Genomic DNA, 112,737 nt, shown 5'->3' on the forward strand with positions numbered 1-112,737 from the left:
GTCGGACAGCCTTTAATTAAAATTGTCAAGCTTGGACGAGCGAATTATGGTCGAGGGCTTGTATGGTTGAGATATACTGGTACATGCTTAATGAGCTGGATATCTTTCAATCTCTTCATATTATCAGCTCATTCTAAATTTTTTTCAATACATACCCCCTACTCCCTAGTCCAAGCTCTAGTTGGGCTATGGGAGTACTCACTTATTGTTTAAATGGTAGGAGATATGAGGAGATTTTTCAAACAGATATCTATGTGCAATTTTTCAGATGAAGGTGACGATGATATAATCATAAGCTTGTTTTGGAACCTATGTGGACATCGCTTCATCTTGCTGTGGTGCATTTAATGCTGAAATTGACAGTATGCCTATAACTAATAAGGAGTTGATACGTGGCATGTGCTAGAAATCTGTAACGATTTGAAATCCCCTGAAGGCTTACGCTCCTCTATTTAAAAGGGTTCTTCTTCATTCTAGGCACTTTTACCTTGCCGCCTTTCTGAGAGTCCTTTCTTTTTTGCTATTGCTATTCCTTCACCCCAATCTCCTGTAGTTGGCTTTTCTCTCTCATCATCCTCCCTTTTTATCGTTAGAGGGGCTTCTGAAAGGTGGACGTCTTTCTCTGAGCCTTTGATCGAGGATAGGCTTTTCTTGCCTTCTTTCAATTTTCTTTTCTTTCTTTTTCGTTTTCCCCTTATGGTGCACTCTGAGGGTTTGGTGAGTGAGCATCTCATGCTAGAGAGGGATCCAACATGGAAAGGAATGAAAGACCCAAAAAATCCTAAATCCAAGACTAATCCTTTGGTTGGGCCTGGTGAGATTCAATCTGTGCTAAATTTGGATGATTTGATCTTGATCCGACTCAGTATTCTATTCTGAAAGAATTCTATCTTGAACTTTCTGATGCCGACGCTCATGTCCATAGTCTTCCTCCTGGCTGACTAGCAGTATATGATAAAGCTTTTTGGGCGATCTTAGATTTCTCATTTCTTCTTTCATTCTTCAACTTTTTAGGTTTTATGGGATCCCTTTTTTCACAGTTTCTCCAAATTCTTTTAGATTATAGTAGATTTTCTTGTCCTCTGTTCTCGGATAGGAGTCTGACCTTCTATCCCTCTTTTTTGAACACTTTTCATTCTAAAGAGACATCCATACGTCAACTAGTGGTATGTCTCATCACAGAGGAGTGTTGCCCCTCTGATTACCGATGCTCTTCATCCATTCATGGGTGGAAGAAATGATTCTCTTCATCTCCTACTCTTATATAGATGATTGGGGTCTTCCTGAGTGTGGTCAACCTAAAGCTTCATCTGTAAAGGCCGTAAAACTGAGTGCCGAGGAGAAGAAGGGGCTCAGGGACCTCCAAGAATACAAAGCTCCTCGTCTGGAAGAACTCCTATCCACGAATCCCTCTTCTTGATAGGGCTCTGTCTAAATGAGTCTAGGAGTGAGTGGAGTCGTTTATACTTTTCAACTTTTTTTCTTCTTGTTTCTTTCTAATCCGATGTCTGTTGAATGGTTGCAAATATAGAACCTTCAATAAAAGATTAACTTGAAGGCCACTCTCCCCCAGAAGAGAAAAACTCAGGCTGCTGGAGCTGAGAAGAAAAAGAAGTTGAAAGCTGTCGAGTTTAGCAAACAGTCTGTCTCGACCGACCAAGCCCTTTCTATTGAGATCAGAGTGGTATTGGCAACATCCGCTCCAGCTCCAACTTTGACTGTCAATTTTTGGGAAGAGCGTATCGAACAGCCCCGGCCTTCCAATATCCCAACCCAAGCAAGGACTTCCAAGAACTTAGCTGATGAGGAGGAAGTTCCTCTCGATGACATTTTGAAGGGCTTATTTTTTCAAGATTGGAAAGCAGTTTAAGAATTAATTGAAAACTCCATAATCCTGACGGAATTGGAAAAATTAGGAAGATGGGTGCCTCTAGCCTCAAGAGGTTGTCACTGACAGTTGGACATCAGGTATTACTCTAACTATTCACTTTTCTTTCTTCATTTTATTTTCTTTACTTAACTTGTTTGGGTGCAGCTGCTTCATGTCTTTGTCAACTTAGCGGATCATTCAGTCAGGAAAGCAGGGGCATGGGAGGCCTAAAGGAAGGCACGAGAAGCAGAAACAAAGGCCGAAGAGGATGCTCTGGCCACCTGGATGAAGGTGAAAAAATTTGAAACTGACATCAAGCACCTTCAGGAGACTCTTAAGAAGGCGGAAGCCAATCTCACTCTTGCGCAGAAGAGGGAGAAAGAAATTGAAAAAAAAGTTGAAGAGCACGTTTGGGAGGCCAAGCGCTATGCTGTAGAGTACAAGGCATCATCCGCCTTTGTCGAGGAGAAGGCTCAAGTAGTTGGAGCCTTCAAGACATTGCAGGAGTATTGTGACAGTCATGTGGCATTCAGCAGAAAAATTTATCATGGGCCTCACAAGGAGGGGTGGATCGACTACTGAAAACTAATCGAGGAAGAGCATCTGGACATAGATCTTGCTTTTTTAGATTACGAGGAGGAAGAGGACAAAAAAACTTTGGCCCTCAAGGTCCTTGCTCCCGACAAGAATAATGCTATCAAGCCGGTTCTTGTTGTCGTCCCTTCCTCTTCTAGTACTGATGTCAGTCCTTTTAAGCCTCCTTCGGATATCGTTGATCCCCAAGAGAATGTCATGGACTAAACACTTATATTTTTTTCTCTTTTTTTTATACCCATGTAAGAAGCTTTTTAGTAGAATGAAATAATGATTTTTGAACATATGATTTTTTAATTGGTTGTGTAGTTGGTGGATGATGTCTGTGGTGTCGAACCCGTAGCAGCTGCCCTTTTGCCAGCCAAGCCCCTTCCGTTGGTGATGGCAGTGAAGATCGAGGCTCACATTAATAGTTTGAAAAAGAAACTCAAATTCTTCAAGAAAAAGACCGTCAATCAAGACAAAAAATTGCTGAAGGCATGGAAGAATTTGAGGAGGCTGAAAAGGAGATTGCCAGGCTTCAGTGAGAAGTTCAACGAGGGGTTGTGGTGCATAGCACTGAGAAAGTGCGACTGATCGAAGAGATAAAAAAAAGTGTCCAACTCAGTGGAGAAAGAGACTGGGGTTTAGCTGCAAAATTAATTTTATATCACCATTGGCTTGACTTTGCCCAAAAGAAAATACTTGCTTTGGAATCGCTGATTACCAGTAGAAAATCTGGATGGGCGATGTCTGCGCACACACTGCAACTTCAAGGTGAACTGCATAATGCTAAGGAAAAAATTTTCAACCTGTAGTAGGCATTGAATGATAAAAAGGTTATCGCTGTTACCGAGGTCATGCAAGAACGGAACGTCCCAGTGGCTACTCTGACGAGGGAAGAGAGGTCGGAAAACCTATCGTTTGTAGGTGAAGAGCTCCAACGAGGAATGAAGAGAGCTTTTCGAGCAAGTGGGTCATCAATACTCAGTTCATGGTTGATGATCCACGTCACATTTGTCAATGAATGCTATACCGGCTACAGTTTCTGTCAGAATGCTATTCGGATGCTGTATCCATATCTTGATCTCTCCGATTTACCTAATCTGAAAGCGAACTTGGATGATGCCTTAATGCAACTGAGTGAGAAGCGAGAAGACAATTACAAATTGTTTGAGTTCATAATCCCTCGCAGAGTACGTCATGACAAGGATTTTGATAACACAGGGCATTCTGATATCGATGAAACCAAGTCCACTGAGTTAGATCCTACTGAGGCTGCGAAACTTGATCCGAATAAAGAGGCGTTATATTAGAACTCTGAAAAATTATTTGGGAGGCTTTTTCCTTCTCTTCTTTCTCTCTTTTTTTTGTAAGATCGCCTGTAGAGCTGGTCGGATCTTTGTAAATATTTCAATGGAATGAAATAATAACTCTTTCACTTATGTGCTCTGCTTATATATATATATATATATATATATATATATATATATATATATATATATATATATATATATATATATATATATATTATCGTAGATAAACAAGTTAAGATCGCATTCTATGCATTGTCGATCAAAGGCATTCCATGCATTGTCGATCAAATACATTCCACGCATTGCCGATCAAAGGCATTTCACATATTGCTAATCAAAGGCATTCTATGCTTTATAAATCATAGAACAACAAACAATATATTTAAAAAAAAATATTTATTAGAAAAATTACATTACTAATAGTACACATGGAGATTCTCTGAATTCCAAGATCGTGGTAGCAAAGTTCCATCGAGTTTTGTCAATCGACAAATCTCTGATTTGATGATCTCAAGCACTCAGTATGGTTTCTCCCAATTTGGAGATAGTTTACCTCGTTCTTTTGGTCGGGAGACTTTTGCTCGACGTAGGACTAAATCACCGATTCTAAAATTTTGTTTCAAACTCAAGAATTGAAGTAGCGGACCATTTTGTATTGGTAGACTGCCATTCTGATTTAAGCTATTTCTCAGACCTCCTCCAGCAAATCTAAGTCTGCACGTTACCTTTCCAAGTTGGTCTGTTTATCAAAGTTCTCAATCCTTGCTCATAGAACCCCAACTTCCATCGATATTACTGCTTCAGTACCGAAGGCGAGACTAAAGGGTGTCTCACCCATGAGAGTTCTGGGCATTGTTTGATAGGTCCAGAGCATGTGGTGAAGTTTCTCGGCCCAAGAGCCCTTGATCTTATCTAGTCACCTTTTTATGCCCTACAGAAGAGTTCGATTAGTGACTTCGGCTTCTCCATTTGCTTGAGGATACACCACAAATGTCAGGTGGTGGAGATTTCATGATCTTCACAAAATTCTACAAACTTGGCACTTGAGAATTATCGTCCATTGTCTGTTATCAATACTCGAGGCAAGCCAAATAGGCAAATTATCGACCTCCAGATGAAATCCTTCACTCTCACTTCTGTGATTTTAGCAAGGGCTTCAGTTTCCATCTACTTCGTGAAATAGTCCACAGCAATCAAGAAAAATTTTTACTGCTCAGAAGCTGGAGAAAACGGGCCGAGGATATCCATCCCCCATTGTGCAAAAGGCCAGGATGCACATATAAGGGTGATTGGCACAGAGGTAGATGCTGTATGTTAGAGTTCTTTTGGCATTTATCACATCGCTTAACTAGCTCCTCGACATCTCTTTGTATTGTTGGCCAATAATAATCTTGCCAAAAAAGTTTATAAGAAAAGACTTTCTTTTCAATGTGGCTTCTGCATATTCCTTCATGGACCTTCCTCAAGGCATAGTCCGCCTCCGATGGTCGTAAACATTTCAAAAGAGAGAGAGAGAAGGATCTCTTATATAATTTTTCTTCATATAGGACATACCGAGATGCTCGATATTTAATCTTATGCATCTTCTTCCGATCAGTCAGCAGAAATTCATCTTTCAAATAGTGGAGAAGAGGATCGATTCATGAGGGTTCATCATCTGCCTGCATCACTTCTGCTAGATCCTCTATAACAAGTTTCTTCACCACCTCGAAGTAAGCTCTTCTAGGTAGGTCAGAAGGTAAGGAAGCGGCCAACTTAGACAGCAAGTTGCCCATGCATTTTCCATCCTTGGTATCTGTTGGACCCTAAAGCTTCAAAACATCGGGATCATATCTTTCACCTTTTGAAGATATTTTATCATGTTTTCCTCCCGAGCTTCATAGTCACCTCTGATATGGCCGACGATCAATTGGGAGTCATTATATACTTTCAAGTCTTGCACTCCCAGTTTCTTAGCTATTCAGAGTCCTGCAGCTAGTGCTTCATACCTGCTTCATTATTAAATGCGAGGAATTCGAATCGTAAGGCATACTCAGCTATGATCCGCTTGGGGCTTATAAGAAGAAGCCCTGCTCCGATCCGACTTGATTGGAAGACCCATCTACATGTAGCTTCCACGCACCAGCTGGATCTTCTGGAGAATTTGAGATTTGCTCTGTAAGTGCTTCCCCCTCCTCTCCAATCGGTTTATCTTCTAGAATAGTACATCAACCAGAAAATCAGCTAGCACTTGAGCCTTAATTGATTGCCTAGGTCGAAACTGGATGTCAAATTCAGAGAGCTCAATCGCTCACTTTGCCATTCATCTAGAAGTTTTCGGTCGATGCAAGATATTCTTCATGGGCTGGTCGATTAGAAGGGTGACGGGTGAGTTTGGAAGTAGGGTCGAAATTTTTGAGTGGCAATAAGGAGAACATATACTAGCTTTTCTAACTTAGTGTACCAAATTTTCACACCCCTCAGGATTCGGCTAACATAATAGATGGGCTTTTAAATTTTATTCTATTGTTGGATCAACACTGTGCTCATTGCCATTAGAGAAATTACTAAGTACAAGAGCAATACTTCGCCATGGTCTGGTCGGGCCAGGAGAAGGGGAGAACCAAGGTAGCCTTTAAGATCAGCAAATGCTTTTTGGCATTCTTCATTTTAGTGAAATTTTTATATCGTTTAAGGGCTTCAAAGAAGGGAAGATAGCACTCGGCCGACTTCAATACAAATCAATTTAAAGCTGCAACTCTTTCGGTGAGATGCTGGACATCTTTGATCGTCTTTGGTGGGCTCATCTCCTGAATAGCTTTAATTTTCTCAGAGTTGGCCTCTATCCCCTGACTTGACATCATAAAGTTGAGAAACTTGCTGGAAGTTACTCCGAAGGTGCATTTCGTTGAGTTCAGCTTCATGTTGTACCTCCGCATGATAGCAAAAGCTTGGCTAAGTCATCAATGTAATTTTTTGATTTACTCTTGATCAGCATATCGTCCACATAGACCTCCATATTTCACCCAATATGTTCTTTAAAGATTTTATTTATGAGACATTGATATGTTGCACCTACATTTTTGAGACCAAAGGGCATCATCCTGTAACAAAAAAGTCCTTGATCAGTAACCAAAGTAGTTTTCTCCTCATTTTTAGGAGCCATCCGGATTTGATTATAGTCGGAGAAAGTGTCCATGAAGGAGAGGAGTTTGTGGCTTGATGTAGTATCTACCATCTGATCAATCCTCGATAGCGGATAGCTAGGCATGCCTTATTCAAATTGGTAAAGTCTATGCAGATCTGTCATTTGCCGTTCGCCTTCTTCACCATGACCATGGATATGCCGGAGATCGAAGTCTATGCAGATCCATCCATGCCGTTCGCCTTCTTCACCAATTTGAAGTCACCGAAGATGTTCGCATTCCTCTGCAAAAATAAAGTTAGCTACTCTTTAGTTATCTGATCCTGATTTGATTCGATCCGGACTGTATGCTCTTTATTTCCGTCTTCTAAAGAAATATGGATGAGGTCCTCGATCGATTCACCTCGAGTATTTGCTAGCTCATCATGGATATTCAGTCCCTCAACAGGGTAGGTCTCCGCAGTTTTAGCTCCTTGCAATGAAATGTGATAACAGTGCCGCATCAGATTTTGATCTCCACAGATCTCCCCAATCTCGTGGGTGGTATGAAACTTTACTTTTGGGCAATAGGTTGACACGGTAGCACCGATCGCGTTCAGATCAGGACATATAAGAATTGCATTATAGGCTAAGGGTCCTCGGATGATAAGAAAATCAATTTGGATAGTAGACTGATGCGGGTATTAATCCACTTTTATGGTCAGCGTGATAACACCTTTCACTGGGATTGCATCTCCAGTGAAATTGACCAATGGGGCCTCCACTCTCCCAAGCCTACTAGGAGTAATCCAATTTTTTCAAAAGCATCAAAATACAAAATATCTATCGAGTTTTTATTATCAACCAAAATATTTGTATAAGATGCTTATCAATATTCATAGATACAACCACCGCATCATGATGCAAAAATTAGATTCCTCGAGTGTTCTCTTCAGCAAAAGTGATTAGCTCTTTTATCTTTCTCCTTGTGGACCTTCCTTCATTGCTAGAATCTCTCCTGTGATACCCTCCAGTGATTGTATTGATTATTCCGATTGGAGGCTGGTCTCCTTGGAGCTCGGTGGTGGTGGTTGCTCTCGAGACCGTGGAGATCTTTGTCAGTTCTCCTGCTCTCTCCAGTGCTGAATGAAACGATCTAGGCGGCCACACCTGATGAGCTCCTCGATCTCGTCTTGGAGCTATAAGCACTCCTCCATGTCATGACCATGATCTTTGTGATACAGATAGTATTTATTAAGATTTCTCTAAGCCAGATGGATCCACATTGGTGTAGTCTCTGAAATCTGCCCCCTGATTTGCATCAGCATATTTTTCCTTGGCTCCGTCAAGGGAGTGTAGTTATTGAATCTTCTTAGTGGAGAGGCACACCATCCTCCCCATCGATGACTCCTCGACCGATGGTTTTTGGGAGGGAAATCATTTCTTTGCCGATGAGTCAGAGACCTTGAAAATCGTCTGGACCTCTCCTTCTGTCTTGGCAATTTATTTTTCCTGATTTGCTATGACTCCCCCTTGTCGTGGAAGAGTTAGTAACTTCTAGTGCGAACACGTCCTCCGTTCGCACATACTTCTCTGTTCGGACCTCATAGTCTCAGAAATATATTTTTACTAGAGACTTCTTGAGGTTGTTCTTTTACAACCCATTCATTAGTGCTAACATTGCGACCGACTGATCCAGGTCGCACACTTTCAATTTAGCCAAGTTGAAACAGTTAATAAAAGAATGTATTGTTTCTCCCTCCCTTTGCTTGATAGTGTGGAGGAAGTCAGATCATTTTTGCTACCGACAGCTACTAACAAAATGATTAGAAAAGGATCGGCTCAGCTATCCGAAAGAGAGAACCAATCCTGACTTCACACCAGAATATCAATGTCAAGCGACTCCCTTAAGGGTCGATGGGAAGGCCGATAAAAGATAGCATCCGAGGCCCTCTGAAGGAACATTTTTGCCCTGAAGCTTCCCAGATAATCAGTAGGGTCAGTGGTCCCATCATACATCTCCAACTGAGGGATCTGAAAATACTGTGAGAGTGGTTCTTACATTATTTCAAAGCTGAAAGATAGAGCACCATCAAACTTATCAGGTGATGCAGGGGTGTGGTTGCAGATTGCTTCAATCCGCTGATCCAACTCTTGAAAACTTCACTCGACTTCAGGATCCCGAGCGGCATGAGTTGCTGATTGATGAGGAGACCGATGGCCCAAATTTGAATCATGCCCCGATAGGGGCTAAGGGAGCATCGTCTTCTTGGATCTAGGCTTCTGGGGTGGTGCTGGTGAGCAGCATGTCTTTCCAAATTCGAGACTATTCTGGTGGAGGTGATGGAACTGTTTCGGCATCAGGTAGCGGTGTCGCAGGCTGAAAGACTACTGGAGATGGATCTGGTACAAATCATGCCACAGGAGGTGGCGGAGGAACTGCTGCGCCACAGGCGACGGTGCCTGCCCCACAAGAAGTGGCCAGGAGCAAACTGGATTGTTTGGACCACCGCCGTCAGATTTTGAACCTATTGAAAAAGCAGTTGAATTGTTCCATTGTGATTGCTGTAGGTAGGGGAACCGAGACTCCTTTCAGAGGTGGTAGGGCCGATTGGTTGGCATGATTCTCCTCTTGCTGCGAGGTTGCTGTGCCTATATTGCGGGATCATACTTGGTGAGAAGTTGCTGCTCTCTTTGATAGCATAGTAATATTGTCCTAAACTTGTGCTCCTCCGATTTGGATCGGATCCTTCATCTAGTGTCAATTTATTGATGCTAAAGTTTGTTGATGCCAGATTCGCTAGAGTTGAAAGTGTAAGCAGAGCCTCCGGGTGGTATACCTGCAAAATGTTCGGACCGAAAAGTATTCCGACGGAGACCCTCTAATGCTCAAGTCAGTTAGTAGAACCAATAGATAAAGAAGCATGGGGCTTAAAAAACATTGCGTATCTGGTGTCCCTCTTTTTATCTCTTTTATAGATGGAGGTCGAAGTCATAGTTGGCGGACGGGCTGGTGCGATTATGCAAGATTTGAGACTGATTTTGCATAATACACCAATTGTTCAAGAGATTTCCACGTGATGGAGATTATGGTTGCCTTATCTACTCCCTAACAGTTTTATCTGATTGGCACTAAGGCTGCAAACGGATCGAATTAATCTGTGATCCGACCCGACCCGATCCGAATCCATTTAAAAGACCCATGGAGCCGGGTCGGGTTCAAAAATTGACCCGTTCATCTTTCGAATCGGGTCTGGATTTTTTGAATTTGATCCGTTATCTTCGATCCGGGATTTGGATTTTTGGATCTCGATACGATCCGATCGATCCGAACCGATCAAATATAAGATCCGAACTCAGTTAGAATGGCTCACCCAAATAAGAATTTGGGCTTGGGTTAAAAAAGTGACTCATCCAAATTCTTTCTTAAATCTCTTACTAAAATCTTTAATACTGTCATACTGCCACAAGATCATTAATGCACTGCACAAGAAATACCATTCTTGCAGCTAACCTCGGAACTTCTCTAAAAGTCCTTCCACAAACATAAGTAAACTGGGGACATACCAATAGTTGTTCATAATTAAAATATCCAATTATTGTTTACTGTTGTACATTACTATTGCTTTAGGGATGGTATACAATATCCACTATCAATGGGTGAAATGAGAAGACGTGGGATGGGAGGAGAGGAGAGAATATCTATATGGAAAGATAGACATGGCCATGCTATTTTGCTATCGACATGACCACTAATTTCACTTTATGTAGATTTTTAAACCCGTGATCCGATCCGACCCGAATTAGATCCGAATCGGACCCGCATTTCATGGATTGGGACCGGATTATATATGGATCCGATCCGATCCGAATGATCCAATGGGTCAATAAATTCGGCCATGGATTCGACCCGATCCGATTTTTTATTGGGATGGGTATGGGTCCAATATCAAGACCTGATCAAGAAATCGGATCGGGTCGGGATCACTCAAGACCCGATCCGACACGACCCATTTGCAGGCCTAATTGGAGCCAACTTTTCAAGCCGATCAGGGCTCGGCATTGGCAGATGATGAGTCGGAACTGTATGTTGGCTGAATAGGAGTCCATACCAAATTATGGACGACCAAAGGTTGGCACTGAGAGCCACTCGATGAGGTATCGATTAAAAATACTAGCCGACCAAAGATTGTCATTACACATTCGCCGACTAAAAATCGGATGCAAGACGATGGTCGAGATTCCATACTACCGACAAATCAAGCAAGAGTAAAAGAGAGGCACGCTCCAACCAAAGCTCGGACCAAGCGTTGGCCGACCAAGAGTTGGACAGCCTTTAATTGAAATTATCGGGCTTAGACGAGCGAATTATTATCGAGGGCTTGTATGGCTGAGATGTACTGGTACAGACTTAATGGACTGGATATCTTTCAATCTCTTCGTATTATGGCCCATTCGAAAATTTCCCCAATAAATTTCATGTTGGCAACCCTCACCCCAGAAAGTGATTAGATGCACTAGCTATCTTTGTTCCTATCTTAGCTGGATGGGTTCCGTGTAGGCAACCTAACACCCCAGTGAGAAAATTCCTAGAGTTGTATTTTTTTTGGGGGGGTAAAATTTGAGTTGTATTCTCTAATGGATAGACCCTACTCTCTAACTCTGTCCTGATTTTAGAAGCCAAGGTTAATCTCCAAGACCTGGATGTGATGATGAACGTTTTCTTGGCTAAACTCGCTCAGCAAACTCTCCGAGGCAGTCCAAGTTTATGGGGGAAAAGAACAGGCCGAAGAGACCAACTACAAGGAAACAGGACTAGTTGTGACCCTTGGGTTGTGTCAGCTTTCCAACCCTTAGTCGTTATGGGACATCTGATAGGAGATATATGCTGAACTCCAGGGGAGAGCTGCCTCATGTGTGAGACGTCCAAAACGTTGATTTGTTGAGGCTGTGTTTGAAAAATCAGGCTGATGGTGTTCATCATAAATTTGTTTTCCTTTCTGCAATTGAATGTCATTTATTAGATGTCAAAGAGGGATGATGTTGTTGAAAATATTTTGTACTAGGTAGGCAAAAACTTCAATTAATATCTTTTTTTTCCCCTCTAGTTGTACATATTTGCAATGTTTTAGCTCTCTTCGGGTCTCCTCCTCTCGAAAAGGAGAGAACGAATTTTTTCAGCCTATCCAATTTGTATCTTTAAAATAAAAGAGCTACAAAAATAAAGTTCTATGTTTTTCTCTTATATTAATTGAGTGAAGTCTATCCCTACAAAACTTTGATCGATTTCCTCTGCTGGTTAGAGAAGGTTATTATTTTTTCAAAATAGTTGGGACTAGCACAAATAATCATATAAAAGCTATCCCTCAGCTAGATCAACTTCTCATCAATTTTGTCTTCAATCACTTCCTCTATTTTTTTGGACTATAAATTATGCTTGGTCTAAATCTTTCTCAGAACAAAAAAATTAATTTGGCCAATATATATTTTTTGAGGCTGAAATCTTATAATAGGTTTCTATTTACTATTATATAACCTGGTGCATCACTCTCTACTTTTAGTGGTGCGTCACTTTCCGCTCTTGATGAAGAGTTACTACTTATGTAATACTCGATTTTGATGTCCGATCCTTCTCCGCTGCAAGAATCATGTGATCATCGTCCAGCCATTGGCCATCGAGATGCCTTCTTTAGATTGCAAGAGCTTATCATGGGTTCTTTCTCCTTGAATCAGAGCATACTCAATCTAAGGTTCTTCATGGGGATGACTGTTAAAAGGATATTTCAGAATAAGTCTATAGAAGCATAGTAAGGTGAATGATGCATGCAAAAAGCATTATCACTACCATGGATTGAGCGAGGGGGATGGTGGGGGAGGAAGAGGAGTATAAAATACTTCTCTTGCTAATTAAAAACCACTTAATTGAAAAGGCAATAATTAGGTTTTAATGACTAGTTCTAATGCATCTAGGGAGATGAATGACAATTGCAAAGAATAAGGAAAGGAGAGAATATGGAGATAAAGAGGTTATCTAAAGGATGTCCACACTAGCCCTGGGGCACCTGCATGCAGAACGATCGCCTTTTCTCTTATTGTAGCCTAACTCCTTCAGGACCTCCAATTCTTAAGATTGGAGGGGAACATGAGTGACTGGCCATCTTGACTCTTGGCTGAGGGAGGAGTAAGGGCTATTTATAGTGGAGAATCATCTACTATTCCAAAATCAAATACCGGCGCACGTAGATAATGTGACCGAAGGGAGGTGACGGTAGAACTATGACATTAGAAAGATTAGTACGTTGAATCTTACCGTTAGAAAAATAAATCAATCGTTGGAAACACCAGCTATCGTTTGGCCATTCCACTATATTGTAGATGGTCCAAAAAATTTGGATTTTGAGCCAAAAGAAGAATTGCCATTGAGAGACTTTGATGGCGAAATGTTGTCGTTAGATCTACCATACAGCAAAAGGATGCCGTCCAAGCAATACAATGTTATGTAATTTCGATTTATTTGATAGCCATTGAGGATGTTGAAAAGAGTGCCCAAGGTTAAAATTTGAATCCGACAATAGCAGCCATTGCCGAAGAGAACAAGAGAATATAAGACGGAATTTTGATTTCGAAAATCTAGTGGCAAGTCTTCACAAAGCTTTGACGGCGAGGGCCTGCCATCGAAAGTTTCTAGTGGCATAATCCAATTATCGAGAGGACTTGAGAACGGGGATGCAAATTGTCATTAGAGAGCTTGATGACAAAGTCCTAACTTCAAAATGCTTAAGATTGGGAAATACAAATGTAGCATGGATTATACATGATTTTGATGGTTTTGGCCTTAAATGTGCAAAAGTCCAAGTTTTAGGGTATTATATATGTAGATATCCTCGAAATATATAGATGCCAAAAGTGGATATTTATGAATATGTGTGACGAAGTCATGCTTTGGTGCTTAGTATATCGGAAATGAGTATTGTATGAGAAATTTATGATGTCCGAAACTTGGAGCTTACTATTGAATACTCGATGTGATAGACCCTATTCTAAGACTCTTGCCAAACCTATTCAGGATAGCTAAAGTGGTCTACAATGAGTTTTGTGATCCTCTTGGATCTCTTATTCATTTTTCCTCTCCCTTGTTGCTCACAATTATCAAACTACCGATAGTTGTTTATATAATATTATTAAGAGGTTGTGTAGATGCTATATAATTTATATGCAGTTTTTTTCCTATACATAGTTACTGATGAGGATGAATTGAATGGTGGAATGGAAGAAAACATCTTCTTGGGGACTTAAGAACATTAAGTCTCTAAAAAATTGAGACAAGATAAATCACCATCTCTATGGAAACGTTGATGATACAACCTCTCTTCCCTTAGCACGTGGTTTTAAGATGATGGTGATGTTCCAGCATGGTTATACCTTCATTAGTCAGCGGTATTCCATGATCTAGAGAGGATGGCGGTTTTTGCAAGCAATTTGAGGAATTGTCGAGACAAGCATGGCTTCTAATTTAATTTTTGAGTTGTTGCTTGAGAGTTTAAGCCAACATATTGGTTGCTGGCTAGGGTGCCTTGATGTTGTGATGCGTGTTTTCTGGGTCGATTTCATCTGAAATAAGATGTGTTGTTGATGCTTTTATCGTACAATGTACTTGGCCCAGTATAATTGATGAGATTAGATTTAGCCCATTATAATTGATTTCTCGATCATGTTGCTGTCGTTGTTTCCTTTGGCTATTCATTGCAACTACCCTCCAAATTTGATAAATTTCTATATCTCAATTATCTAGGTTAGTACCAAGATTAAGACAAATAAAGATATCAATTTATCTCGATCGATATGAAAAGTGGGGAAATTTGAAGGCATCAAATTTTTTCGAGAACTGGATCAATATTTTCTTGCCAAGATATTGAAATTTCGGGTCTTTCTTACTTTATCTTTAAGGTTCTTTTTGGAATGAAAAACATGATTTATTTTTATGGTTCGGTAGGGAGAAAAATCGCACTCCACGCCGCCTCCGATGCGTATGCGGTTCGTCCACCCCGCCTCCGATGCGACCTGTCTGTTTGTAAGATTGTTTGACAGACAATGGATGCAATCCAGCAAGGAATATGGGTCAGCAACGGAAGGAGGATATTGGGGTTGAATAGTAAGTAGGATACAACTATCCTGAAGCCTTCTTCGAAGATTAGCAAGCAGGAAAATAGAACTAGCACATATCAGAAGCCCCACGTCGTCATCAGCTCAGCCAGCCTAACGCACAGTCGTGTCAAGGAGGCAAAAACTCTCACTCGCCGCCACCAGGACGATGAAACATCAAGGAAGTTCTGCTGCGCCTGCGTTATTCGTTTTTCATCGCGCTCATACAACCATACATCCATATAAAACACACCTTCCCGTCTTTCCACCAGATCCCATCATCGCCAGAAGAAAGCCATGGCAACCAGCTTCTCGTCTCGGCTCCTCCATCTCCTCCGACCGTCGCCATTCTCTGCGTCTCTTCGCCCAACGAGAATAAGACCCGAGCGGCGAATCTTCACTTCATTCGCTGGGCCAAGCGAGAATCCCCGGAAGGAGGAAATAGTCGTCGTCGGCGCTGGCATCGCCGGCCTCGCCACCGCTCTCGCTCTCCATAGGTTCGTCCTCTCCCCCTCTCCATCTACTTTGGCCTCAGACGGGCGTCAATTTTACGGAATTGTCACTCCATGGCAGGGTCGGGGTGCGATCGGTGGTGCTGGAGCAAGGGGACTCGCTCCGGACGGGAGGGACCTCGCTGACGCTTTCCAAGAATGGGTGGCGCGCCTTGGATGTCCTTGGAGTTGGAGACGAACTCAGGAGCAAATTCCTCCAGATCCAACGGTATAGGCAAAACCCTAAAGATCCCATCTTGGATTGCCTTTCTTAATCTCTTTCTAATTCCTCTCCATCGTTTGTGGGGATTTCTGAAACCGTTGATTGGATGACCGCTGTGCAGGCTGGTGATAAGGTCGGAGGATGGAAGGGAGCTCCGATCATTTTCGTTCAAAGAAGAAGCTCCTGGGTAATAAGAGAATTAGTAATACCAGTGATGATTAGGAATTCTTGAATTTTTGGATTGAAGAGTCTCCTGTTATCTTGTCAGGCAAGAACTCCGAGGGGTGGAAAGGAGGGTGCTTCTTGAGACTCTTGCTAGTCGGTTGCCACCGAACACGATATCTTTCTCGTCAAGACTGAAATCTATTGAAAGACAAGGGAGTGAGGGGACTTTACTGGAGCTTGACGATGGCAGACGCGTACTTGCCGAGGTAGATAGCTGGACTCTGAATGTATTAGATTTTTGGGAGTTGAAAAGCTGAGACAATTGGTTTTGGAAAATTATATTGATGGCGTTCTCAAATACTGTTTAGGAAGTGCGATTCGTGGAAGTAAGAGATGCTCAGCGGTTTCCTTATATATGTACTATTAGCTCAATATCCCTTGTTAGATGGTAGCTGCATTTATTTTTTGAAGCTGTTATGAGGAATTTTGTTATTTCCTTATACTATGTCATGGACACAAATTTAATATTTAGTTTTATAGCATGTTTTCATTTAATTATATTGTTGTCGAGTGATAGAACTTTTATCTCTTAATTGATCTCTGTATGCTACGCATAGGCGGAAAAAGGCTCTGATCTCTCGTGAATTTATGTGAAGTTATTTTAGGCTTCTTTGGATAACTTACTTTTTTGTAATTTTTCAAAATCTAGTTTCGTTTAAAGTTGTTTTTGGTTCATAATTAGAAAAGGTAGCATTATGGAAAGGCAATACTTCTGTTGGATGGACATGCATTATAGCTTGTGGGAGTGGGAAAAATATACTTTTGTATTCAAAATGCGCAGCCTTGTTCATCAGTTCTCATCAGCTGCCCCTCGCAGCTCTGGAAGGGCGTATTTTGCCTTAAATCTTCTTGCATTTTTCATTTTAAAGCTCATAAGGAGGTATTCATCCAATCTTCTAGGCAGAGCAGGCAATCTTCTTCCTTTTTTCTTAATAGTTGGCAAGTTATGATGCTTCATGGGATTTTGGCAGCAGTAATTCGTTCATGCAGCTTTCAGTTAATAGGGATGGTATTCTTCATTGTTTTGTCCAGAGGAGAAAATATTGTTGGCATCTTGAGGTGTCACTTTTGCGGAACATTTGATTTTGGAATTTTGTTTTTATGAATTTTGGCAGTGGAAGTAACTTTTAGCTGCAAACTGTAACACTGCATTTAGTTCTTAAACCTTTCGATGTTTCGGATATATTATTATTATTATTTTGTTTGACTTATATATATTTCCCCTTTATATTTGTAGTATTGTGATGTTGGGTTTTTTTTTTTTTCCCTATAAAAAAGAATTATAACTACTAGATTTCAAATCTTCTGCATCATGTTAGTTTTCTATCCAATTAACTCTGGAGTTATTTTAATTAAAAACTCCATAAGCTGGATAGTGGAAAAACAAAAGGAAAATGGGTGGATAAATAGATGACTAATAGAAATTGAAATGGAGTGAAGAGAACAGAAGGGAAAGGCATTTTCTCAGTTTCTTGCTAAGGTAGTCTAATTTAACTTTTTATATGATGTAAGAATGATGGATTATCTTTTCAAGATATAGAATAGGACCTTTTTTAGCCATCAAGATTTATGTTATGTAAGTATAAGATTTTTGGGATATATAAGATATTTGAAAATAACTGTTTCTGCTTGAATTGTTTTGGACCATAAACCCTAAACAAGTCTCTATCTTCCCCCTCTCTCTCTTTGTGTGCAAGCATGCGGGTGTGCATGTATGAGTGCCAGTTTCTGCTGAGTATGTTTTATCTAAACGAGCAAAATACTTCTGAAGATATGCAAAATACTTAATTTTTAGCATATATATGATCAAATAAAAAAGAACTAATTACTATTCAGAACTCAGAATATTGGGCATGTGCTTGGTAACAGATTGTAATTGCTTGTGATGGTGTGCATTCCCCAGTAGCAAAATGGATGGGATTTTCAGAGCCGAACTATGTTGGACATTGTGTCTTCCTAGGCCTTGGGCTATATCCTGATGGTCAGCTATTCAAACCAGAAGTGAACTACTTCTACGGAAGGGGCATGCGTGCTGGTTTTGCTCCAGTTTCCTCCACGAAAGTTTATTGGTTCATCACCTTCAATAGCCCATCACCTGGTTTGTTTCCAAAGCTTAGATCATAACATTAATATGCACTTTTTCCATCCATTGCAGTTGTAAGTGATTTGCAGTCTTGATCAACCTCTGAAATAGTTCTTTCTTTTTCCTTGGTAGATAGATAAGTCAATTGGTAGTCTCTGATATTTTCTGAATCATGATTCAATCAAAGATGCAAATATTTGATATTGAGTTGGTGCTTGCATCGTGACTAGCTGTTATAGCATCATGGAGACCAGGCCTGTATTTTTTTTGCATTGAGCATATGTTATATGATTGCTGACATGACTTTCTTTTGTTCATGTGTTTCTATATGTTGTGTCTAGTTAAGTCTTTTTTGTAGTTCATCTGGGTACCACCTTGCAAATGTTGCTTGTTTTGTGTTTGCTCTTTCTTATCTTCTCTTTTGATAGGACTGGCTAAATCAGTCGTTACCTTTAGATGGTTGGATGCCTTCCTCTGTGTATTTATGGCCAGCTTTATTGAGCCTTGTTTGTATATTATTTTGAAAAAATTGAATTGATATTCATACAGAAACTTTAAACATTAAATGTAAACAAGAAGCCTTAATCCATTGTATATGCTGTTATCCTGGATCAGTGTATACGATCCATTGAAAATTGAATACATTATACCTCTGTTTCTTGATCTGAATCAGTCCCTTCGGTAATTGATGCCAATATTCTAGGCCAAGGCAACTTGATACAAGAGAGGTGCTTGCTATGAAACCTCAGAGGCTAGTGCCAAATACTTTCGGAGATTGTAGCTTGAAACGCTATAAAACCAACATACGTTCATATCTACTGTTTTGGTCTCTGGTGATTTATTCATGTTGCGATATCGTTGGAAATCTGACAATGCACGGTTGTGCATATGATATCTAGTTCACAGAAGGAGAGCAACTGTCATCATTACAGTTTATAATTCCCACAATAGTGAGGCCATTAATATTGTGAAACATTGGTGTGAGCTTTAAAGGCGCATTGCTTACCTACCTTTAGGATCATTGGGGTATTGGAAATATCTTCCAACTTTCTATCATTCTATAAAATCAATCCAAGGTTGAAAAAGATGACTCGTTTGGGGTGTCTGGTTCATCAGTTTTAACTACATCCCCTGACTCCATCAATATTGCCTTTAGACTTGCATTCCATATACCATCATGCTATGATACAAAAACTTGGAGGCAAAACTCATTGATTTTGTTTTTTGCTTGGTTGCATGCACAAAAAGATAAGTTAAAATTTGTGGTCAATCACATGCTTGATATGATTTAGCTAGGTTAGAATTTGTCCGCATGAAAAGTGTACTTGGCATTGAAACGAGGACTGCTGCAATGATATGATTTAGCTTATGGACATGGTAGGTGGATTTGTGCGGAAATCTTGGAACTTTTGTTGGCTTGTTGGGCTTATGTTCTTAACTTCTTATTCAATGTGTTTTTCTGTATTATATGGGAATAACAAATGCTTTTGATGTTCTGAAACAGGACCGAGGACCAGCGACCCATATGTTTTGAAGAAGGAAGCTCTTGATCTTGTAAGAAGCTGGCCTCAAGAGCTCCCGGATGTCGTGCAAAGGACCCCAGAAGATGGTGTCGTCAAGACTTCACTAGCCGACCGGTGGCTGTGGCCTGGTTTTAGTCCTCCATCATGGGCAAATGGTGTGGTGGTGATTGGTGATGCATGGCACCCCATGACACCCAACCTCGGGCAGGGTGCTTGCTTGGCTTTAGAAGATGCAGTGGTTTTAGTGAGCAAGCTTCGAGGTGTGATTGGTGGCAGAAGGGAACTGATAGACCAAGTGCTAAGAGAGTACAGCAAAGAGAGGTGGGCTCGTGTATTTCCATTGACCATTCGAGCAAACCTTGTCGGATCTTTGTCGCAGTGGGAAAATCCAGTGTTTTGTTCATTTAGGAACAATATCATGATCCCAAAGTTGGTGAGGCTGGGGCGACTTGTGGAGCACACGAATTTTGAGTGCGAGTCGCTGGAACCAGCAGGATCAGCCTAATCTACTTTTGATACATCCGTGTTTGTGGTCTCCTGTGCTCAACTGGGCAGAGTGCGAGCAAGAAGGTGCATTTCGTCTGCCAATAGGTGATTAGCTAAGTCCAGCCAATAAATGATCTATTGAATTTATAGTTACGGCAAATACCATTTTGGAGACTTCCAAGACACTTTGGGAATTCAGGTAGATACAGTATTCATCGTGTGAGGAGTGCAAGAAAGAAGCCGGATTTGATCTGTAATTGACCCAACGGGCCAGGTAAATCCATGTTGCCCTGGGTTGAAGCTGTACTTTGTAATTTTGACCAGTTGTTATTTATCTGAGATAAGCTATTCTAATCCTTCTAGAACCGTTTATTGTGCTGAGTAGTTTTGCTAAATTCAAGATTAGTTGCCTTTGGTAGTAGTTGAAGTGCCAAACCTGGTGCTTTAAGATTTTTGGTTTTATAGTTTTTTGAGTAATTTTTTTGTACACAATATGCGATGTGAAAAAAATATACCGCCCATCTGATTGGGCTATGTAGCCATCATTTTTTAATATACATTTAATGTATTCAGATTTGCTTTCTCGTTTGAAATTTTGAATGATAAAAATACATCTTCTCTTCTAAAAAAATTATGACATCCCATGATCGTATTATGACATCATGCAGTCAAATTATGACTTTTTGTTCATAATTTGATCATAAAATATTATAAAAAAAAGAGAGATATTTTTATCATTTAAAAATTTTATAAATTTTCAATGACGAAAATATTCTTCTCTTTTTATGACATCTGAAAAAAAATTAAGACTTTCTGTATACAGAAAGTCATAATTTGATCACAGGATGTTATAATATAACTAAGGAATATCATAATTTTTTCAGAATAAGGGGATATTTTTGTCATTCAAAATTTTAAATGAAAAAGCGAAACTGCAAACATTAATGTGCTATTAAATGCGCGTTGGAAAGTAGTGGCCACGTGTTTTAATGTAGTTCGATGGTGCGCTCCACGTCAATTTTATTGCACCGCACACGGTGCACAAAGACTTTTTCTTTTTGAGTAATTTTTTGTACACTGCATGCGGTGTAGAAAAAATACACTGTCCCATCTGATTAGGCCACGTAGCCATCATTTTTTAACATGCATTTAATGCCTGTAATTTTGCTTTTTCGTTTTAAATTTTAAATGATGAAAATATCTCACTTTTTCTAAAAAAATTATGATATCCTGTGGTCATATTATGACATCCTGTGGTCAAATTATGGTAGAAAGTCATAATTTGACAGCAAAATGTCATAAGAAAAGAAGGAATATTTTTATCATTTAAAAATTTCATAAATTTTTAATAATAAAAATATTTTTTCTCTTTATGACTATTGAAAAAAAAATTATGACTTTCTATGTGCAAGAAATCATAATTTGACCACAGGATGTCATAATTTTTTTAGAACAGAAGGAGTATTTTTGGTATTCAAAATTTTAGATGAAAAAGCAGAAGTGCAAGTATTAAATGCGCGTTAAAAAGCAGTGGCCATTTATTTTAATATGATTGAATAGTATGTTCTACATCAATTTTATTATACTGCACACGATGCACAAAAATTTTCTCTTAGTTTTTTTGTGGGTGCAAGGGTTCCATAGTTTTCGAAGTGGCTCTGTCCCATTGATATTAGTAGTTACCGACACAAACGTGACAGTGCATTGTGACTAAAGTTCCTTGCTTTATGTTCAAGGAAAGTGATGCTATACATTTAGGTGGATGCATATTGGCTTATTTGATTCTTGCATGGATTACTTTGTAAATGTATAAACATTAAGTCATACTTGAGAAGTTTTAATTTCTTCTAATATATTCAAACACTTATTGAATTATACGTGGAAAAGTTTCAATTGCCCCCGTGTCTGCATTAATTGCCCTGCAATCTTCATTCAGATACACTTGCCCATTCTCATTTAAGGCAATGTTTAGTTTGATTTTGTGTGAACTATGATGTCATGTTTGATTTTGATCTTTTACGATTATAGGTCAAGAGATCGGATTTTCACATACGTAAGATATTGTCCGCTTTAACTCACGATCATCTTTGGGCTTCAGTGGGCCTTAGGCTTCAATGGATCTTGATCATTTAGAGGCTCACGGTCTCGTCCTTTAAAAAACACTTTATGTGGAAAAAAAATTCTAATCTATATAAGCCATACTCTCTCTTGACTCTAACCGATGTGGAACTAAAGAAGTTATCTCTGCACCACAATAGGTCTCATTCCCATATTTCATATTGATAATAAAAGAATAAATCATATTTTCTTTGGAATCACGATTCAAGAAATAGTGATTCTACTGGTACATAGAAGGATTGATTAGGCCAATGAAAATGGAAATGAATAATCTATTTGATAAAAAAACTAATTAATATTATTTATAAATAAAATAGCAATAAATAATATATTTGATATGTAATGGAATTATATCAATTGTTACTTAAAAGTGTACTATATATTATAAACTAGAAAGTGAACTTTGTACAATGCATGCTAAAAGTACAGATAAATTAAAATATAAATTATGAAATATTTTAAAATAAAATTAAACATAGTCCAGATGAATATGGAAAATTAATTAGAATAAATAGATATAATAAAATATATAGAAGGGTATGTCAATTAAAAATTGACAAAAAGTAAACTAAATAAAATTATGAAATACTAAAAATAATATTCAAAACATTAAAAAACTTAAAACTAAAGATAAAAAATCAAATTTCAAGTATATAATTAAATATACAATATGAACAGGAAAGAAATTAAATTTGAGCAAAATAGAAACAAAGAAAATAGGTGTACAAATCATAAGCCCTAGTAATTAAAGAGTACCCAAATAATTAGAATGCCTCCGAAAGAATTATAGTGATCATTGTTATAAAATTATTTCTATCACTGAGTTAATTATATATTTAAAAATAATAAACTAGTTAAATTAAATATTGTAATTGAATTGCTAGTGATTAAACAAAGCGTAAGAGTAGTATTATAGGTGCCTATCTCATGTATAGGAAAAGTTCCTCTTATCGATGCCAAGATGGATCAAAGAATTATTTTCTCATCGTAGCATTTCTCATATAATTTTAGTCACGGTGTTCTCAGGTTTAACAAATGTACCTGTTCTTCCCATCAAAATGTATCTAGCAGACATAGCCTTTATATTTTGGACAATAGAATCAATTGTAGATGCTTAGATAATTACCAAAGGCTACTGTAGCCCTTGGTATATTCTTGAAATAGCATTAAATCTGGCCTTACCATGGTAGGGATGGTCTCTTCTTATTGCATCAGAAAATTACGCAAGCATGCAGAGTAATAGCTTTTGCGTTGAAAATTGGAAAACAGCGGGGAGCATACTGCATACCGTAGAACGAGGCCATGATTCCACATGGATATCATCCATGCCATCCTCTGAGATTCGTGCATAGCGGATGATGCAGGCCAGAATTTGCTGAACGAATCTTGAACGTTGATGTGGTGACATCTGGAGCCAGTGGAAGATAAGGGGCATATCCGTCAATTCGAGGCTTATAATAGCAGCTTTCGTCGTGAATCAGTTTGAGGCGTTGGCTTACTCGGCCGATTGAAGTCAAACTCGATGTGCCGTGTGCGAAAGCTCTTTACCGTAGTAGCCGCCACCGATACCGACACGATTCACAGATTAAAACAAAAGGATACCGACACCGATCACCTCGCTGGAACGAGGCTATCTACGTTATTTTAGCCTCCCATTAAACGCGGTCCCAAAGCCGTCTCGCCTCCCCTTCCCACGTCTCCCTTATTTATTTCCACCCCCTGCGATCTCTTCCTCTCTCTCGAAACCGTCTTCGTCTCTTTCTTTCCTCATCCCTCCTCTATCTCTTCGTTCTTGATTTTGTTTGGTTCTTTCGAAAAACTAGAAGAGGAGGTATTCGTCGTCTCCAATCTCTTGATCTTTTCCGACGAAAGCTCGTCGATAGTCCCGCCGGGAAGGCCGCCGCCGCCGGAGCAGCAGTTCCTTCGATCTGCCGCCATGAATCCGGAGTAGTAAGTTCTTGAATTTGAAATCGATCTTCTCGAGAATTCTGTTGCAGCATCCGATGCGGAAACTGTTAGTTTTGTTGGTCAATTTTTCGTCTGTGGAGTTGTAGATCAATCAGCTGGGGTTTATGGCGAGATCTCGCTGGACCTCCTGCTGAATTTCTTTGCAGACAAGGATTTTTGTAGTTCTTGAAGGAGATTTGGTCTTGTGTTCTCTTTTTGGATTAGATCGGTGATGTTGACCGGTCATTCAGAGCAGATCCGGTGGTCTGGTTTGAGATCTTACCAGAGTGGTAAATTTTTTTTGGGTCGAGTCTTTGTCTGAGGCTTTGTTGTTACTTATTAGCTTATATGGTGAAATTATAGGAGATATAGAAGAAAAAGATTGATAGACACGGTTGTTGCGTTTGGATCTCGTTATGTGTTTTTTATTCCTTTTTTATGTAATCTTTTCTTGTTGAAAAGCTAGGATTATTGATTCCAAGTCCTCAGGGATTCATTGGGATAACATAACATGTCGCTATTAGCGGACAGCATGGGTATTTTATACCATATATGGAAACGAGGTATTTGAGTTTGATTGCCCCGGTTGGAGGTTGAATTATAACGTGATTTTCTTTTGACACTTTAGAACATACGTCTATGAGGTGACTGTTTTTTATTTCTGATGTTAATTTCTTCTATTTTATTTTTTTGGGGTGTGTGTGTTTGTGTGAATTAGCAAATGCTAGAATTGAATGAGGCCTTCTAAGGCATGGTACTTTCAATGTATGACTTCCACTACATTAAAGAAGCATATTGTCTATTTGTGTTCTTGAGTGCAGGCTGGCATGCTGTTAGAGCATGTGATTGTATGCAGGAAATGTGGTCTGATGAAATGTTTTTCTTCCCTACAAGTGTCTTGGTCCATCATAGAGGAGACTAATAGCAATTATTGCACGTTGGTGTTCTTTTTGATACATAATTGATTTTGATTTTTTTTTTTTGGTTAATATACATTCAGCAGAAGTAGAAAATGTAACTTCTGACAGTGTTTAATCTTCATTAATGTTCTAGCATGTATCTCCTTCCCTTTTTATTTTAGTATTCAATTTGAGCTTTGTAGATGTCCTTTCTTTTGATATTTCCTTCTTTCTGGAAAAGAAAAAGGAAAAGACATGGACACGTAATCATATGCAGTGCATATGTGGCTAGCACTGGATATGGACACATAATATACCAGAGGTATACCGGTGTACCAGACCTTTAAATTTGCTAGATAAGAATGAACTTTCTGGACCATTTTATGCTCGCACGTCTTTGACACATAATATTAAATCTGTACCAGATAAAGTGTCCTTTCTTCGGTAAGCAGATAAAGTGGGGGTTTTTTTTCTGTTTTAATCTCTGAATTGATTTTTTTGCTGGGTATCATAGTGCTTAACTTATCACTTAGTATCAGGAAGCCTCAATCTAGGATAAAAAGATGTAGAAATGTACCATTTTTCAGTTGTTACCTTTTTGTGCTCTTCTTAGAATCACCTGGCTCTGCTTACCCAAAGGCAGCTTCACTCCTACTTCTTTTCCAGCACTGAGGTGTCATTTTGTTGATCATTTATTAATTTCCCTATAACAAAATCTGCTTGTATATGGAAGGACCAAGCATTGTTGCATATTTTGACAATGCTAAATTGTTTTTGTTAGACCTAACAAGCGATGGTAGGGAAAAGTATTACAAATCAGATATTCATTGTTTGACCCATTTGAATGATGGTGTAAGTTCTTTCAGTGATGATGTTTCTTATCTAAGAGTGTCGTTGACTCAGTTTATTGGTAATAATTTTTCCCTGCATGCTTAGTTTACAGGTTCTGTTTTGGTTACCTTCATCTTTTGGAGGAATAAGAAACTAGACTTATCAGATCCTAGACGGGCACTAGTAGGTTTTGCTGTATATGGTCTGGAAAGCTGGATTTCCTAAATGTAGATATTATGCGTACCTTTTGCTTTGCAGTTGTCATTTTATGGAAGCAAAAATTACATTATTTAATAGAGCTATTGTTTTCCAGGTTCTTAAAATTGGTTTATGTAAACCTAAAATAAATGGGCTGTAAAGCACCATTTGTTTGATTTTCATGGTATCAGTTTTGAAGAAACTGACAGCTCATGAATCCTGAAAAATAAATTTTGTGGAAAAATGACAATCATCTCTTGAAATCTGCTTGTACAAAATGAGCTTTTACATTTTTTTTTTTTAATAGAACTAAGACTGAAAGCAGCTTATCAACTTTCGTCTTTTATGTCTTGAGATTGATTCTCAACAAATCTAACCTCATTTTAAAAAATTTTGCAGTGACTATTTGTTCAAGCTTTTGCTTATTGGAGATTCAGGTGTTGGCAAATCATGTCTCCTACTAAGATTTGCGGTAAGGAGCAAGAAATTTTCTGTATTTTTACCATATTTATATATTTCATCTGATCATGCTTTTAACTTGCATCAGCAACTACAATGAATTTGCTAATGCATACTAAGGGCAGTTCTCAGTGCCATGTTATATAAGAATAGCATACTGGGGCATGAGATGACATGCTGGAAAATTGCTGGTTGAAGGTGATGGTTATGTTAATAAGCTCATGAGAATGAGCTTCTTTAGTTGGCACTTGGCGCAAGTGCAAGTGATCAGGCATTGTGATTCCAGAAGTCTCGAGCACTTGAACCTCCAAGATTTCCCATGCATTTCAAGTATCATCTAGTGTGCAACACTAACCTCCAAATATCTTGACATAGGAACACTAATTTAGTTACGAGTTATAAAAGTAAAGCATATATAAATCTGCTTAGAATATATTGATGGCAATTAGTCAATATCATGTTAGAAACTTTATGTTCATGCCACGATAACATTAAAGAAAAACAACTAAGTGTGACACTTGACTATAGTAATCTGGGATTTTTTAGTGTTAATGATTAGTGGTTATATGATAAGAAATTCAGGTGTTATCAATTTCAAGAAGATGATATTTGGCATGACACTTCAGGTAGAAGTACCAAATGCTGAAACATGGACACTTTATTTTTTGGAGTTTCATGGAGCTTTATGCTGTGTTATGTCATGTCCAAGTTTCCATAAGTTTCAGCATTCAAAACTGGCAAAGGATAAAGTGTTTACCTAAGCATACATCGGATACATATGGTTGTGTAGCGAGATCTGCAGCTTAATAGATTTGTCCCTCTTCTCCCATCATCTGTTTTTCTTCCATATAATTGGAGTCATGTTCTCATAAGATGGTGATAGTGTGGCTTTTGTTATAGTTGGCATCGTAAGCCCTTGAGGTCTTCCCTCAATACATATTGGAATTAATGGGTTTTTGTAGAATCGTAGATGCATGAACTACTAGCTGAGATGTTGAAGCCTCCCAAGTGCTTGTGGATGACCTGCAAAATTTTGTTATACTTGTCTGCTTGACAAGCCTTGGGTTGGCAGCTTTTTTAGAGTTTCACCTTTATATAATTCTTGCAAAGTACTGATACACGTAGAAAAGGCTGTGTAGCATAATAATGTGCATAGCTATTAGCATATGAGCTGCCAAAAAATTTTATTTATGCTTTTTGAGATCTAATGCTGCATCCTGTTGGTATATAGTAGGTGAATGAAATCGCTGATTCAAGTTTTTTTTTTTTTTTTCTTTGCTGGAGAACTTTTATCTAATTTGTTGCCAATTGTGTGCATGTGTTCTGCTGCTGCTCTGTGCTGCACTTGACTGGAATATAGTTGGCACATATAACGTGTTAGTTCCTTGTTGAATGTCATTCACCAATCTTTAGTTCCAGAAGTTGCTCTTTGTTTAGTTTATAATGAATCTTTCTGTTCATACGCACTGAAACCAACAAAGTGTCAGTTTGTTCATATGTAGAAACTCATATGTATGTTGAGGTGTCTGACAGAATGTTAACGTGCAAAATGCTGTCTGCATGGGACTCTTCTTTTAGCGGTGGTTTATAGCCTTGACCATTTCTTCGCTTCTTGTGATTAGGATGATTCATACTTGGAGAGTTACATCAGCACCATTGGAGTTGATTTTGTAAGGAGACTATTTTTCAAATGCAAAATTAACAACTTCTTTGACTAAGCGTGGAAACACTGATAGTATTGATTTTCTTTTACCTGTAGAAAATACGCACTGTTGAGCAGGATGGGAAGACTATTAAACTTCAAATCGTAAGTTCCTACACCATGAGGCATCTATTTGATTTGTGTTGTGATTATGAATTTCTTTTCATGTTGGATACAAGCATGTTATGCGACTGCTAACCAAATAGGGTTATATTTTCTGTAAGTATTCGACTTAGCTTTTGTTCTAGGGAGTTGTTTCTCTTGACAGGAAGATATTGAAGATTTCTTTTGTTTTTCCTCAAAGCAAAGACTATGCAAAGCCTAATCCTGAGGAGTGAGGACCCTAGAGATTATATAACCATGCTGGCTCATGGTTTATATTTTGGCTTGTAGGTTTGCTGGAGCTTGAAGCAGTGGTAGCAGTAGCAGTAGTAGCAGCAGTACAGTAGTGCTAGGAGTACTAGCAGCAGAAGCTGTACCCCACCAAATCAGGAAAAAAACAAGATGATAAATTGTTCCTCTTCCACATAACTTCATTAAGGTAGGAGGACCTTAAAAGAAAGGATTCTCCTAATTGTGTGCCCCATCTAGTTAGGCACAAAAAAGAAGATAGATACAGGGTTCCTCATCCACGTATCTTCAGGAAAAGGACAAGGATTCTGCTAGTATTGTTGGTCCTACATAACTGGACCATAATGCTCACTCTCCTTCCTCAACTCTCAAATTGAGGCACCAGAATTTTAAAAATCCAGGATGCAAGACCAATATAGACAGCACCATCGCTTATCCTAAATTTACCGAGCTTTTCTTGGATTTAGGACTTCTGTGGGTGGACTCCTATCATTATTCTCATTTATATGGGAATATCGAGATTTAGAGGGATTATTTAAGGAAGAAGTTGATTGATATTCAAGCAAGAAAAGTATCAAAATTGAATCCCTTGCTTGTTGAGAGCTCAGTCCTTTAATTTGAGATGCCATATTATGTAGGGTTTTTTTTTTTCATGTTTGCTTACTTTTAAATGTTGAATTTAGTCCTACTTTCATGATGGGTGGTGTGACTTCCAAGCTTTATATATTCTGATGTCTCTGAGACAATCTCTTAGGGAGATGAAATTATTTTATGTTCCTAATGATACTTGATATTTTGGACTTCTTTTACCCTTCATTATGGTCCCATCTTTAATTGTTCTTCACATGTCTCTATGATGAAAATGATGTGGAGAAAGCTATTTGTTTTTGGCCCCCTCCCTTTTTCGAAAGAAACCACCAACATTTTTCCAAGTGCATGATTTTGTTTCACTAATTCTTTTATATCTGGCTCCATGGTACGCAAATTAAGCCTCCCTTGCTATTGTTTATTTTCCTTGTTTATGTAGAATGCTGTCCTTTGGATTTCTTACATTATCCAAAACTGAGAATTTGAGACAGTTCCAACAATACAAAATGTACTTAATTTACATAGATTTGTTACCTTTATAGAAAGCTTCCTGGGTTTTCTGTCTTTATCAAAACTAGATTATAACCCCATGCAATGCATGGGATGCCGAAAAAAAAATCAACCGGAACCAACAAAATTTTTTAATCTCTCTCAAATATTCTCCTTTCTGACAGATCTCCAGATAGTTCCCTTTTTCTTTCTCTCACTTATCTCACTAACCAACATCCCTTCTTCTCTCCTCAGTCCCTTCCTATTCTTCTCCCCCACTTAAAACAAAGGCAGAACTCTCAAAGCAAAGTGAGAGAAAGAAATGCGAAGAAAAGATAAAAAAGATTTTAAAAAAAAAAGCCCCCTTGCTTGCTCCTGAGCTCATCCTTCCATCCCAATGCCCTTTTTCTGAACCGTTGGAATGCCCTTTTTCTGAACCGTTGGTGGGACTCGGACCGCTCCTCTCTCCCAAAATGCTTCAGACATTCGCACCACCTTTAAGACCAAAACTGTCGAGTTCTTTGCCGAGGAAGAGGAAGGAGTTTTTTTTTCTTTTTTGTTTTGGTACAATCCCAGAGTCTCGCATTCAAATAACCTCCTCCCCCTTTCCTAGAGTCTCCCGATGCTGGCGTGGAGGGGAGGGGGAGGAGGTGGGCTTGGTCCGGGAAGTTCAGCTGGGCATTTGCACCCTTCAGACATTTTGCCGTGGCATCGTAAGCCCATGTGGCCATCACCAGCACGGGGAAGAAGCCCAGCCAAATCCTCGACTTCTTTCTCGGCTCTCGGATCTCCGACACCTACCTCCCCCACTGCTGCTTCCGATCCTCGAGTTTTTTTTCTCTAGCCCACATGGCGGCTGGAGGCGGAGACGGTGACAACCTTCCTCCACTTTGCTTTCCTTCCTACAGATCTCTCCTCGCCGCCACCTGCTGTCGGTCTCCGTCGTGGCCTTCCTCCCCATCGTCTCCGACATCATCCTTCCCATCGTCCGTGGCGGCTATTAGAGACATTGGTCTTCCCCTCCTCTGCCATTGGCCCCGACCCATCCTCTCGTTGACTTCCGCGAGTGGGAAGCTATGGGCGGAGTGCTCGCGACTGGAAAGCTACGGATCCTTCCCGTTGTTTGCGGCGGCTGCTAGAGACATCGTCTCTTCGACTTCCACGAGTGGGAAGCTACGGGTAGAGCGCTCCTTCTGTCGACTTCCGCAGCTGCCGCGACTGGAAAGCTATGGGCGGAGCGCTCTTTCCATCGTCGGCGGACTGCCGTCGTCTGCTGATGTGATCGCGCTTCTGAATAGAGAAGCTTAAGCGCTGCTGTTCCACGCAGTTCCCTCTCCTAAAACTCCACGCAGCATGGAATTTCTTATCCACATGTCAAACGGAGACGCACCAAAGCGGTTGCTCCGTTTTAATATATATATATATAATAGATATGAGAATATGAGACAGTTCCAACAATACAAAATGTACTTAATTTACATAGATTTGTTATTTTTTCTACTTAATTTACCTTGTTTTTTAAAATAATATGAGCACCTTTACTTTCAGTTGCTCATATGTATAGAAGGCCATACATGGCATCAATTTAATATATTGTTATCAATAAAGTTATGTTGATCACAGACCATTATTGGAGAAGAAAACAATAAAAGAAAAAACATTCTATTGTGATATCATGTAATGTTCCAAATTTGTTCATTAGAGGAAAAAATATTTCCATGCGAGTGAAGACTGCATAACCTTGCTTCTTGATGTTGTTGTGTGTGATTGTCAACCATGAATGGTCCATGCGTGCCATATCAAACACTTGCTATTAATGTGAAAGGTCATCAACATGAGACAACATGCCTAAGCTTATACCTGCTTCATTCATTTGTGATTGTGCCCCGCTACATAAAAATCCTTGTTCAGGCCCTGTTAGCGATCACAAACAGATGGTTAATGGTCTTAATGAAAATATTTGCTAGCTGTCAGTCAAGTGCTGGAATTTATCAGGCACTAATTCTGAGCAGCACCTTTTTTTTCTTTTTTTTTTGTCTGAATTGCTGTGGTATTATACTATTATCCCTTGACCCCCTCAAATGGTTGATTTTGATGATTACTAGTTCAAGTTGTGTTATAAACAGTTACAAATAATGCCTGTTCCTTTATGATGAACCTTTCCTTTTTCTTTTGCGGGTCACAGTGGGATACTGCTGGGCAAGAACGTTTCAGGACAATTACAAGTAGCTATTATCGAGGTGCTCATGGTATTATTGTAAGTTTAATTTTCCCATCGAGTGTTTTTTTTTTAATTTTTTTTTGCAAGTTAATGAGTTCAAACAAATGCTCATACTCCTGAATGGCAGGTGGTTTATGATGTGACAGACCAGGAGAGCTTCAATAATGTAAAGCAATGGTTAAATGAGATTGACCGTTATGCAAGTGAAAATGTGAACAAACTTCTGGTTGGGAACAAGTGTGATCTTACTGCAAACAAAGTCGTCTCGTATGAGACCGCTAAGGTGATTCTTTATTCATTACTATTCTCTTCTTCCATGGCTGACTAGTGGACATCTACAGAAATTGCAGTGCAGCGACTGCTATCTTTGGGATGGCAGACAAGTGCGACCATGAAAAGTATTGAGAAATTCAATCATCATAATCAAGAATATTAGTCATTGATGCTCTTAAAATATGAAGCCATATAAGGGGGTGTTTGGTTCGCGACCGAAATTGAAATAGGAATTAGGCTGGCCATATCTTCCGAAGCATTTAGTTTGTGATCGGAATCGAAATCGGGATAGGGATTTAAATCCTTGGGGGAGAGGATTGGATTTTAGGGGAAGTGGACCATTCTCATTTTGCTTCAGAATTCAAATCGAAATCGGAATGAAACTTTTTCCAACCAAAAATTTGGAGTCACCTATTTCCATTTTCATTCTAGGCCCCAACTCTTTCCAACCAAACACCCTTAAATTCATTGCAGTCACACCTATATAGATTTTTTGTGATTACCACATTCTCTGCATGACATGTTGTTTTGGGTTAACTATGCTCTATTCGGTCTCCTGCTTGGACGCATTCAAGTTCTGAGTATATGCTGCTTTTTTCAGGCATTTGCTGATGAAATCGGTATCCCATTTATGGAGACTAGTGCAAAAAATGCCACTAATGTAGAACAGGCCTTCATGGCCATGGCTGCTGCGATCAAGAACAGGTAATTTGGCTTCAACAAATTTAGACGTTGGATTGTTATATTCGTTTCATGCCTTATGTTGGTAAAAATGGTGCTTTCAGGATGGCCAGCCAACCAGCAAATAACAATGCCAGGCCGCCAACAGTTCAAATCCGTGGGCAACCTGTCAATCAGAAGAGTTCCTGCTGCTCGTCTTAAGTGAATTATTTGCACGTCAGCATGTAAAACTAGCTGCTGCTTTATCCAGAACTGACTCTTTATCCTATGTTTGAAACTGATGGCATGATTCCATTCATTCTAGTAGTTGTTTGAAGCCTGTACAAATCAGGGATCTGAGTATTAGTTATGTTTCTATCGTCGGAACTTCAAAAAGTGCATATCCTTTTTCACATTCATTTATTATGATTAAATGTTTCTTGTTCTTATGGAAAAGATTCTGCAGAAACGGTTATGGCTGGGTTTGAATCATCGTATATATTACTAGAATCAGGTAATGAATGTAGCAGTCAAATGGACATGCTCTCTGCTCTAATAACAAGCGTGTGTAATGACATGATAAGCTGTGCTCAGACTTTCAAAATGTTGAATTAACAGTGAAGAATACACCTCTCTAGGGAAAGAGTGTATCTTTCTGCATGGTGTGATCCCACGGTGTTCACCCCCTCATTCTGCAGGGTTTTGTCTCCACTGGCACGGTGGTGTACTCAGATATGGTATGGTGCAGCACCGCTCGTGTCACATGGCATGGGACATTGAAGGCAGGTTAGCGGAACAAGCCAGAAGCCCGATTCGTTGTGATTTTTCTTATGAGATTATAATGTAATCCTTTTTCGTTTGAAAAACCCAGCGAGCCCTGTTGCAATTTTTCAAGCATCGGTATAATATTTATTGGCTGCACCCTGACAGAGAACATGTAGCAAGAGAAAACGGTAGGGTGAAAACTGAAGATCCGGACTCTAGCAAAGCCCTTTTCAACTCGCGTAACAATTTCAAGGGTAACGGCACCAGAGGGATGCCCGTGAAGCGTGCCACACCACATTTGTGGGTCACCTGAGAAGCGTATTCAGCAGTGCACGGTACAATACGTTCACAGCACGAAGTTATGCATACAATTAACCACCAGTTTCCGATTTGACAGCATCTGATCTTCCATGTTTCACTCATGACGAAGAATGCCACGGATTTAACAAATCTTTCCACCCAAAAACAAAAGGATACTGGGGGAAGGACCCCCACTGGAAAATTCATACAACAGCATTAATGCATCTGTCGGATAATTAAACAAGCAAAGCACCATCTATTCCCCTGATGCCCATTGGCAAAGTCAAAGAAACGACGAATCCATTACGGGATCTAAGAATAAGCAGCACGGTCCATTTTATAGACGTCCAGCAAAGGAGTCAAAAGACTTGCTTTCTAATTACCTGCGGCTCCTGTACCCACCAAATCCTTAAAATTTAAGGATCGTGTAAAGGGAGTAACAGGGGGAGGACGTAATTCCGCTCAACTGCCACCCAATGTTGGAAAATGCCCAGGGTCTTCAATGGAAGGAGGTGTAGTGTTCATTGCGCCAGTTCTGCCAGATCCAATTCCACCATCTCGACCACCACGTCCACGACCTCGACCTCCGGGATTATGCTGCCTTTCTTCTTCCGCAGGTCTCAGAAAGGTATTGATGATCGCAGGCTACAGTTCGAAACCAAGAACAAGTAAAAAATATAAATAAATAAATACAGCTATTTGGCTAATTTATGGTCACAGACTAGTCGGTAAGTTCCAAGTTAGTTCTTCAAGGAAAAATAGATAACAAATTTGCATGGCTAATGTATTGTCACAGACCGGAAAACCAAACTCCTAGCAATTAAAGTCAACCAAAAAATCCAGGATATCATTGTTTGCCTTGAACATTTTATAGTTAACTTGTGGGAGAACAGGTCAGCAATTTGCAAGATTAATTGTCCGCCATCCTACACCAGTCAAGCAACAGCTACAAGGTTTCGCACAAAACCATCTATTCTCTATAACAATCCAGTGAAAACAGGAAGGTTAAATTGACATGTTTATGCAAGAGACAGCAAACACTTGATCCCAACAATACAACCAATTAGTAAAAATTTTATACTTGATTGCATGACTTTCCCAATATACTGGAAAGGACTCACAGGTATGTCTTTTTATATATTGGGAAATGCAACAATAAATTATACCTCAATACTGGCACCTTTAGAATTATGATCCTTCAAAGGTTCATCATAGTACTTAAAAAAATTACAAGATCACTGCAGTCGCTTGGTTACACAAGATTCTAAAGAAAACAAGCATGACGCAACCACGAAGGACATGGCCTAGGCTTTTAGCCTAATCCAGAATGCATGGATGATTGTCCAAGACTACATTGAATATCTCTGATGATTTAATTACTTCATTAATACTTATGGCATAAAAATGATGACAGGCTGATGATAACGTGGTTAGCCATTTAATCAAAGATTACAGACAAGTAAAGCAGTACAAGTCATAAAGTGATTTGACGGTACATATATCCTGCCAAATATAATTACGGTCAAATGATGATCACTACTGTACATTACTATCATAATCTAAGGTACTAAACTGCAGACATGGAGTCTCAACTCCACGCACCACTCAGCTACAAGAGACCTTATAACAGGTATTAATATGATCACTGAGATACAGGCAAGGCAAACAATATCCCGTATTAATAACAGATACAACCTGAAGATCCTACATTTAGTTAAAAGAACTTAGTGATGCTCTAAACAAATAACTATCAAGAAAAAATACTCCGGGATGAATCCAACGTTGCATGCATAATCATCAATTACTAAGGAACTCAAAAGACTCCATGAAAATCAAGCTACATATATGCATGGAATCAAGATGCTATTGAAAAAAATAAAATAAAATAAAGATATCATTTGGCACGTCAGGACCAGTTTTGAATGGCTGTAGATACAGGAGTCAGATTTGGGTGCCGAACCTAGTATCTAATTTGGAAAAAGAAAAAAATACTAAACATGAGGAAAACAATGTTTTTTAAATTACACATTAATTTTTTTAGTGTCACAAGATAGGAAAAAGTTAGAAGGCAATATTTATGTGTTTCATCTTATATACAATTGACAAGTGCATTTTTGATATCAATGATAACTTATTTGTAATTGATCAACTTGTATTACCAAGTCTTTTCTTTATTTCAAATGACAAAAATGTGGTACACTGAAAAAGGGCACTCATCAGAAAATTGGTGATGATTCATACACTGAAAAAGGGCACATCATCAGAAAATTGGTGATGATTCATCGACCTTAAAAAGTGATCATGAAATCTATGATTGCTGATTTGTTATTGCGTAGAAACGAGAACATCAAGAATAACAACAAAAGACACTGGCATTGTAAGTCATACATTTTTCTTCTAAATGCTCAACAAGGTAAACTGTACAAGTTTTACAGCATATTAATACTATTGTTATCCAAATACATGCTCATATGAGATTAGCTTTGAAGGAATAAATTTATTAGCTCCGGTATTGAATATTTAAAGACATTTTAATTAGGGAGACCAGCTTTCCTATATCAATGGGGCATCAGAAGCTTGACAATGATCAAAGATGTCATGTTTCCCCTACATCTTTGTGCTCTTAAGAGACTCCAAGGTGTGCAAAATCTCAAAATTGGCGCTCAATGCCACAAAGGGTGTTTTTCTTTTTTGAGGAATCCTACAGATTTCTGACTGGCCCTAGATTTTCTAGTCCTCAGAATTGTGCAATAAAAATAATAATAAGTACGGTTCCTTTGCCAATTGTGCACGTAGATAAGAACATTACAGCATTAGCGGTAACTGCCATTTAAAATGAAGTGACCTGCAAGAGACAATGATGACAAAAACTAACCTAACTCATTGTCTGTCTTTATGCCAATTGGAACAATGTATCCTGCAGCTTAATTTTAGGACAGGCTTCTATATTGTTGCTAAATAGGAGGTCACACACGCACCCACCTAGCATCCAGTCAGCACATACACACACACCCCTAGGGTCCAGGCAGCAAGCTCTGACAACTTACCATTCCCTCTCCTTTACCAGGCAAAGCATACAAACGAGGCAACTTGATGAAAAATTTTTCAGTCCTCACCTAAGTTACTAAGTATTTGTGGTCCCTTTAGCTCAACAACCACTACACATACAATGATGGGGATTTCTTCTCCTCTTTTTTTTTTTTTGGTTTGGGTTTTTTTTCTTTTTTTGTTTTGGTGTGTAGGAGGGATTCTACCTAAAAAGAATGGTTCCTATCATGTGATTTGACTTTTTTTAGAATTTTGCAGGTCTATCCTTTTTCTGCATTTTTTGCATAAAAAGGTTGGCCTTTTTTCTGAAAGAACAATATGTTTTGGACTTTACGGGTCCATTTTGCTCCTGACTTCATAAGCATAGCAGTTCCAGCCCGTAATACATTTCAAGGCAAGAGCATATGGCCCAGTAGTAAAGTGAAAGCAGATGGTTTCCGCAATAAGTAAAACTGCTAGGCTCTTTCTGCAAAATTCCCTTTGATTATAGGACTATACCATATATAACCAAAAGAATGCAGCTTCAACCTTCCTCTCATAGCAGACCATACAATTCACATCATTGTTTTGCTGTAACCTTTAAATATTTGCAGACTAAAAATTTTAAATGAACAAATAATAACTTAAATAACAAAATCAAAGATATCAAGGATTTCAGCAACAAAAAATGCACTTCATTTTTCTATAAGAAAGCTGAATATTAGTTATTAGATCACCAACTGTCTAATCTTTAGAACATAAGAGATGCAGTAAATCTGCTGAGAAACAAGTACATAACACCTCTAATAATCATAATGATGGTGATAAAAAAAAAAAGATAAATTGTCATTATAGCACCAAGCTTTTTTATTGAATGACTCACGTGAACCATCTTATATCAAACAATTGCATGTACGACTAGACTGATTAAATAAATAAATTTTCATTAATGTGTGAGCAGAAAAGAGGATCACTTACCCTTCGAGTCAAATCTTCCCTGTCGGCAGTATCTCTCCTCCTGGCTGAATCCCGTTCTGAACCCTAGAAACACCAATTAATTGGAAGACATGAACTTATAGCTACAACTGGCAACCACGAACAGGCAAAGTAGAATTAAAATGCTTCAAACTTCACCAGTTTTATGAAGACATCATCATCGTTTTTCTTAGCAGAGAGTTGCTGCATGAATTCAAACTCCTTGTCGACATCCACCTTCCTTTCCTCTGTTCTTTGTAGTGCTTGAAGTGCTTTTCTCTTTTCTTCTAGTAACTTCTCATACTCATCCAGAGTCATCTCCTGCATGTAAAAGCCACAACGATTAAGAAAAATATTTACCAGTAAATTATATGTAGGTTGTAATGATCTAGATAAATGAATCCAAAATACCTTCAATGCACATCACAACAGAGAGAGAGAGAGAATAAAGAGCACACTCATTGACCAGTAGAAAATTATATTACTCTTGCCCTATCAAGCTCAGCGAGTTTCATGAAAAAACACGTGCAGAAACAGACTGGCATGATGACATGGAGCATGCGTATCTAGAGGATTTTCAACGTGGAAAGAAATATGAGTGATTTGATGAAATTTTCAGAATGCCACATTATTCTACCAGCATTTACTAAAATAGCATGGTCTCCCTAGTAGTCCCTACATGCATCTATTTAGTTATATAATTTTTAATAAGTTGAAATTTAAAAAAAAAAATTGAAAAGAAGGATGTAGGTTTGGAGTTGGATTAGTTAACTTATGCATGATGCATCTTTACAAGGAGAATGCATCTAAGCATAATGAATATTATAATGATATTACATCAGTCAATGCAACAGCATAATGCATTTTGCTATCTTGTAATCTGAAGCATATGACTACAAATTTCTTTTTGACATTCAAGAGCTCAAGCATGTACTTATGCAATGTGATCTAACTGCCAACAAATCTAATAGGTTGACCACATCATTTTCGTCAAGCTATCTAAATTCTTCTCATAAGATCAGGTTATTTTAGCACATCCACCAACAAAACCATCACATCCCATAAAAAAGCTTGGATCTTAATAATCTAACCCTGATAAGAACAGAGGGTTAAAAATTAAAACTACACAACTGAACCCAATTAGATGAAACCATTCATAGAATATAAAATAACCCCATGTTCAAGTGAAAGGATCTGTCGTCTGTGGACATACCTAAGCTCTCAAAATTCCGGTTGATCTCCATGCTTTTCAAAGAGAAGTGACATGATAATATCTTCCTACCAAAAGTGTGAAGGATGATTTACCAAAGTATTTTCCTTTCTTTTCCAAAAATGAACTTCATAAATGAGGATTCAAAAGTGTAGCACAATAACAAACAGCCCTTGAATCCTGATTTACTGTTATCATTATTAAATTTATGATGAGAAAGCTCTGGTTAGTTACTTTTATTTTCAAGGAAAAGTTCAATAAATATGTTATGCAACAAAACATTGTTAGAACCAAGAAATCATATCATATTTTAACACCTCACTGATCATATCTTTAAAATGTCATCGGTTTTTCCCTTTTTTCATGTTAGAGACCAAATGACCTAAATCAAAACTCAACCCTAACAAAATCCTTTACAAGTCTATTTGGATGACTGGGCCCAAAATCCCATAGGAATCGTAGGTTTAGGCCAATACAACCACCTTAATAAGGTTGGGCTAAGCATGTCTTTATAAATAATCCAAAGAACCATTACGGTGGGCCGACCTGAATCCTATAGGGAGAAAAAAAGACCTACCATTGCCATGGTTCTCTGGATATTCATAAAGGCAGACTGGGCCAAGCTTCATTTAGGTGGTTGTATTGGCGCAAACACACAATTTCTATGGGATTTCAGGCTTAGTCATCCAAACAGGCGCCACAAGTTTTTGTCTGCCCACAAATATGATACAATGATTTTTCCTCTGCAGCAACTAGGAAGTCTTTGGTTTGGGAAGAAAACAAGCATCACGGTTGAAATAGGCCAAACGGTTCTCATGAAACATGTATAAGTTATCCTGGTCAAACTTGTTTATCGAGGCACAACTATTCCAAGGGAAAGTTGTTATAACTTACAAGTTATTCTTAGAATAAGGCCTGACTCCTTTTCTTTAATGGACAAAAAATTGAGCCTAGAGTTGTGGACCAAAAAGGGGAATTACTAAGAAATAGCTACTCTGGGAGGCATAACTTTCCTATTCCACTTTTTCTAATCCCTAATCAAGTGCAGCCTCAAGGAAAAGTATGGCACCAAATACTATGAAATATTTGCTTCGGTGGATAATTCCACCCTAGTCAAAGATGGATAAGGAAGGCATATAAGACAGCAAACAGCTTGCTGGTTATGTTATAGTTACAATTGCAACTTGACATCTTCTTCATTAGCATGTGCTTATTTAGTAAATCTATATGCCAATTTTTGTCATTACTCCTGTCTGAAGCTAAAGGTCAGGCATCAAGAAGATAAACTGGTGTCTAGCTTTTAAAATGTATCACCATCCTGTGCAGGTTTAGTTAAAGAATGGATCAATTAAAACGTAAATTAAAGATTGTCCAAATGAATGGGTCAGTATAAATACCTTCTCCAACTCCAATACATGATTTGCATTACAAGAGGTAATTAAAAGAAATAGCCTGCATCTTGGGATTGTCGAATATACATTAGTGTAACATACAAATATTTTGATTCAGCTTCGTGCGCACACTTTTGATCCAGCTTCTGTCAACTCTGGCTGAAGTTCTTCTAGCATAAAATGGGTGAAAACGTGGCCAAACTTCTTTTGGTATGCGCCATATGTTGGCCCATCAAAATACTCATGTCATTTCAATATCACATATTGTTTCAGCCAAAATTTACTAATAATCTCAAAAGATCTTAGTCAGCAGTTCTGCTGACTTAATTTTGACACTTCAGTAGCATGCGATTATAATTTTTAAGAGATTAGGAGGATTTCAGGCCTACCACTTGATATATGTAAGATATGTTGTATATGGATGTGAAATACTGCTGAAAAGGTACACCAAGGAGAGTAACATTGTTTTTGCTTAGTCTAGTAATATCCTTGTGCTAGTAACCTTTTAAAGTCAACAGACAAGCCATCAAATTCCGTAATTTAACTCTCCAACTTGCAGTAGAGAACACGACTAAGAATTTATAGAGAGTCTTGCAGAAAGAAGTGCAGAAAAAATAGGACATCTAATATAGTCATAACATGTATAAAGTACCAAACTCTAAGTAGACAACCAGAAAGGGGGTCCACCTTATCTTCAGGTTCTTTCTCTTCAATCTCTGCCGGTGCATTCTCCTTGTCAACCGCAACACCATCCTCCTCTCCTACAGGATTCTCTTCAAATTTTGCATGCATATTACCTCGATTTATGAACTCCTCTGGTTTTCTGTACCCACAAATTCCAAACCATACAAACAAATATTCTGAAATAACCATCATGAATGAGCTAGATGGAAACATTCCAGAAGAAAACTATGAGCAATAAAAGAAAACAAACTCACTTACTTGTTCTTGGTCGGTCAGAGTCCCCCAGTTCCCACGGCCAGAGCCCTCGCGCTTGATCCCACTACTTCACCCATCAAACAATCCAAACCCAAAGATATCTCAATAGAAAGTAAAAAACAAACACTTAAATGAAGCTAAAGCTAATACTGACCCACGTCCAGTACCACTGTGACGATCGAACTGCCTCCTGGCAGGCCGTTCGCCCTCCTCTGGTTCACCATCAAGATAACCTCCGGGACGGCCCCCTCGGGCACCGCGATAAGTATTACGAGGCCCGCCACCCGAAGGCTTCTCCACCTCTCCATCCTCTGACGACACAAACCGCCTCCGCAACCCATTCTCAAGCACCCCGTTCTCATCGCTCCTGTAGTTATCCCGATCGTTGAATCCGCCGCGTCCACGGCCAGATCCACGGCCGCCACCGGCCCGGCTACCTCCCCGTCCTCTTCTCGCCTCCTTCACTGCTCCAAGAACCAAACCAAGAACAACAAGAAACCCTAAAACCACTAGGATCGAACTATAAAGAGATGGAGAGAGAGGATTATAGGGTTAGAGCACGACCTGCTTCAGCTGGGGGGAGGGGTTTTGAGGGCAGCTTAGCCTGCGAGTTGGTGGAAGGCTGGGCGGGGGCGAGAGCCTTCTTGGCCCGAGGAGGCGCCGCTGCCGCCGCCTTCTCCGCCTTCTTCTGCTGCGCAGCGATGAGGGTGGAGGGGTCGTCGTGGTCGTAGTCGCCGAGGAGATCGAAGGGGTTCGCCGTCGCCGTCGCCATTTCGATTGGTTGGGAAGAAATAGGTAGAGGATAGGAACCCTAAGTCTTGGAAGCTAGGAGGAGGACGCCTTGAAATCCTAGTTTCGACCTATGGAAACAACCCTAGCAACGAGAGAGAGGCAGAGGGAGGAGAGGGGAGTGGAGAGAGAGGGAGTGAGTTCTTAACGCGAAGGCGATAGCGGAAAGGAGACGCCGCGGAAAACCTAATCCTCTTTCAGAAACAGTTTTTTTTCCTTCTTTTAGTGCCTGGACTTGTTGACTTCATCAAGAGGCGATTTCCTTTTTTTTTTTTAACAAAAGAAAGAGGACGCGTGAAAATTTTTATTTTATATAATTCTAAAAAAAATAAAAAATCAAATTTTGATATCTTTTAATCTTTCTAAATTTTGAAGAAAAATTAAAATTTTTCTTCTTTTGGATAGATAGCGGAGATAGCTTTTATTACTGGGTTCATGCTATCACGTGGCATGTAAGAATACGAGAATAATGCAATCTTTAGAATAGAAATATCTGTCTTTCGCATCGTAGATGAAGGTGATATTGAGCGGGTTGCAAAGAAAATCTTCCTTGCATGGTGATGTTGTTACTCCAACTAAAAATAATCGTTGATAAATATTGTAATAGTCACGATTTGATAGTCAAAAAATTTTAATTTTAATATTTTTTTTCTCGATGATTAAAATTTTTTTTTTAATAATTTGAAAAAGATCATGAGATCTTAATAAGTAGTGTATTTTGGAAACGAGACTATGTGGTGATCTATGGCTTAGCAATCTTTGAAAAAAAAAATTTTTACAATTCTATCATGGGATCTTTCAAAAGGATTGGTAATTTTTTGAAGAAATATTTATAGCAAGTTGATTTCTCCGGTTTCAATAAACATACAGCTTTCAGTATGATTTCACTATCTAATTCTCCATTATGGATTCTTAATACGGCCTACGCAAGCATATGTACTGATTACAGACAAACAGTGCGGAATACGGCTACAAATTTGAATGTCCGTAGATTGTCGGTAACAGTGGTTGGCAACTTAAATATCATTGTTTAAGTAATGACAAAAAGAGAAACTAGGAGAGTTCAGGAAAAAAGTGATTACTAAATTCAAGGCTTTATTTGAAGCAATGGCCTTGTAGGTTTAGGATTCTTTAGATGTCCCAATCTGCAAGAAGTAGCAAGAGCTCGGGAAAGGCTTGATCGAGTTCTATCAACCAGTGATTAGATATTTTACCAAAAAAAAGAAAAAAACAGTGATTATATAAGTTTGAATCCTAAAACAGAAACTTTGCATTTTAGAGTTGGATCTGCTTCTCCTCAAATCTTTCAAAGACCTGCCCATTTTGCTTGAGAAATTGCGGGTATGACAATATCAGGGTAATCTCTGCAGGAGCTTAAAAAGTTGAATGCTCAAAGCCGCTATAAATGCCTTGCAAAGGTGAAATAGGGAGACTCTGGAAATCTTTTTCAGAAATTGAAAGACTTGGACAAGAAGTTAAAGCTTTGTGGAAGAAAGCTTTGTAGATCTTTCTAGCCATTTGTTCCGAGGTTAGAAATTAATAAAATATTATTATATGAAATTTAGATGCATCATAAGAAAACCATGTGGCATATTATTCATATCCGCACTATTTACAGTATACAGAAATATAAATTTTGGATTCAGAGATTATCAATTAAATTCTAAATGGTCTGTTGTTAATTTTGTTGACTATAGAATTATTCTAGGGTCAAAGTAAAAAATCTAAAATTATTTATAGATACTTGAATTGAGGATTTTTTTATTAAAGCCCACCAATCTTTATCATATATGTGCCCGTTAGACCACCAAACAAAAAATGCACTGTGAGCATAAAATATTATTAACAAAATTACAATGTGCATCTTGCTGATTTGGTATGTCTCTTTTTATATGGCAATCTTTGAAGGTTAGTATATAAAAATTAGTAAGCCTAAAATCTTGAATTGAGAGCATTCATTATTTATAGGTTCACCGGTCTATCATAACAATATTGACATGGAGACTCTCAAACAAACCTTTCCAAAGTCATTATATATAAATGATATGAAGCAAAGATTTATTTATCGATTCTAAGAAGGGCATTCATCATTTTTGGGTTTGTAGTTTTTTCTCTGAATATACATACAACCCTCATTTTATCTTATAATTAATTTTTGGTATAAAACTTTATTTTAATATCAATATATTGTCTGATCAATATCTTTAAATACCCATGCAACCAAAAAAAAAAAACTCTTTGCAATAAAACTATGGTTGAAAAATATTTTAGGGATGTTAATTTAAAAAAAATATAGAGTTATTTTACACTTAAGGTAACAATTACTCATGCTAGCAGCCAAAAAAAAGTTAAATAAGAAATAATATATGTATGATTTTCAAAAAAAATAAAATATAATGATATATGTTGAGGGTGTACATGCAAAATCTCAAATCAATGATCTTTGCATCTCTTTTCTATTTAATACAAATCCACTAATTTTAACTCCGCTTGAGCAATCAATTTAAAAAAAATCCCACTAAGTTACTCCAAAGTCTAAATCTTATATAATGTCTGGCATGGGGTGATCCATCCAAGAGCAAGTATAATATGAATAGAAGTGATGAGATCACCATATTTAATTATATCATAATGATCTTATGTAATAATAATCTCAAATCGCTTCCTATCTAATGATGGGATATTCATCTTTGAGATCAGGAATTCAAAATTATCCCCAGATAGTGATCTTGGGATGAAATATAGGAACAAAAATATCCTTTGATCTAGCAACAAAAGTTAGTATATATATTAATATACTATTAATATATTATATTAATATTATATATTTGATAATATATTTTATATTTATGATATATATTAGATTATAACCAGGGCTGAGAAATAATCGAAACTTAAAGAAACCCACCCAATCTGACATAATAAACATCGGTTTTGGTTGGTTGAAAGATATAAATCGGATGAAATTGGGTTGGAATTTGTAAAAAAATCGGTTATGTATGGTCGGATTCGGTTCCTATATTTTTAACCCGTATGAAATCGAATCCAACTAATGTAGTATTTCACAAACTTACTTTCATTTTGGGATGACGTTGTTTAGACTTCGATATTTTATTCTAAAAAATATTCCGTCATTATTTAGATTCATGAAAATATTAATATTGAATTGTTCATAAAAGCATATCAATTCTAAACATCTTTAAAGGAAAGCTTTTAGACGTAGTTGTTTTCATATGAGTAAATCTTTTATTTTTCTATTTTATTTTGTATAGGTTCAAAAATAAGTCTAAAATTTATAACTTATAAGGTTTAGATATTTTTTATATTAAATTAATAAAAAATAAATAAATTTAAGTGGACAATATTGATCTTAAAATCAATGTTGGATCAATATTGAAGCGCAAATCGATACAACTCATCCGAATCCAGTACAAACCGTTCACTTTAATTTCAAATGATTTATATATAATAAACGGTCGGCAACAGGTTGAATTTTTTTTCAATCTTATTGGGAAATTTTTTTCTCAATTGATTGGATCCGATTCATATTCAGCCCTAATTATAGCATGCTATCAATTATATTATTGTCATATTTTGACTCAATGATAATTTTAAATTAAAATAAAAATTTTTATTATATTTTATATTTATAAAATAAAATTATTTAATATATTATTTTTATTTATTTTTTTAATTAAAATAAATATTTATATTAATAAATAATATATCACAAGATAATTTGGATCACCGAACATTGCCTATATTGAAAATAATGCCCAATTTTCTTCTCACGTGACTGCACGTGCAGAACAATTCGACCGTCGCGGCAGCCGGATATAAAGCAGCGCTATGGCCGTCCGGCTTTGCCACGAGATTGGGTGGCAGGTAACGGTGCAAGCGTCATGGCCAGGTAGCCGCTGAAGCTTTTGCTTCCGGGGCCTGTCTTTCCTCTTCGACTCCGCCGTCTTAATAATAAGAGGGAAAAGACGCGCCCTCCCAAATAGCTCGTGGGCTATGGCGATGGTGGAGGAGGAGGAGGTCCGTCTCGAAGTGGAGGCGGTCCAGGCCGTCTACGGCGACGATTGCCGTGTGATCCTTGACTACCCGCCACATCTCAACGTCCGCATCCGGCCTCGAACCGCCGACGATTCTTCGCAACAGGTATCCGCAAAACCGACCGCCCAAGAACTAGAGTTTCTTTCCATGCGGCGCAATTTATTGTTTTCGATTCTTTCATGGTTTGATGAGAAGTCTTGGATTTGTTCTTTCTCGTGTAAAGGTTTGGAAGCCGTCCGATTTAGCTCGTTCTTTGTTTTCTGATGTTCGTGCGTTAATTTCCCAATTCGACGTTCTTTTTCTGATTAGAAGTTTCATATAACTCGAGAATTGATCAAGAAAATTATTTTATGTGAAGCTTTTGTGTTTATGAGATTTCTTCTCGAGTTGTTTCTCAAAATCAAATGTTTGCGAGATCTGCTCATCCAAAAGTCTCACCTTTGTAATTCAACTACAGTTCCTATAGCCCCTTCAGATTTTATCTTAAGGGTTAGGGAGGCCTCGAAGTTTCTGGGCCAAATTCAGTAGGAGGAACAATAATGGAGAAAGAATAGGAAGAATAAGAGGGTCACCTAAAATCTTGCTTATGTGGAGGGAAGAACACCTAGAAATGCTCCGAGTTTGAAGAAAATTACATTCATAATGAACTAATCTATAAAGCACGGGATGTTTCTCTCTGCCACATTTATAAATCAAGTTTCTTGAACCGTAAGTGATATAAATCAATACAAATCTTGATTAAATTGAACTACTGCTAGCTTTTGTGGCATAAAAATGACCCAGAGCTCTGATGACTATTAACTTTCTTGTTTACTTTCATGTCTGTTGCTGCCAATCCCTTGTTGTGTCTGTCGCCGGTGAAGAACACCTGCAAAACGAAGTCCACACTAAGTGAATTGTGTCCGGTGGGGACCCTCCGATGCTTAAGTCAGTGAGGAGTGATGAACAGCAAATTAAAATCTAAAGAGACAGAGTTTCAGCTCTCCAAAGATCTTTTTCAAATGCTGTTTATTTACCTCATTTTATAGATGAGTAGTTAGTAACTGTCTATAATATTTAGACACGTGGGTCTCGCTTGTTCCGATATTATGTGATCATGGGATGGGTGGTTATATCCGCCACCGATCATATTCTGGCCATTATGCATTTTCTATGCTGGCAGTTTCTGGTAAGCCGACTATATGTCGGTAATCAAAATATGTCGATCGTATGTCGGTAGTTGTGGAAGTCCGAATAAGCATCGGTCGGTAATTCTATATGCCGACGGTCATCTGTCTGAAATCAGTTGAGTCGTTATAGTTGGAGTTTATTAAATTTGCGGATAGCCGACTGTCAGTCGGCCAACTGATTGATAGTCGGTAGGTCATGCTTATCAAGCTAATCGAAAGTCATAATCGGGGAGTCGGCTGAATCGCCCCAACAGTTGCCCCCCACTCTCAAGTCCAAGGTAGTCTGACATACATGTTGTCACGTGGTCTGTCACGTTGGACGAAGGAAGTTGCCATATGTTGTCTCGAACCCCGATTTGACTGCAGACATTAATGATTCTTCGAAATACGAAGGATCTTCATTTGTTTTGTCGTTTCGATAACTGCGATATCATCATTGGGGTGTCGCTTCGAGAAGATAGTCCGACGTCCATAGAATCCGGACGATTCGATTTTGACTAGTCGATTTTGGCCACATGTCCAGATATTATTGGCTCAACACCACTCACGGGGATAGTGGTGAAGTGGCGTGATCTGAGAGTAGGTGCGTCGAACCGTCCGATCAGTTATCGGATTTGATGTGGCCACGTGTCGAAATCTGGGAGAGCCTTGATTTGAATAACTTCATCCGGACCGCTGAGGGGTCCTATATATACAGTGTCCCTTTCATTTGAACTTTCCGCTTTTGTGTTTGTCATTTTTCTCTGTAACAGAAGGTTCTATCCCCCAAGTGCTGAGAGCTCTTGAAGTTCCTTTATTCTTCGCATCACCTTTAGCTCCAGGTCGAGTTTTCATTCTTTTCTCTTAGGTTTTTTTCTTCTTCTTTTAGGTTCTTTCATTTTCAATTACGAGTAGAGGTAAGAAGGCGAAGGCCTCAACTTCTCGAGATAGTCGGAGAATCTGACCGACGATTCTCTTTCGAATCTGAAGATGGAAGTCTCTTCCTTGTCTGAACCCAATGTCGAACAGCTCCAGAAACAGTATCGTATCCCGGAGCAATATCAGCTTTCTGCTCCTAGTTCGGACGGTCGGATGAACTCCCCTCCTCCGGATCAGATTGCTTTTTATGTCGAAACCTTCGGGCCGATTTTCGATCTCGGAGTTCATCCAGAATCTTCTTGATTATTACGGTCTTTGTTCTGCTCAGCTGGCTCCGAACTCCATCCGGCTGATTATCAGTTTCGCTTTGTTGTGTCGTCTTATCCTGACCAACTCTCACCCTTCTCTTTTTTGGGCTTTCTTTGTTCTTCATCTTCATCCCAAGGTCAAGGGTTGGTGGATTTTTAACCCGAGGAAGGGTCTTTCTTTCATTTTCGATCTTCCATCGTCCATTCATAGATGAAAAAATTATTATTTTTTTTGTTTCTTCTTCATCTGCCTTGGGCTTTTCTTCACGCTGAGGTGATCCAAGAATCAGCCCCAACGAGCATAGTCGGATCGACGTCATCGATCAGAAAGACTTTCTCTGACTTAGAGATGTGGAAGTTCCAGTGCAATGAGAGCTGATGACAGAGCAGGCTCTCTATGATGTCGAACTTAGTTCGATAACTTCTATAGGTATAGCAAAATCGGTCGGTCGCTTTGTTTTTCATTTACTTTAAATTTTGTACTAAATCTTGTCTTTTGATTGCAGCCATGCAGACGACAGCACGAGTTTTAACTGTCGAGATCCATCTACACGCTGCCAAGAAGAGAGCAGCGGCCGATGCTGGACCATCCCGACCATCGAGAAGAAGTCGGGTCGACTCTTAGTCGGTACTGACAAGAGGGTCCGACGTTCCGTCGGTAACAGCTCCTAAGTCGATTATTGTGCTGTCGGCTCCGACAATGCTTCCTCCGATCGATGTGCCGTCAACTGAAGTCGGAATGATGAGAGACGAAGATGTCGCGCCAGAACCATCAGCGGCTCCATCAGTAGGGGTTCGGACCGAATCAGCAGTCGCGGCTAAACCAAAACAATCTGCTGCTGCTTAGCTTCTCATCAGATGGCGCAGTCTTGGGCGTAATCGAGTACCGACTTCGTGGCGGTTTCAAGCGAACGACCGCCGACTGGAGAGTGGGGGAAGGCGTCGGCTACTTCTACCGACAATGGGTTGTTGTCGGGTCATCCTACTCTCTTCGACATCTGAATTTCGGTTGGTGAGTCGGCTTTGGCCAATCCAGCCTTGGCCAAATTGTTCATCGAAGCAGCTCTTCTCCCATCTGACAGGGAGAGCAGAAAAAATCGGACAGTGTCCGAAATATTTTCTTCATTTTATTCGACGATGCTTGGGGTGAGTCAACGAATTTTTTTTTTTGATCCGACTTGACTTGTCCTTTTCTTTCAGTGGGCACACGATATGTATGCTCTAGAGAGTGGATATCGAAAAATCGTCGATCTTCATCAGGCATGGATGGATAGAGTGGCGGCCGCTAACACCGAAAAAGCTACCGCCGTTGAACAACTTCAGACGATAACTGAACAGGAGAAGATGCTCCAGAAAGAGATCTCCTATGTGATGGCTGAATTACAATCCTCTAAAGCCGAACTTGGGTCGGCTCATCAGAGCATCGCGTCTCTCGAATTTTGGATTAAAAGCAAGAAGCATTTCATCAGTCAGCTCCGAAGAGAGAGAGAAGGATGCATAGAGGAGCTTGAAGCGGAGCACGGAAGGCATCGGGCCCCATGAAGAGGTTGGCACTAGTCGATGCAGAGTCTGCCTCCGTCAAAGAAGAAGCTGAGTCGGCGAGAGGTGCTCTGAGTCTGGCCATCGAGAATTTCAAAGATTCACAAGAATTCAAGGATGAAATTCTCCATGGCAGATTCGCCTCCAATTGCATCGGATACGAGGATGGTAGAGATGTAGTCGGGAGATTGTATCCGGACTTGGATCTGAGCATCATCGTCCTTTCAGTTCGGGAGAAGAGGTTGCTGAGGAGACCACCGTGCCGACTGAAGAAGATGCACCAACTGCACCAGAATCTGCTCCAGCCATCGAACCAGCTCCAACCATCGAGATTGTACCGGAGCAAGGTGATGAAGAAGTCGACTGATGATCGATGTACTTTTTCTTTTTTTTTGTAACAGACAAAGTCCAATTTTGTAATCAACCTTGGGTCCAATTTTATAATATTTTCTTTAATGAATGAATTTTTTTTTAAGTATGGAATCTCTTTTTACACTTGTACTTTCGATGCCGTTGAATAATTTTTAGATTTTCGATCATCCATCAGTGAATTGAATATCGATCATTAGTCGTAGTAGAGTTTGTCTGCTGGTCGGGTGTCAGCCGATTTAGCTTACATACTTTTTAAGTATCTGATAAATGATGATAAGTCGAATATTCTTCGACTGACTGTAGTCAAGTCGGTGTATTTTTTACTTAATCGGGATCGAGTCAGCATAATATTCCACTTAGTTAAAACTAAGTCGTCATGAGTAGTCATTGACTGAAGTCGGTTTTTACAATAGAAAATCGAGATATAGTCGATAAGTCGATTTTTACAATAAAAAATCGAGATATAGTCAGTACAAGCTGATCGATTATTTATTGATTTGATGCTGTCGTTCGACTTAAGTCGGTTTTTACAATGAAAAATCGAGATATAGTCGGACCGATTATTTGTCGGTCTAATGCCATTTTGTAGATAACTTGTAGATGGCTGAAGCTTTCATGATTTTGAATCTTAATATTTTATTTCAAATGTCATACATGTGAACAATTTTATTGATAGTACATCTTCAAATTATCGATATTTCAAGTTCGAAAAATAGTTATCCCATCAAGGGCTTCTAGTCGATATGCTCCTGATCGAAGTATTTCGATTATTCTGTAGGATCCTTCCCAGTTCGGAGATAATTTTCTCTGGTCTAGAGGCTTTGAAACTTCTATTTTTCTTAGGACCAGATTTCCTGGATGAAAGACCTTCGGTTTGATTTTTGCATTGTAATACCGGATTATTTTTTGTCGATATGCTGTCATTCGAACTTGAGCTTACTGTCAGATTTTCGAAACTAAATCTAGGTCGGCTCTCCGACATTCAGAATTGCTCGGCTCATTATACTGCTCCTCTCTTACTGATGGTAATCCGATCTCAAGTGAAATCATCACTTCCGTCCCATAGGCTAGGTTGAATGGCGATTCTCCTATTGGTATATGAGAAGTTATCCGATATGTCTATAAGATCGGATATAATTCTTCCATTCAGAGCCCTTAGCTTCATTCAGTCTGATCTTGAGACCATGTAGGATTGTTCGGTTTGTTATTACCACTTCACCGTTGGATTGTGGATGGCTGACTGACGTGAGTTTGTGCGTAATATAAAATTTTGCATAAAATTTTTTAAAATTCTGATTGTCAAAGTGTCGACCATTATCGGTGATAATGGTGCGTGGTAGACTGAATCTACATATGATTGATTTCTGAATGAAGTCTTCATCTTACTTTCAGTAATTTGTGCAAGGGTTCAGCTTCTACCTATTTGGTGAAGTAATCAATGGTAACTACTATAAATTTTCTTTGATCGAATGCCGGAGGAAAAAGATCAAGTATGTCGATTCTCCATTGTGCGAAGGGCCATGATGCAACAATTGATATCAGCTGGCTGGCCAATTGATGTTGTATGTTAGCATACTTCTGATATGGTTCACATCTTCGGACAAGTTCAGTTGCATCTTTCTTCATGGTGGGCCAATAATATTCTTGTCGCAAAACTTTATAAGTTAATGATTTGCCTCTCAAATGATTTTCATAAATTTCTTCATGAACTTTTCGGAGTGCATAGTCGGCATCTATTGATCTCAAGCACTTCAGTAAGAAAAGAGAGAATGACCTTTTATAAAGTTGTTTATTCATCAAAATGTACTGCGAGACCATCCACCGTAGTTGTTTGGCTTCTGAAGAATTTGCAGGTAGAATTCCATCAGTCAAGTACTGGATGATCGGATCCATTCAGTTTGGCTCATCATTGATTTATAGTACTTTTTCGACTTTATCAATATTCGATTGTTCAAGATATTCGATGAATATCCGATCCAGCGAGTTGAATGAAGTGATTGTGAGTCGAAAAAGTACATCAGCTCGAGCATTCTCCGTTCTTAGAATGTGAGAGATCTCAAAATATTTCAGAGTCAATGTAAGATCTTTCACTTTCTGAAGGTACTTCATCATAACGGGATCTCGAACTTCAAACTCGCCCTTAATCTATCCAGTAATTAACTATGAGTTGGTGAAGACCTTCAAGCTGTCAATGTCAAGCTCTTTGATAATCTTCAAGTTGGCTAGGAGAGTTTCATATTCGGCTTGGTTATTTGAAGCTTTAAAATTAAATCGAAGGACATATTCGGTTACAATCTCTTCGAAATTGGTAAGGATGAGATTGGCTCCACTGTCTTGTGCATTGGATGCTCCATCAATATTAGCATCCACACCGATACTAAGTCGGTCTCAAGAGTTTCAATTTGTTTTAATTTGTCGTCGAGTTCATCCTTAAGATTATTATCGGATATGGTGCACTCGATGACAAAGTCAGCTAAAACTTGTGCTTTCATAGATGGTCGTGGACGATATTGAATATCAAGTCGGTATAGAATCGCCGTTATTGATTGTCCGTTTTGCCATTCGACCTGAAGTATCAGGTCGGTATAGAATTGCCTTCAACACTTGATCTGTCAAAATGACTATAGGATATGCTTGAAAGTATGGATGAAGTCGCTGTGATGATATGATTAAAGCGTAGATCATCTTCTTCGTTTTTGAATATCTTATTTCAGCATTATGAAGCATCTTGTTTGTATAATAAATTAGTCGTTGAATTCGATTTTCATCTTCCTGAACGAGTATCGAATTAACTACTTCTGTTGAAGTCGCCAGATAGAGATACAAAGTTTCTCCCACCTTTAGTTTTGTAAGTAATGGTGGAGATGTCGGATATCTTTTTAGATTTTCGAAAGATTGTCGGCATTCATCCGACCATGAAAAGTCTTTTGCTTATCTCAAGGTCTTGAAGAAGGTAAACATCTTTCTGTTGATCTTGAGATGAATCAGCTGAGTGCGGCGATCCTTCCATTAAGTTGTTGTATCTCTTTTTTAGAATTTGGATGCTTCATATTGATGATAGTCTTTATTTTCTCGAAATTAACTTTAATTCCTCGTTGTGACATAAGAAATCCAAAAAAATTTTCGAAAGCTACTTCAAATGCACACTTAGTCGGATTCAATTTCATTTGATGTCATCGAAGTATGTCGAAGGCTTCTTTCAAGTCTCCGAACATGATCAGAAGTTTGGAGACTTTTTTCAGTATATCATCAACGTAGACTTCCATGTTCCGTCCAATTTGTGCTTTGAACAATTTATTAACTAGCCGTTGATAAGTAGCTCCAGCATTCTTTAAACCGAATGGTATTACTTTATAACAGTAAATGCTTTTGTCGGTTATGAAGACAGTATGCTCCTCATCTTCGGATGTCATCCGAATTTGATTATAGCCTGCGAAGACGTCCATAAAGCCAAAAGTCAATATCCCGAACCGTATCAATTAGTTGGTCCATCTTTGGCAAGGAGAAACTGTCCTTCAAACATGTTTCATTGAGATTTGTATAGTCAATGTGGATTCTTCATTTTTCATTGGCTTTGCTCACCATCATTATATTGGCGAGCCAATTGGGATAATTAGCTTCTCTGATTAAGCCAGCTACGAGGAGTTTGTCGACTTCTTCATCAATGATCTTCTGTCTTTCAGGAGCAAAAGGTCTTTTCTTTTATCTCACCGGCCTAATTTAGGATTAATGTTCAGTCAGTGGGTTATTACTTCTGAAGGAATTTCTGGCATATCCATTGCCAATCAAGCAAAAATATCAGCGTTTGCTCTTAGTAGATTTACCAGTTGTTGCCGCTCCGGATCAGACAATTGCGATCCAATTTGGACTGGCTTTCAAGATCTTCTTTCAACGGGATAGAAACCAATTGCTCGGCTGGTTCACTCTTTTCTTCATTCTCTCTTTGATCTAATTTATCGATGGATAAAAAGTCTTTAGATTGGTTATTCTTTGCAGAGATCATGAAATAATGTCGAGCAAGTTATTGATCTCCATGTATTTCTCCGACTCCGTTTCTTGTTGAGAATTGAATCAATAAATGGTATGTTGAAACTACTGCTCTTAGAGCATTAAGTTTAGGTCGTCCAAGTATGACGTTGTAGGCCGATGGAACTCGGACGACAGTAAATTCAGGAGAACAGTACTTTGTCATGGATATGTTTTCGTGGTTAATGAGAGTAATTTTTTCTTCTACGATAATTGCATCTCTAGTAAAACCAACTAATCTTCTAAGTCGGTCAGTCGGTAGTCGCATTCGAAAGAAAGTCGAGTAAAAGAGAACATCAGTTGAGCTTCCATTATCGATTAGAATTCTTTTTACATTATAATTTACTATTATCGCTGAAATACGATAGCATCATCATGGAGAGTTTGTATTCTCCTAACATCATCTTCCGAAAAGAAAATTACATTTCAAGTCGTCGCTTCTTTGCCGACTCTTTTTCGAAAGTTGCCCCCCAATTCTTCAGTCGTCCAGAGATCATATTGATCACTCCCGTCGTTGGCCGATTGTTGATCATTTTTTCAGCTTGTGCTGAGGCTGTTGGTCAATAAGAGGTTGAATCGGATGATCTCGTCAAAATTTTTCGAGATAGTCACATTGGATCAGGACCTCAATTTTATCCCTGAGTTGAATACACTATTCGATATTGTGACCGTGATCACGATGAAACCGACAATACTTCTTCTTATTGTGACTCCTCAGTGGCGCTTTCATCGGTGGGGGATGTCGAAGATACTCCTCTCCTTCGATCTCCATTAAGATCTACGCACGAGGAGCAGAAAGAAGAGTATAGGAGTCATACCTGTTGCCAAAATTGTTCAGCTTTGGACTCCGTCGATGAGGTGAAGCTCGTTTATTAGTAGTTGACCGACTTGGTTCGGTCAGAGCTTCAGTTTTTTTTTATTTTTTTCTCACCTTTTTCTTCTGTCCGATGCCGGTCAAAAGCGCCTTCATCCGCACGAATATATTTGTATGTGCGCTCCAAGAGTTCTGCATAGATCCGGGGAGAGTCTTATCCAAAGAATAAGTGAATCTAGATCTCCTCAAACCTCTCTTCATGGCCGATATGGCTATATCTTTATTGAGGTCCCTGACCTCAAGTGTGGCTGCGTTGAAGCAAGCCACGAAATCTCTCAATGTCTTTATCTCGCCTTGCTTGATTGAGAAGAGACTGTCTGATGTCCGTGGCACTTTTCAGCTAGTGCTAAAATGAATCACAAAAGAATACTCAAACTGCTCGAAGGAATTTATGCTCTCTGACTGAAGCCCAGAATATCAGACTCGAGCAGCCTTCCGAATAGTTGCCGGGAAGCCAATACATAAAAGGACATCGGTTGTCCCCTGGATCATCATGAGAGCCTTATAACTCTCCAAATGATCAATTGAGTCAGTGGAGCCATCGTATGGCTCCATCTGCGGCATCTTGAACTGAGTCAGGATCGGCTCATCTAAAATACGTTGAGAGAGAGATTGGGCAGTGTAGAAGTCGTAGTCGTTAGCAGACTTTCGACCTTCTACCTGAAGTCGGACAAGTTGACGGTCAATCTCCTTGAACTTGCGCTTGTAGTCGTGAGCCGCCGTTGCTGAGATAATTCGGAGGTAGAATCCCCTGAAGAATTTGAGGATGGAGAAGGAGAAGGTGCACGCACCTTTTTCCCTTCTTGATACTATGTACATGGAAAGGAGAAGGAGATCGCCGCGAAGGATAGGCGGTGTGACTAGAATGCCAAGAACGTGGTTGCTCGACTCGATGAGAATGCCAAGCCGATCGTCGTTCTGGAGATGAAGAGGGCAAGCACTGTAGAGGATGGCGACTGTGCCTGGATGGCACTGAAGGAGCCACTGGCCCCTCCGCTGGCGGTTGCTGCTGTTGCTGTGTCTGTTGTTATTGGAGACTGTGGATTGCCTCCGTCAAGACTTCATTTGCTGCATTAAAGCAGCAATTTGTGCGTCCGTAGTGATTACAGGATGCGAGGAGCTGGGCTCTGCCATTGGAGGGGGAGGAAGATCTTTCCGACGAAAAGATTGCCTCACAGATCTTGCAGAATTATTTTGAGCTCTGATCTTTGCCATTGTTGCTCCTATTCTTTCCCTACCTAGCACGCCAATCTGTTGCTGTCAATCTCCTGTTGCGTCTGTCGCCGGTGTACCTGCAAAATGAATTCCACACTAACGAAATTGTATCCGACAGGGATCCTCCGATGCTTAAGCCAGTGGGGAGTGGTGAACAACAGATTAAAATTCAAAGAAGCAGAGTTTCAGCTCTCTAGAGATCTTTTTCAAATACTGTTCATTTACCTCATTTTATAAACGAGTAGTTGGTAACCGTCTGTAACGGTTAGACACATGGGTCCCATTTGTTCCGATATTATGTGATCGTGAGATGGATGGTTACCCCCACTGATCATGTTCTGGCCATTATGCGCTTTTTGCACTGGCAGTTTCTGGTAAGCCGACTATATGTTGGTAATCAAGATATGTCATCGTATGTCGTAGTTGTGGAAGTCCGAATAAGCATCGGTCGGTAACTCTGATATGCCGACGGTTATCGGTCTGAAATCGGTCGAGTCGTGATAGTTGGAATCTATCAAATTTGCAGATAGCCGACTGTCAGTCAGCCAACCGATTGATAGTCGGCAGGTCATGCTTATCAAGCCGATCGAAAGTCGGAATCAGGGAGTCGGTTGAATCGCCTCAACAATGTCTAAACTATGAATTAGTACTCAAAGCCCATCATGACTGGGTTTGGACCATTACAAATACAAAGTGATGGAACTCAAAGCTAACTTCGTTTTGAATGGTCACACTGTTTAGGGGAGTAGCAATTCTTGTTTCATGATTTTAGAATGGCGTAGGACTTAATGTCCTAGAGATGCACATAAATCTAATAAACCAGGAATGTATTCAGATGTGCTGCAAATAGAAATATTTTGTTAAAGTTAGAAGATGTAATCTCATATGATTAAATGTTTGGTTCTGTAGTGAAAATGCATAGATCTCTTGAAATTATGGAATTGAAATTTGTAGCTTGACTGGGATTTTTCAAGTTCCGTAATCTTTCATCTGTGTCTTGCTAGATTTTTCATTTTAATCTTCATATTTAACAACCAAACATGTAATTTAAAAAAAAAAAAAGAAGTTTCAGAATTATTGAAATCTTTGAATAGAGAAAAGGATAGAATCATGTTTTTGAAATTGACTGACTCCACCTGTAGTCTTAGGTTTTCTTATATTGTCTAGACAATTTCATGTTTAGTGTTGATTGTTTGTCTATGCAGTCAGAATTTCATTTACTAAGACAAAATATGAATACTTCTCTAGACTCTGTGAACCTTTTTTTTTTTTTTTTGAAAATAGCTTACCATGATTCATAAAGTTTAAATCTTTATTAAATATAGCAATATGTTCCTTTTGCCACAATATTTATATCCAAATGATCATCGGGAATTTATATTGGTGATTACAATTATGATGGTTTCTTGAAGATTGATTGTTTACCGACTGTTTGGTCCAGTATCAAAAGTTAGCTTATGAATGCTGACACCTATTGTTTTCCTGCAGTTTGTGGAAGTCATTCTTGGAATAAAATCATTTGCTCAGGTAAAACTTGGAGGAATATAAAGAAGAATTTCACTATTGTGTTTGGCCTGCTCATATCAAGTGTAGTTTTGTTATTTATTTATGTTCTTCTATACATTGCTATGATACAATATGCGGACAAGTAATTGATCATTTTTGTGATGAGTGCTATGCAATAACATTCTAAGAGAAATTATCAGATTGGAGTTGACTTTTTTGCTAGTTTGTCATTTTGCATTTAGTCAATTGCAAACCTCTGTGTTCATGGCTAAGTGAAAAAGCTACCATGTGTTCCTTATGTGATGCCTATTATAAGTGTTTGTAAAGTTTACTAAGTAAAATACAGGGTCTCATAGTTGTGTTTATCTCTGCTTTATAGAATTCTATGATGCTGAATATTGTTGCATAGATATCGACCTGATGAGCGCGACTTAGAGATGAGATTTGAAAAAACAAAGTAACATGTTGATGTGGAAATATGTATTTATTTTTATTGTATTTGATAACATTCTAATTTCAAAGAAGTTGTCTGATAGTATATTTCTGGGTTCTGCTCCATATGTCCATAGGCATTTGGACCATGAGAACCCCTAACATAAAAAATGATTGGGTTTAAGCTGGAGAGATGACAAGACTATTACAAGCTGTATTTTAGTCAGTGTGAGCATGGTTTAGCATTATTATCAAATTTAGGAGTAACTGGAGAAATGACATTTGAGTAGCATTGAAATACAAGGGAATGACAATAGTTATGAACTTATGATGATGACAATGATGATGATAATGAGAAAGGAGGAAACTTTGTGACTTTTGGTGGGGTTAGTGATCATAAAATGATAAAAGAACACATTTAAAGAAACAGAAAGGGAAATGCACCCAGGAGGGGGGCATATGATATAGCTGACCAATTGGAGGGACGAATTGTCCACTATTTATTGACAAAACATTGGGATGCGTTATTTACAATGAGAAAATGCTCTTGTGGTTGTGTTGAGGATAAAAGACTACCAATTATCTCCTTAGCCTGCTTGAGATGTCTTAGATGCAACACATTCAAGGTTTACATATTGTCTTCAAAAAAGCAAGAAGAAAAAAAATCAACACATCATGTAAGGTAGCATATCAATGTATTTTATTTTTTGGTATAATGATATGTTATTATTAACATTTGGAGACAGTTTAGTTTTTACCCTCATTTGCTAGACTATGATTAGCAATTAAGTAAATTGCTTGTCCACTTAAATGTTCAAGCTATTGTTTAAATGACTAACAGAAAAGGCCGACTCGGCTTGAGTGGGTACTTTGCAAGGCACTATGTATCTGTTTAAGTGGCTGCTTGAAGTGCTCCAGTAGCAGTGTTTATAACATTGGAAGGACTAATTGTCTCTGTTATCTGGTAGTCGCATTCATCACAATGGTGTTTGGTGTGCTGTCTATCATAACACTATTTTCTTTCATATCATTCATCTCTTCTTGCAAACTCATAAAAATTTGCTACTTTATTCCAGGTCCATTCATATTAGTGAATTCCTCACATGCTTGCCAAATTAAAATAGAGGGATTGACTATGGCTAGATATGCCAACTCATTCTTTCATGTGGGTCTTGAGGTCAAGAATGATTCATGAATCTTTTTATATTTATATATATGAAAAACTTTTTTATCAGCTCTGATTTTTTAAGAATATTGTTTACTGTTAGGCCAGGGGGATATCTGGCCAATATTTGACGGAAAGTTATATATGCTGAGATTTTCCATGGGAAATTAGATAACTTGGAATGACATATTGCAACATTATGGATAGAATAAATCATGATACTTGCCTGAAATGTTAAAGACAGGTGTTTTTGGACCAAAATGGAGGACATATGCTTGCTAAGCAAGGATTATTAAATGGACAATTTTGTTTGAGATATCTCTTTGCATGATATATGAACCTAAGGGTGTATGACATACTTTCAAATTCATATGTGACTACTACAAATGGCTAATTCAAAATAAGCCATTGGCTGAAGTATCATTACATAACTGTGGGTCTAATGTATTGCTACAAACTCTGCAATCTCGCTTCATTCATACGAGGCTTTTGATTATTATTCTATATAATTTGTCGCTAAAGTATCCTTGTTAGATGAAAGCTTTTGTACGTTAATTTAGATAACTATAGTCATCAGTATTTTGCTTGGTCCAATATTTCATATGCTTGATGCTTGATTTCTTTGTTATGGCAGTATCCTGGCGAACCTCCTCATATTTATCCTGTAGATACGAAAGGCCTCGATGAGAATCGACAAACATGTTTGATTGCTAGCATACAGAACAAAGCACAGGAGCTCTCTTCATGCATGATGCTTGTAGCCCTTTGCGAGGTAGCCGTCAATTGAATTCATTAAATTTGTTTTTATTTATAGTTGACGTGGTGAAAGGTTAATGCACCTGTTCAACTGCAAGTGTGAACATGCTTTGTTTCATACTATGGGTGTCATGGTCTGTTTTGATGAGTTTTTGTCAGGTGTTGATGTCATTCCTAATATTCCCAATTATCTGATACCTCCAGTGTGCCAGCAAGTTGAGAACTAAAGACATAGAATCTGTAACATTCTGCCATGATTGACTAGGATATTCTAAAGATGATATATTTATTTTTTTTAAAAAAATTAATGTAAATATATTATTGTTGTTGGAGCAACTGCTTGAAGTTTATACATGAAAGTCAACCACATGACATAAAAAGCCTACCTACTCAGATTTTAACTGATTAAACAATTGTAAATGCAAGCTGTGTGATATTGGCCGTGTCAATCATGGGAAGGAAGAAAAAGAGAGAAAACCAGCAGATTAAATCATTGAGGTAAAGTCTTGTGGTATTTCATCTGATGTGCAGGTTATTATTTTATGTGGTGCTGTTACTATTATGCATAATTGAAGAACAATTCAGTGATATGAATCTTTTAAAACATAGTTTGCAGAGTAACCACCTGGATATTGACCTGGCTTCAGATGAGTTATGCTAGTCCATAGGACCCTTAGCCTAGTTCACAATGTGATTGGCTTGGACTAGAATTCTGGAGGCCTAGTGGTTTTTCTTTTTTAGAAGTATACAATTTGGCTTACTACATTAACAGGTCAGGTTTGGGTATATTGTGGTGGGTTCCTTGGGGTTAATTATAATAGTGTATGATGGATGCCTAAGAAATGTTGAAATACCACATATAGAAATGAAACTAACATAACATTTTCCAATTGCTTAACAAAGATTCCATAGTTCAGGATAATGAAATCAGAATTCTAGTGATAGTGTGCTTACATTGATTTTGCATATACCCTTTTGCAAGTAGTTATTTTTGCTAAAGAAGTTGGATGGTTGTTGAGGAATCTCAGGCTTGTTGCTTTGAGAGATCCCATCTTTCTCTTCCACTTATTCATATTCTTTTTCTTTTGCATGACCGGACAGAGCCAGATTCGACTAGCATGTGCTAGGGCTGAATGGTTCTCCACTGGCTCTAACTTCGATATTAATATTGCGAATTGGTTCTAGAATGAGAATGTTAAGAAGAACAAAATAAGTTGTCATTCTACCTTCCCTTGGGTTAGCAATACACTTTTAGGAGAAAAAGGCAGGGAGGGGGTTAAAAAACTGTAATAAGATTAAGAATTCCAAATGACAACATCAGAACTATAGAAACTATCCTTCCAGTGTTCCTCGATTTTCAATATGTACACTTCTGAAGGGAGTTTCTTGCTTCAAGGATTTAAATGGTGGGCAACAAAGTTCAGACTTTTTACTCTGAGAAATATCTTTCTTTTCTTGCTTTGCAGTTTGCATGCTTTTTGCCTTTTAGGGAATTGGACTTAGCTTACAAGGAGTAGCATTTCTTGGTGCTGAATGGGCCTTGGATGGCCCTAAGTTTGATCTTTGTTTAAATCTTTTAGTTTCAATTGAATAGATGTGATTATAGCATAACAGGCAAAACGAGTGCAGGATGAGGAATTCTTAAGAGGTTCTCTGTAGGATGTGGTGGTGTGGATAGGGGGGCTTATTGAGATTTGCATGCCTACAAAGCAGATGCTTGGACAATCTTGTGGCTGCTGATGTCTACTCAGGTTACGTTCTACTTATCATATCTTGCCATCTGAATGGTCATAAGATTATCATATTGTCCTAAAGCAGAAAATACAAATGAACAGTAGGACAATTAGTAAGATTGTTTTTAAGGTGTCGGCATTTGAGGTTAAAGGTTAATATGAAAATCTTATTTCTAGTATTCAAAGTTCTTTTATCAGGGGCAATCGTATTAGTATAACACATGCTGTTGCTTACAGTTTCTGATGCTTAATGTGAAATGAGATGAGCTATAAGGTCAATTGTCTGGAACATATGATATGTGAACTAGTATATATGTGTTATTTCATTGGTAAAACTGGATTAGGAGACAAGTGAATTTGGCAGATGCAATTTTGTGCTATGATTTCCATTTCTCTTGTTCTTGGTGGTTCTTCTGGAGGTTTAATTTTGTCTCTCATAAATTAGTGGGTCCATATAAAGGTTCTGTTGATTCTAGCAGAAGTAATAGGCCCCCCCCTGACATAGAATTTAGATGGATGAGAATAATCTAATGGTAAGTGCTGATTCAGTCAGATGTGACATGAGAATATGCTGACTTTATGCTCAGGATCATCTTTGATGTCGGGAAAGGCAAAGGCACATGATTGGATTCTTTCTTAAAGAGGTCTGGTAGGAGTTCTGTAGGATAAAAGAATTGACACTTTTCTTTTGAAGGTTGGAAGGATCCGGTTAAATTATGTAATTATAGTGGGTTAATGGGAAATGACAGTTGTGCTGGGTCTGCTACTGAGTCCTGACCTACATATATAAATAATTCTTAAGAGGAAGGTGAAACAATTGCGTCCTACAAAACCATGCTGTAAATGCAATCTTCAAAATCTGCTATCACTAGTTGTTGTATCTCCATTGGGAAGACGTGAGTTTACCCATTATTGTATGGTGTTCAGCCTCATAAATTGGCAGACCAGTCTGCTCCTTGATTAGACACCTTGAGTGCATGGGTAATCTGGAAATGTTGCAACCCCTAGTTTCAGAGACAAATATCCTTTAAGCCAGGGTAGAAGGGGTAGAAAGAGGTCCTTGGGTGTGCAGTGTTCAATCCTTCTGACAATAGTAAGGGAGTTGCCCTCTAACCTAACCTGTAAAGCCTAAAGGATCTTGATGGTATACTGGATCTCTTCCCAGACTGTTTGGAGATCTGCTGTTGGTGCTGAGCATGGATTCAGTTGTATGGCTGGGACAACATATGGCTGTTCTCTTGATCCCCAATAGTGAAACGTGCTTTGCATTTATTGTCACTGTTGTTGGTGGTCATCAAAAATGTTATTCAGTGTGGCATGGAGTGATGAACTCCAGGGTGAGTAAATATGGGGTTGATGTGGTCATTGTGACCAAGGGTTCCTATTGCCCAGATTTGGAGGCAATGAGCAATCTCTGCCTCGCTTATTGCATGGTTGGCAATCAGCAGGGTTGTGGCATGTGTCCTTTGAAATTTAAGCTTTAACCTAGCCAGTCAAAACCTCCAGGCTGTGTATTTAATATCCCCATGTCTTAGTAGCAGAATTTGTTGCTTCATAATGTTGGGACTGATTTTGCCTTTAACTGAGTGCCAGGAAGGCCGAGTAGATATTTAGTTCTATAACATGCTATAATCTCGTAGGAGGAAGGAAATGATTTGCATCATAACCTCCCCCAAGCTGCATACCACCAGAACACTGTCGACTCTGGGACTGGACTTGGCCTTCCAAACCCAGCTGAAGCAGAGCACATTTAAGTGCATAAAGATGATCAACTAGCCTCCCTGAAGCACCGTATCTTTTGGTGTTTAGTTTCCAAGATCATGGAGCCAAAAATTGGTAAACATAAACTCGTTGTTTCTTGTGGATGGGTAGATATTTCTGGAACACTTAAAAAATTATTATAATATTGGTACATAATATGTAAGACAATACTTTGTATTTGCATCAAATCTGATTGATGTTGCAGGAAGCAGTGGAGATGCTTTCTAGTATGAACCATCCTGAAGGAAACTGTCCATTATGTCTATGTCCTTTGACCACAGAAGATAAAGAAGGTTCTTCGTTGCCATTTATGAAGCTGATGTCCTGCTATCACTGCTTTCACAGGTGGTTTCCTATCTTATTTTTCTGTTTTGAATCCCTGTTTGGACATTTTTTGATCAATACCTTGCTTGTGTTCCTTCTTTTGTAGCGAATGTATTATTAGGTGGTGGAAATGGCTCCAGGAGCAAAATGAGACCAAAATAGCTCAGGAAACTACTGCTGCCGCTGCAGAAAGCCAAAGAGGTATTTCTTCTTTAATGTGCTCCTTTATTATTATAAAAAAAACATGGAACAGACAAAGGAGGAATCATTCTGAGGAGATATTTGTCAGGTGTTCACTTTCGCCTAATGGGAGCTCTTCTTTGTACATCTATTTTCTTCAGGGTGATCTTTTCTTTTCTTTCTTTTTTTTTTTAAACATTGTTCTCTATCTGCCAAATCAGTCCTTGACTATGGTCTCCCATCTTTGTTTTCATACCTTTCATGAATAATTATATGAGTTCTTAAGGTTTTCCAGTTCAGCAAAGTCAAACTTATCAAGAAGACAATTTGACAGGGTATCTGCATGATAGTGTTGCTTTTAAGTAGGCTGTAAGTTCTGGAGTATCAGCATTATATTTATTCTGGAACCAGATGACTTAGGCAAAAGTTTGACATGCCTTCCCTTTATTATTTTCTTTTTTCCCAAGAAATTCTTTTTAGATTTTTTTTTTATAAAACTAAATTTGTATACAACAATACTGTATCGGGCTACCATTAAATTACTTGTAGTTTCATGCTATTGACTGCTAACATATGATTCTTAGTCAGAACTGCTGCTGTCCAGCTCAGATATGCCTGCCACAGTAAATCAGCACAAAGGAACTTGCCCTGTTTGTCGGAAGGTGTTTGATGTGAAGGATATTGAGCATGTCCTTGATTACCTTGAAACAAATTTATGTCAACTGGTATGTGTCCATTGCCTCTTGTATCTATGTAATCTCTGTTTTTTTTATGGCAATACCTACATTGGTTTTTATAGGATATGATATTCTCATGGGTTGTGGCTGCTTTAGTAATTAGCAGTCATCAGCTTACACCTTGTTTGACTAGTTGTCTGATCAAAACATCAACTGAGCCATATCCTGCAAGGCTTATAATCAGCAGTTAACTTCTCATTAAAGAGTTTCTGATCTCATAGTGTCAACAGGACATCTTTGTAATAATTATGCACTTTCTTTCTGATTTCCGGTTTCCATGCTTTGTTTCTGCAATCTGGTCTTATGTAGCGCTTGAATTTTTGCAGTTTGCACATTTTGTTGTGATGGAAAGAAAATCTCATCTTTAGAACTAGCTTTGTCAGGGTCTTAGTTTTACATTATCCATAGCTTCTTAGTAGTCCTTGTAACCTATATAATCTGAATGCGGCTGGACTTTTTTAATTGAAAGGGCATAATTAATGATAATTTTGATGGAGACATAATACAGTGACATGAAAGGAGAAATAAATGAACCTTTGTTTTTTGAAACTACCAAATGCAGGAGTTCAGATTCATCGGTCCCCTTTCATGTGAGTTTGAGTGGTCTTATCTGTTAGCTCAGTTGCAAGAAAATAAAAGAGAGCTTTTTAGTTTCAGCCAAATTTCCTTTAAAAGTTACAAAAATCCAAAAGGAATGTTACTTAAAATTAGGGGAAAAATAAAGATACTTTTAAGGCCTATTTGGGTATTGTTGTAGGAATATGCCGCAGGAAGAGAGGGAGGAGAGGCAGATGGTGAAGGTGGATTTTTTTTTTAAAAAAATTTTGGGTGGGTTTTTTTTTTTTTTTTTTTTGTTTGGTTGGGGAGGGGTGCTGCAAGGGGAGGGCAAGGTTAGTGCTGATGGAGCCTGAGCAATGCAGTGTTCAGAAAAGAAAAAGGGTCCACTTGTGGTGTTTTCTTTTATCCTGCAGGGTCCAGGCTGCAGGGGTTGAGCTGATCCGGGCCGGGTCAAGAATCTCTCTCTATCTCTCTCTCTCTCTCTCCATGGACAGCAGGTCTGGTTGGCTTAGGTCCTAGTTTAAAAAAAATAATATCAACATTGTTTAACAGTAATACGTTAGGACCTTCATATTACTAGTTATGGTGGTCTGGTTGAAACATTATTTTTTAAGAAAACATAATGCTAAAACATCATACTTAAAATTAAAAAAAAAAACATTTTACTACTTGATGGCTACCTAGCATTATGGAAAAGGTTTAAGAGATTTAAGCTTAAGCAGGGCTGTCTAATCAATCAGCTGAACAGCTTGTGTTCAACTCAAATTTTGGGTTGAAAAATGGTTTGCTAGATTAGTAGATGAGCAGAGAAAAAGCCTAGATTTTAAGCTCAAAATATAAATGAGCAGAACATGAAATTTGTCCGGCTCACTTAAGTTCGTTTGGTGAAACTCAAATATAAATTTATAAATAAAGTAACATAAATATTGACATAGTATTTAGACAAAATATTTTTTATGTGCCAGAATTATTCAGGGATTGTGTGATACTTGATATCCAATATTTATGGCTTTCACTTCTAGAATAAAAGTCAATTGTCAAGATTGAAATTTCTTCTTAACTACTTAATCCTGACAGAAGTCATAGATCCCGTGATAGGCAGAACACCACCCCAGCATCCTCTCTCATCTCTCTCTTCCCTCAAAGTTGACATGCCCATAGCTATAGGAGACAGCTCTCGTGCCATCATTAGCATCATAAGGACAAGCAAATGCCATCCTTTCTATTCATTCTTTGGTTAGTTTCTTCCTCTTTTACAGGTTTCCATATGCGACTAGGACAGCTAGATAGGTTTTGGACTAGAAATTAGCTATCATGCACAAAACAACAGAAAATATATATTAATATTGATGTACCATTGCTTCTACAGTACAAGCTATACAAATTTACTTGGAAGCAGCCCAAAAGAGATCTTTTACTTAACCAATATGATACCTTCTCCAAACCAGCTGCCTATGCACATGAAAAGCCAGATTTCTTGCCCATTTCTTGTTTAACTTGACCTTCAGATCTGAGTCTTGGTCCTCTTAGAAAGGCTAGGATCAAGGTATACGTGTGTGGCTTGGATATGTAAATAGGATGACTACATGGTTGTTTAGTATTCCAGGTTTGAAGGTTAATGTTTAGGGTAACGCAGAAGTTGGATGAGAAAGGGGCTTGCTATGGATTCATCAACCAAAGTGCGGAGATGAAGCCTTTAGCAACTTAGGGATTAGGCTTCAGGGTGGTTGAGGGTTTGGAATGAAATGAGGCAGCAGAAGGACAAAAGGATAAATGAAGGGAAGAAGGAAGAGAAAAGGAGAGAAGGGGGGGTGAGGTCTTACATAGAACTCAAGAAGCCATCATACCATATCATTCTTACACTATAAGGAAACTAGAGAAATTTCTTATTCATTTGTTCATGCCTCCAGAAGTGAGTACAGGCCTTTATGTAGAATAAAAAAGAGTAAAGATAAAACTTGTTTGATGAGAATGATTAGTTCTAATCCTCATCTCTGTCGTAACTAAACCTCATCCTCATCTGTTGGTTCCAAAGATAAAGGTGATCACATCAAATTTAAAAATCAAATTCAAGTAAATTCAAACAATCTCTGGTCCTGTGAATAAACCCCCCCCCCCCCAACAAAAAAAAAAAAAAACCAAAAAAAAAAGTCTGCAGCAGGGATGATTAAATGATCTAATGACATGGATCAATCCTGGTTGCATCGCATGCTATCAAACCACAGAACTGAGGTTCAGATAATCAGATAACATTTCCGTTCGCATAAACTCAAAATCTGCCATCTGGATCTCCATCGACAAGGTTCTAGAGTGATGACACTGTTGTGGAGGCATTGGGAGCATAGCTCCAAGGGGATTTAGGCGTTGGTTTTGTTGGATAAATGTCTAGGGATACAGCTAGTAGAATTGGAGGATTTTACTGGAAAAAAGATGTGTAACATGTGTTTTTTTCTTTTTGGAGTTTGTGATGACTCCACCCTCATCCTCTTTTGTCATGCACACACTGCTTACTCATCCTTTTTTGTCATGCCCCCTGGTGCCCAGGGAAGAAAAAAAATCTCCTCCTTCCTCCTTTTTCTCTTCATAATCTCTCACTCATGGTGCTCATGGTTTGTTGGTTTGAGCTGTGAATGTTGCACTTTAACTCTACATTCTAAGCAAGCTAATTTCATGCTCACCAGTGTTGGCTTGTTTTGAACATTAGCTGAGCTCAAGCTAGCTGGGCTGACCATCTGATCTTAGCTTGAACTAATGTTGGCTCTCTGGATCCCAGCTCATATATGCTTGTAGACTACGCCAGTATGCCCCATAAATTAGTATCTGTAAGAACTCTGAAACTGAACTCATATTTAGATCTTCTAGACAAATTTAGAAAATTTCAATTTTGGAGTTTTATACAGAACTTCAAACTGCTAGAAAAGGGAAAAAAACGAAATTAAGATGATCGCTATATTTGTGCATGCTGATGGTGCTTTCCTCCATAATTGCTGATTGAGTTTTATTTTTTTTAGGGTTTTGACAAGCTGGATTTTTTTCCCTCATTTCCATTGAGTTTTGGTGTTGAGCAGAATTGTCGAGGCACTTGTCATGTCTTAATAGTCCAACCTTGAAGTTGACATGGTTGAGTAGTTGATGAACATATTTGGAGGTGGTTGAACCTAGAAGCATGGATAAATAAATTATGGTATCCAAATTACTCGAAATTACTATCTGTACTGTACTCTCCTTCATTTTCTTGTCAAATTTTCCTGTGCCAGACATAAAACTTGTGATGAATTGCTCATGGTATTTAAGCTCTAAACTGATCATTTCTGCATCAGACTAGAGGAACCGAATCTAAGCACCATCTGTAATATCGCTTTTCATGTTGTTAGTAAAGAGAGAATTGTGTGGCATTGCTGGTACTAGTATTGGATTCCTTACTGATCAGAATCTGACAGGGCCCATGTCTCTCTCTCTTTTGCTAGTAGTCTCTCCAGCCTAGTACCATTTGTGTTGGTAAACCTCCTCTTCTTGCCTAAAGAGTAGACTGTTGTAATGTGGACTGCATGCATGCGCCTTACATGCTCGTACGGGCTTTTGGCTTTAGACCTGGCACATTCCATGCTTGTTAACTGCTTCTCCCATTTTTTATTCCGTCCACTCTCAAAACCTTCTTGCCTTTCCCTCTATGGTTCTCGCAGTTCCCCTCTCTTCCTCTCTAAAACCATAATCCTGGAAATTCCTCTTCCCCCAATTTCCAAAATTCTAAACCAGACTCCTAAATCCTGTTCTCCTGGCAAGATGTCCCTTCAGATTTTTTTGAGCCTCACCTCCACTTCATCTCCTTCATCTCAATTAATTCCAAGGAGACCGTTTCTTCTTCTTCTCTTGTGAATCTAGGTCATGACTGAATTTTCAGGCTCTTAAGGCTGAGGATATGTAGAGTTGTGGCAGGATGCTGCTAAGGAAGGTTTGGGATTTGTTCTAAGCCACTAAGGCACCTTTGATCTGCTCTTATTCAATGTCGTTATGCATGTCCTTAGGTGTCTTGGGCTCAAGGAAGTTGAAAGGACTAGTCCAGTTTGCAAGTCTTGAAAACTTTTGGCATCAAACAGTAGGCTTTGATCTTTGTACTATTCCCTCTTCTGAGACTCACTTGAGGTTGGGTTCTCGTTCGATGTAAGTTGCAATCTATTCTACAAGAAGCCATGGTCTTGTGATGTTTCGGGATTGTAGGAACCACATCAATAATATTGATGCTTTCTTTCTCATAAACATTGGTTATGGAATAGTTTGTAAAATCAATCATGATAGGGGGTCACTTGTGCAAATTGGGTTTGGATGCTTTAATTTTCCTTCTTTCATGTTTTGAGTTTAGTTTTGTCTGAAAGTGAACCAGATAATATCCGTTTGATTCTATTTTCATACTTGAATCTATTTGGATATAGATAGAAATTTGAGCATTCGACTTATATTCGTATCCATGTCCATATCCGTTAAAGAAAAATGGATATGGATATGGATATGGATAGATAATTATCCGATCCGTATCTCAATGTCTAATTTTATTTGTAACCCTATTTAATTTTATATAGCACTCATAAATTTTAAGAAAAGTATATAATCATATTAACATATTATTAATTTGATTTACCATCCTTTTAGTAATATCTTTGGTTTTGTTGTCATAAAGTTTAATTATCCGACTTATATCCGTACTTTTAGTATCCGATTTGTATCCATATTTGTTTAAAATAAATATGGATATAAATTTTTACATCCAACTAATATTCATGTCCCTATTTGTATTTGTCAAATAAAACAAATATAGAAATATTAGTATTTGATCTGGCTTCAATCCTAATTTTGTCTTATTTATGTTGATAAAAGTATTGCGAGGCTGTTATGACGTGATGTTGTTGGATAACTTTTCTTAATTTTAATTTAATTTAATTTAATTTGTGTTTTGCTAGCAAAGAAGTACATGAACCAGAGAAAAAATAATCTAATAATTTATATTTAAAACAAAAATAAATAAATTGAATACAAAATATAGGTTGCAAAAGAAGGGAAATAATTCTAAAATAAAAAAATAAAGAAGAAACAAATTAACATAGATCAGAAAAAAATTGCAAAAAGGACTATAAGATCTGCAGCTGTTGGTTTGAAAAGTACCTATATATATATATAAAGTGAAAATTATCATAGAATAGATTAGATTAAGATTGAAAATGGAACAAAAACTTAAAGTTGATGATATATAACAATAAAATAGTAATAAAATGAAATAAAAAGTTAATATTATACATAATAACAAAATGCATCAGAAGAACATAATAAAATAAGATACATAAAAAATTGTAACTGGATTTTTTTGTAATTAAAAAGAAAGTAAGCTCCCGAAATATGACTTTTTTGTGTGTGCGATGATAGCGTATTTCAGGATTGATTTTAGGGGACAGATGATAGCGTATTTCAGGATAAAATTTTTGACAGGTGATATCTTCTAAGGAATACTCTTGTATTTAATGTGGTATAAGATTATGCAAATATGTCTACTATGTGTAATGGAACTTCTGGAATTGGAGTAGTACAGCTAGACTCCTAGAAGTCTCTGCACATGGTCCATTTTTTTGCTAAAGGAGGCCGGGGGGAGGGGGGGAAAGAGAGAGAGATCCCCATAAGTGCCCCCCCACCCCCCTTCTCTTCTCTGTGTGCATGCCTCCCTCCCTTCTTAGAGAGGCATGTGCAAAGCACATGCTAAGTACTAGTGGAACCTAATATATACACAAAGAACAAAAGTTATACCATCAATCAAGGGCCATTTAGTATCATCTGCATTGATTCATATTGTAGATCTGATCCCCAAAATAGCAACCATCTCATGTCTCGGCTTTGATTTTTAAATCTTTCCTAATCTCCTCTTGATTGGCAATTCGGCTTATCTTGTTTTTTTGGGGTAAAACATTCTGCTTATGCTGTTGCTGTCTGCAAATGGGGATAGAGGTGATGCACGCTACTGGAGATATAGAATGGGATCCAACAGTTGGCAAATCATGATGCTCTAGGTGTCACATGTGAGTTTCAGCATGTGATGCTACTGAGACAATTGGTAGTCCATACCACTGTTTGCAGCTACCTTTGTTGAGGTAGACTGCTTTTTATTAATTGGCTTCCTGAAGCCTCCAACATGTCCGGATAATTTTAAATAGTTCCCTTCTGTTATCTTTCTTGACTTTTGGCTGATATTGGTGCAACTATTACCAATGACAGAAAGAAGGATTGCATATTTTCATGTAATTGATTTCTTTTTCCTTAGTTTTGAGAAATATGATGGGTATGCTATCTTCTGTATTCAAACTGAACCTCTCCCTGGCACGTGTGCTGAGGAGGAAGGTGCCATCTGGAGACCAAAGTTTTGCTGTGTAACTAAATGTTTTCATAAATGATGCGACAATGGAACACTCATTATTTCTTGGCTTACAGAGATTTGCAGGAGCGGACATAGATGAAGATGATAAACTGTTTCTACAATCAGAGTTGGAGAACAAGAGAAGGCAGAAATTTGAGGCCTTGTTAAAATTGCAACAAGAAAACAATGGTCTGATTGAACCCACAAAAAACCTTCAGATATTACCTGGGATGTTTCTTCCTGAACTTCTTCGCTGCCTCCCACATCTGTGGATACTAGAGGTGAACCATGTGGAGTTACCGCTCAACACTCAACCCTTGATTCAAATACCTCCATGAACAAAGCAACCACGAGCAAGCAAAAGAACACAAGCATGAGGAGAAAGAACAGTCTTCATAATTCAAGAAAACAGAAAAATGCACAACCTGCGCGAAAACAGTGGATCAAGAAAGAAGCACAGACTTCAGAGCAGTGACATGGTTGTTATTTCTCTCCCCTTTTTTTTTTCCTAACATACGAGCCCTGTTTTCCTCTTATTTTTGTAAAAGACAAGTTATATTGCAAGCATGTAGGTGCCATATGCCTGCTGGGCAAAACGAGTATATGGAGGCGCATATCGGGCTGCCATATGAAATTTGTACTTGTTTGAGTATTGCCTTCATTATATATTTGTGCGGCCATTCTTTTGTGCGAGAGGGACGAGCAAATGGAACATTTAGCAGAGACCGTGAAAATATATTTATATTGAAATTGTCTATTTTTTAAAAGTATTTCTTGTTACAAGTTCCTCATCCTTTTCTATCTTCTCTGCAACAGATTGTCAATGTATCTTCTTGAATAAACTGGCAAGGTCCAACCGTTCTTTTGTAGTGGCTTTATATCATGTACGTTTGTGCACCGATCTGTCCGGTCATGACGGATACGAATGTCCTCTAGCATTTGCGTGTAAATTGCGTGTCTCCACATCCTGGAAGTATAACAGTTGTTCTGTTCTTAAGGAGTTTCTGGGTTTTCTGTAGTGAAATGAAGACGTCCAAAGTTTGACAGAGCAGGCACAGTTCATTTTCGAATTCCTGGGGAGGTGCTTTCAGACTTTGTAAGTGGAACAATTATTTTAAAAACAAAATATAAAGAACTTCAATGTTGAAAAGAGAGACAATTTCAATATTGGCAACGGATTCTGGCAACAAGTACACCGGATATAACTTAGGTAGCATTTTCGTTTTCAATCAGCCTTGCAACATTCAGGCTATCAGGAAGGTGTCTATGATGGAATGTTCAGTCTAAAACCTTTTTTTTTTTCAATAAAAATTTGGTTGCAATGAAAACCCGAAAACGTAGGACGTAAGGCTAAATTTTGCTGGCTCGCGTTACTCGCAAGGGCCAATTATATGAAGTAGATAAGCGTTGCTATCAAGTTGTACCCCTCATAAACCCCGAAATCTGCAGCCGGATCCTTGCCATCAATTTCCATTGTCCATCAATCATTGTTCCCTTCAACACGCCATTATTGCAGTTATAACTGTGTTTATTACCTACCATGACACTCATCAAACCCTTCCCACCCGGCATGTTTTAACCCCATGCGTAGGAGAACCTTTGAAGCATTGCATTAAAAGAAAGTCCAAGGCGATGAGTAATCCTTCCTATCCTCACATGTGAAACGTGCCGAGGTTACCATTTCCACCTATTCCTATTTATCCTGCAAAGCTTTCACACCATCCCTCGCTGTCCTCGACAAATCCCGGATTTGATCTAAGATCCCGTGGGCGCAAAGTCACATGAGACCAACCTCTTAGCAGCCGCACATGTAGCTGTCCTTCTAAAGCGGTGCAAGTGATTGGCCTCTACACCTGTCTTTCCCTCCTCATACAGCAAACCCACCTCCCCTTCATGGGACCCTGCAGCCCAGCTACCAATCTTCTACAACCATATCTCAAGAATCCAGACATAAAAGTCTTAAGGAGTCACCCAAGCCTCAGCCCTTACTGTTGCTTAGGATGGGGAAAACAACAATCAGACACCTTTATCACGGAAAGGGACCTCCACCTTAGCTCCCCCTTTTTTATTGCTTCACTCGCCCTCCAGAATAATGAAGACAAACAGAACCTTGACATTTATCATGTTCCAAAAGTAGAAGCAAAAGGTGATGATCCTAATGAGCTCTTTGATCTAATAAAACACTGCCTATTTCTTCAAATTATCCATTTATTGCGGAACAAGTCTCAGAGGTACAAGCATCAAGAAATAATCCAAAACCAACTAGACTACTCTAATAGCCCCAGCCACACCCTGAGAGGATAACTTAGTCAGACTGTGTGGCCGAGGTGGTGCGATGCTTAGCTCCAAATCGCTGCTTTCAACCAACGAAGATGTGGCAGTAGATGGAGGATGAGGCAAAGACAATTTGGGAAAATTTGGGGCACATGTGGTGCTGGCTTGTAACACTGTAGCCACCTGCTCAGGAACATTGAGTGGTGAGATGAGGGATAAGGTTGGGATGACCTGTTGTTCTCCAGCACTGCTGTCTGAGATTCCAACCTGTTCAGAACTCAAATGTTAGGTAGACTGGAACCAATGATCTCAAGGATGGTTCCAGAAAATTAGTATAGTATTAAGAGCATGTCAGAATCATAGTATTACCATGAGATTGGCACTAGAGATGTTGGTAATGCTACCATGGCTTGCCATCAGTGGTGAGACCGAGGAAGCATCTAAACCTCGAGATGCCACTTGGGTGGTAACAAGAGCTGGGGAACCCATCTGCAACTTAGCCCAACATTTGACCAGAGTCAGCTTGTTCATATTATAGGAAGGACTTCATGGGCTCGCTGGTATTTGTTTTTCGCATGAGAGCAAAGGATTATGGTACATGGGAGAGAGATTACCAAAAGTTTGTCCAGGCTTAAATTATTCGTTTCTTCCTTAGCTTCACAGGGCTTCTTTGGAGATAATGCTGAAGCTGTTTCAGGGACCGCAGCCTGCAAATTTGGTGAACAGACATGATCCAGAAGTAGGAAAAACTACGATGGCATTAATTAGAGAAGACAGAATGATGGGAACCAAATCCAAATTTCGAGTAGTTACTTCATCATTGATCACCATGTCGAAGAGGCTGGATCGGCGTTTCTTTTTGCCAGGATTGTTCTGTCTAAGGAAATACTTCTGAGCATGACTGGCTACTTGGGTCGGGGTTCTAGTGGTCACAAAGTTCCGTGAAATTCCTCTCCAGTCTCCCTTCCCAAGCTTTTCCAGTCCAGCCAAAAACGTTCTGTGCTCTTCTTCTGTCCATGGTACTCCTGTGTGAGAGCACAATAGTTGAGTGGTTTAGAGAACAATTAAATATCATAGAAAAGGCTAAACCTCCGCAGGAGGAGAATTTTATATGAACATGAGGAAATCTCGGGGCAGTGGAAATCTTTAAAATTTAAAGAAGTCAAAACGTTTTCAAAACAAAAATAAAAGCCACTCTTTGGTAGCACTTAGATCAAGTTAGAAGCAGGGGATAAAAGGCTTTCTTACAAAACAAGGATATACCAGTCATTGCAAAAGAAAAGAATAAGGAAAAAAAAGAGAAAAGAACCCACTCGGGATGTATTTTGATTAATAGCAAGAGGATAATTAGAAGTTGGTTACTGCTTTGATGGACTTCTTTCCTATTTATTATTTTTTCACTTGCATATATTTTTTGTTTTCAATCTCTTCTTAGCATATATTGAACAAGTAAAATAGAGCATTTGCAACATAGTATAAGCCCAAACATGCTCTCCATTCCCTTTGCAACAAGTTTTTCAATTCCCTTGGTTATAAGAATTATCAGATAGATAGCTAAATGCTTATGTAAAGGTTTAAAATACCTATCAGTAAATCCAAGAACAAAAAATGAGCAGAGAAAGAGGAAGTTTTCTCCTCCAGGAATAGATAGACCAAATCACCAGTTAAACTTTTAGAAAACTGACATCAAAATGACATTGTAACCAAAAAAAAAATGCAAATTAAGTATGATACGTATCAAAATAAAAGACATCATGGATTATATCCATCCAAAAATAAAGCGTTTATGACATTATCGGCAACACGATTCACAGAGCAACGATCTAACTTCTTTTCACCATACGAACCAAATTTCCACATCAAAAATTTTAAGAAACGCCCCCCCCCCCCCCCCCCCCCCCCCACCCCCACCCCACACACACGAAAAAAAAAAAATCCAGTCTTTGACACATTTAAGGAACAATTTTCATGAATAAATCTTTCTTATAAAAAAGATTTTCTTGAATGAAGCCAATCACATAAACAAAATGATAATTTAATCCAATCGACAAAATAATAATAATAATAATAAAACAAAAAGTGGACGGAGAAAACATTTCATCAACAAGATCAAACAGGACAAATATAAAATTCAACAAACGCAAATCGCTAGAAGAGATAAATAAATCCAAAAACTCACCAAAATACCAACAACCAAATCAATCACGCCAACAAGCGATAAGACAAAGATCGGAATAGCAAGAGAAAGAGGGGAAAAAAATGGCCAATCGATCACCAACCTCTCTTCCGCTCGTGCCTTCTCCTCATCTTCGAGGATTGGTGGAGGCCACCATCAGAGAGGTAACCTTGCTCGCCGCCAACGTGATCTCCGGCCGGGTCCGCGGTGCAGGAGGTCAAATTCCCCATGCTGGAGCTCTTCCGCATCACCTCCTCCTCCTCCAACTCCAACTCCCCTGCGCCCCCATCGCCCACGATCCTCACACCGAAGAGCTTCAGGCCCTTCTCCCTCCTCTCGAGCTGGCCCTTCTCCATCGCCGAGAAACCCTCCTAGCACGAATCTTCGCGCACCCCTCCCCCTTGATCTCTTATCGCTTCCTCCCCTTTTAGGCTCCTTCGGGCCTATTATAATAGATCGAGAACGCAACTCGCAGCCCCTAGAGGAACAGGGGACAAGGAAGACAAGCTAATTCTTATCCGTCCCCATGGGAGTCCATCAGATCTCCTCTGCGCAAGTGCCCGGATTTTTCCATGTAATTACGTTGATTGCCCTTATCGTAATTGACGGATTGGCTCAGCCTGAGGTAAGGAGCAGGGTACAGTGACCACTGTGAGCGTAAAATATATATGAGATGGATTCTTTTGACCCCCTTTTATGCTACTGTGAGAAGGTTTTGTAGGAGACATTTCGAAACAGAATAACAAAATTAACTAACGATAGCAGCTTTCTCTGCCATTGCAATGCAATTCCTCTGAGACTTTAGTCCATGATATTATCAATGAGTTAAATTTTTGCAGTACGTAAATTTCATAAAATTTTGAATAGTAAATCTGGTTGATAGGCTTTTAGTCATCTATTGAATTTTTTCTTTCGGACTACATAATGATCCATTAAGATAAGTACAAGTGTTTTTAGATCGGGCTTACTAAAAGATTTAGATGTGCTCATTTAGGGTTAACCAATTAGCATTCTCATGTGTTGGTGCACCAGCATTAATGATGCATTGTTACATGTTACACAAGCATTTATGAATTTATCTTAATGAGATTTTATGGTATGAATCTCTAATGTAGCAACTAGCAATCAATCATACTATAACCAATATTCCATCTTTTATGATACATATTATTTTCAAAAGTGCTCGACGAAAAACAAGAGGGAGGTAACCTTACTTCCTTAGTGGCACCGTTTGCTGTCCTGAGATAAAGATCTCCTCCATTAACGGCCGAAGATCCTGCGTCGGGCCTGGGATATTAACCAGATTGCTTATAATTCCGCCCGTGCCGGGTGGCCTCCTCCATTACAAAATCAACCCACAATCATTGATCGAATATCAATATTGCCACCCACCTACGTCCGAGGATATAGGAGATTGGGCACCTCAAGGATGCGGCCATGGCCATCATTGCTTATTACTGGCCTCTCTCGATCTTTGTCTCCCTTTTCTTAGCTCTTTCGTTGAGCATTGGATGGATTAGATTTTCTTTAGATAGGGATAAGATAACGGAAGAGTCTCGAAGGAGCGTTCCGCTTGAGATGACGCAGGAGCCGGTAAGGGTACTTTCGTCATTTCGAAGAATAAAATCTCGGTTGTTTCCCCTTAACATGTGGGTGGAGAGTAGCCATCAAGTGGAGCTAAGGCGGTCGATGCGTTGTTTTACAATTATGCCCTCGCTTTGCTTGTGGGGTAACAGAAATGGAGCCGTCTTTGGCTCTATGCTCGATCGATTTTCTTTCTTTTTTTTTTTTTTTGGTAACAAATGCTCAATCGATTTCATGAGGATGGAGATGGGTGGGGCATTGAGGGTCATTAAGGGTGGAGACATGCACATGTTTCTTGATGAAGCTCTTGTCTGGAGCTAGCTGAAGTCTGCCAAAGTGGCAGTAGGGCTTGTTGTGAATCTGATCTTTTGAGGGTTCCTTCTGAAGGTTGAGATGATTTTGTATTGAGTGATTGTCTGGCATGTTAACAAATTTTCATGGGCAAATTTTGTATTTGGATTTGTTTATGTTCTTACAAGAATTTATAGGCAGCAGCACCATCATCAAAAAAGAAATAAGAAATTATAGACAGATGATATTTTATTCGGTCATATAACTTGATACATCTCAGAACCGATCCTAATTAACATTATAGACTGACCAATAAAAAATTACCACATTATTAAAATTAAAAACATGTAATGGTATTTGAAATTCAAACTCTCTCCAACCAGCGTCCATTACAACTCAAGCCATGATCATGCACGGTCGATCCTCATTAGTGACCTGCATCGGCGAGATGAGAGGTGCGGGCATAACATGCAGGCATATAATATATGGATGTAGAGACGCACAAGTTGTTACTAGACAATTAGCATGCATACCCATTTTGCTTGGTGACGTGTGCCGACCCTCGCCCATATAAATTACACTCGGAGGACCTCTAGATGTTTTTTCTTGATCTACTACTTATATACCGCTACTGTGCTATTCCAATGGAAGGTTCTCGGTCGGAATATTCCAACGAGTGTTCTTTTGTTTCGCGGTTTTAGATTGAATTTAATGCAAGAGTTTTCAGCCAAGCCACTATCTCCGGCTCTTTTTCGCAGCTCCAAGACCGGCAGCGACCCCAAGTCAATCTTGTCGATCTAAACAGAAACTGCACTGACCTTACCAGCCGCCTCGTCCACTCAATACCTAGTGGTCTCGCCGGATTTCTATGGCAACATAGCTTAATGCATTCATGGAGTATGTGGACCTAACATGCATCATTGATCTCCATGCCATACTATTTCTGGTAAAATTACAATCACATTAGGGATCTCAGAGAAATGACATCATCAACCTCAAAGTTTAATAATGGATATAACTGCTTACTATCGCATTAGAAATCTCCAAAGTATAAATATGCTCAAGCTGAACTATATTTTGCAGCCTTCACTTTATTACTGCTTAATATAATAACAATTAAAGAAAATACGGAGTATCAGTTGTATTTGTTATTTTTTCGGGCTTGTATTTCATTACTAATAAACACACACAAATTCAAGCTAACAAGAGTGTTTTATGTGGCACAAGATGCTAGAATCCTATGATTCTCTAGATTGGAAAGTATTATGAATATTAATTTCTGCCAAATAGCATAGTGTGCCTAGATTATAGGAGTAATTTTTATATAGCCCTAACATCTTTATCAGACTATATAAAAGTATAAATTCGTTCATCTTTAATCATAAATATCACGATCAACTCATGGTCAATCTTAAATAGATTTATACTACAGTATCTTCTAGTCCATATAAATCATTGATTGGATCCATTATAATTTTATTTGTTACAAATTAGGACTTTAAACAAAAAGATTAGCTAAATATTATATATATTTTTTGGTCCTATATAAATTTTAAGTTCCATTCAATATATAAATGATATAGGACTAAACAAACATCCATATATATTCTCACAAAAATCATATAAATTAGAGATGTAATGTTCTGAATGAATATCAAACACATTAGTGGAAACTATGGGACATGCAAACCATATCAAGCATCTTAGTTGGCTCAAATTAACATTAGAGGCATGCTTTCATGGTCCCATTTGATAGCCTATAGATCTCATAATAAATATTAATGTCAATTATCTGCATTAGTTGTTGAAGCTATATGTGTCTGATTGGAAGCAATCGTACTCCTTTTTTTTTTTTTTTTTTTCGTAATATTTGAATTATATAGATTCAATGTATATATGCAAGTTGGACCGTGATGGCCCAACAAACCCCATGGCTGCGGCCTATGGATCAATGAAACCAGACGATGAGAGGACAAAGCGGTCAATTTCATTGAAACGTAAATTTGTGGAAATATTAGAAATTTAAGGAGCTCTTGGAAAAAAAAAACTTTTTTTTTTTTTTGAGGCAAGAAATAAATGGAGGAGGGTTGTGGTGGTCACCTGCCCCTTCTGATTCTCTGAACGAGGATATGGTACGAGAAGCGCGTGCTGCAAGCCATGGAAAGCAACAGAAAATCCGAGTGGGAAAATGGACAGTGTGTTGTCACTGTAGGAAGGATGGGGTACATGGATCGAGGCTGGATCGCTGGGGGCATGTCATAATAGGATGTGGATAAATGGGGAAAGGGATGGCCTGAGAACGGAGGACCACCGGAAGAAACAGGGTGGTATTTGATGCATTATATAGACAACGTTGCTATGATAATAAGATTTAATATATAGACAACGTTGTTATGGTAATAAAATTTAATATGTAGACAACGTTGTAATATTTAATATATAATTTAAATTATATAAAATATAAATTAATTTTTTTAAAATATTTTTATTTTTATTTATTAATTATTAATTATTTTTTAAAAAATAATTTAATTTTAAGATTAATTATTTTTTGATGACATCATTTATTATGTTTTCTTTTTATTTTCATCAACTAGACTATTCATAATTTATTTTAATTTATTTTGATAAAAATATTTTGATTTAAAATTATTTTATTGTAAGATTGTAGAATCGTAAAATTACATATAATTACATAGTATTCCTTTTAGACAATCAGATTATCTCTTTTTATCATATTATTTATAAAATAATGAAATAAATAATATTATCTAATTATTTATTATAAAAATATATATAATTCTGTCAAAATTACGTACCATCAAATATTCTTTAGGTGGTTTACCTTTCCAACAAGAGAAGGATTCACTCTCCTCGATGCAAATCCATCTACCAATACCTTTGTGATCTCCACAGAAATTATATTCATTTTTAGACGGGCTTCGAGGTAGATCCATCTAAGATTTGATATTTTCTGCCCAAATCCATCTGAGGACCAGCTATACTCTATAAATAAATGGATTAAGGATCTCATTCAGAGCATTTTGAGATTTATGCAACGAATGATTTAATGGTGGATTCGCGTGGAGGAAAGTGAATGACCTCCGCACCAAAGGTACAATCCTAAAATGACCGTTCTGTTGGGAGAAAAAATGATAGTCTTTATCTATTAGTTTAGCCGAGTCATAAATTTATTAGTATATCATACGTACATATTATTATAATAAAAATAATGAAAGTAACAAAGAAATAACAGTGTCATTTGCTTGAGTCGTTTTTCTTGTGTCTTTTCTAACTAATATAAAATTTTAAATTTTTTAAAAACATAATTTCATTTCTATAAGCAATAAATATATCAGATGATCATTGCAACAAGATCATTGGGGTAGCACAAATTATTCTTGTATTTTGTAATAACTACAGGTACCATAGTAAGGTAATAATTTGATAACTATTGTGAATTAAATTATCCCTAAATATAACGTAATTAGAGAGTTTTTTAGAAAAAAGGCCTCCGTAATCATTAAAAATTGTGGCACTTAGTTATTTAAATTTTGAAGAGACTGAAATATATTATCATATTCTTTTAATATAGCCACATGCTCTTTTTTTATAAAAAAACCACCACTTTGCTCTAATTGGCTTGCTTGTGAACATGTTGATTTTTTTTCCACATAAACATAATTATTTCTAAACAACATTTTTTTCACCGGAAATCTTATGCTTTTTTTTTTTTTTGAAAAAAAAATTGACGTAACCTTTTGAACATCCGCACCTAAAAAAAAGTTTTTTTCCAGAAACTCACTTTTTCACTTTTTTTTTTCCATCTCCCACTCCTCTCTCTCCGCCATGCTCGTACACGTAAATACCCCTCGGCTCTCCTCCCGTTCTGGAAGTCATCCACCGGATCATGGTGGGATTAGCAGGTGGGGTGGAGCACGGCAAGGGGGAGGAGAGATTAGAAGTATGGAGTCGAGAAAACGAGGGATTGGGGATGGGAGCTGTCGAGAGATGTCTCGTATAGCTCTCGATCGAATCGGAAAGTTGAGCACTCCTCGCGTTGCTGCAACAACTGGCAGCTTGATTTCGAGTTGCAGCTAATCGGATTTGCTGGAACGGGAGTTGCACGTAGGTCACGGCTAAAATAGTGGCCACCAGGTTCATCTCCAGTAAAAGTTTAGGGCTCGTCTGGTTGGCCCCATGGAAGGTTACTTGGAGTATCTGGTTAGCTCGAGATAGAGCCAAAATAGTATCACTGAAGTGGTTGACCTTTGGTGCAGAGGAGACAGTTCTTTAATTGGGGCAAGATTTAGATTTATTTTCATGTTTAGTGTATCCTATTGACAATGGGAAAGCAAGCTATTAAACATAATCTAAGAGATAACTTGTAGCTGATGGTTTGGAGGTTGAATTTCTACATGAATTATTACTGAGATAAATAGTAAGGTTGCGGGCATTATTTTCCTTCTCTCTCTTCCTTTCACTTATCTAGTTTTGTATTTGTAATGCTGCATTATTACGTACATTTGAAGTTTAGTTACTCGCCCCAGGGTTCAGACATTGGCCAATAATATATTGTTTAGATCAATCTAGATCTGAGCCTTATTGAACGTTATTTGTTTTCACGTGGTTTTCAATCCTTTATGTCATGACATTCATGTGATAGTGTGCATGCCCACCACTCATATCACTATTTATATTGCATTTGTCAAAATAATTGACTTTTATAAATAGTTAGATATAATATAATTTTTCTATTTTTTAAAAACTTTCACAACTTTTTTGATGTTTATTTTATGAATTAACCTGGTGTTCGTGTTAGAGCATCACATCGTATATGAAGTGGTTGATAGACTTGTCCCACATCGGCTATAATTGAGGATGCTGTCGCTTTCATTCGTTTCTCCATTTGCGTGAGATTTTGTAATCAAATCTTGCTTAATTGGATTCAAATTTGATATAAATAGTTTCGGTAATAAACCGAGTCATTCAATAATTACATCGAATCATAATCTGACTCATTTAATCATTTTAGACCTATTTAATTCACTTAAAATCGGCTTATTAAAATATACCCCCATTACTCCCTTCGCATGCTCGCCTGTTTTGATTACTCCAATATTGGAATTGCTAGCTGCTTCCTTTCATCGGCCCATATACTCGAGTTTGGGCTTCCATTGGATTGCTGACTTGATGGGCCAGGCTTCTGTCGCTGAAGCGCCAAACCTCGACTGTTCACATTCTCCAATCTCCAGCTCGCAATTGTTTTATATTATAATCAAGCCCTCTTATGAAGTAAGCTCTAAAAAAGGTTTCTACTAATTCCCTTGTCCTCCAACTCTACGATCTTTTTTTACATTGCAGGAGATCGACATGAATAACGAGCTGGAAATAACAAAAGATGATATGGAGACGGAAGATGTATAAAAAGCTTTGAACCATCTCAAACTTTTTCCTCCCATTTCTCTTGTTTAATATGAATACAGATTTTTATTCCATGTTTATGTCTTTTACTGATATATTTAGTCTCTCCTCTTATTCCAATTGGATGCTTTGGTAGAAAGCGGATGGTTAGTAGGACTCCAAGGAGGTCATCTAATAAAAATTGATCAGTAGATATGAATTAAGGTAAATATTGCTATCGGTTTTGTTGTTTTCGTCGCAGGAGACTGCACTGTTAACGTGCTGGGTATGACAAAAGACAGAGAGAATGTGAAGAGGCATGAAAACCCTATAACCATCTCTAATTTTTCCTCCCTGTTCTCTTGCTTTATGTAAATGTACTTTTATCCCCTGGGTATGTTTTTTATGTATCTATCTATTTTCCTCTCTTCTAATTTCAGACGGATGCTTGGACGGAAACTGGATGTTTCTTTATTCAAAAAAGAGATATATCGCATAATTTTCTTTTCGTATTGATAAAAAAATATCATCCAGTTTAGCTACGGGATCAAAAAAAATTTGATGATGCATCATGAAGCTTTGGCTGTGCTTATTAAAAGTTCAGTTTGGTCAGGTATGGGCTCATTGTGGGCCTATTGATTTCTTAGTTTGTTTAAGTATAACTTGAGGAAATTAGGCATGATACAGCTTAAATCAGGCTTAATTATTTCTATACTAGGTATAACTTGAGGAAATTAGGCATGACGCAGGCTTGAATCAGGCCTAATTATTTCTATACTAGAACTCATGTTCATGAATGAACTTCCTGTATCTTTATTTACAATTTGTGAATTCTATACCGATATTGAATGGAGATAAGGCTTGTTATTTGAGGCTGGGTTTATTCCTGAGGCCATCTTTTTGATAGTATTGCTGTTTGAAATGTTCTAGCTGAACGATATATTGGTAATCTGGAATGACATTGAATAGAAGTCTACGACTTTCTGTCAGTTCGGAGTATCTTCTATGTTTGGTCATATTGAAGTTTAAGATCCTTTAGGTAATATAACTTCATCGATCTGAAAAAGTAACCGAGGAACTGGAGTTTAATGGATGTTCCACAGTGAGTTCTGAGTCTTCTGATATAGCAATGGGCTTCTTTGCATCTCAATTTTGAGAAAAAATATAAACCATAACGAGGAGTTAGAATGTGCCTCGTATGATATTTGTTTTTTTTTTTTTTTTTAGTGTTATATGCAGGATTATAATTTTAATTATCAATTTGCTTGGCCTGCCATTGTATATGATCGACTTAGTACAGCTACTGGGTATTGCAGACGCCTTTCCCTGAATGGAACAGACTCTGCAGTTTTCATTAGGAATATTGGAAGATTACAGACATTCGAACTGTTATTGCTTAACTTTGATAAGAGTTTCCGAAGAATTTGTGTTTCTAACATCATTATTTTGTCCTTTTTGCAGTGTATTTACAGTCGTCAGAAATTAAAAGCACTCGAACATCTAAGTTTAGAGATTATTTTGATAAATCTGACTCAGCAACAGTAAATGCTTTATCACCTAATGGTTTCAACCTCAATATTTCTTACAACATCTATGGTATGTGGTTTATCAAACCTACAAAATATACTGAAATGACTTAATTAAACTTCTGTTTGCTTGCAGTCAGATAGATCCCGAAGAAAACTTTTAAAGAACCAAGTTTAGATGATCATGTACCTATTCCTAAAAAGCTAGCCTTCATCATATTGAGGTAACTATCCTGGAAGATCCCAGATTTACTATTATATAATCATCAATTTTATAGTTTATTTTTTGCTTACGCTTGCAAGTGTACGTAGGTTAACTTTCCAGGATCAATATGATCAGTATGTTTGATTTCTCGAGTATATAGTTAATTATGAACCACATTAACAGTAACTCGTTGATATTTTTAAAATTGTTTTGATTAAATCAATATCGATGCACTTTTCTCCTGATTACAATGGTCTGATGATACCAGCAAGTACTTGGCAATGGGGTGGGGCTTCGATTCCCATTGGAGTCATCTCTCGGTGGGTTGCATGGGCATAGCGTAGTAAGGTGGGGATTAGCTAATTAGCCCCTCCTAATTAATCTCAAATGAGAAAAAGTGGTATGTTGCTATGGAAGAAAGGTCTATTGATGTGGTAGTGCTAAAGCTAAATTTGCTGCCTCCCTGATTGTAAAATCAAAATGGCTTGAAGGTGATATTTTTATTTATGACACGTTTTTGGACTATATATATTAATCTAAGCCTATGTTATCTTAATATTTATAACCTCACCATAAGCAGGATACAAATCATTGAATGGCTCCCTTGACTGAAGAATAAAGAAGATTTACAAAATAATGACATTTCTTTGTAGATAACAAATTGATATATGATGCCAATAAAAATTGTAAACAGGTATGATATTGACTCATTTAATTGTACAGAAAGAAAATTTTGAAAAATTTGACCATTCCAATTCTGATTTCGATTTTGATTTATTTTGATTTTATTTTGATTTTGATTGTGAACCGAACATCTCAAATTCTCATGTGCTATATATGATGTTATGTGTGAGCACTTCACCCACATTTTTTGCATTGCTTTTTTAACTAGTGGAGTCTCAGTCATCTCGATCACTTTATCTTTCATTGTTTATCAGTTCTTTTCCTTTTAAGTAGGTAGAAAAAGTTGGCTTAGTGGCTTGTGCCGGTTGTTAGAACTCCAATTTCAACTATTTGACTTATGAAACAAAGATAATAGGTGGAAACTTTTGTCTATGAATCTACAAATACATTTTATGCACTTAGTTGAAACTGAACATCACATTCTGTTGTATTTTTTTAACTTGTGATCAACATGGATATCCTTTCGTATAAAACTAACGAATAAGAGGTTAGAGGCTTCCAGGATAAAATAAAGCCTACTAATTGTTTCTTAGTGGACAGTAGCTAAGGAATCTTACCGTGATGAGAATCACATATATATATATATATGGATGCTGGAATGGATGGAACCTTTTAAATGTGCTTCCTCTAAGGGATTAATTGTTGATGTTGAAGATTAACTGTTTAGAACTGTTGTCTTTTGCTGTTTTACTCAAAATAGCCATGTGATGGCATGTGTTAATTAATGGATCGAGAGGATGGATTTGTATCTTGCTGCAAATTTAATTATCTGATTAATGATTCTGGGTATTAGAAAGTATCTCTCTACTTACGCGTGAACTTTGGGGTTGGCATGGGGACAATATAAACTATAGACTGATGTTTATTTTTGGAAAATTGTCCTAGATTTGTTTTCTTATATATCTTGGTGAATCTCAGTGAATTAATAACTAAAGACTGAAACCTGTGAAGCAAGAGTTGGTGGCAATTAAATTGGACTGAGTACTTATAAACACCAATTGGACTAAATTAGCTCATCATGCTTGTGATGGCCAAGGTAATATATGATGCTCTTATTCGAAATTCACAAGCACAGAAAAATAAGCAATACCACCAATACTTTGAGCACTTATTATTGCTAATATCCTTTTCGAACAAATCTAGCTCCCTAAAATACCGTAAGAATAATAAAAATAATAATTGATGTTTAACATATTTGATGTGTTCTATATTTTACAAGTCAGAACTACTTAGACGAACATGTCCTCATGCAGCAACCAAGTCAGGAATTTGGTTACATCAGGACCCACAACTACTTAGACAAACAAGCCGCTCTGTGAACGTTGGAGTGATATATTTCAATGAATATGGCCTTCTCTCTTGTTCATACCTGTATAGGAATTCCATTGCCGAATTTTGGAAGAAGGTTAACAAGAGAACATCACAAGATGCTGACCGGTACCTGACGGCCACCCACCCTCAATGCACCGTGACCAAGCTGTTCGTGGGACAGGAGTTAGGAAAAACAACAATTAACAGAACCTTTTTAGCCAAAAAGTAAAACAAAAGAAAAGAAAAATAAGAAAAGCGAGCCAGGCTCTTCGTGGACTAGATTGCGCAACTGGTTTCTGGGGGCAAGTTGATGGCCTTCGTCCAAATGGCAACGTTGGTGGGTCGATTGTGGTGGGTTCCAGTCTGCCCACTAACAAATGCAAACACGCATGCGACTCACGTGAAGATCTGCTCCACGTGGGAGAATGCAAGTAAGTGCGCGGATCAGAACCCAGAAGCACGAGCTCGATGAGTGCGCGCATGAAAGTTCGCGAGATTCTAATCTTGGAGTGCTAGGTTTTTGCGCGCGTGCTGGGCCAAGAGACGGACGAGACATATGGCCGGTTCTTTTCCTTGCACCAATAAAAAAATAAAAAGTAAATTCACTTTGTCAACGGTGAGAAAGGTTGGTGTTTGAGGCGACGTATATCCATTAGAAAATTAACGGTAGGGCAGACTGTCTGGTGACATACGCAAGAACTAGAATATATATACATATGGATGACTAGATATTTCTTATGATTTATTAAGTATTTTATTTTTAGATTCCATGGATATATTTATAATAGATTTGTATGATAAATCTAATTTTTTATCAAAAAAAAAAAAAAAAAAGAGACACAGCTTAAGTTTGGATCTAGATCAAAAATCATTACGATAAAAAATAGAATCCGGCCAAAATACATAGAATCGAGTCTTTATATTTTGCCATAATTTTTCGCTTTCAAACGAATTATATATATATTAATGAAGGCATGATCTTATAGTCCTATGTTCACCCAAGTTAATGAGAGTTTACATGTGCAGCAAAAAAGATTATCTTATCTTAATTATTGGTTGTTATCAAAAATCAGTAAAGATGAAGCTTAGCACACTTTCCAAAAATGCACATCCTTTTCTCTTTACATGCATATCTATTTTATAGAAAATACACCCTCTATCCTCATTCAAAAAAAAAAAAGAAAAGAAACATGTAGTATTAAACGAAGTAAATTGATTTATTAAATTACATCAAAAAATTTAATTGTTGGGTCCAAGAGTATCTATGAAATATTATTATTTATTCTATATCCAATTAATTTAAATTATCTAATTCATCAAAAAAAAAAAAGTTTGGAAAAGAAATATTCATGTGCATCTTGATCGCATGCCAAATGCCAATTCAGTTCTAGATAACCTTACGGGTGAAATAAATTCTGCTCCTTAATTTCATCCAGGAAAAAAATTGGAAGAGACGCATGGGGGTGGCTCCGGTAGAAAGGCAGCCTCGTATTAATTTCCAACCATCTCTTTATTTTTGTACGGTCAACGAAGACACTAGGCGGAGTAATAGCAAAAACAAGTAATCCATCGAGTTGAGTTGTCATTACGTAAAGTTTTGGGGTCAAGTTGTTCTTCACGCGGCGGAGAGCGCGGATCTGGACGGACTTCGAACGGCGTCGCGCGGCAAGCATGACGCTTTTCGAGAAACCAGGTTAGTGGACTGGTCCAAGTTGCATCTCCGCACCACAGTTTTGATCAACGTGACCTGGTTGGTCCAAGATCCACATTAGATATTCTTAAGCCAAAAGTTTTCCAAATTCGTGCTATATGTGCTTTCGTTTCGAGCAATAAAAGCCAGTATCGTGTTGCACCAAGCATAACTGTTGTATTGCAGGAATTCTCATTTTCTTCCACGCAGTAGCCTGCCACTTTCTAACATCCCATTCGGCGTGATGGTCTCCCCTTTAGAGGTGACTCATCAACACGTGCATCACATGGTCACAAAAGCTGGCCGGCCACAGGAGATTAACCGTAAAGGATCTGAACCATGGTGCATGGAAGTGATTTATCCACTTGAAGCGTATATGGACCAAGAATTTGAGGACTCTCCCTCTCACCGAGCTTAAAGTATTGATTTTTTATATTTTGCATATTACCCTTGGCAAATACTTCTTACTTGTGTGTTAACTTTCAATGTTCTATTACACATTAATTGTACGTCTCTCAAACCTAAGTTGTTACAATTTAATTTACTACATTTATAATGGATGTTTAGTTGTTATTTAAGTTATAATGGATGTTCATGGAATATTCCTTAGCATAAGTTTATTTGTTTATTTATTTATTTATTTAAAGCATAAGTTAATTTGTTAACAGTTGGAAATATTAGGGCATTCAACCTTTTGCATATTAGTCCATAACTTCTTTTAAAATCTATGGTCCGTCTATAACCTGCTGCACATAACTCCGGAGGAGAAGAGGCCTGAGGACTGGGGGAGGCGGGCTAAAGGTCAAAAAAAAAAAAAACATAAAAAAAGGCCTTTGAGATCAGCGCTCTTCACCCACGCGTCAAGACTCCAAGAACGCGGTGCAGAGTATTGGATCAACGTCGCCGCAGTCGCACTCACGACGCGGAGCGGATGCCGGTTTCCCTCGGCTGTTAAATATCCCACCCACCGCCCCCGACCTTCCACCATCTTGTACCCGAAGAGACAAGCCCACCTCCATCTCCGATTCTCCAGCATCCGAGCGTGAGCTTGAAGCTCCTCTCTCTCTCTCTCTGGCTATCTATCTATCTAACTCTCTCATGCCACCAATCGGCACGGCCACCTCGGCCCCAGCCCGGCACGTCTCTCCCTCTCGGTCCTCCTTACCCCCTCGCCATGGCTCCCCCCTAAACCCCCACTCTCCACCCCCACCCTCAAACCCACCCCCGTCTCCGCCGCCAGCTCCAGCTCGATCGCCACCAAGATCCACCTCTCCAACCTCGACCGCGTCCTTGTGAAACACCCATCATCACAGACGCCTCAACACACCCATGACGTTGGCCGGGACGACGACCCTCCCAAACCTGATCACCTCGGCGGCGCCACCGCAGCCGGCGGTGGAGGGGGAGTTGGGCTTCTCCACGCCCTCAACCTCCCCTCCCTCTTTCCCTTTTTAAGAAAGCCGGCGGCTGAGGAGATGTCCCCCCGGAGCCTGACCCACCTCCAGCGCCTCCTCTCCGACTCACCCCGCCCCTCCCCAAAGAGCTCCATCGCCTCCAAGTGGCGCCTATACCACGGCGCGGAAGACTGGTCCGGCCTCCTCGACCCACTCGACGAGAACCTCCGCCGCGAGCTACTCCGCTACGGCGATTTCGTCCAGGCGGCCTACCATGCCTTCCACTCCCGCCCCGCCGCCTCCTCTCCTGCCCGCCACCACCACCTCCTCCTCCCCGACCGCTCATACCGCCCCACCAAGTCCCTCTTCGCCACCTCCTCTCTCAGCATCCCCCCTTGGACCCACTCCTCCGCCTCCAACTGGAGGACCCAGAGCTCCAGCTGGATCGGCTACGTCGCCGTCTGCGACTCCGACCGCGAGATCCGCCGCATGGGCCGCCGCGAAATAGTCGTCGTCCTACGCGGCACCGCCACCTGTCTCGAGTGGGCCGAGAACCTCCGCGCCTCCCTCGTCCCCATGGATTCCCCCGACGACTCCTCCGGCGAAGTCCGACAGCACGTGCCGAAGGTGGCGCGGGGGTTCTGGAGCCTCTACAAGACCGCCGGCGAGCAGGTGTCGAGCCTCTCGGCATCGGTGGTGGAGGAGGTTCGCCGCCTCATGGAGCTCTACAAAGGAGAGGAGCTCAGCATCACGGTGACCGGGCACAGCCTCGGGGCGGCGCTGGCCATCCTCGTCGCCGACGAGCTCAGCACGTGCGCCCCGAACGTGCCGCCCATCGCCGTCGTCTCCTTCGGCGGGCCGCGAGTCGGGAACCGGGCCTTCGCGGACCGCGTCGAGAAGGAACACGGGGTCAAGGTGCTCAGAATAGTCAATGCCCACGACGTCATCACCAAGGTTCCCGCCGGAATGCCTCTGCCGCACGTGAGGGAGGGGTACGAGCACGTGGGGAGCGAACTGAGGATAAACAGCCGGGACTCTCCGTACCTCCGGCAGGACGCCGGGCCGGCCTGCAGCCACGACCTGGAGGCGTACCTCCACCTCGTGGACGGGTTCACGGGGACCGGGTCCCCCTTCAGGTCCAACGCCAAGCGGAGCTTGGTTCGGTTGCTGGACCAGCAGCGGCGCAGTGTGAAGGAGGTCTACGTGAACCGGGCCCGGGCACTCGGGGTCGATCCGACCGCTGCGGTCCCTTGTCCAGCCCGCATGGTTGCCTGGCGAGCCCATCATAGTGACGTCGAGCTGGACGACGATTCGTGCCAAATGGCAACTTTAATCAACTTGGTGATAAATAACTAAATATTATAACCAAGGACCAGGTCCATCCAGAGGAATGACAGGTCCATTGTAACGTGGATTGATTTATGTATATAAGATGCGGAAGTCCAGCGATGCATCTGCGCGCAAAAGTTTTTTTTCTTATCTTCCCGGTAAAGACTAAAAAAAGGTACAGCGTAAAAGCCTCATTGTCGGCTGATGTTCACGCGACATCCTGGATAAAATTTCCTTGCATTAATATGAAATTGATTGACAAGCGGTCATAAGATATTTTTTTTGAAAATTCTCAAATGTTCTTCTATTATGTAGTCGAAAGGTTAAAAAAATTAGAGAATAAAACGCCATAGGTTTGCCGTAATAGCCGCAACGGACAATCCATGAGAGTCTCATTTCTTGGCTCATGAAATTGGCTACGGACAAGTGGACAACCTTTTCCCCTGTCCGTTGACCAGAGCCCTGTGAACTGCGGTTGGAAGTCTCCCATCAGCCCATGCCAGCTAAAACAAAAGAGGAAAGAGAAATAACGAGATTTGCAAAGTAAAAAATTTTGTTCCGATACTTTTAAAATGTTTGAAAGACATGGAAGTACATAGTCTTCTATAATTGCTACCATTGCCAGAAAAAGTAAGCAACCTATCCTACCTGTTGACGAGGACAACCAACCGTGCATGCGGCTGAAGGTACAATAACTCAACCCACAGGGTTGCTGTTGACCAGGGCAAGCAACTGATATTGAATGCGGCTGAAGGTATAACAACTCAACCTAGAGGGTTGCGTGGCACCAAGGATCACCTTTCATTGATTTAGCGGACAGCATTTGACCAAAACCATGCAGCCATGGAAAATGTCAAATGCGACCCCTGGAAACAAAAGGTGGACCTAACTCCTGAATCGGTCCACGGACAATGTTGTTTGGCCAAGTTAGGCTGATTCAATCAAAGCGTTAGCTAAATTTGATTTGAAGTTTAATTATGAGAATATAAATTAAGTTTCATGGTGGCAAAGTTACGAGCTACTCTGGATTTTTTTATGCGATTGGGATTTATCAGGTGACCTAAAAGTTAGGGTTAGATCCAGGGTGGACCAACCTGAAAATGAGTTGGTCTCAAATCAAGTTAGAAATTTTTAATTGCAGTCTAATTCAAATTAGATATATAATGGTTTAACCCAATCCAAAAGTAAATTCAGTTGGGTTTGTGTTTAGGCTAATCCAGCCCACGTTGCATTATAGAGAAAGGCAGCTCGAGGGAGTGGACGGTGTCTACTTGCTTAATGCATCAAAGCTTAGGCTGGGATGAAGATACGGCTTCCCACGAGTGTGTCGCCCATATGTATGACAATGGACTTTGGATAGGCCTGATCCCAAAATATTCATCATTATTTTTCTGAAGCCCCGTCATGCAGCAAATTCGTCTGTCTCCCCAAAACCAAGCACCTCTCTGGAAGTGGTCGACGTGCTGGATTTTGATTCAACCTGATCACTGTAGACTCTTTTTTCCGAAAAGTTACTAGCCACAAAATATTATTTAATTTTTTGATTTTTTATAAATATTTAAAATTTATTTAACACATATCATTATAAAACTAAAAACATACTCATACAATTTCTCATATATTTTTTTTATTTAAATTTTAACATTCTTGTCAAGTTAAAAATTTAAATCCATTCATAAACACCATAAATTCAATCACAAACATCCAAACTAATTGTGATCAATTTTATTGGGCTCAGGCTATAATACATCCCAGAGAATAGCCATGATCAAGCGGGATATACATCACAAAGAGGCGTAGAACAATACTAGAGTTATTAATATGCTTTGCAATTACCTCAAATCTTATCTTCTGTCTCAGAGCGTATAACTTTGTTTAATCAAAAATTGGGAAAAAATGAGAGCTTTTTTATAGAGCCATGATCTGGGGGAAAAGCCTTTCGTCATATTGCGCGGTCTTCTGTTTGCATGCACAAAACTCAGGGTGGTCTTAGATTCGTTGATTTATTAACTCAGGGTGAAAGTTTGTTTATGTAAACTTGCTATTCAGGCGGTTCTTCCTCAGGCATCCGCCAAACTCGTCCAGAAAAAATTACCAATTTAGAGGTAATTAGATTGATTTTTAGAAACGCAACATTGCTTTGCTATTTGGGCTAATTATGTAGATTTGGCCTCAGGTTCAAGCACGCTTTATCTGGTCAATTGGAAATAAGGCAACTATAAATTCATACAATGATCCTTGGATGTCTATGATCCCAAATTATTGTTGGCCTACTTTTGTCAATGTTGACGACTTAAAGCTTCCCAAACAATTCAGAATTTTATTACTCAAGATAGGAAATAGCATTTGTCTCGACTACCTCTCTCTGCTGAAATAATGACCCACAGCAGTTGCATATCATTGCCCATTGGAAATTGGGCTAATCAGCTTTATTGGGGATCTTATGGACACCATAAAGTGTCCCGTACATACATGTACCCTCTTGTAAAATCTGTAGAGGTAGTAAATAACTCTAATAATTATGGTTGGATTTGGAAGCTTAATGTTCATAGGAGAGTGGAGTTATTTTTGGTAGCGATTAATATGGGATTAATTATCTTGTAAAACAATTGCTGTGTAATAGATGCATGGTAGCTGCAAATCATAGTTTTTATGACTTGTGCGATACTGTGTAGGAAGGTGCCCAACATGTCATTATTTGTTGCTCATATGTCAAACAATGCTGGTGACGCTGCAATATATTGATGGACTTTTTCATTCCATTGTCGGTTTTGATATAATTTGTATCAACAACCCAAGTAGGGTCCACGCTGAACAAATCTGACAATGAGCAAATCTGACAATAACTACAAATGTCTCCCCAACAACTGACAAGTTATAACTGATATTAAGCTATTGACCCATTTGATAGCAACTGTTGCTCCATCGTGGCACTGGGGTTTCTCTCCTTTTTCCTTTCATCCGATAATTTATGTATGGTCTCTTGGCAACCCCCTCCCATTGGAGTGATTAAGGTAAATTTTGATGCATTAGTTAACCTATTTGCTTTGTTGTTAGAGATTGTTCTGGCAGATTGCTTAGGACGGGAGGTAAATTGCTTATTCCAATCAGCGTGCTATTATGCTGAAATTATTGCGGCATGGCTTGATTTATATGTTGTTGCATAGATTTTCAGGCACATAGTAGATATCCATTTGGAAGGAGACTTTGCTACGGAGGTCAGTTGGCTTAAATCAACTGATGGGCTTCAATTTACACAATGTCCTCTGTTAATGGAGATTAAACAGTGGCTAAGCAAGCTTAAATCAATTGATGGGCTTCATTTTATACAATGTCCTCTATTGATGGAGATTAAACACCGGCTTAGCAACACTCCAAATTGCAAATTGCATAGTGTCTCATATTCATCGAGAAGGTAACAGAGCAGTTGACCATGGCTGAGATGGCCATGGCTGAGATGGCCATGGCTAGAGATTTCAACTTATTTTCTATTGTGGCACGTATAGTGGTTTTCAAAATCCCACATGACTAAAATGGGAGGAGCCTGATACTCCTATAAATAAGCCCTCCTAGTTCTTGTTTACAACAACCACAACAAGTCAAGCTTTAGATTAACTAAGAATGTTAATTGGGATCTTGAAAAATTATGAGGAAGAGAGGATTTATAATTTTGTTCGTTCAAAAATTATAGCAGTTTTATTTTGTGAAGATATCCGTTTCAGGATCGTGGATGTAGGTCTATTTGAGGGACCGAATCACATAAATATTTTATGCTATTTTTTTCTTTTTTATTCTCTCTATTACTTGTATGAGTGCTTCCGCTGCCGGTCTCAACAAGTGGTATCAGAACGAGGTTTCGACCTAAGAAAAAAGAGAAAAGAGCAGGAGGTGCCATATCAGCAGTCCAGATGGAAAACCAATTAGTGCCACATTAGCATTTTTTTTGGGAAGAGGTTGGTTCTGACAAATTTTGACGTACTGGTTCTATTTTTTAGGTCGGATTTCTCAAATTTGACTTATTTTATGGTACTTATTGCTAGTTATTTGAGTAGAGGTGTTTAATTGAAAATTTATTAAATATCACGACTATATTGAAGAATGAGATTTCATTGTTTGATGGAAAAACTGATTTTATTTTGTGGCAATGCATAATTCAAGATTATTTGATGCAGCAGAGCCTTGATTCTGTATTGCAGGATAAAAAGCTGAATGGGATAAAAGATTCAGATTGTAGTACAACACAAAAGAAGGCAGTCAGTATGATTCGGACTACACTGGCCTCACAAATTAAAATTATGATGCTGAAGGACACATCATCGAAAAAGTTGTGGGACATATTGGAGAGCAAGTATGTCTCGAAGATGTTAACTAACCGCTTGATGATGAAGATAGATCTGTACTCACCGAAGATGGAGGAAGGAGTAATATTATTGACCATTCAAATAAATTTAATGAGGTAGTATCTTGACTATTGAATGCAGGAGAGAAGATTAAGGAAGAAGAGTAGCATTGCTCTTGTTGGCTTCACTACCCATATCCTACAAACCATTGGTGTAGTTAACGCTAGCAGAAAAAAGTACACTAGTTAAATGAGGTGATAAAGTTTTGAAAGAGAATCGTCGGATGATGGGAGATGAAGATTATCCTGGAGAGAGTCGAGCACTAGCTGGAAGAGTTTTGAGAGAAAGAAGAAGAAAGAGGTGACCAACATGATGAAAGATAGAGATCTTAATCAAAATACTTTAGCACTATTAAGTGCTATTACTGTGGAGAGTTTGGTCACATTCAGGTTTGCTGCCCAAATTCATGGAAGACTTAAAAAGTCTGAAAGAGTTTAAGGGTAAGTCAAAAGATGATTCTTTCGTAAATATGATCAATACTGATGATGAACTTTACCTCTCAAATATGGCTACTATTGAGAGTAATTCTAGTTGGATGATGAATTCTGCTACTGATATCGATGTATTACTAATCGAGACTTGTTTGACACTTTGCACACTGAGGGAGATTTTGACTACACTAATATGGGAAACAATCTGAAGCAAAAGATTGAAGGTGTTGGAAGAGTTCGCCTGAAGCTCCAGAATGATAAAGTCAAAGTAATTCCTAAGTAAGATATGTGCCTACTAATGGAGCTAATATTATTTCATTGGATGAGTTTGCTTCACATGGGTACAAATATGTTGGCATTAGGAATTGGTGTAGAGTGTACAAAGATGAAAACTTATTATGCAAGAAAGAAAGAAAGTGAAGAACATCTACTATTAGATGGACATGCCTTATCAGCGAAGATGAAAAGTTGCAGAATAACAGATACTCCGAAGATTGAGAAGAGAGTTCAGTTCTTCGACAAAGTAGAGATATGTGAGATTTTTGAAAAAAGGATGAACTGTTGTGGCAAGCATAGTGATTTTCAAAGTCTCACATCGGTTGGGACTAAAATAGGGAGAGCCTGATGCTTCTATAAATAGGCTCTTCTGATTTTTGTTTATAACCACCACAACAAGTCAAGCTTTGAGTTAACTAAGAGGGTACAATCGAGGTCTTGTGAAATTGTGAGGAAGAGAGTTTATATTTTTGTCCGTTCAAAAAATGTAACAGTTTTATTTTAGTGAAGATATCTTTTTTGTGGTCGTGGATGTAGATCTATTTGAGAAACCGAATTATATAAATATCTAATATTATTTTTTTATTTTTATTTTTTTATTATTTATATGAGTACTTCCGCTGTCGATCTCAATATTTCCATATAATTTTTTTCCCTTCGCATCTTAAATGGAAGTGGCTCACGTTCGTCGCTCCTGCGTTCAAGCATGCCATGGGTTATTCTTATATATTACGTTCCTCTGATCTGATGCATTATTTCTCTGTGCAGTGTTTATTACAACAGGATATTTATGGAACATGGCCAGCTGAGTCCTATTGTTATTGTGGTCATGTCTGCTTAAACATTAAGATGCAATGCCTATTAATAACAATGCTTCTCTACCCCTTTGTTACACATAGCTACTTTAGATTCATTATGTCTTATTTGATGAAGTTTCAGAGCTATCTTAACTTTGGCAAAGTGGGTTGGCTGAATTATTACAGGCTCAGCATAATTCAAAGACAAATGGCCAGTAGAGGGGGAGATTCAACAAATCCTACTCACCATTCTCATGCTGGCGGTGTCTGTAGGAGTAATTGTTGGAAGAAACTTCCATCTAATCCCACTGTTGCTGTTAAATGCTGCTGCCAGGATTCAATCTCAGATTTTGGTCCATGCATACAGGAGGCTGGGTGGCAGTATTTATCCGCATGTTTTCAATCTTCAGCTTCAGGAATATCCAGGAATATTTATCCACATGTTACCGATTCTGGGATTAGTAGCACGAGGGTCTCATGGATTGTAGTATTTTGCTTGTTTAGATGATGGAGTTCTTGGGCGTAGAAGACGGATTCGTTTGAGATTTCAAGGAAATCTTTTTGCTAAGCAAAGATTTCTTCAAGCAAACCTCAACGAAGAAAAAATAAAAAACTTTGAATCGGTTAATTAATTGTTGGTCTTTCTTATGCTTGTCTCGTAGGTAAAGGACTCCGATTATACACAGAGCAAGCAAGCATCCTCTATATCGCCGATGGTGGGAAATAAGAATTTTGCAGGAGAGCACCTTTTATTTTTTACAAAAATATTTATTTATAGATAAATTAGAAAAAACTACTCATTTGATTTTAAATTTAAAAGTAGCTACTCACTTGAATTTTAAATAAAAACAGCTATTCATTTGAAATATAATTTAAAAATAATTATCCAAATGAGAGTGAAATGACTTAATTATCCTTGCAGTTATAAAGCAACACTACATTATTATAAAATAATACTATACTATTGTCAAATTATACTGCACTATTATAAAGCAACACTATATTGTTGCAAAGTAATACTATAATAAAGGAATACCATACTATAATAATGTAATAATATCTTATTGTAAAGAAATACTACACTAGTATAATATTATTAGGATTGCAAATGAGTCAAGCCGCTCGCGAGTTATTTAAGCTCAACTCGGATCCAGGCTCGACTCGACTCGACTGATATCGAGCTGGAATAGCTCGATTAGTTTTTTGAGTCAAGTTTGAATAGCAAAATACTCGACTCGAAAGCTCACGAGCTATTCGAATATTTATATATTATATTAATTTAATATTTTAGATTATCATATATATATTAATATATATTATAAGATATATTAGATTTTAATTTCAATTGGTTAAGTGGCTAAGCCTAACCACTTAACTATGCCATGAGCCCATGACCCATCCGGCCCCAATCTTCTCGAATCACGATTCCTGCCCCAACTTGACTAAGCCCTCGATCTGTCAATCACTTGAAGGGATCCCGAATTCGTGAGTCCACTCCCAAATCCCAAATCCCTTTCTCTTCCTCCCCGTCCACATGACCTAGGTTTTCTTCTTGCCGCCGCCCGCTTGCAACCTTGTCGCCGCCAAAAAGAAACCTCACCATCGCTGGCAATATTGCCATCTTGCCGCCTCGCCATTCCCGTCAACCTCATTGATCGCCGCCTTATCACATCGCCTCGCCATGTAGCCCGTGCCCATCAAGGTCATCGGTCGCCGCCTTGCTGTGCCCAGTAACCTCGCTGCCTCATCGTGCTCATTCACTGACTGCCTAAGGCAAATCACCACCATTCCACCACTCAGCGCCATCGACATCCCCTCCTTTCCACCCCAATCACCTCACCATCGATCAACCACCACCAATTGCCTCACCGCCACTCTCTTCCTCTCGGATAGCCACTATTACTCACCGCCGTTAGCCACCATCGGCTCCTTTGCCTGCTGCGACAGTGCCACCGAGAGTCGCTGCCCCTCCCCTCACTCGATAGGTCGAGTAGCACAATCTGCATTCTCCAATAAATTCAAACAAACATGCTTGTACTATAGTTTTGATTGATGTACTGTATGTGGGCTTCTTTAGTTTATATCTAGTATTTTTTTTCTGATTAACTTTCAACTCTCCACAAAATAATTTGATGCCAATGCTTGCAAAGACACACCAAATATTTGAAAGATCTCTTAATAATTTAAATCATTTATATATCATGAATCATAGTCAAGTTATCCTTCATTTTATATGGAAGTTAAATTGTTAAAAGTAGAACACTATGCTTATTGTCTTATTTTTATCATATTTTTAAATAATTTTTAAATAATTCTTATATATATTTAATAAAATAATATTTTTATGATAAAATAATATTTGTTATCTATATTTTTTTAATGATAATTTTTTTTAAAAAATTTAAAGATATTATTATTATATTTAATTTTTATTTAATATTAATTTTTAAAATAATTAAAATTTAAAAATTTTAGTTAAGAATAAATAGAAAAATTTGAGTTGACTTCGATTTCTATCTTTGTATGAAATAAACAATAACAATAGAAATTATTTATTCTAATTTCGATTCCGATTTTGATTCTAATTCCAATCACAAATCAAATATTTCGAATAATTTGACCATTCTGATTTCGATTTCAATCCATTCCTATTTTAATTCTGATTTCGATTCCAATTGTGAACCAAACACCTCCTAGTTTCATTCAGCGGACCATTCCTCTCCCCACTCCTCACCTTAATATCTCTACGCTTATAGCTTTCTTGTGTTTTACAGAAGTTATCACCTGCCAATATTTTCATCCATCTTTGTTTGATTTGAAACTGAAAATAGGAAGAGCTGTAGAAAACAAACTATGAAAGCGGCATGAGGAGCATGTGCTTGACAAATTAGGGCAAGTTCATAATAAATAATAATTTTTTTGGTAATAATAAGCAATGATTGGAATAATGAAAAATTGTGGTACACTGAACCCCCACCCAAACACCCCCCTCCCCCCCCCACCCCAACCCAAAACAAAACAAAAAAAAAAAAGGAGAAAAGGTTTCCATATATTTTTTCATGTATTCTTCAAGAATTTTCATATATTTTTCTTATTGTGGGATATAGAGTATCTCTCATCATTTTTAACCTTTTTTTGGCAATTTAGAATAACATAAGAATCCAATATTTTTTTGGGGTAAATTACCAAGATTCAAAACCTAAATATGGTGATGTTAAGTTGTACTACTTTCTTCCAAATTCCATAACCTTCTAGTAGTAGTTTTCTTTTTCTTCTTGTCTACCTTTTCTGGTGACCCATCGTTTTCTCTTTGCCCCTTGTACCTTAGCCTTCACAGCAATGGGAATTAATATCCCTATTACATAAGAAGACAGTTAACCAAGATGAAAGGTTCCCAAGACATGAATGGATATGAGAAGCAAGACTGGGGTAGGAAATGGGAAATGAGGGTTAAATGTAGTCTCTTGAGTTGTGTTTGGTAGCTGACAATCTATCTAGATTATTGATGATTTAAAGGGATCCCATCAGATTATTATATTTGATATATATTTTAAATTGATAATCTAGATTATCTCCCATAAGATAATTTGAATTATTAAAAGGAGGAGTGGCTATCCAGATTATCAAATATTTGATAATCTGAGAATGAAAAGTTTGGACGAAACTGTTTTTATCAAACAAACGCAACCTAAATCCCTCTCTATCTTTTCGCTCATCATTCTCCTCATCCCCCTCGCTGCTGAACCACCCACTGTCGCATGGACGGCTGCTGGGGCCTGGGGGAGGAGAGGGGCGTGGTGGTCTCGTGAAACCGGAGGCGGATGGCAGGTGTGGAGCGGATGGCGGTGGCAGCGGTACAGACAGTGGCGGGTGTGGTGTGGACAGCCGCGGCAGAGGGGTAGAATGGGTGCGAATGGCCAGGGGGAGGGAGGGGGGTGGTGGTCTCACGGAGCCAGGGGCGGACGGCGAGTGTAGAGCAGACAGCGACGGGTGCGGCGCGGATGGCCGTAGCAAAGGGGCGGAATGGATGCGAACGGTTGGGGGGAGGGGGGGCGGTCTCACGGAACTGGGGCGGATGGCAGGTGCGGAGCAGATGGCGGTGGGTGCGGTGCGGACGATCGTGGTAGAGGACGGCAGAGGGGTGGAACGGGCGCGGGTGGAACGGCATTGGTGCGGTGCTATGGGTGGCGCACTGGAGGGGGTGGGTGTGGCACCGGTAACTGAGGATTGGCCGAGGTGGGGTGGGGCAGAACGGGCATGGGGATCAGCTGGGGTGCGAGGATGGAAAGGGAGAAATGAGAAAAAAATAAAAAAATAATATATTTTAATTTTATTAATAATAAAAAAATATTATTTGAGTAATAATAAAATATTATTATTATGTGATTAGTAATATTATTTTAAAATATTTGATTATTATATGGAAAATTATAAGACTATCTGATTTATTATTTGATTTAATAAATTTAATTTATTAATAATTGATTATTATGTGATTATTATTGATTTAATAAATTTGATTTAATGATATTTTAAAAATTTGATGTTACATTACTAGTAAGTTGATAGTCATACCAAACATGTCGATCAAGATTTTCAATAATTTTACTACAACATTATCTGCATATACCAAATACAGCGATTAATATTACTGACAATTTATCCAAATTGTAGGTAATCCAGATTACCACTACCTGATTTGTGGTGTAGAAGAAAATGCATCATTAGTCCTACATTGATTAGAGTCAAGAGAAATCTAGCTTATATAAGAAGGGACCATCCTTCCTACATGAGGTACCTTTTAAAGGATAAAATCGTGAGGCTCTAAATGATCGAGGTCCACTGAAGTCCAAAGATGATCATGAGCCAAAACGGATAATACCTCACATGCCGAGTTAAGAGCCCTTGATTGCAATATTGGCACTAGAAGGAGGGCTCACCTTCTATGAATTGTGGGGCTTCTTTCACCTAAACACCATTCTGTAGGAATACACAGACACAGTTTATGGGAGTACACAAATTTTTTATTGACCGGGGACTATGTTGTGGTGTAGAAGAAAGGACATCATTAGTCCCACATTGGTTGGAGTCAAAGGAGAATCTAGCTTCTATAGGAAGGGACCATCCTTCCTACGTGAGGCGTCTTTTAAATGACAAAATTGTGAGGCTCTAAATGATCGAGGCCCACTGAAGCTCAAAGATGGTCATGAGCCAAAGCGGACAACATCTCATGTGTCGAATCATGAGCCTTTGACCACCAATATTGGTGCTAGAAGGAGGGTCCCACCCTCCATGAATTGTAGAGCTCCTTTCACCTAAATACCACTCTGTGGGAGTACACAGACACAATCTGTGTGAGTACACAGATTTTTCTTTGACTGAGGAGGTTATGTTATAGTGTAGAAAAAAAGCATCATTAGTCCCACATTGGTTGAAGTCAAGAAAAAATTTAGTTTATATAGGAAGGACCATTCTTCCCACGTGAGGCACATTTTGAAAGGCAAAACCGTAAGGCTCTAAATTACTGAGGCCATTGAATCTCAAAGATGGTCATGAGTTAAAAGGAAATACTTCACGTATCGAATCATGAGTCCTTCACTACAATACTTGTCAACGCACCAAACGCAACTTTAAAGTAGGTGAAATATCACGCTATTGCATAACTCTTTGTTTCAAGCATGTTATTATAGCAAAAGAAATAATGTGCTAAAGTTTGGTAATTAAAAGCTAACTTTATTGTTGAATATAAGATACCCATATTTCATATTTTAATAAGTTAAATTGCACAAAGGATCTCTTATTTTTAACAAATTAATATGAGATTTCATTTTCTTAGCGAAAAGGTGGTCTAGTCTCTCAACCCAAAAATTCCTAAGTATTTTGACTGCAATAAATATGTTGTAAATAGACTACCACAGATGATATGATATGAATGTGGTGGAGTGAGATAATTATGGTTTCACTTGCCTCCACTTGATTTTCTTTTCTTTTATAATTGGAACAAAAAATTAATACGTACACATGCTGGCATGTATGCATGTGTGGATTTATATGTTTATATGTGGAGTATGATGCGCATATATTTGTATATATGCAAATAGGCAGATCAGATTTTGAATTTTTGGGCAGGGATTTATCTAAACATAAGTCGACTCAATAAGACTTCAGCTCTAATTTCAGAATGCAAACCCAATGCAATGCTTATTGGATTGATCTTTCATATCCAAACTTTACATTTCCAGTCGATTTCTGATTGGGTTAGCGTGTTTTCCATCTTTGTTGACACCCCTACCATAGCATAACACGGTCCTTGTTGTATTAAATGACAAATACTAGGTGGCCTGCCTACTTTGTTAGGTGGAATACCCTCTTCTATCTTCCCCGTTACAAGGCACAGCTGAGAAGCCTATGGAGTTGAGTCATTTCCTTACCTAGGTTAATAATGAAAATTTTGTTTTTTAAATACCCTCATAAACCAAATTAATCCACCCATATTGTTTCTGTACTTTCTCTTTGAATTAATGGTGTAAGCTTACGTGGAAATTTTATTTAAACTTTAGCATACTTCCAGCACCAACTTGCTCGTACCATAATTGATCCATCTCCTTGCCAGCCATGTCCAACTACTTCATCTCGTTGTTATTTTTCTATTTAAGGACAAGGAAGTCAAGACCAACAACTAAAATTGGGGATATTTTTAACTTATAAAATTTAGGACGATAATTGGCTAGTCCCTCAAAAATTTTGTGCAATGGATTTTGTTATTCTTTTACACAAATAGTGGATAATGCAGCAATCGGATCTAATATATCAAAAATTCCTGCATGTAAAAAAAATGTGTTTAATTTGCTTGGATATCAATCTAATTTGTGGAACTTTCTGAAATCTCTTTTGATCAGATAACTCTTAAGTTCTTTTATCTATTCTTCTTTATATTTTAACTTATAATCTAAAGCTTTATTGTATTAAAGATTGCTCATCTTCTTTGTAACTTTTACTTTATGTCTTCTTTATACATTCTTTATCTTTTCAATATATCTGGAGAAAGCTACCCGCTTCCTCCATTTCACTTCAGAAAAAAAAAAAAAAAAAAAGGTACATATGCTTGGTCTTTTATATCCTCACCGACTCAAATAGAGGGAGAGAGAGCATAAACGAGAGATTAAGAATCTAAATTGTGACATGGGAAAGACAAATATCAAATCATATTTCCGAATAACATACTAGAATCACATAATTTACTTCAAACTCCTTTTAGCTTTAATCAACTATCACTATTCTTCAGAGAAATCAACTAAAAACTTTCAGTGTTAAACATGTACATGCAGCATGAAACGCAAAATGATCCTCCTACTGTGTGAAGCCCTCCATCTGAACTTGATCAACTTCCACTTTCAAGGGACAAATATCCATGGTTCACTTGCACATGTGCAACTTGCTGCACCTATCTCAAATAAGTAAAAATACGTAAGCATCAAGGACCATCCATATAAGATGCGAATAGAATCATGCCCCTTTAATCTTGCTATTTTTCCACTTTAGCTTCCTACACTTTTTACAACAATAAAGGTGGTCCCACCAAGAGCAGAACTCGGGCTATTGGATTCAAAGTCCAATGTCCCGACCACTGGACCATGGAACCAACACAATGGCACCAAAAAATTGAACCACGAAATGACCCAAACACGCCCAAAAATCAACACTAAATCTGACCATGATAACGAGTGCATCGTCTCTTGGGGATTTCGAATCTACCGTTAAGGAAGAGAAGCCCGGCCAATATCTCCGTGTCGGTTGGGAGAATCCCATGATAGAAGCTTTCACGTAATCGTATCCGTCCGCAGGCTTCAAGTCCACCGCAGCTTCGGCACCGAGGAGCCGCCCATCTTTTGGATCCCTGGTCTCTTCGACGGAGAAGAGCAAGCTATTCGACGGCAGAGCGCAGCGGGTCTCGCCACCAGGTAATGGTTTGAGAACCAAGCTCAGATCGATCAAAAGCGAGGGTTTAGTCCCTTATGTTTGGATTTCCTGATTGTTTAGGGTTTTCGTGCTTGTGATCTCGTTGTGTTGTTCTTCCATGGCGTTTCCTATTGAGTATTGACTTTTTCCTTTTTCAATGTTTTCTGATTTCCTCGTTCTGTAATATGATTGCTACCGCGTGTGGCATCGGACGATTCGAATTCTCGTTCCTTTTATCGTCTATCACATCAATGATTATAGATGAATGTATTAAAGTTCTTCTTTTTCCCGTCGAAGTCTTTGGGTGAGTTCAATGGCTTGATGTAGATCAATTTCCTGGTATTCTACGTGGTTTGGTGATTGTCAGTTGTTAGAAGTCGATTTGGCAAATCTTGGTTCTAAAATTGGAAGTAGATAGCGAATTTTGATATAAAAAGGTGAGGATTGGAATTTCATTTGGAACAAGAGTGAAGATACGGTTGCAAGATGGTGAATAATCATTACTTATGACATTTATATATACTGGGAATTTGTTTATTTATTTATTTTGGAAAATGGATGTTTGTGTCTATAACTGTTTTTCTTTGTAGATAGAAAAGAACAGGAATTGGGTAAATCTGATTGCTGAGGAAAAGATAAGGAAGTTTATATCTTGTTACCAAAGAGTGTGTTGCTGTGCAAACAAAGAGCTCTGCTGCTTGTATGCTCACATGGTTTGAAGATTACACTGTTTATGCAACATGAAAAAAGGTAGTAAGGTTTAAGAATAACATCTGCAGGAACATCTTAGCAGCAGCCATAACGGTTTTAGAGGTTTGCTGCTTTGCCCTTTTATATACATAAGAGTCTTTAAATAATTACAATTATTTGCCATATTCACAGGTCATCTGCATAATATAATATCGTTTAGACTCAAAATCTCCTTGCATCTACAAAGATGACCTTTTATGAGATAAAACGTGATCTAACAACATGAGTCATATTATAACAGCTACTAAAAGCCAATACTTTGGTTTTAAAAAACCAGTCCAAGACAGCATTGGTCAAACAACGATTGATTTCAGAGGTCCATTATTTGGTGATATTGCTGTTGTAGAAACCTTGCATTCAACTACAAAAACAGGTTTGGAGGGTACTCATAAAAGTGATCAAAGAGCTAGTTTCATCTAAGCAAGTATCAACATGAGTTAAAAGTTACATGTCAATTTTACATTAGATCCGTGAATGGAATATTATAATATTTCAGCATACAACAGTTTTAGTTGGTTGACGAATGAAATATCTTAAAGAAACTTAAGGGGAGGATCACAACAATGGCATAAGATGGAAGACATTGAATATGCATGAGTCTCCTTCATCTAGGCAAGATGAGTAAGGAATTTCATATCTAATATTTAACTTTTCATATCTAATTTTTAACTCTGGCAATTAAAGGTAAGTTCTAGAATAATGGCTAGTGTTACATTTTGTTGATAGCAGGTGTCTATGATTCTGTTTTCTATGAAAATTCAAAAAAAAAAAAAAAAGAAAAGAAAATTTAGGAGAAAAAGAAAGAAAAGGGGCAGATGACATAATGAGAAAACAAAAGTGCATTTTAGGCCTTATTCCAAGTGGTAATGGTATTTATACATTTCAGAGATTAGTTTTCTTAATGTAGAACTTGATATGGGAAGTTTTAATCGCTCTAGATACTTCCTTGATGTAGAATTTTTACTGAGCAAAACTTGACTTCTCTTTTTGTTGATTATAATTTGATTTGTTTGTTCATTTGTTGTCTCTTTTTAAGTTTCGTGAAAATTATTTTGTGAAAAATGCTAAAGGTCATCCCCCCAATTATTACTTGGGGTCATCAGCAGTGTGTGGCAGTTGTGATTGATGGAACAGTACCGGAGGCCCCCCATACAACATCAACGGCCTTGTATTGCACCAATATCCAGCTGCCATGTAGGACAGCTGATGAGTAGTGAGTTGAAGGGGTAATCTTTAGCAGTACTCTCATTACATAGGACATGAAGGAGGGGAGATAGAAGAAGTATTATGTGCCCAGTGAGTCAGTATGATATACATTGTTTGTTCTATGTCACTGACTGAGAAGAGGAAAATGAGCAAAGTTCCTCAATTTGGTATTACATCGACCATTGGTACAACACAAATCCCAACAGTCATTCACCTTGCAGCAGCCCCTCCAAGCTGCCGCGAGAACATTGCCCATGCCCAACTTTTAATTGACGGATGTTGAGGCTAGCCAAGACTTTTTGGTGGCTGTTTCATTCTCTGCTTTTGTACAAGCAATGGATGTTCATTGAGTGAAGTTGGAGCTGATGTTTATGTGCTTTTTTCTTTCATGAAGCAGAGAGGTTCTTGCTTTACAGATTAAAATCTCAACTATTATATAACATCTTGGTTTAATTGCTGGAAGAACATTTTGTTTCTTGCATCAATGTATTCAACAACATGAACTCCCCATTTGTAGCTCATACATTGCATGAGTCATCTTCAATGCTTCATTTGACAACCACACTTTGCTTTTAATTTTACTGTGTTGTCAAATAATTCTCAGATTGTGCAATTTGCCCCTTTATTAATTCCTCATTGGAAAAGGAATTATCCAATTCATTGTTGAGATGCTTGTTCTCAATTGATGTGCCAACTTGAGCATTAGCTGTATAAAGAACATGTTATAAATGTACCTAAGGTGCAAAATACCCACATGTCCATGACATGCACTAGGAGATTGTGCAAGCTTGCTGAATATATTTCATTGTATAAGTAGTTTTGGTTATAGCTATCAAGATAAATCAGCAGATGCTGTTGCCTGCCCGATACAAAGATTCTTAAGTTATTGGACTCCATCTAAATTTGTGATTCTAGTATTCTAAAAATCTTGGGATTGTGGGACCTTAAATTTTTGTGATTGTGGGACCTATACATCACCATGTTTTCATCATGATGGCTGGAACTCATATTATCAGGACTAGAAGAACTAAACCTTGTTCATCATGATTTCTATCCTTCTTCATACGTCTCAACGCATGCACACATAACACCAGTTAAGGATGGCACTGATGCTACCAATCAGGATGTAAGCATGTGTGCACATATTCATGCATGCATGCGTGTACATACATTGACACGTACATACATACATACATATATACATCCATGCATACATACACATGCTAAACTTAAAAAGGATTTACATTCACATTTGGTCAAGTCTAGATCGGATGATGGGGGTCCCAAATTGATGATTCGATCTATTGGATATGAAACCATGCTGACACAAATTGTGGATTGGTTTGGATTGGGTTTAGGTGAATGCAGCTAGGTTGCAGTGCTATTCTGAACAATACAAAACATACCAAACTTACTGTATTTGTACTGGGATAAAATTTGCAAGCAGCAATACAAATAAACACTTTACAACTTGGACAATCTTCTTTTGATGATCGTATACACATATGTTAACAATCCTGAAGTATCTCTGATCCTCTTCACCTTTCACTTTAAGTGCAACAGTCATCCATGAAGCAAAGAAGAAAAGAGTATTAAAAGGCCAATCTTTAGGTCTTCCATGCCATATAAAAGTTCCATGATAATCTTTATATGTAGGAAGAATGGAGGGTTTAATGTGGGAAGAGTGAGGAAGAGGGAGTATAAGAGAGACACACATGTTATGCCTTGTTTTTCCTTTATTTGGCATATACTGGTATAGTTGACCTGGTATGAGTAAGTGATCAGAATACATGTACTCGGTATATCATGTTTGTTCCCTCCATCTTTTTCTCTAATTATTGTGTTATTGGTCAACAGTAAATAACTGAAACACCGGAAACCTGATCAGCTTCATTTTCAACAACTGCATTGGTGTTCTAACAAACTTTTGGTTGTGTGGATCTTTTATGGGCACTGCATATTTGGTTATATTGGTATCAGGAAAGACTGTTATTGCTTTGTTCTTCTTACTGCCAGGCATTAATATGGTTAAACTTTGCTTTATTTTGGGTGATACATGGGGTGTTTAGCTTTTTGGTGCTAATTTGGTACATGTTGAAATTCTGTTATAGCTGACTTGTCTTTTTGTTGTTTTTGACAGCGGGGCAGGTTTGAGATGGAAGATAGGATCAGTACTCTTCCAAGTAATATTATTGAAGCCATTCTTTTGCGTCTGCCTATAGCAGATGCTGTTAGGTCAAGTGTCTTATCAAGTAGATGGAGATACGAGTGGAGTACAATTCCGCATCTCATATTTGACAAGCACAGTGTTCCATCATCTTTACATTACAAACTTGAGAAAATTGTGGATCAAGTTCTTTTACTTCATAGTGGGCCGATTCACAAGTTTGTTTTTGATGGCTATGCCTACCTTGAAGATTTTGCAGTTGTAAACCGATGGATAACTGTCCTATCTAGAAATAACCTCAGGGAGTTGGTTCTTAGATTTTGTCCTGACAGGCTTTACAAATTACCTTCTACTCTCTTTTTTTGTAAAGGAATAGTCATTTTAGATTTGCATGACTGTGAATTTAGACTTCCTCGAGTTTTTGAAGGTCTTGGTAACCTGTGTACCCTCAGCCTTGAAAATGTTGTCATTTCAGACAATGATTTTGTAACGCTCATCTCCAATTGTCCGCTTCTAGAGAAGGTTGCCTTTATGGATTTCTATGGTTGTAGTCGTCTTAGATTTAATGCTCCTAATCTCCGAGAATTGATAATTGATGGTTTATTTGAAGATATCTATCTTGAGAACACCCCAGATCTGGCTATCTTGTCAGTTGGTTTGGATGATGCTGATGATCTTGATGATGAAGGAGATTCTGATAATGAAGATGTAGAGAAGGAACATTACAATTTCATGACATCTCTTAATGCTGTGCTCAAAATTGAGAATTTGTCTCTGCGTCATAACATGTTAGAGGTAATTGGCTTCCACTTCTGCTGTTTATTTTGTTTTATTTTATTTTTTTCTTTACAAGAATTGCTATTGCTTTCTGCTGTGTTTGTAGTTCTTGGCTGGAGATGGTTTGTTAGACAGGCTTCCCACTTACAATTATTTAAAGAAATTGCACTTGAGCTGTGTTAATTTTGAAGACACAAGACATATAGCAATCCTCCAGTGCTGGTTTCGAAGTACCCCTGTGCTAGAAGAGCTCACTATAGAGGTAGACAGTTCTAATATAATTGTTCTTAAAAAAGTCATGGACTAAACTTGTTATTCTACTTGATATAATCATGCCGCCTAATTTCTCTTTAATGCATATCTTAGGCTGACTCTGTTGACTCAAGTAATCCTGCTGCAAGCTTTTGGGAGGGCAAAGAACGTGCGGATTTCAGGTTCAATCAACTTCGGTATCTCACCGTGACTGAAATTTTGGGTGTAGGACCTGAAATGGAGCTCATTGAGTTTGTACTTGCTAATTCCCCTGTGCTTGAGACACTATATATTAGGCTAGATAATGATGTCTGTGATGAAGTAAAAATCTACAAACAGATTATGCGATTTCGAAGGGCATCTACACGAGCTGAAATCATTAACTTGGACTGAGGAGTACTTTAATTACTGATCTGTACAAAAAAAAAATCCTAGAAAACATATAGCAGTGTAGAAGGGTGGATGTCAGGGCTTTCGTTTTTGCATAAATGTTGTTATTGTTTGTCAGTCAGAAATATGGGTCTTTAAATGCATTTTCTTTTCATATTTCTGTTGAAAATGCTCCTTTCATTGCAGATGAAAATGAAATGAGTGTTTTCGTCTGTATGCTTTAGCAGTCCATAATCAATTCCATTGTTGAATTATATTTTCCAAATATGTATATATTATTTTTTTTTTTTTTTTTTTTTTTTTTTTTTTATATATGTATAGATAGATCCATTCCAATATTGACGTTAGGTTTTCTGGGGTATGTTTTGGTGAACCTTTCTATGCAGAAGCCAAGTACTGTAACTCAACCATCAAAATATGTGCGTTCCAAGCAATATAGAGCTGTTAAATGGAACTTGACCATTCTTCTTTCATCAGAAAGGGGTGGTCTGGATTTAGATGGGCAAAGTTATAATTTTATTGGCATGTAGGCCTTGAAAATTTATGTTGGAGACTTCAGAGAACTGTCCTGTAATCTCTTATCATCGTGTGCAAAATTCTCAGGCCATCTACTAGCTTCAAACTTGTTAAACGAAACTGTCCGTTCTTTTCTGGAAGGAACTCGAAATGGGAAGCAGCCCAGGACACCTTGGTTCTATTTTGTTATTTCTAGTTCCTTCTTGGAAATTCAAGTATAACACAATGGGAGAAGAAAAACCTTGCATCTTCGATTGAATAATTCCCCATTCTCGTATCAGTCTCATTGGCTGGAAGAAAGTTCCTTAAAATCATAGCATGTATCCATCAAATCTACTATGGAATAGATTGTGCAACAGATCCTTGTCTACCTTTTCCATGATTAAAAGCTTGGACAGGAATAATCAATGATCTGGGAGACGCACAGAGAGAGAACAAAGAGGGAGAGAAAGGCGTGCGGCCCAGGCCAGGACTGTGGTCGGTGTCTATGCCCCCTCTTCTCTCCACCTCTTGGGCGGATATTATTTTTGTTAGGGTAGAGATGCAAGAGTGCAGAATTTTTATAGAAGGAGATCCTGCCACTATCATTAGATGAATTGGAATAATACTAAGTAGCTAAAGGGGAATAACACTAAGTAGCTAAGGCTTATTCACTTTTCTGTGACATCTGAACTGTTTTTGTTTCACCGTTATTGGATGGATCCGGAACAACACCAAGCAGTTAGAAGCTCATTCACTTCTTCTCCATGACATCTCACTACTTTTTGTCTTTATATTGAGGTGCGTACTAGGCATATTTTTTGGAAGACGAATAACGTG

The 112,737-nt window shown here is 38.4% G+C and overlaps 7 protein-coding genes and 1 long non-coding RNA gene across 12 annotated transcripts; 6 read left to right on the top strand and 2 right to left on the bottom strand.

Moving 5' to 3' along the window:
* Positions 1-1,026: 1,026 nt before the first annotated feature.
* Positions 1,027-2,746, top strand: LOC140857152 (uncharacterized). Its single transcript, XR_012140653.1, has 2 exons — positions 1,027-1,968; positions 2,036-2,746. It is a non-coding gene; the product is annotated as an uncharacterized lncRNA (long non-coding RNA).
* A 12,381-nt stretch (positions 2,747-15,127) lies between these two features.
* Positions 15,128-20,400, top strand: LOC105043756 (monooxygenase 2). The gene is made up of 6 exons (XM_019850106.3): positions 15,128-15,501; positions 15,578-15,724; positions 15,840-15,905; positions 15,987-16,149; positions 17,813-18,041; positions 19,531-20,400. The coding sequence occupies exons 1-6, from the start codon at positions 15,302-15,304 to the stop codon at positions 20,052-20,054; spliced, it is 1,329 nt and encodes a 442-aa protein (XP_019705665.1). The 5' UTR covers positions 15,128-15,301; the 3' UTR covers positions 20,055-20,400.
* A 3,420-nt stretch (positions 20,401-23,820) lies between these two features.
* On the top strand, positions 23,821-33,227 carry LOC105043753 (GTP-binding protein YPTM2). The gene is made up of 8 exons (XM_010921439.4): positions 23,821-24,103; positions 26,428-26,500; positions 28,110-28,157; positions 28,247-28,294; positions 31,803-31,874; positions 31,966-32,121; positions 32,713-32,816; positions 32,897-33,227. Exons 1-8 carry the CDS (start codon positions 24,090-24,092, stop codon positions 32,991-32,993), a joined length of 612 nt encoding a protein of 203 aa, XP_010919741.1. The 5' UTR covers positions 23,821-24,089; the 3' UTR covers positions 32,994-33,227.
* A 783-nt stretch (positions 33,228-34,010) lies between these two features.
* Positions 34,011-42,348, bottom strand: LOC105043752 (RGG repeats nuclear RNA binding protein A). The gene is made up of 7 exons (XM_073255645.1): positions 41,943-42,348; positions 41,533-41,842; positions 41,374-41,445; positions 41,127-41,262; positions 37,998-38,159; positions 37,842-37,904; positions 34,011-34,481 (listed from the first exon to the last, which is right to left on the bottom strand). Exons 1-7 carry the CDS (start codon positions 42,148-42,150, stop codon positions 34,299-34,301), a joined length of 1,134 nt encoding a protein of 377 aa, XP_073111746.1. The 5' UTR covers positions 42,151-42,348; the 3' UTR covers positions 34,011-34,298.
* Positions 42,349-46,025: 3,677 nt separating this feature from the next.
* On the top strand, positions 46,026-72,897 carry LOC105043750 (uncharacterized). The gene is given in 8 exon segments (XM_010921436.3): positions 46,026-46,328; positions 58,073-58,111; positions 60,322-60,459; positions 64,143-64,282; positions 64,368-64,462; positions 65,051-65,166; positions 72,205-72,373; positions 72,376-72,897. Coding segments are annotated over 8 exon segments (1,074 nt in total). The 5' UTR covers positions 46,026-46,181; the 3' UTR covers positions 72,606-72,897.
* Positions 72,898-74,320: 1,423 nt separating this feature from the next.
* Positions 74,321-77,075, bottom strand: LOC105043749 (uncharacterized). Of its 2 annotated transcripts, none has more exons than XM_073255646.1 (5): positions 76,684-77,075; positions 75,218-75,429; positions 75,019-75,111; positions 74,774-74,899; positions 74,321-74,671 (listed from the first exon to the last, which is right to left on the bottom strand). In XM_073255646.1, the coding sequence occupies exons 1-5, from the start codon at positions 76,934-76,936 to the stop codon at positions 74,393-74,395; spliced, it is 963 nt and encodes a 320-aa protein (XP_073111747.1). In that variant the 5' UTR covers positions 76,937-77,075; the 3' UTR covers positions 74,321-74,392. The 2 variants fall into 2 exon arrangements, with proteins under 2 accessions (XP_073111747.1, XP_010919736.2); XM_010921434.4 differs by having other exon boundaries at positions 74,774-74,893; positions 76,684-77,070.
* A 13,192-nt stretch (positions 77,076-90,267) lies between these two features.
* On the top strand, positions 90,268-92,273 carry LOC105043748 (phospholipase A1-Ibeta2, chloroplastic). The gene is given in 3 exon segments (XM_010921433.3): positions 90,268-90,478; positions 90,481-91,914; positions 91,917-92,273. Coding segments are annotated over 3 exon segments (1,581 nt in total). The 5' UTR covers positions 90,268-90,372; the 3' UTR covers positions 91,958-92,273.
* A 13,381-nt stretch (positions 92,274-105,654) lies between these two features.
* On the top strand, positions 105,655-111,571 carry LOC105043747 (F-box/FBD/LRR-repeat protein At1g13570). 4 transcript variants are annotated; one of them, XM_073255647.1, is made up of 6 exons: positions 105,655-105,862; positions 106,451-106,673; positions 107,717-108,217; positions 109,957-110,778; positions 110,867-111,022; positions 111,127-111,571. In XM_073255647.1, the coding sequence occupies exons 4-6, from the start codon at positions 109,972-109,974 to the stop codon at positions 111,403-111,405; spliced, it is 1,242 nt and encodes a 413-aa protein (XP_073111748.1). In that variant the 5' UTR covers positions 105,655-105,862; positions 106,451-106,673; positions 107,717-108,217; positions 109,957-109,971; the 3' UTR covers positions 111,406-111,571. The 4 variants fall into 4 exon arrangements, with proteins under 4 accessions (XP_073111748.1, XP_010919732.1, XP_029119986.1 ...); XM_010921430.4 differs by lacking the exon at positions 107,717-108,217 and having other exon boundaries at positions 105,656-105,862; XM_029264153.2 differs by lacking the exon at positions 107,717-108,217 and having other exon boundaries at positions 105,656-105,862; positions 106,455-106,673.
* The last annotated feature ends 1,166 nt before the right edge of the window (positions 111,572-112,737 follow it).

This window comes from Elaeis guineensis, chromosome 4 (assembly GCF_000442705.2).
Source record: "Elaeis guineensis isolate ETL-2024a chromosome 4, EG11, whole genome shotgun sequence".
Classification (NCBI taxonomy): domain Eukaryota; kingdom Viridiplantae; phylum Streptophyta; class Magnoliopsida; order Arecales; family Arecaceae; genus Elaeis; species Elaeis guineensis.

Coding starts and splice junctions, on each gene's coding strand:
- LOC105043756 (XM_019850106.3), top strand. CDS start 15,302: ATGGCAACCAGCTTCTCGTCTCGGCTCCTCCATCTCCTCCGACCGTCG. Junction 15,725..15,839: donor AAATTCCTCCAGATCCAACG/GTATAGGCAAAA, acceptor ACCGCTGTGCAG/GCTGGTGATAAGGTCGGAGG. Junction 15,906..15,986: donor TTCAAAGAAGAAGCTCCTGG/GTAATAAGAGAA, acceptor TTATCTTGTCAG/GCAAGAACTCCGAGGGGTGG.
- LOC105043753 (XM_010921439.4), top strand. Junction 28,158..28,246: donor GCACCATTGGAGTTGATTTT/GTAAGGAGACTA, acceptor TTTTACCTGTAG/AAAATACGCACTGTTGAGCA. Junction 32,122..32,712: donor TCTCGTATGAGACCGCTAAG/GTGATTCTTTAT, acceptor TGCTTTTTTCAG/GCATTTGCTGATGAAATCGG.
- LOC105043752 (XM_073255645.1), bottom strand. CDS start 42,150: ATGGCGACGGCGACGGCGAACCCCTTCGATCTCCTCGGCGACTACGAC. Junction 41,446..41,532: donor CACAGTGGTACTGGACGTGG/GTCAGTATTAGC, acceptor TGATGGGTGAAG/TAGTGGGATCAAGCGCGAGG. Junction 37,905..37,997: donor ATGATGTCTTCATAAAACTG/GTGAAGTTTGAA, acceptor TGGTGTTTCTAG/GGTTCAGAACGGGATTCAGC.
- LOC105043749 (XM_073255646.1), bottom strand. CDS start 76,936: ATGGAGAAGGGCCAGCTCGAGAGGAGGGAGAAGGGCCTGAAGCTCTTC. Junction 75,430..76,683: donor AAGGCACGAGCGGAAGAGAG/GTTGGTGATCGA, acceptor GCTCTCACACAG/GAGTACCATGGACAGAAGAA. Junction 74,672..74,773: donor TCTCTAGTGCCAATCTCATG/GTAATACTATGA, acceptor AGTTCTGAACAG/GTTGGAATCTCAGACAGCAG.
- LOC105043747 (XM_073255647.1), top strand. CDS start 109,972: ATGGAAGATAGGATCAGTACTCTTCCAAGTAATATTATTGAAGCCATT. Junction 110,779..110,866: donor TGCGTCATAACATGTTAGAG/GTAATTGGCTTC, acceptor CTGTGTTTGTAG/TTCTTGGCTGGAGATGGTTT. Junction 111,023..111,126: donor TAGAAGAGCTCACTATAGAG/GTAGACAGTTCT, acceptor TGCATATCTTAG/GCTGACTCTGTTGACTCAAG.